At 38.8% G+C, this 144,179-nt stretch overlaps 2 protein-coding genes across 2 annotated transcripts in view; one reads left to right on the top strand and one right to left on the bottom strand.

The window, feature by feature from the left end:
- golga7bb (golgin A7 family, member Bb) overlaps positions 1-46,870 on the top strand; it is a gene marked incomplete at both ends in the record, with an annotated part of 50,388 nt that extends 3,518 nt beyond the window's left edge. Inside the window, 7 exon segments of the mRNA XM_079842242.1 lie at positions 4,423-4,528; positions 4,531-4,574; positions 4,577-4,615; positions 23,647-23,772; positions 30,436-30,588; positions 35,299-35,400; positions 46,787-46,870. Of these exon segments, the coding sequence (XP_079698368.1) occupies positions 4,423-4,528; positions 4,531-4,574; positions 4,577-4,615; positions 23,647-23,772; positions 30,436-30,588; positions 35,299-35,400; positions 46,787-46,870 (654 nt within the window).
- Positions 46,871-52,441: 5,571 nt separating this feature from the next.
- On the bottom strand, positions 52,442-113,152 carry crtac1b (cartilage acidic protein 1b). Its single transcript, XM_079842979.1, has 15 exons — positions 113,089-113,152; positions 105,335-105,534; positions 104,334-104,530; positions 104,106-104,242; positions 93,712-93,868; positions 90,996-91,130; positions 90,738-90,883; positions 86,420-86,556; positions 82,016-82,098; positions 79,303-79,403; positions 78,348-78,516; positions 72,348-72,493; positions 72,059-72,101; positions 70,533-70,676; positions 52,442-53,280 (listed from the first exon to the last, which is right to left on the bottom strand). Exons 1-15 carry the CDS (start codon positions 113,131-113,133, stop codon positions 53,228-53,230), a joined length of 1,893 nt encoding a protein of 630 aa, XP_079699105.1. The 5' UTR covers positions 113,134-113,152; the 3' UTR covers positions 52,442-53,227.
- Between the last annotated feature and the right edge of the window lie 31,027 nt (positions 113,153-144,179).

The raw sequence follows: 144,179 nt of genomic DNA, 5'->3' as shown, positions 1-144,179 counted from the left end.
CCTTCAGATGTTGATTCATGTTTATTCCTTGACTAGGAAGAGATGATCGCGTTCACTCGTGATAAAATGGACAGAATACTTGATATGTTCGTGTGGGAACTTAGATTTTTCCACGTGTAAAACAAGCCTACTGTTAACTGATAAAGATTGCATTCGGTACCGTTAACGTACGTGCACCATATAGGAAGTCCTGTACCAAAACGGTTCGGTACGAATACGTGTACCGTTACACCCCTAATAGATAGATATATAGATAGATAGCATTTTATCCGTTTTTTTTTTCCTCTGAGGTTATAGATTTAACGTGTTCCATGTCAACCTTTCTCGCTCATTGTGACCATAGACATCTATACGTTAAATCCAAATGCAACCGTTTCAGACATGTTGGCGTGCCCGTCATCTTGGAACCTAGCGTGTCGTCACTCACAGTAAGAATCAATAATGCCACAACATGGTTCTGGTTGTAAAACCAGATTTTAAATGTTTTACATGTACTCAGTACTACAGGTTTTTACTATGGTACTTTTGTATGTTTTTACTTTTATTATGGTAACATTTTAATGTTGTGTTAGCTGTCATCTTGTTGTATTGTGTTAGTTTAGCAAAATCATCTGCTTAAGTCTATTGCAGACAGAGTCTAACTACGGTTGCAGACACTTGATTAACTTGCTCTCGAATGTACACTTTGACTCTTCCAATATGGCGGACGGCTTATTTATAGTGGCATAATTGAGGCATCTATGTATGTATATCTATTGCTGTGACAACTAACCTCTGCCACTCCCACACCACATACGTCAAAGTAGCCAGATAAACTTTTCTCTATGATGAGACACAAATGGGGGAGTGACATATGCAATTTCACGAAAGCCATAATAGGCTTGCCATAGTGAGTCAGGGTAAGACAAAAACACATTCTTAAAGGGGTCATTCAACTTTCCCTTGAGCTTTTTATATATAAAAGGTCATGGTAATATAAGAATATCATGAAAGTTTCAGAGCTGAAAACTTCCTTGTTAGTCAAAGAAAAGCTTTTATAGACACCAGGCCCAGCAAACGATCGATTTCAGACCCTTGACGTCATTGTGTGGTGAAGAACTGCCTCAATAGAAGAAGAACAACGCCTAATTCTGTAGCCACGCCCACCGACCTGTGCCTGAGATGATATAGGCCTACATAGAGCTAAGCCACATCGAACTTTTAAGCAATAAACATATCACATAAGCTTCATTCAGATTCCAATATTATGAATGCATATGAACTTTATTTTTAATGAATATCCAGCTCACGTGGGGAAGACTTTGCGCATCTGTTCCTTCAGTTCACCACGGATTCGTTTGTAAACAAGAGACTGGATTTGCAGACAGGATGAGATTATATGAATGAATGAATGAAGCAACACACTAATTTGAGTAAAAAATATGTTTTATATTTGATAGTATTGCGTATTGATACAGATCGTATTGATTATGTTTACATGTCTAACTGAACATACCTTAGCATGCTGTCACATGCTGGAGAATCCTTTATTTGTGGTGTTGTTGGTTCATTGCGATTCGGGATCAGACTGTATGGGCCAGGGGACAAAGCCCAATGTCCAGGGGCTCTGTGATTTTCAGATGGGCTACCAAAACGTAAGCCTGGCATGCCGACGGGCTATCTTAAATAGTGAAATAACATTCCTTTCTTGATGTGCGTTGTTCACTCTCTTGACTTGAAGGGCGCGCGCGCGTGTGTGTACAGTTTGCGGTTATATTAACCGATCGGACAGGCCTAGTAATAAAAAAATAACATTCCAATCAATCACGGGTGGATGAGGGTTAAATCATTGTGTTTGTTTGATAAAGACATTTTGCGAGCCATGTGGGCGATTCATTCCGGTTGCCGTTTCTCCACACGCTTTCAAAACAATTCCCACATGTACTGACAGGGGAGCAGAAGCTCATTAAATATGCAAATCTTGGGCATTTATTTCCAAGTCTTCAGTGCGGCACGCCCATTAAAATCGAGCGTTTTTTGAAAGAGCCTCAAAACCAGGGCAGAAAATAGCCTATTACTTATTCATTATGATGTTTTTGAATCTAAAAACCACACAAACGTCATAAGTTGACCTCAGACAACAGTATCAAAAAAGCCAATTCATGACCCCTTTAAAGAAGGATTGATGATGTAATGACTGTTGTACATTTTGTGAAAAAAAGGTACTTAAACATTTTATCCAATGTATGATGGGGACTTGAAGATGTACTGGTTTGGCTGCTATAGAAATCACTTATGAAAGGTGCCTGCATGCATCTATTTAGGCAGGTCTATTTATAGCTCCCTTTCTGCAATGTTGGTAACAAGGCACCGTGAGATTACATGCTTTATTTTTATCACCTCTATAAAAAGACACAACAAAGACGTTTTAATGTTTTATTTATATCGTGGATCAAACCCTCTTTTATCTTCCCTGTTCCCTTCTGTGAGACAGACGTTTCTGTGCCAAGGGATGGTGGCATCTGCACAAGACATTTTTGGCCTAGATGAAAAAACAAGAGGAAGATTCCCTTTCTTAGGCATTCCTCTAGATTTTCATTCAAGAGCTGAATGTTCTTAGTTCGGAATGCTTTCCAATTCTATTTTCATTCAGGATGAAAAAAAAATGTTTTATACATAACAGTGGCGTCATTTAGAATATCCTTTTATAATGGAGAAAAAAATAATTTTGTAAATTAAATAAAGCTGCTTTGCTTCCCACGTTTTGCGTGTTTGTTCAAATTTGACCTTATTATCTTACATTCCCAAAGGCGTTTTGCTGTCTTATCAAATAAGCTGTGATTAGTGTATACACTTCCTCTGTCTTTTCCCGGATGTAGGCTATCATCCCTGAATCGGTGAACGTGTGTGCGAATGCGTGCACGCTTTGAGCAATAAGCTTTTTTGATTATGTCAGCCCACGTGCGCCTGCAATGCAAATTGTTTTGCTGTTTGGTTGCGAGGTGAAGTTCATTTGCTATAATTATGTTGCAGACAGTCTTCAGTCAGAGACAGGAGCAGATGGTATTGTCCTCTGTCCAACGTGATTCAGATTAGCTCTCTCTGAGTTGCAGCTATCAAACGTAACAAATGCGCAGACTGTATGGAGTGAGTGTGAGTGCGTTTTGTTCAAGATTATCTCATGTTCAAGTCAAGGTCGTTAGGTACAGTAAGGTGTAATTGTTAACTCGGCGCTAACTTTAACACACATTGGCTAAGCTTGCATGCACATATATGTTCATGGTTAATACATGACTCTCCAGTCCACATAGGCTACTGGGCGAAGCCCAGGAGCGTCCAAACATCGACAGCAGTGCGTTCAATACATTTTTAAGGGTCTTTGCCTTTCCTGTGAATTATGCAGTCTGTTTCATGCATGTATGACTCAGGCTGAGCCACCGCAATGATCGCCAGAGAACGATATTTTTTGCAACAAACAGAGCCAGAGAAATGCCAGCAGCACACCATAAATCTGTCATCATTTTATCTCAGATGGAATATTAAATGTTCATTAGATTAAAATGAAATATGCATTTTCCTTTGACTTTGATTTAGGTACATCACACACAACATCAGTCCATCCAATATAATATGCGCACACCACCACCCGCATCCCGATTTATGCTGTACAGCCCTCCGTAGATTTTGAATACTTTAGTTTGTCACTTTCGTCACCTATTGCATATCCCATTGGACACGTATTTATTATTTTTCTTAAGCTATCTTTGACATCTTAAGGACAAGAAAGAATGCTTGAATCTGTTTAATCTGCACTGTGGAAATTGGAATCTTCTCCCTGGAGGAAGCTGCTGAAATTCACAATGGAAAAATCAATATTTAATCTTCAGTGTCAAGTAATGTCAATGTATTAATGTAAACTTGTAAACATGAATGCATACTTTTTACATCTATAGGCTACTTTAGAAATGTATATGGGCAGTTGTTACCTTTAGAAGATTGTTGAACTACGTACCTTTTAAAAATTACTTTGATTGGTGTAGCATTTTGTGTGGTTCCGTTCCGTTAGGGCCCGATTTGCAAACCCTCTTCTGGCGTTAAAAAAGGGGATTTACTAAAGAGTGACCCGGCTGCGTCTGTGTGCTTTAATTTGTGAACTTTCCACTCGTCTGCGCTTTGATGGAATTGCGCTCTCACGCTAATTTACTAAAGAGAGTTAATCTGGCCCTTAAGGGTGTTAATATTTTCCACTTTCATTTCACCATTTAATGTAGATGTTACCACAGTAAGCACATCGTTAAGTTGCATTGTTTATTCATGATTTATCTGTTTGCTTGTTTAGTTGTTTGCGTGTTGCCTATATTGTTGCAATGTAGGTATGCACTCCTATTGATGAAACACTTTTTACCCCAGTGTTTATGATCTGGGGTTCCTCGGAGTTTCTAGGAAGGCTCTTGTCTCTACAGACATGAAGTGAAGCACATCTGTAGTCACTCCTCCTCCATCAGCAGGACGCTGCTCCACCCTCTCCAGTGCGTTCATCTCTCCGTCCGTTACTGTCCCACGAGTGGAGAGGATTTCAGCACCGGGACAGATCCACCACACGTCCACCACCGTCTCAGGCATCATGGCGACAGAGGTAAGAACCATTAAGACATTGATTTGAGCTTCATGCGAGAGGAACAGACAGCGGAGAGCGGATCTGTATCCTTCGTATCGTTTGTGTGAAGTTATTTTGACACCTGCTGTGGGGTTGAATCACGATGTCTCCTGTAAAACGCTGTAGATGAGACGCGTTCAAAGAAACCAATTTAGAAATGGAGACGTGTATTTAAAGGCTGATTTCGTCGACACGACACGGAGTTTTCCATTGAAATCAGCCACAAGTGAAGCATATGTATCATTATCAAAGCAGGATCTACCGAAGAAAGAGTGAATGACACAGACGGACTGATGTATTATTCAGCACCCTGGACAGAGGCATACAAATACGGACTGAATAAACCAACAGATGCGAAAGTAAAAGTATTTATTGTGCGGCTCTCTGGAATACTTGCTTCTGATTGGTTAATTTGCGCCATTCATTTATTCCCGATTAATAACGGTGGCAACACCGTGTAACTGAATAGTGATCGGGGAAACCCACGTTTTCTATCTGTGCTCCGGTCTCTTCAAGTAAGCTAATAAATTAATTGCAACTCAAATAAGTATGTCGTATCTATTTATTTGGCAAGTATACTTGCTATAGCCATGTAAAAATGGAAAGCAAAATAAATAGCCCATACTGATACATTTATCACAAGTTTATTTTGCAGTAATGACCTGTGAAGTGTACATTATGCCTTATAAACCATAATGCAACAACCAGCGTCTTTACTTTACTATTAAAGGCATATGTAAAATTTTTGGATTAGAATACCCCAAAACCCCCAAAACCATGTTATATATATTGTTGACTTGTGTAGGCTATTCTTACATTATCCCAAATGTTTCCAAGAATGTTTAAATCCAGAAAAATAAGAAATTTTATCCAGGACACGGTCGCCTACCAATAACATCATACCCGCGTTACCCTCGATTTCTGGTTTTATTTTAAAGAAACCAGGGAAACACCAAAGACACTTTAATATAATATGTGTTTTATTAGACAGGTGAGCAACTGTTTGGATACATTCATTAACAGAAAGCGAATCATTGTTATATAGCTCAACACAGTTAGTCTTATTGTTTAAATCTCGCTTTCTTTGATTTACCGCGAGTACCATGTTTTACCATGCCTAATATCGATCTAGCTCACTGCAGTGTGCAACAAGTGTCTCATAGTAGCCGCCGAGCGAACGCACAGAGTAGCATTATAACATACCTTTCAACACACTCAAATGTATCTAATATGATAAAACAACGCTGTGTTACCGCACATACGCATGACCGGAAAAAGCAGAATCGTTCGTCTGTGACAAAATAAAAGCTCCACTTGCTCTCGAGCCATGTGTCACGCTTGTCTCTCATTAGCAATCACTTCAAGTGGCCTCTTTCAGCTCCACCCTGCTTCATACTACAGTAATAATAATGATTATAATAATTTGTTACATTTATATAGCTTTTCTGGGTAATCAAAGCGCTTTACATACAGAAGGTGGTAATCTCCTCAACCACCACCAATGTACAGCATCCACCTGGATGATGCGACAGCAGCCATATTGCGCCAGAACGCCCACCACACACCAGCTGATTGGTGGAGAGGAGAATGATGAAGCCAATCAGTATATGGGGATGATTAGGAGGCCATGATGGACAGAGGCCAATGGGCAAATTTGGCCAGGATGCCGAGGTTACACCCCTACTCTTTTTCCAAAGGACATCCTGGGATTTTTAATGACCACAGAGAGTCAGGACCTCGGTTTAATGTCTCATCCGAAGGCTAAGCCTTTGTTTTGAATAATTGACATCTAGCGGTGAAAATTACATATTGTGCCTTTAAAAAGCTAAACGTCGCTACAGGGGAAAGCGCTGCAAATTGGCGATTGACTCTATATTCTGATTGGTTGAGCTGCTTTCGCTGTTTCGCAAATTGGGAAGAAGAAACGTTTTCTTTATTCAGTTTACCAACAGATGTTGACAACTCAGATGCATATGTATGTAAATGTAATATACTTATATATTGCTATTTTATACACGGTATAGTACGTGTACAAAAGAATGTAGAGGATACTGACAGCATCTGAGCAATCAGAATAGATATTCAAATAACACAACGTCTCAACTATCATAGGTGATCATTCAAGCCAATCAGCTTCCAGGATCATTTTAATGCATCATCAAACTTGTGGCCAACAGTGCAATAGAAACTCGATGAAATCCAAATGAATGTAGGATCTTCATTTATGCATTGGTGAGTAGATTTTGGATGGAGTGGAGCTCTCCATTTGTCTGTAAATTGTGTTTGATGGTGCACAATTTGTTTTGTGACTTAGCCTACTGTATTGATGTTGCTGATTGGAGGATTAACAAAAAATTAATTATTAACGCTATTTTAAATTATTATCCTCATAGAACATGCTGCAATATTTTATTGATTTTAATCAATACTGATTTACATATCAGCCTCCCTGAAAATTCCCTCACTGACCACCACTGTTAGCTGTAGCACAGCAACGGCCTGACAACCACCTCCAACACTAGCTGTTTAGCAGTATGCAAGGCTAAGCACCACTTATTCATAAATTCAAAATGTATTTTTTTTATATGCATAACGAGCATCCATATCTCTTTTCTCTTCTTTTATTGGCATATCTTCCAGATACCCACATTTCATTTTCTCTTTAAGAATAATGTGTGTATAGCTGCCCTTTATCCTTAATGCATCATCAACCCCTATCCAAACTGCATAATGAATGGTTTATATTTAGGCGTCTGTTTAGATTGCATGCACTTCCTGTTTACTCAGCCATCTTGTTTACAGATTTATTCAAAAGGTAGGCAAGACAAATCCCTCCAGTGAGAATACACAATGAGATTCCACAGTTTGTAATGTATTCAGGGAAACAATGCTTTCCCTCAGCATCCTAGATTTTACTTTTACTTGGATATTAAAACTGATTGTTGACTCTCAACTTGCCAACATTCACTAGGGGAAAAAGTTGTTGCTGTCACAAGAAGAGTTGTCATGTACTTGCTCTTGGCATCTTGTGGTCTTGTTGTCCTACATCAGGCTCATTTTCATTAAAAAATATTGTAATGAGTCATCGGAATGTTCCAAGAACGCTCTGAGTGCCTTTCCTTCGCCTCACTGGTCAGTTTAGCATTCAGAGCCGTAAACTCTGAGGCTTCTTTAGATGGATCTCTAGTTTCTTCTTTGACAAGCACCTCAAATTAGGTTCAGTTAATCTTTAAAATAACTACTTCTGAGAAAAAAATGATGCTGTTTTATGTTCTGGGGCTACTGTGACAACTGATGTGTGATGTGTTTCTGTTTTTATGCAGAGCTGCTGCATTAGACAGTCTTTAGAGGATTGCTTGCTAGTTATCTAGATGAGACTCCAAAAGGTTTTTACCCTTGTACCGGGGCCACAGCAAAAGACTCCCATGTTGATTTGTTGTGTTTGGGCCTGGGGCCTGCATGGTAGCAACACATACACACACACACACACACACACACACACACACACACACACACACACACACACACACACACACACACACACACACACACACACACAGTCACACGCATACTCACACTCTAAAAGATGCTGGGTTAAAAATAACCCAAGTTGGGTTGAAAATGGACTAACCCGGCAATTGAGTCGTTTTAACCCAGCGTTTGGGTTAAATGTTTGCTTAAAACAACCCAATTGCTGGGTTAGTCCATTTTCAACCCAACTTGGGTTATTTTTAACCCAGCATTATTTAGAGTGCAGTTTCACTGTCTTTTTGGGGACTCTCCATTGGCATTTGTGTTCTGTACAAACTTTATATTATATCCCCTAACCCTAAACCTACCCATTACAGAAATGGTTTTACATTTTCCAAAAAAAACATAATTTACTATGTTTTTTTAAGCCATTTCCCTCAGGGTGACAGCTGGCTGGTCCCCACAAGGCAGGTGATTTCAGGTTTTATTATCCTTGTGGGGACATTTGGTCTCTCTACACACACACACACACACAGAGAGAGAGAAAGATACACACACACACACACACACACATTTGCTTAGCTATCTAAATAGGGATACAATATGCTCTAATAGTGTATATATAGCTAACTATAAACAACAGGCTAACCCTAAAACGTGCTTCTAAGAATAACACTGATTAGCTCTTCATCACAGCACTTGTTAGTGTCTGGGATATATTAGGCAGCAAGTGAACATTTTGTCCAAGTTGATGTGCTAGAAGCCAGAAAAATGGGCAAGTGCAAGGATTTGAGCGAGTTTGACAAGGGCAAAATTGTGATGTCTAGATGACTGGGTCAGAGCATCTCCAAAACTGTAAGCTCTTGTGGGGTGTTTCTGGTGTGCAGTGGTCAGAATCTATAAAAAATGGTCCAATGGGAGCCAATGGGAGCAAAGGCTCGCCCATGTGGTCCGATCAAACAGACGAGCTGCTGTAGCTCAAATTGCTCAAGAAGTTAACGCTAGTTCTGATAGAAAGGTGTCAGAATACACAGTGCTTATTTACATTTTACTAATTCCAAACCACATTAATCTTAATAACTATTAATTTTGTATTTAATAATTTTAAGTGATATATAATTGTTCATGAAGGCTGGAAATGAAAAACACCTTATATTCAGGTGTGCAGAATTATTAGGCATGTTTTCTTTTAGAGATAAAATTAGCCAAAAAAGAGATTTAACTGAGACTGAAAAGTCAAAAATTATTAAATGCCCATGAGAAGGATACAATACTAATGCAATGCTAGAAATTGCTGTTAAGGCATGACCGTTGGACAGTAAAATGCAGGGTCAGACAAAACCAGGTGGTGAAGAAAAGACATGTTAACTGCAAAAAATTAAGAATTAAGGTGAAGAATTAAGTATGAAATCATCAACCCTTAAGTCACCAGCGCCACCATTTTCCGGAACTGCAACCTACCTGGAGTCTCCAGATGTGCAAGGTGTCAGGATCTCAGAGACTCAAGTTAGATAAAGAATCCTAAAAAATGACCCCCACCTAAAAAGAATCACAAGCTGAAGTGTTATAAAATACACAAAGACTGTTTTTATAGGCTAAATAGACAGATGAAAGTGACTCTTGAAGGACCAGCATCACATCCTCTTGTCACTGTTTGAAGAATTCATCTTCCATAATCTGGCGGCAAGTTTTGGGAGTTTTTTAGTCCATCTCCTATCCTGAAGTCTGTTTTGCAGATATGCTTCCTTCTCATGGGCATGTAATATATTTTTTTTACTTTTCAGTCTCTTTTTTGGCTCATTTTATCTGTAAAAGAAAATGTGCCTAATAATTCTGGACACCTGAATATAAATGTTTTGGTGTTTTTCCTTTCATGCCTTCATGAACAATTATATATCACTTATAAATGATTAAATACAAAATGAATAGTAGTTATTAAGATGAATGTGGTTTGGAATTTGTAAAATGTGCCTGGAAATCTGTGCCAAATACACTCCTTCAGGATTCAAACAAGAGTATGGCCCTGTATGACGGCATAAAGGGCAGAATTTCTTGTATGGGCGCTTCTCCCGGATGAGCGCATGCGTACATCAACCAGAGCGAGTGCAAAAGCATGTCCATCAATGAGCTTTGTTTGGGTTATGGAAGCCGTCTGCAGCGCTGTCATTTTGTTTCTAGACCGAAATCAACAATGTCACCAAAGAAGTGTGTTTTTGGTTGTGAGGGAAAGATAAACTTGTTCAGCTTCCCAAATAACCCAGAGTTAAGGGAACAGTAGATGCAGTTTGTCTTTCCGGAGCAGAAACGGAGTTCTGCAAGTGTGTTTGTTTGTTACCGGGTTCCTGCCCAGTCACGAGTTGAAACCGCAGGCGGTGAGTGAAACTACATCAAATGTCTGTGTTTTGTTGGCAATAGGCGTGTAAGTGCATATAATGTAAACAACACACATGTATAGTGAACAGTGATGCCAGTAACGCGTTACTTAGTAACGCGTTACTCTAATTTGACCACTTTTTCCAGTAACGAGTAATCTAACGCGTTACTATTTCCAAACCAGTAATCAGATTAAAGTAACTTATCCAAGTCCCTGTGAGTTACTTTTTTTTGTCATTTTCCTTAGTAAAAATATATATTTTTGCTTTCTTGTTTAGTCTCAGCAGGGGTTTTCCTGCATAGAGAATTACGAGGCGGCTGCCTCCGTCAAATTTCTTGCCGCCTCTGTCTTTCGACAAAACTCAAGACAGGCAGTCACTTGCTCAGATTAGGCATGTCGTGATAATTAAATAATCATCAGAAATATATATTGTCACATTATCCTTCAGCAATCATTATTAGAATATTATTATTTGCTAGTAGCCTACAAAGTCATCTAAAGCCATTCCATAGCTGAATGTCTTTCCTCCGCTGTAGCTGTCAATCATTCTCCGTTCAGCAAAACTGCGCGTCGCGTTCGGTTCCAGTCAGCAGCAGCACGGCAAATAATACTTGATATGTTGATAAAATAATTTATCTTCCTGGAGTTTATCTAGCGGTTTCTGAAAGATGTTGTGCTCGAGCTACCCAGGTGACAACACAAGGACTATTAATTAGCATCACACGCACAATAACCAGAATTAAAAACTGTGAAGAAACAAATAATCAGTGAATGTTTGGACCGATATAGGCTACATAGTAGACTAGGATTTGTGGGCTCAACGCTCATCTTCTCTTTATGCCGTGAACTCTTCAATGTGCACTCGCGCTGCACTGCGCCCTCTGACTCCATGTTGCTTTAAGCGCATCATTCTGCACCCGGGATGCGCATAAGCGCTTTGTTGCCGCTCTGTTTTGAAGCGTTTCATATATTTTCATAGTTTTGTGCACTTAAAGATTATTAAAAAATATATTGTTCTCACGGATCGATCATATATTTGTTGTCCCTTTACAGAGCTGCACATTACGTTTACAATAAAATATAAATCTTGTAATTTTATATTATTTGTGTAGGCCCATATCATTATTTACATTCATATATAAATTAAAAATGTTTTTCATAAATGTATTTAATAAGAACACAAAGTAATTTGTACCTTTTCATTAACATGTTTAGGGTTTTATGTTTAGTGTTTTATGTTTAGTGTTGGCAAAAACGGTTGTCATTGCTGCAGAGGTGTTGTTGGCAACTGATGAATGTAACTAATAAAGTAACTTGTAATCTAACTTAGTTACTTTTAAAATCAAGTAATCTGTAAAGTAACTTAGTTACTTTTAAAATCAAGTAATCTGTAAAGTAACTAAGTTACTTTTTCAAAGTAACTGTGGCAACACTGATAGTGAATCGGAAGTTATATTGTGTGTGTGCTTGTGACTCTTTATTACGGCCCACTGCACACTTCCATGAGTTTGGCTGTTTTCAGAAAGAATCGGTACAACGTATCTGTCTTTTATAAACATGATAAAACTTAAGACTCTTTGGAGATATGAAAGATGCAATACTACTCTATAAGTACTCAAGATTAACATGAGATTGGCAGAAACTGTGTGTGTTACACACAGAGAAAGGGTGTCAAAATTGTACCTTTAGGGGTACAACAGCTTGTCACTGGGGCAGTACCCTTAAAATGACATCTTTGTACCTTTTTTACTCCTAAAAGATGCATATTAGTACCTTAGAGTACAAATACGTATCGTAAGGTACTACCATGAACCTTTTTGTGGTAAAAAATATGTACAAAGATGTCCTTTTAAGGCTACTGCCCCAGCGACAAGCTGTTGTACAACTAAAGGTACAATTTTGACACCATTTTTCTCTGTGTGTATGTACCCTTTAACAATTATATCAAGTAAAAATGATTAAATACAAAATGAATAGTAGTTATCATTGATGTGGTTTGGAATTGTTAAAATGTGCTTGGGAAAAAATGAGATCAAAATATCAGCATTTTTTTGCTTATATACTACATCGGTTAGTCTTAAACCTAACCCTATTCTCTACAAGGCAGCTTTTCTGTGTTTATATAATTCAGAAAAAGTGAAACATAACACATTTATTAGTAGTATTTTATTTATTCGTTTTATTTACAACAATGAAGGGAAGTTTTTGTCAGATTTAGCAAATTAAACTATCTGGGGATAGATTTATCCCCCAAGTATAGCTAAGTAAATCCACACAGATAGAAACACAGCCGTCTCTGGTTACATACTTACACCCCCTGTGCCAAACCCAATTAATTATACACAACACAATGAACTGTTTTTGACTTGTGTTACTTGTTAACTGTGATCTCCAGAATATCTTGAGTTGATTAGAAGTTAACAGACATTACAGAACAAGATTGTAAAACAACGTTTCAGTAATGCAGTCATGTTGCTCGTATTGAACTGAATTGACCTAACCAGAAAATGTATGCTGATCTGAAACAGTTTCACAGTTATAAGACTAACTGAATGCTTAATGAAAAGATATCTAGAAAGAAAGGAGCGAGAGAGGGTGGACAAGCGAAGAAATGAGCTAGCACGACAGAACAGCCCTTTTAAAGTGTCACAGCTAAAGCAGCCTGTAATTTGTTTCATTTGACCCTGAGGCCATGTGCACTCAGCATCTCTGGTAGCGCTTGGAGAACAGCATACTGCCCGTTCAAGACCTGCTTTATTTTTTAAAGGCATGCCATGCACTGTTTAATTTCAATTAATCTTATGAATCGTTCTGATGTTCTCCTTCTGTTCAGTCTCTGGTAGGTGGCAGATGTTTAGCATAATGTGAGGAGGTCAGTTAAAAGTTGACAATCTGAATGTAACTTGCACAATTATTCAATGATAACATTTCATAATGGTGCTTAGAATCAAGAATACTTGACACAAATTGAGTCCATTCCAAATAATAGACGTTTAGCAGTCAGATACTTCATTTTGAACAGTATGTAGCTAGAGCTATTTATTTTTGCTTGTAATGTATGTACTTGTGCTGTCTTTCTCTAAAATGTATGCCACTTAGTTTGCTATTTTGTTTTCTAATGCAATGAGATTAAGTTATTTGTTTAAATGTGGTTAAGTATCCAAATACTTGTCTGTACTTAATGCTAAATACATTCAAAGCAATTCCTGTGAGTTTATTTTCTGTCTGAGCTGTTCAGCTGATTTTCTGTGAAAATCTGTTTAGTGTGACAATCATTCACTTATAAACAAGCTTCAAAAGGCAGCCGCATTCAATTTAAAAGCAAATGAGTCTCTTGGGGGACCAGAAAGTCTATAATCTCCTGGTATTTAATTAACATGCATAATAGAATGTGCTCAAGTTCAGGAGTGTTTGATTATAAAGGCATGTGCACAAGACAGGTATCAAATGTCTATTGATCTGTTAAGTGCATAAAGTACAAAAAAAAGTTGTTCAAAACATGTATAAATATCTATCTTCTTTTGAACACAAAATAAAATTTTGAAGAATATGGCTACCAAACAGTCGATGGGCCCCATTGACATTGACATTTTCCTTACTATAGAAGTCAATGGGGCCCATCAACTGTTTGGTTGCCCATAATCTTCAAAATATCTTCTTTTGTGTTCAGCAGACGAAAGAAAATTCAGGTTTGGAACCACTTGAGGGTGAATAAATGATGCCAATTTGCCAATGCAAAAAGGGCAAGATTTACTAAACAGGGTAAATTAGCGTGAGAGCGCAATTCCAAAAAAAGCACCGATGGGAGTTGAAAGTTCTGTGCGTGATCTACTGACGGTGTAAATTCAGCACACAGACGCAACCAGATAATTTCCATAATGATCAACGCAATCTACCAGTTAGCGCCTGTTTAAGAAGTACTTTTTTGGGTAAATTTGGGTAAAACAGTAAATTGAGGAGTGCAAACTTCAGTAAATCACCTTGCATGATTCATTTAAATACTCTCCTCCCATAAATGTTGCGTCTGAAAGGGACCTACAAATGCATATGCTATGGCCCTGTCACTTCATGTGCACTTTCGGTCTTGTGGACCGACAATGGCAGCTGTGTGCGCATGTCTGTTAATTCCTTGAGACCGGGTGTCCCATTTGTCATTTTAGGTCTCAGAAGGGCGCCCTCTTTGTGGTCAATATGCGCCCTCGATGCGCACTTCTGCCCAGCCGCACTGGTGCGGTTTACGCAGCGGACTTCTTCACTGCAGTCAAAGTGGCATTACGTCGTGAAAATGCGGACTCAGGAAGACCGTGAGGGTTTAGGGTGCCATTTGGGACAGGGCCAATAAGGTCATCTGCAAAAATAACTGTGCCCACGCCTTTGCAGTGCTAATTTTCCACTGCGTGACAGTAGTTTTTCTTTAATGCCAAAGAAGGTTTGCGTTGATGCAAGCTGTTACTAAATCTTGCCCTAAGTATTTAGAATTTACAACTTTTAAAAAACATTTACAATGTTATACATTATATATTGTTCAAAATTGTAGGGTCTGTTTTTAATTGTAATATATATGTTTTATGCTTAGGTCCCTTATGTTCATCAAGGCGTCATTTGTTTGATAAAAAAACAACAACAAAAAAACAGTAAAAAAAAAAAAGTCAAAAAAAAAGATCAGAACAGTAATACTGTGAATTTTCTATAAAAAAGCTACATTTTCAGCATCATTACTCCAGTCTTCAGTGTCACATGATCCTTCAGAAATCATTCTAATATGATGATTTGCTGCTCAAGAAACATTTATTATTATTAATTTAGAAGAATAGAAAGTTCAAAAGAACAGCATTTATTTGAAATAGTCTTTTTTCCTTGAAAAATGGAAATGGTCTTCACTTTTTAATGTGTTCTAACTGAATTGAAGTACTAGTTTCTTAAAAAAGAAAGTACCGACAACAAACTTTTGAACAGTAAATGTACTCATTGTAGAAAGATTTTTAGAACATTGTGTTTTTCCCCACCACATTTAATCAGCCACAATTGTCAGTACAGTACACACACCACGCTAGTACTCCTATAAAATATATGCTGATAAAAAATAAAAATAAATTATATAGCCTAATTAATATAATGATTTCCATTTTCACCACCAATAAGAATAGTTTTTTTAGTGTTTTTCAAAATACAAAAAAAAATTATTCTTCGTATGCTTCATTTACTTTCCAAAAATAAGCATACTTTCTTTTGTCTTTCATTTGTTTTGTAATATGAGATTCACCCCTTGAACACCTCAAAACATCTTTGTTTTCCTTTATTTCTATTTTATGTACACAGTTACATTTTGACTGGTGTCTTTTATATGTGGATCTACATAATGGACCTAAATAGCTACATACAGTATTACAGTACACTAGCGGTGAAGAGTTCAGGGATATTGGGCAGCTGGCCTGTGCATCAGTGAGTACTAACATGACATGATTGATATTATATTGCACTTGAATGGTTTCAGTGTCTTTTTTCGTGCTGCTTAAAACTGAGCCCATATAAGCTGAATTACTCTTTCTCTCTGTAACGAGCCCAAAATATTGCTTAACACCCAGCCCAGCGGGGCAGGAAAGAGTTTTTTCGTCTCTCAGTCGATTGGTGTCCTTCAATTATGGCATGTAGGCCCATAAACCACTATTAAACTGAAGCAAGTCTAACTTTTGCTTCCTCTACGGTGTCTCTCAAGGGTTTGTGAGCACATCAGCATTTCTCTTTTTCTGTGGGAAGAAACCCGAGCGCTGTAAATGTTCTGCCTCTGTCACATCTGTTTAAAATCATCTACCCCATTCACAAAGGAAGGAAGAGGAAATGCCCCGAGAGCCTATGAAGTCTTGAAGGTACACATCTTTCTTCCTAATATGCCTCTGCAGATCTGCTCAGCTACTTATGAAATTCGTCTCAATGTTGGCAGCATCTAGAATCAACCTTCGACCCCTCAGATGTGTCTGCTGGACAGGACATTTCATTAACATTCATCCTTTTCCTGAACTGATGAATTTTAATTGGCCGTGACCATCTGACTGCTGAGGGTTGTGATGCCTGGTGATGCTAATGGTCTCACTTCAGGAATGTCACTGTACCCTTGCTCACCTTTCAGACTTTTTCACCAATTACAGCAGTGCTTGACAGTTCAGGACTTACAGAAATTGTTCATCTTCCTCGTCTCCGCTTAAGCCCACTAACCACCTACAGTTCCTTTACAGACCGTCTGATGCCAATTGGACACAAAAATAGCAAGTTCTGGCATATATTGCCACTTCCAATCAGATTGGCTGATAAAATGATATTGTTGTATGCCCTATACAAAATAGAGCTGCACGATTAATTGTTAGAAGATAGCGGTCTTGATTCAAACACGCATGCAATCTTAAATGACAATGATTTGACTATTTCTATTAAAACTTTGACAAGTACGATCACAGCGAACATTCAAATTTGTTTTAGCGATGCTGCTGCTGACAGAGAGAGAGCAGTTGTCATGTATATGTATGACTTTTCAACCACGCAGAGTATCATTATTTCTGTTACAATAATCCAAATTATTGCAGAAGTACTGGAATAAAAGTCTATAGTTCAGATATAAACTCATTATGTCTACACTCAAAAAAAAAGGTTCTATATGGCACCAAAAATGGTTATTGGCTCATAATCATAGGCGAACCTTTTTTAGTGCTTTATAGCACCAATGTTGGTGCTTCAGTAGTTCTTCAGTGGTTCTTCAGAGGTTCTTCACCGGTTCTTTGATTAAGGTGCTATATAGCACCTCTGAAGAACCTATGAAGAACCACTGAAGCACCAAAATTGGTGCTGTATAGCACTAAAAAAGGTTCCCCTATGATTACGAGCCAAGAACCATTTTTGGTGCCATATAGAACCTTTTTTTCTACCAGTGTGTGGTAGAGATTCAAATAGAGTAAATCATCTAATAAAGATTAAACTACATCGATACACCAGTGCATGGCATCCCCGTTTTCACAGATTTACACGGAGATGATAATGATATTGTTTTCAAATACTTGAATATATAAAAAAGCGAAAATACTTGACATTATGCAATACTTGCATTCTCAGGCCACCAAAACGCTGTTGTCATAAGTGTTGCCATACAACTTTATTTTCATATATATACTATATATATATATATATATTATTTTATCATTATTTTTATTTTTTTTAATAATGGGGTCTAATGTTGTTTGGACAGTGAACACCAACATTCTTCTGACTTTCTTCTTCTCGGTTTGGAATTACATCAGGGTGAGTAAATGATGACAGAATTTACATTTTTTGATGATCTGTCCTTTTAAGATAAACTTAAATGGCACATAATAAGAAACCAAACTGTGATTTGGTCACTTTTCATGTTGGTCACACAGTACTTTCCTGTAGATCTTGATCAGAATAAGCTGCAAAGTGTACAAGGCTTTTATGTTGATAGTCAGAATGACTTCTCTCCTTATAACTTGTAGATAACAGTTTAGATGACCTCCCAAGTGTGAATAATTTATCATGTCTTCTGGGAGAAATCCAACTGTGGACAGTCATGTGGCCAGACAAGCCACTTGCTTGTGGTTATGCTAACAGCTGCTGTGGGATTTCAGACAGCAGAACTGCTATTACGAGCGTCCTCAACCTGAGTCTCCCTGAGCGATGCCTCCGTGGAGGAGTGCAGGGATAATTAGGCTCGTCTCATTTGGCGTGAACTAAAAGGCTTTGTGTGTCGTTGCAACAATGAAGACTAATTATAATTCACATCCATCCTTATGAAGCAGTGGTTGCTAATTCTGACTTTCTTTGTATATTTTCCAGTGCTAGGTGTTGTGAAGTCATTATGACAACATGTAGTTCAATGCATGAAATCTTGTACCTCATTTAAATACCAGCTTTGTCTCAGTTTTTTTTTCTAAAACATTGATATTTCTAAAACAGTAGGTGGTACTAGGAGCGGTCTGTGTTAGGGTCAGGGAATAACAGACCGCTAAATGGCACGATTTAAGAATGAGAATCTGAGTATTGCAGGGAGCACTGTAAACCCAAGCACTCAAAATAATTAACTGGTTTGAGTAGAGCTAGTCTCAGCCTCAGACTTCACGCCCACGGACCGTTGGCTGAACGTCTGATGCATATGGCACACTTGGGCGGCAGGGGCTCAGTGGTTCATGTAGATTGTCTACAAACCGGAAGGTTGGTGGTTCGATCCCCGGTTCCACCTGACCAAGTGTCGAGGTGTCCATGAGCAAGACACCTAACCCCAGCTGCTCCTGACGAGCTGGATGGCGCCTTGCATGGCAGACACCACCGTCGGTTTGTGAATGGGTGAATGTGAGGCAATGAGTAAAGCGCTTTGGATGGCCATTGGTCTGTTAAAAGCGCCATATAAATGCAGTCCATATAAATGCAGTCCACACTTGTATGGAAACTAGTGGTGGGCATAGATTTTTTTTTTTAATCTAGATTAATCTCACTGTAATATTGGAATTAATCTAGATTAATCTAGATTAAAATGGCTCATTTGAATTCTGCCGAAGGCATTCAGAATATGTGTGTTCGTAAGTGATTGTTTGTCTTTTTGTAATTTGAATAATAAATAACTTCTGTCCCTTTAAGACCTGACGCACGCATGGATCCCAAACACTGTTCCTGTGAGCTGGTTACGACTATGTTTACGTTAAAACTCACCAAGATGGGCATTGAGATTTTAGTGTATTTGACCATTAATAAGCTGGAAAAAGGAACTCATTTTTGCACTTGTATGTCAGAGGCGGCTTTATTACGGTATGTGTGTGTGCGCTTCAGATGCGAGCGCGAAATCTGCGGGAATTAGTAGAATTAACGTTATGTGCAACCCCGCGCGAAATTCAGACCGGTCACACCAATACCAACACGCTGTCATGAGGAAAAATCCAGTTCGCCATGTTCAGAGGGTTAAACCGGACGGAATGAGAGGAGGCGGGTGCGTGTCAACTCGAAAGTCATCATAGCTTGCATAGTATAGACCCAGCTCCCAACCTAACTTTGAGAATAGATTAACGGCGATATTTTTTTTATCGCCCGATAAGAGTCTCACGTTAACGCAGCACGTTAACGCCGATAACAGCCCACCACTAATGGAAACACTTCAGGAGTTTCAAAGTCGTCATCTGATTGAATTCTACAAGATGTCCGCAAGACGTGTGTGTTGTGTTCTTTTAACGGTCCGCCTAGAAACAACTGACGGACACCAAACTACCTCGTGGAAGAAGAAAGCCGTCGTGTGTACAACTGTGACAATGAGCGCTTACCATGATCAACTAAAAGCTGGATTTTCAAAAGTTTGTGAAGTTCGAGGCTCCATTGTTTCACTTGCACAACGTTCTTGAATGAATCATTTATAGATGCACGCTGGTCTGTTATTGCAGGGACATCGACTTTACATTTGCATGCCCCAAAACATGACGCAGAACAAAACAAACTGCGGTTGGTTGCGTTACATGTCAGTCAAACGTCCTCTTTGGCAGTCCTTGAGCAATATAAGCTGCGATAGTGTCCAGACCTTTTGCCGTCAGTCTGAAGGTGTGGCTACGCGAGACTAGAGTAGAGCTAACTTTAATTAAACAAAATTAGTTTAATCAAATCAACCTTTATGGGTATGTAGAACATTCTATTTCTTTTGAGTTCACAAAACTGACAGATTTTAAGTAATCTCAATTGTTTCACTGTTTTGAGTTTTATGAGCTTGTTTCTTTTAATTTAGACAAACTTAAATTTAACTGAAACTGGGCTGGGATTTCTATTTCCCAGCATTTAGTGTTTAATTTTAAGCTATGCTAATTTAGAAGAGTTTCTGTATTTTTGTAGGGTTAACATCATGGAGATGGATTGAGCATGAGATTGGTTTGAGAACAGATATGTGTAATTTGTTTTTCACATGCCGTACTCATTCAGCAATTGCTGTGCTGTGCTAATGCTATCAAAGCTTTGTTACTAATTAGCAATTTAGCATTTATTGTATCAGCTACTTAAATATAGCCAGGTTTCCATTACTAAAACATTTAAATTGAGATTACATAATTTTAAGATAAATGTATGAGTATTAAACTTAAAAAAATAATTTCCTCAAATTTGAGTTTTGCCAGCTTATTCGGGTCTACAGTGAGCCGTGTTAAAATATAAATGGATGCATGGTTCTGCATTAAAGCTGCTGTCCGTTACTTTTTTGTGTTCAAAATTGACATTTTATAATGAGAATGTACAACATGAATCCATTTTCCAAACCGTGTTTTTGTCTTACCTTGAATCATTATGGTACACTTATAATAAGTGTTTATATTGGGGCTATTTCAGACCGGTCTGGTAGGAACCACCGCGGAGGAGCACAGTCCCTGCGTGACTCGCCATAGACATAAACAGAGAGAAGTAGCACCGGCTGCAATGTTCTTCCGCAAGACGCATGCAGTTCTGTTTATTAACCGCTAGAGCGCAACAAGTTACGGAATGCAGCTTTAAGCATTGACAAGTTTGTGAAAAGACTGGCAGGTAAACGTAAAGCAGACGAGGACTTTTTATTTTATTTTATTTTTTTAAGTCAGTGGGGACCGTCAACTATTTAATTACCCATTCTTCAAAATATCTTCTTTTTTGTTCAACAGAAGAAAGAAATGCATACAGGTTTGGAACAACTTAAGGGTGTGTAAATGATGACTGAATTTCTTATTTTTGGGTGAACTATGCCTAAGTGGTGCTGTATCAAAATCATCACTAATTCTATAATTAAAATCAAAAGAATTAAATACCGTAATTCCAGCGCTGAATGTTCTTTAGGTTTCGCACTCTTGGGGCCCTATCAAAGTGTTTTTTTCTAGCTTCAACCCAGCGCAGTTATCATTTTCAAGTACAGCGCCACGTTGTATAAATAGCGCCCATCTGTTCGCCCATGGGCGTGCTGGTCTGAAAATGAGGTGTGTTGAGGCGCATTGTTGGCGCATTGCTATTTTGAGGCAACTGAAAATGCTGTATTTTTTGTGTTATTTAAAGAGCGTGTTAGTAATATGCGCCTATAGGCGGGTGCACAACGCACGTACACTCTGCTTATTACACACACAGGGAAGCGCAGCAGCACACAAACATTTAAATATTAAATATTAAAAATAAAAGGATTCCTCTTTGGACACGCATTCAGTCTTTCCACTTGCAAATTCTACCATGTAAATCGCGAATCCCCCATGTTGCTTGCATAACTGGCTTTTAAAGGGAATGGAAGGTGAGAATCTGATTTGTTTATTCCACGTACCCAAAACACACCCATGACTCATTAAGAAACTAGGTACAACCCTTTTAGACCATGCAGTGGTCTAATAATTTTTCCCGTCGTTAAACTTGCAAAAGTGGATTCGGACACACCCTAAGTGCACCTGTGTTGACCATGAAACCATGAGCTCAGATTGTCAAACTTTATGACAAACGTATTTACATGACTTTTCCAGTATTTACTGATAACAGGAAAAGTTTTTTTTTATTATTATTTTATTTTACACACAAATAGCTATTTCTACGTGACACTACTAACTCATCATTAAAAACTAGTCTAACTATTAAAGTTAAACATTATTAAAGGCATGTGAAGAGTCAGTAAAAAATAAGAACAAATACACTAATTTCAAGCATAGATACGTACATTATAACAAAGTTACAAATAAAGTAATTTCTATAACTGTAGTATTCAGGATAATGTGATAATTAGGCCTAAATATAAAAGAATACTGTAGTAGTCTGTATAAATTAAATATAGATTCAATCACTAATGATTTGCAGCAGCAGATATTTCATCATGTTGAGTGTATGTGTCAGTTTAAGCCCAGGGAGACATGAAAATGTCAGATTATTAAACGAAAGTCTCCATTTGTTTTTTTATTTAATCTTATTGCTTCAGGAGAAACAATGGAGGCATTAAAATATTTTAAAATGATTTTTCCATCATGTAATTTCTACACTATTTTCTGTGTATGCACACAAATACTGCATGTATTTTGCCCATGAAGTCATAATTTCCACCTGTAAAGGACCATTCAACCTTTATCATTCCTTGTGTATGTTTCAGCGCTGGCCTAACTTTACTATGTTAGCAATAGAGCATTAACAATAGACTTATTTTTGGCATCAAAGCTTTCAGCAATTACAATAATGAGACCGCAACTGTGAGGCCAATTAATTTTTTGCTGAAAATAAAGCTGTGAGCCTTGTCTTATATCTTGATATGTTAAAATACGGATTTGTTTACAAGGGTGAAACAAGGTCTTGAAAGAAAGAAAGAAAGAAAGAAAGAAGGAAAGAAAGAAACTGATGCACTGCTTGCAGTGTCTGACAGGAAGCTACAGGAATAACAGTACAGCCTGAAGAAAGTCTGTTCTTAATTCATGTGTAGTTGTTATTTGAAAATGAAATTTCTGAAACATATTTGCCTCCTGCCACTGTGGATAGACCGAGTTCTGGAATATGTCTGTACGGCTGTATTGTCAATTCGAGAATCAGGAGAAAGAGGACACGGCGAATGGTCATTAGAGCTGAATTTGCGTCTTGGATCCATCAGGTTTCATTTTCTCTCTTGGCTCTCTCTAAATTTATGATGTTTCCAGAGCTGGTGAAGATGGTTTTTACACATAAAGTCCTAAAACAACTCATTGAGTGTTTATTTTCCTTCTTTTGATTGATGCTCTGTCTTCTTTCTGGCCCAAATGTTATAAACATGCATACATATTCCTTCATATTTTAAAAAAGTATTGCTTCAGGGGCCCCCCTCCGTTTTTCATTTTGATAGACTGAGACTCTTGATGTTGGTCCAGGTTCTATCGTTTTATATTGTAGGTTTTCTGTATGTCTTGGAAGTGATAGAAACCATAACTCGTTAAATTAATTGATAAAATGTCATACTGTCTGGGCCCTCTTAATTTAAAGTGTCAAATCTCAAATTTGTATCCACATGTACAATGATTTAACCGTGCAAGTAAAAATCTACATAGAAAGTGTATAAAATGATATACACGCAAGGCTCTAGTTATATCAATGGCCTAGTGACTGCACCATTTGTCATGTTAAGTTTCAGAAGGTTGCTTAAGAGCACCCTCTTTGAGACCACCATCTATTTTGTGTCTCTTTGTAGTTCCACAACCTCCAGGAGCTGCGTCACAGTGCGTCTCTGGCCACCAAGGTCTTCATTCAGAGAGACTACAGTGACGGCACCATCTGCAAATTCCAGACCAAGTTTCCCGCGGAGCTGGATAGCAGGGTGAGTTTCAAATAAGGGTTTGGGGTCACATCTGATATATTACTGCCATTTATGTGGGCGCACATCCCATGAAACATTGCTTTTTTCTTAAAACTTTTGATTGCATTACATTTTAAAGGGATCACACAATGACAAATCAAACTTTCATTGATCTTTTGAAATAAAAAGGTCAATGTAAACATATTGTAATCTATCATAATCAAAATGCCTTACTTTGTTTATTGACACTAAGGCCCTGTTTACACTAGTGCGTTTTCGTTTTAAAATGGATATCTTTTGCTACGGTTAAGCCTGGCGTCCACACTCCGGAGTTTTCGACCCTTGAAAACGAAGACTTTTGGAAACCCTGCAGACCTCGGTTTAGTTTGATTTAACTCTGGGATTGTGTTTCAGTGTGGACGGTCCAAAACCGCCCACATTGGCTGCCCACATTCGCTCCCTGATTGGGTCTTCTGGATCATTGCGTATCCTTTCTTGATTCGCCAAGCCCCTATCATATGACCATTACGCTACTAGAACACGGCAATAACTGACCAGCCTTGACGACTGTGTAAACAATAACATGGAGACAAAACTGCAAGCTTTGCTGACTTTGTTGTCATTTTAAAACTCTTCACTTTATAAAACTGCTGCTGCCTATATGCACAAAAGACAACTATTATTAGAGCAATGGACAACTGTTTACACTTGCACACGCACGCCCAATGTGCATGAATGGTCATGTGACATAAGTTTTCGGTCGTGTAGGTTTTCACGCCAGTGTGGATGAGGATCATTTTCATTTTTAAGCACTGTATTAAAACGAAAACACACTAGTGTGGTCATAGCCTAAATTGTAAAAATGGCTCATTTTGAACTTTGGACATTTTCTGACATCATCGAGATAGATACACTATATTGCCAAAAGTTTTGGGACGCCTGCCTTTACATGCACAAGAAACTTTAATGACATCCCATTGTTAATCCGTAGCGTTTATTATGGAGTAGGCCCAGCCTTTGCAGCTATAACAGCTTCAACTCTTCTGGGAAGGCTTTCCACAAGGTTTAGGAGTTTGTTTATGGGAATTTTTGACCATTCTTCTAGAAGCACATTTGTGAGGTCAGGCACTAATGTTGGACGAGAAGGCCTGGCTCGCAGTCTCCACACTAATTCATCCCAAAGGTGTTCTTTTGGGTTGAGGTCAGAACTCTGTGCAGGCCAGTCAAGTTCCTCCACACCAAACTCGCTCATCCATTTCTTTATGGACCTTGCTTTGTGCACTGGTGTGCAGTCATGTTGGAACAGGAAGGGGCCATCCTCAAATTGTTCCCACAAAGTTGGGAGCATGAAATGTCTTGGTATTGTATGCTGAAGCATTAAGAGTTCCTTTCCCTGAAACTAAGGGGCCAAGCTCAACCCCTAAAAAACAACCCCACACCATAATCCCCCTCCACCAAACTGTACACTTGGCACAATGGAGTCAGGCAAGTACCGTTCTCCTGGTAACCGTCTATTGGATTGCCAGACAGAGCAGCGTGATTTGTCACTCAAGAAAACACATCTCCACTGCTCTAGAGTCCAGTGGCGGCGTGCTTTACACCACTGTATCCGATGCTTTGCATTGCACTTGATGATGTAAGGCTTGAATGCTCAGCCAGGGAAACCAGTACATGAAGCTCTGCACGTACTGTTCTTGACCTAATGTGAAGGCCACACAAAGTTTGAAGGTCTGTAGCTATTGACTCTGCAGAAATTGGGCAACTCAGCAGCGTGCGCTGACCCCGCTCTTTGATTTTATATGGCCTACCACTTCATGGCTGAGTTTCTGTTGTTCCCAATTGCTTCCACTTTTTTATAATACCACAAAGAGTTGACCGTGGACATTTCACGAATGGACTTATTGCACAGGTGGCAACCTATCACAGTACCACGTTTGAATTCACTGAGCTCCTGAGAGCGACCCATTCTTTCACACATGTTTGTAGAAGCAGTCTGCATGTCTGGTGCTTGATTTTCTGTACTGTTTCTTTGTCTTTTTTTGTTTATATTTGTATTACACATGTATACTATTTGGCATATAACAAAAGAAAATTTTACATTTTGTGTTAAAACTGAAAAAAAAGTTGATCACAAAAAAATATTTAACATTAATAGTAATGATGCTGAAAATTCAGCTTTTTCATCAGAAATAAATAGCATTTTACAATATATTATGATAGAAAACAGTTTCTTTCAATTGTAATACTGTTTTTTAGTAAACAATATTACTATTTTTACTAAACGCAGTCTTAGTGAACATAAGATGCTCCTTATGATGCCAAACTTAGGAACAGTAATGTATATATATTTTTTATTTTTACACAATTTTTGTTGTTGTTGTTGTTGTTTACATTTAATACATTGTTAACACTTTATAATAAGTTTTCATTTGTTAACATTAGTTAATGTATTAACTAACATGAAATAACCATGAGCAGTACATTTGTTACTGTATTTGTTCATCTTTGTTAACATTAGATACAAAAGCAGCTGTTCATTGTTTGTTCATGCTAGTTCCCTTTCAAGGGGAACTCCCGTTGCATCGAATGATGCTATGGGGAACGCTTGCGTGATGAAGTCATGAAGCACATGTGAAATAAGTCAAATAGTGTGAGGGAATGTCAGAGGCGGATGACGTCATGAACCAGGAAGTATAAAGCCTGCCAAAACAAAGCCGCGCTAGCTTCTGTTGTCTTCAGTAGCGCTTTGGTGATTCAGTGTTTTTCTAGTTCAGTAAAGTAACTTTAAACAAACACTATGGGGAATAAGCAGCAGTTTAGAGTGTGTGTTCACCCTTGCCCTCGTTCCATTACGGGTGGGGACACACATTCCTTGTGTTACTTGTTTGGGAGAGGAGCATGCACGGTCAGCGCTCGAGGGTGCTGGCTGTGAGCACTGCGAGGTGCTTCCTTTACGGACACTCCGATCCCGCCTGGCGTTCTCTCGCGAGGACGTTAAGGCTCGCGTTCCTCGGGGCTCTGGTCCCGCTGCTGCCGAGGCACAGCGGCGATCACAATCCTGGGGTTCGCAAATGGATGTATCAGCGAGGATAGAGACGGGCCCAGCCTTATCTCTTCCTTCACCTGATAGATCCAGTGCCTTCTCTCTGGGTTTGGAAGCACGTGCTGCGGTTTCTTCCGCCCCGATTGAGGCACCTCTGATGCAGCTTTCCAGTTCTGAGGATCTGGAAAGTGTTAGTGTCAGAGAAATAGAGGATTTGCCACCTCAGTCACAAGCATTAGAAGAGCTAGTTAAACATTAAACATTGACAGGCCCGCTGATAAGCAGGACGTTCGTTCTAAAAGCAAGTTAGACGAACGTTATTTGCCAACTCGATCACAACCTCAATGCCGGGGTCTGCCGTTTTTCCCTGATCTCCACACTGAGGTTTCATATAGGGTGTATAGTGCACAAACATCTAACTATTCCACCATATTGAACTATAAAGAGCACGGTTATGGGGAGATGCCCAAAATAGAAGATAATTTAGCTAACTATTTATCCCTTGATTCAGCATCTTCCCTAAAGGCCCCGGCGTTACCCACTAAGCCAGTTCGCACAATGTCTGCCCTAGTGGGTAAGGCTTATTCAGCTTCTGGTCAGGCTGCAGCATGCTTACACACTATGTCACTGTTGCAGGCCTACCAGGCTGCATTATTAAGTGATATTGATGAGGGTGGGGGAATTGGGCCCGAAGTAGTGTGCGAGCTACGTCGGGCCACAGATTTGTCTCTTAGGGCTACCAAGGAGATGGCTAAATCAATCGGCCGCTCTATGGCAGCCTTGGTGGCTACTGAGAGGCATCTCTGGTTGAACCTCAGTTCGATTAAGGAGAAAAAAAAAAAATTCTGATGGACGCACCCATGTCTCCTTCGGGCCTGTTCAGCAACACAGTTAATGCTGTTGTTGAGAGGTTCCAGGAGGCATCCAAACAGACGGTCGCGTTCCAGAAGCTCCTCCCCCGCCGCTCACATTTCACTGGGGCTGCCGATCACAGAGAGCAGCCCCAAACATCAAAAGCCAGCTCTTCATACCGTGCCACTCAGAAACAGAGTGTGGCTTCCCGTGCTCCCCCTCAGAAAGATTGGGGACACGGGAAGCGCAATCTGCCGCAGCCTTCGAGGGGTAAGATGGATCTGCGGACCATCATTACTTCCAAGAAGGCTGCTGGAAAAAAGGTCCTGACGGCCGAGGGGTCAGGATTATGGGGGCGTTCCTCCCCGGAAGGACGAAGTGTACACCTCACCACACAGTGCCTGTCTCCCTTCGGCGCCCTCAGGGGGTCGTTCTGCCAACCCTGCCACCTCTGGTGTTACAGGGCGCAGCGGTCTCCCACGAGTGTGTATCCCAGGGTCCACCCAGAAATGTAGTGGTCCTGGGCTGCATGCCCCCTCCAAGGAGGGTCCAAGAGCAGTCAGTTCAGGTATTCCCTGCCGGATCGCCGTTACAGGGCACCGTTCTGACAGTTCAACAAAAACCAGAAGCCATTCTCGAGAGGATGGGACCTCTAGAAAACTTTTTGGCAGCGTGGAAGCTACTGCCAAATGTTTCTCGGTGGGTCCTGCACACTATTGAAAAAGGGTATCAAATACAGTTCGGGTCTCGCCCGCCCAGGTTTATGGGGGTCCTACCCACGCTGGCCCTGTTAGAGAAAGGGGCCATAGAATATGTACCTCACTCAGACAGGGAAGCCGGGTTTTACAGCCGGTACTTCATAGTTCCAAAGAAGAATGGGGGTCTGCGTCCCATTTTAGATCTTCGGGTGCTGAACGAGGCGGTCATGCAACTCAAGTTCAAGATGTTAACCTTGAGACAAATCTTGCCACAGATCAGGTCCGAGGACTGGTTTGTCACGATAGATCTCAAGGACGCATATTTCCACATTTCCATCCTTCCATATCACAGGAAGTTTCTGAGGTTTGCTTTCGGGGGGAAAACATACCAATACAGAGTTCTTCCATTCTGTCTAGCACTTTCACCCCGCACTTTCACGAAATGCGTAGATGCAGCCCTGGCGCCTATGCATCTGTAGGGGATTCGCATTATGAATTACATCGACGATTGGTTGATTCTAGCTCATTCGCATCAGGTAGCGGTTCGGCATCGAGATGTCATTCTCACTCACATGAAGGAGTTGGGGTTACGGCTGAACGCCAAAAAGAGTGTGCTTTCTCCACTTCAGAGGACCACTTTTCTAGGCGTGGTATGGGCACGGGTATAGTCTATACTGTCAGCAGTAAAGAGAGTAAAACTAGGCCAGTCACTCACTGTAAAACAGTTTCAAAGAATACTGGGTCTGATGGCAGCAGCATCCAACGTGATACCTTTTGGACTGCTGTACATGAGACCACTACAGTGGTGGCTCAGAACCAAAGGGTTTTCCCCTATGGGGCAACCCCTTTCGCATGATCAGGGTCACGCGGCGTTGCTTACGTGCCCTGGTTATGTGGAAAAAACCTTGGTTCCTGTCCCAGGGTCCCGTGTTGGGAGCTTCTGGTCGTCGCAAGATGCTAACGACAGATGCCTCTCTCACGGGCTGGGGAGCAGTCCTGGAGGGTCGCTCAACTCAGGGTCTGTGGAGAGACAACCATCTCTCGTGGCACAACACTCGCCTGGAGATGTTGGCAGTGTTTTTGCCCTCAAGAATTTCCTCACAGACCTCAGGGGCCAGCATTTGCTAGTTCGCATGGACAACACATTGGTGGTCGCCTATATAAATCACCAGGGGGGTCTGCGTTCACGTCCGCTATGCAAGTTGGCACGCCAGACCCTCCTGTGGTCTCAGGGGAAGTTCTTCTCCCTCAGAGCGGCTTATATCCCTGGGGCCCAGAATATAGGAGCAGACATCCTGTCGAGGAAGGATTTCAGGAGTGGCTCTGCAGGACGTTTGTGATGCGGGGAGTTGGTCCTCACCGCATACATTCGTCAGGTTCTACTCTTTGGACTTGGACTCTACACCAGGGTCTGGGGTTTTGTCGTCCTAGTGCTGCTTTTTCACACTGGACAGGCACGTCTCACTATGGTGGCGTTGGTATTAACGTTCCCCATAGCGTCATTCGATGCAACGGGAGTTCCCTTGAAAGGGAACGGCTCTGTTACGACTGTAACCTCGGTTCCCTGAAGAGGGAACAAGCATTGCATCGTCCTGCCATTTCTCCTACATGCCTGTCAAAGCGACTACTTCAGACTTCGAAGCTAGCGCGGCTTTGTTTTGGCAGGCTTTATACTTCCTGGTTCATGACGTCATCCGCCTCTGACGTTCCCTCACACTATTGGACTGATTTCACATGTGCTTCATGACTTCATCACGCAAGCGTTCCCCATAGTGTCATTCGATGCAACGCTCGTTCCCTCTTCAGGGAACCAAGGTTACAGTCGTAACCGAGGCGTTTCACAGTGCATTAACTAATGTTAACAAATACAACTTTTGATAATGTATTAGTAAATGTTGAAAATAACAATAACAAAGATTAATAAATGCTGTAAAAGTGCAGTTCATTATTAGTTCATGTTAACTAATGAAACCTTATTGTAAAGTGTTACCAATACATTTTATCAGTTAATCCATTCCCTGGGAATCATTTTTGTCTTCATAAAAGTTTTTTTTGAAAACCTCATTGGTTTGAACTGACTGTTGTGTACAGATCGAGAGGAGCCTGTTTGAAGAAACGGTGAAGACGCTCAACTGCTATTATGCAGAGGCTGAAAAGATTGGCGGTCAGTCCTACCTGGAAGGCTGCCTGGCTTGTGCTACGGCCTACATCATCTTCCTGTGCATGGAGACACGCTATGAAAAGGTATCGAGATAAAGTCTTCTCTTGTTTCATTTACAATACACTCAACATTCAGCAAGATGCCAATTCTGAGATGTAAGATTGAGAACAACTCCAACCCATGGACGCCTTTGAAGATCAAAGAAGAGCATTCAGGCCCGGTCATCCAAGGATTCACAAAGAATCAAAACATTAGAAAGTTTGAACATTTTGATGTGCCAGCCCATTTGAATCTGACCACACACGTTCGCAGTGGCAGATGGAAATCACTTTCTTTGAATAGTAGTCAAACGAAGTCGAGATAAGGTTTGATGTGCGTGGATATGCCCTACTTAGACAATAGTTCCACTGTGGTGAGCACCTGTCCACCAATGGGCATGCCCGGCCGAATCATAACATGACATTCAGTGCTACATATACTTCCAAAGGGCAGCTAATTACTGCACACAGGTGTGCATCACCTGCACTGAGATAGAGCGGATGTAAAGTCCCTGCTATCTCTCTCTCCCTCATACCATATTCATCTTCATGCTTTAACATGTTTGAAAAGTGACGTCGTTCTAACCCACATTATGCAACTCCGAGGTCGCATCAGGCTTTTCCAGAGAGTTATTTGTAAACTCCAGCCTATCAAAATGCCCACCTTAATGGCAAACTCTGATAAACTGCACCCTCCCATGAGCACTTTTGTTTGTTGCTCCAGCTGACAGGAGGCCACACATGAGTGGACACGGATGAGTTCCCTCATGCCCCGGGCTAGCATGATAGCATCTTCCTCATCAAAGACGAGTGATTGCACACACAAGTCAGGGCAGCAGAGACAAAGATTTAGAGCGTGCTGCACTGTCACACGTCAAGGCTCAAGACCGTAAATTACAGAATGACCTTTCGTTCTGTACAGAAGCAGCAGTTTTCAACCTGTGGGACACAATTTGTAAATTTTAAAGAGTACATTTCACATTTTTACTGTAAAGTCAAAACAAATCAATAATAAAGTTTAATAATGTGTGTTTATATACACTACTGGTCAAACATTTTTATTTATTTTTTTATTTTTTTGAAAGCAGTGCTAAGACATTTATTTGATAAAAATACAATAAAAACCCTAATGTTGGAAAAATGTAAGTTAAAATTTTAAATAAATAATTTCTAATGTAATATATGTTAAAATGCAAGTTATTCATGGGATTGTAAGATAAAAAAAATTATACTTTTATTTAACAAGGATGCATTAAATGAATCAAAAGTGACAGTAAAGATACAACATATTTTTATTTCAAACTCTGTTCATTTGAACTTTCTATTCATCAAAGAATCATGAAAAAAACGTAAAAAAACAAATTTTCACAAAAATATTACAGCAAAAACTGTTTTCAATACACACAAACACATGCACACACAGGAACTTTATGTCTATGGGGACTTCCCATAGACATAATGATTTTAATACTATACAAACTGTATATTACACTTGCTCTAATCATCACAGAAAACTTTCTGCATTTTTAATTTTCAAAAAAATATCACAGTGTGATTTATAAGCTGTTTTCCTCATGGGGGCCAAAAAATGTCAAGAATTTCGGATATTGCTATCTTTGCAGGGACATTTTGTCTCCATAATGTAGGGTTTAATATTAATATATATAAGCATTTGAGACAATACTGAAAATTTCATTTAAATCTTTAAATAAAAGGTTTCAATATTTTTTAAATGTTTATTTTAATGATTTTTCAAGTTATAATAGTATAATAAAAATTTTGGATTTTGTAAAATGTCTAAGTCACTAATGAAATAAGCAAATGCAATGTAAGTTGCTTTGCATAAAAAAGTCTGCTAAATGAATAAATGTAAATGCAAGCTCATGCAGCGTGAGTGCTACTGCCATTTAAAGCTAAAGGTCAACAATCCCAGACACTGAGATATTCATGTTAATTTTTCAACTTAACTTTCCACTCAATTTATTATGCTGATATAAGTTGTAATGAAAAGAGATTTCCACTGGTGGTCTCAGGCTTTTTGACCTCCCTCCATATTTACGTGGAATTTTCATCATGATAAATGAATGTAATTTTTTGGATAAATGTGTACTTGTACACTTTGTTCTGGAAAAACATATTTCACCTTGTGCAGCGCCAAGTAGCATATTAGCAGCATGTGTTGGATTTACTCCTGTGAGTCATTGCTCATCCTGAAGTGTGTTCATGGCCACTGAATTCAGAACAGATCTGTTTTCTTTCCTTATTACAAACATCTCGTCCCTTTTCATGGCCGGTTCTGTAGAGTGGAAAGCAAAGCGAAGCAAAGAGATGCACAGTTGCACCCCACTGGGGTAGAGAAACACAGACAGCCTTTGCAATGCTCACTTGAAAAGTCAAACAAATAAACTTGAGTAATCTAAATAAGCTACTGTTAGATGCTTTTGATGCATAAATGGCCCTGACATTATACAATATAATAATAGTAGCGTTAATATTAAGCAGCACAACTGCTTTCAACATTGATAATAATAAGAAATGTTGGCAAAAAACTAATTATTGGTCGCCAAATCAGCATATTAGAATGTTTCTGAAGGATTGTGTGACACTAGCTATATGTTTCCATCCAAATATTCGTATGCACATTTTGGGATATTGCATAAAAAATACATGCGCATAAACTACGATGGAAATGCATTTACCGAATAAATCCCTCGATGCGCAACAAAAAATCTCATGTGCCTTTGCCTCATCAGAGGATGTGATTGAATAACTGGACTAACCAGCTGACCATATAGCTTTATAATGATTGAACACATCACAATATTCCTTATTTCAATAATTCCCACAGGCATGAAAAATCAAAAAAGAGGGTGAGGCCTGGTTGAATTGCGTTAGTTAGTAGTAGTATGTTGAAAATTGGTTGTGGCAGGTAAGGGGATTGATTTCTCTGAAACAAACTCTGAAAAGGGGTTGACAGATCACAACACACTAGTCCAGCTGTCCAATCGGAGCACACTGCGCTTTTCAGAAGACTTCATAGAGACAGGAACAAAGCAGAGCGTTACTGACAGACTGGGTGAATTGGATGAATCTAAATCCTTCCTTCCCGCGAGCTCTGATTGGCCAGTCTGTTGTGATTGGTTTACAGCTTACAGCGTGTTTCAGCTGTTTCCATAACTGAACCTTAGCTCCGGAGGCTTCCTAAAGCTTGGTGATTATACACACTGTAAAGACAGTAACGATGACGTTGATTTTACCATTTCAATCCGAGTGCGAGTCTGATGATTAAATATTGGAAGAACTAGTTATTCAACTCGATCTTCCATTGCTATTTCTAATTTATTGCGGTGCACATGCGGGAACTGTATCAATAGTGGTGCATACGTTAGCCGAGCACTAACATGAATGACTGATGTAACATTAAAGTTTGCAAAAGAAATCTTGCTCAATCCTTTATCTTTACTCAAAGTAGTAGGAACGACAGACAATCTGCATTAATAGACACAGTTTTTGGTAATAGTGGCCCACAGCTGATTAGCAGAAGTATTTCTGTAAGACAGTAATAAGTGAGTTAGCTGTTAACTTACACAACATAAAACACAAAACTACATATTTTGAACACCCGGTAGACAATATATACGTCAATAATGAATCATACTTGGTTGTGATTCTGAGGAGCAAGCTGGTCCAAATAAACCGAGTACTGACCCATCTCTCAAGAGCAAGCGTTTTGGGAATCCCGCATTGAACTCAGAGATTTGAGAAGCAGTCGTCAGTGAATTTACATGTTTGAGGGCTGGTCAAGTTGTTTATACAGTAGGTGGGCATTATGCAAATTAATTTTCTAGTGACGTAGAACTGTCACTCGTATAGGCTTTTGGGAGACAGTAACTTTATTTATTGTGCACTTTCGACTTTATAACTTTGCAAAGCATTTTTTGCAAATGTAAATTTTCTTAGCAATAGATGATATTTACACAAAGTGCAAATATCTGTAGATGCTATTTACTAAGTGAAATAGCATACTAAGTGAAAATAGTGATATATTCTATTTACACCATATAAAAGTAGTAGTTCTTTGCAATTTGTGTAAATAATAATGCAATTTATACTTTATTTTGACAGGTACATACTATTTGCACCTCAGTATTGTTGTACATTATCAGGATGCAATAATAACATAGAGTGTAACTGATTATATTTATTAAAATTATTAAATGGATGCCGCCTTAATGGGACAATAAAAGCCCTCCCCACACCTACCCCTAACCCTACCCAATAAATGCTATTATTATTATTATTGTTTCGTTAGGCACTTTATTTCCACATTTAGAACATTTTCTTTGAAAGTAAATGCCTTTCCGATGTGATTTGTGATGAGAGAAGAGATAAGAGCGAGCTCTGCAAAAGGCTGATTCAAACCCGGGTCGATCGCGTCAAAACCAAGATCCTTAAGCCTTACACTTTACTGATTGCACCACTGAAGACATTAAAATACAAGTGTTGTTTTTTTATCTTGTTTGGCCCAACCAGGCATTATTTGTCGGAGCTAGTACGAATGACACTTGCCAACAAGGCACGCTATTTGCACTTGGTGTGAATAGGCACTCCGTATAAAAATATGTCTTTATTGTTGTCATTATAGTTATCAGCCGTGGTGTGAACAGGCCTTAACAAATTAGTAAGGGAATTATGATAACCTTTCTTTTCCTCTGTTTGTCCTCCTCACTCCTGTCCTTTCTCTAACCCCTACAGATACTGAAAAAGATCAGCATGTATATTCTGGAGCAGAATGAGAAGATCTATGCACCCAGAGGTTTGCTCCTCACAGACCCCATCGAGAGAGGCATGAGAGTGGTATCCTTTGCAAACAGTCTGGGATGGTTTTCCGTCTTATGCTTTTTTGAAGTGTTGGCACTTCCACAAACAGCTGAGCATGATCTAGTTGTGATTTTTGATGACTTTGTTCTTTCAGCTGTCAAGCTAAGATACTTTCCCATGGCCATGTTTTCCTTTCACTTCTGATATTCCAAAAAAAGCAGCAATATGGTTTACATTCGGTTTGGCACAGCAGGATGCCAGTCAACACTGTTGTGATTGTGTGTCTGCTATTCTTTCCAAAGTGGGATGTCACACTTTCATAAGAGTCACGTACTATACAATGGATATCACGTCACCTTCAGCCGCTCAGTCGACGTGACACTTCAATATGTTGATATAAAGCAGAGAGGAAACTTATCTTCCTTATTTGTAGGCATTTCCTTCCATTTTCCAGCTCCATGGTTTTAGCTAGGAAACTGTGTGAGACCAAAAAGGTGCCAGAGACCAGACCTGAATGGAAACACTTTGTCTGTGCGATTAAAGAATAACCAGAAAAGGAACGTTTGTCAAGACAAACAACTTAAAGTGTTTGACAGCTGGAGTTTGAAGTCATTAATATTTCAAGCCAGACTGAACATCCGTCAGTGGGATTTATTGGGATAACATTTCAAATGTATACAACCAAAGGAGAAAAATATCAAAAAAGGAGCAATCTCCATAATTGTTTTGTAGCATCACAACAAACTGATGCTTCCACTGCACATTTAACCCAAATGTGGTAATTAATTATTTATTCCTAATTAAATATTACTTGAAATGTAATAATAACTCAAATATTTACATTATTTTAACTTAAAATATGTACAAAAGCTGTGAAAATCCCCATAAGCCCTTCTGCTAAAATAAATTAATAAAAAGATCAATAAAATGAATACATAGTTTTAAAAATTTAGGCAAAAGTAAGAATGTTTGGTTACACTTTATTTTAAGGTGTCTTTGTTATAGTGTAATTATATATTTAAGTACTTATTAACAGTAATTATCTACATGCACTTACTATAGGGTTAGGGTAGGATTAGGGCTTAGTTGAGGGTTAGTTGCATGTAATTATGCATAATTTACTGCTATTACTAAGGTGAAAAGAACACATTAAGTGTTACCATATTTTTTTTTTCTTTTTAGGAAATGCATCATTTTATTCAGAAAGGATGCATTTAATTTTAACAACTTTATCAAAGTATCCTGATGAAAAACAAATGTTTTCCACAAAAATGTTAAGCTACTTTCAACATTGATAAAATCAGAAAATGTTTCTTGAGCACCAAATGAGCATATTAGAATGATTTCTGAAGGATTGTGTGACACTAGCTTTGATTCCATTCACCTATTTGTATGTGCATTTTGGGATATCACAAAAAAAAAACGCTGTATGGAAATACCAAGATGCGCATAAATTCTAAAAATGCGCTCCATTGAGGCAGCTATTTTTTTTTATCCAATAAGATGATGTGCACAAACGACAATGGAAATACATTTACCGAATAAATCCCTCAACGCACAACAAAAAAACATGTGACACTGCCTCAACAGAGGATATGATTGGATAAGTGGACTAACCAGCGGACCAATCACATTCCACAGCATCTTAAATGTTGGATGGATCATTCAGAAATGCCTGAGCCATGAGTCTGTCATCAAAATGTCCCAAAATGATCCCAGAAGTCTTTCACACAACTGCATTCACAAACACCAGGCATCTATTGCGTTTCGTCTGTGCACTCTGAGGTGCAAGCCATGTATGATGTAGGAAAAAAAGAGCCACAGTCGCTTTTCAGTCCATTTTTATTACAGGCATGTTGTGCCAATTTCCCGCGAAGTGACGATTTTGTTCTCTTGAACACATGGGATGGAAGCACTGCTTTATTCGCAAGCGTTTTATGCGATATTCCAATTTTTTTATGTAAGTTAAATTCACAACTTTGGATGGAAACATAGCTAGTGAAGACTGCAGTACTGATGCTGAAATTTCATTACCAATGAAACCAAATTACATTATAAAACATATAAAAATAGAAAACCGCTACTTTAAATCTCACAGTATTACTGGTTCCCTTTCAGTCGGTCACGTTCGACGTACGTCGGAACTGACCGACGAATTGGGATCTGTCTTCAGAGACCAGTCTACTTCGAGTGTATTAGAAACGAGCCAATTGTATTGGCATGCGGTCCACGCACCGCCCCGCACCGCGGGTATAAACACGGAAGTGGAGTACCGCATATTGCTTTTAACTTCGGAGCCGAACGGTTTGCTGTATCAAGCTGTTTCTGCGAAGAGTTTAAACGAGTCTCGAGGATGATCGCTCTCTTACCTGGGTGCTGGTGTGACGGCGCGAGTCAGCGAGCGGCCGCTGCAACATACACTTGTTCCTGTGTTGGTTGGCTGGGCGTTTCCGTTCTTGAGTGCTCACACGCAGGCTTGCAATCGGACTGCTGTGAGCCGCGGTCATCTCCCTGAGCGCTTCAGCTCTTCTAAAAGAGCATTTCCTTCTAAAAAGAGCAACACGGTTTGACCCTGCGTCTTTTTCAAGATGTCATTCAAACCGTGTGTTTCTGGATGCGGTTGTTTCCTGTCCTCATTTGACGGCCACAATCTCTCTCGCATATAAACATGTGAGATTGCGTTCGTGGGTGATCCGCGTTCTCCCAGGAGAACGTGGTCACGTCGGCGCGTTGTTCGGGCTCGAGCGTTCAGCACGCCGTGTGCCGTCTGGCGCCGGCTGACAGCGAGGGTTGCCACGGCAACCCAGCGCGTCACTCGGTCCTCTGGTGCGCGGTCGAGACTGTGATACCTCAAACGGGGTTGAGTCCCATTGCTTATTCCCCGATCTAGTTCCTTTTCTGGTGCACCGGAAAAGGTCTACTTTGGCTAATAAGTCTTGGTGGCCTGAGGATTATAGTGGGGCTTCCCCGCCGGGTACATTCCCCGTGGGCCCCCACTCCTCTATCGCATCACAAGCATGCTGAGACTTTGTTCGTGGGTGGTTCATGTTCCCTTATGAGAACATGACCACGTCGGCGCGTTGTTCACCGGGCCTCTTTCTTGGAGGCTTGAGTGTTCAGCGGGCCGTGTGCCATCAAGTCGGATGGCCACGCTCATTGTCTCACATGCCTGCTGGTAGCTTACGGATGGGATTGCTGGTCCTTTTTTGAAAAAAGGGGGGACCTAGCGTTTCATTTGGGGCTCTGGCGGAGGACAGATGTCAATTGCTGCATCGGAGAGAGGGCTGTTATGCGCTGGAAATGATGATGCTGAGTTTCCCACTATAATAGTGTGCTCATGCTGAATCAGATTCAGAGTTGACAGCCATGCTTTCTGGGGTGGCTGCCCGGATGTGCATTGGAAAAACTTAGCAGTGTGGAACTATTTGGTGCCAAAATATGGAACGCCAAAAGGGCCATAATGTTTAAGTTTTTTCCCTCTCTCACTGCCCTCTGTCCTGCATGCACGAGGGTAGTCCCGACCCAGGGGTTATGCAGGAACTGCGTGTTGTGATGGACCTCGCCCTCCGGGTGACGGAAGTCACTGCACGCTCCCTGGGTCAGGCGATGTCCACACTAGTGGTCCAGAAAGCTGGGGCTAACCTGGCAGATATGCGTGAGCCAGACAAAGTTCGGTTCCTCAACGCCCCTGTCTGTCAGGCTGGCCTCTTCGGCGATGTCATCGAGAACTGTGCCCAGCTGTTCTTGGTGGCCCAGAAGCAGGTGGAGGTAAAAAATAATAAAAAAAAATAAAAAAAACTTCCTGCCACGACGACCAGCTGCTGCCTCCACCCAGTCGTCGTCCGCAGCACCTCCATCTGCTTGTCGCCGAGGGTGTCTCCCTGCGTCCGCCTCCGCCCCTGCTAAGCCAAGCAGCAGCCTCCACCCAGGCAGCAGGTGGCCGGGCGCAAGGGAGGCGCCCAACCTGTCCTCCGTCTCTCCGGAGTCCAGCGGTACCCACGTTCTCAGAGGAGTTTCCTTTGTCCCTGGGCCCAGAGAGGCTCAAGCCGGCTGTGTGCGACGCCCCCGGGCCCTGCCACTCCTGGCTTCCCCTCTCTTCTTCGCCAGGGGGCGGTGTGAGGCTAGAGGACGCCCCCGGGCCTTCTCTCCCACACACTGCCCCACCCTGGAACGATCAGACCCACTCCGGGTCGCCTCCGGGCCGTCCGGGTTGGGTCTGAGCGTTCCACCTCGCTGCCCCACCCCGGGTACGTCTGTGGTGCCATTGGTCCCGCTTGCACGGCTTCTGGGGGCCTGGCTAAGAGAGCCCCCAGACGTCTTGCTGGCTCATCCGTACTATCAGACTCGGCTACGCGACTCAGTTCGCGTACCGGCCTCCCAAGCACAAGGGCATCCTCTTCACCTCTGTGCGGAGCAGTGATGCCCATGTCTTGCGGTCAGAGATCGATGTCCTACTGGCGAAGGACGCAGTCGAGCCGGTTCCTCCAGCCGATATGAAGTCGGGGTTCTACGGCCAATCTTGGACCTGCGTGTTCTGAAACGGGCCCTGCACAAGCTTCCGTTCAGAATGTTAACGCAGAAATGCATTTTCGAATGCATCCGTCCCCAAGATTGGTTTGCAGCGATTGACCTGAAGAACGCGTACTTTCATGTCTCTATTCTCCCTCGACACAGACCGTTCTTATGCTTTGCGTTCGAGGGGAAGGCATATCAGTACAAAGTCTTGCCCTTCGGGCTGTCCCTGTCGCCCCGCATCTTTACGAAAGTCGTGGAGGCAGCCATTGTTCCACTCCGAGAACGCGGCGTTCGCATTCTCAACTATCTCGACGACTGGCTTATACTCGCCCAGTCTCGGGAGCAGTTGTGCGAACACAGGGACCTGGTGCTCCGTCACCTCAGCCTGTTGGGCCTTCGGGTCAACCGAGAGAAGAGCAAACTCTGTCCCACGCAGAGGATCTCTTATCTCGGCATGGAGCTGGATTCGGTCAATTGGACTGCGCGAGTCCAGTCAGTGTTGAACTGCTTGAATACATTCAAGAGCAGGACGGCGGTCCCACTGATTTTCTTTCAGAGGCTCCTGGGGCATATGGCATCTGCAGCCGCGGTAACGCAGCTCGGATTGCTTCATATGAGACCGCTTCAGTGCTGGCTACACGACCGAGTCCCGAGGTGGGCGTGGCAGAGCTGCAAGTATCGGGTCCCAGTTACCCCGTACTGTCGCCAAACCTTCAACCCTTGGTCCGACCCCTCGTTCTTACGGGCCGGAGTGCCCTTAAGACAGGTGTCCAGGCATGTTGTGGTATTCACAGATGCCTCAGCCACGGGTTGGGGGGCCACGTACAACGGGCATGCAGTCTCGGGTCTGTGGATGGGGCCTCAGCTGCATTGGCATATCAATTGCCTGGAGTTAATGGCAGTACGTCTTGCACTAAGTCGCTTCAAGAAGCTGCTTCAGCACAAACACGTACTGGTCCGCACGGACAGCACTCCGGCCGTTGCGTACATCAACCGTCAGGGTGGTCTGCGCTCCCGTCGCATGCTCCGACTCGCCCGCCACCTCCTCCTGTGGAGTCAGAAGCATCTGAGGTCGCTTCGTGCCATTCACATCCCAGGTGTGCTGAACCAGACAGCCGACAAGCTCTCTCGTCAGTGTCCACTTCCGGGAGAGTGGCGACTCCACCCCCGGAGCGTCCAGCTGATATGGGACCTTTTCGGAGCCGCACAGGTAGACCTGTTTGCCACTCCGGATTCGTCCCATTGCCAGTGGTACTATTCCCTGAACGGGGGTACCCTCGGCACAGATGCACTGGCGCACAGCTGGCCCCGGGACCTACGCAAATATGCGTTTCCCCCAGTGAGCCTTCTAGCACAGACTCTGTGCAAGGTCAGGGAGGACAAGGAGCAGGTCTTGCTAGTTGCGCCCTACTGGCCCAACCGGATCTGGTTCCCCGAACTTACACTCCTCGCGACAGCCCCACCCTGGCCGATTCCCCTGAGGAAGGACCTTCTTTCTCAGTGAGGGGGCACTCTATGGCACCTGCGTCCAGACCTCTGGAAACTCCATGTCTGGTCCCTGGACGGGACGCGGAGGTTCTAGGTGGCCTGCCACAGGCAGTGGTAGACACCATCACTTCAGTTAGAGCCCCCTCTACGAGGCGCCTCTATGCCCTGAAGTGGAACCTGTTCGTTGAGTGGTGTTCTTCTCACCAGAAGACCCCCAGAAGTGTTTGATTAATTTTGTGCTTTCTTTCCTACAAGATGGGTTGGAGCGAAGGCTGTCTCCCTCCACCCTGAAAGTGTACTTCGCAGCAATAGCGGTGTATCACGATGTAGTTGAAGGTAAATCCTTAGGGAAGCACGACTTAATCGTCAGGTTCCTCAGAGGTGCGAGGAGACTAAATCCTCCTCGTTCTATCTCGCTACCCTCTTGGGACTTAGCCCTGGTGCTCAGAGCACTTCAGGGCCCTCCTTTTGAGCCTTTGCAGTCCGTTGAGTTAAAAATCCTGTCTATGAAGACGGTACTCCTGACTGCATTGGCCTCAATCAAGAGGGTGGGGGACCTGCATGCGCTTCGGTCAACGAATCGTGCCTAGAATTCGGGCCCGGTAACTCTCACGTCATCCTGAGACCCCGGCCCGGATACGTGCCCAAGGTTCCTACCACTCCCTTTCGGGACCAGGTGGTGAACCTGCAAGCGCTGCCCTCGGAGGAGGCAGACCCAGCCCTGGCTTTGTTATGTCCCATCCGCGCTCTTCGCGCTTACGTTGACCGGACACAAAGCTTTAGGACCTCAGAGCAGCTCTTCGTCTGTTATGGAGGCAGCAGAAGGGAAAGGCTGTCTCCAAGCAGAGGTTAGCCCACTGGATAGTGGATGCTATCGTCTTTAGCGTACCAATCGCAAGACGTGCCTTGCCCGTTCGGGTTGCGAGCGCACTCCACAAGGAGTGTTGCCTCCTCCTGGGCGCTGGCTCAAGGCGCCTCGCTGACAGACATCTGTAGAGCTGCGGGCTGGGCGACACCTAACACGTTCGCTAGATTCTATAGCCTCTGTGTGGAGCTGGTTTCTTCCTGTGTACTCGCCTCCAACGGCCGGTAGACGTGAAGTGCCCGTTCCTGTGTCGGCTTGCTACGCCACTCCCGCCTATGGCCGGATTTGTGCGTTTATCTTCTCCAGTTGTGTTCCCCAGAAATGGTGAACCCTGTCGAGCTCCTCCGTCACCCCTTCGGTGTCAGACGTTGCGGCCGTCTGACGCCAGGCCTGCACCGTATGCTTGTGGAACGTGTGTGTAGGCTGGGTTCCATATGTGTTGGTCCCCTCACGGCGACCCCATATGTGTATTTCCACGGTACCTGCTACCCTACTCGGCTAGCCCCGTGTCTTTCCCTTGACAGAGCCCCGCTCTGTCGTCTCTGGGTGTGTTCTTTCCCCCCTGGGACCAGGTTGGATCCACCCCAGAGACTGCCATATGTTGCACTACCCTGATAGGTTAGTCCTTATGAGTATTCCACCTCTCCTCCCTTGGAGGACGTGGCTCCGCAGCGTTCCATCTCCCTGAGACTGGCACTCTTCCCAGCGTTATCCAGTAGTCACGCAGAGTGGGTCTTGCAGGAACAGCAGTGACTGACCTTCCCTGCCGGGAGTCCTGACTCCCACTCCAACATAGGAGTGGTCCAGTGAGCTCAGGCAGGGCGCTGGAAGGGCCAGCATCTCTGGCGTGTTGGTAGGGATCCCAATTCGTCGGTCAGTTCCGACGTACGTCGAACGTGACCGACTGAAAGGGAACGTCTCGGTTACGAATGTAACCCTCGTTCCCTGAAGAAAAGCAATATGCGGTACTCCACTTCCGTGTTTATACCCGCGGTGCGGGGCGGTGCGTGGACCGCATGCCAATACAATTGGCTCGTTTCTAATACACTCGAAGTAGACTGGTCTCTGAAGACAGATCCCAATTCGTCGGTCAGTTCCGACGTACGTCTCCGTTCCCTCCTTCAGGGAACGAGGGTTACATACCTAACCGAGACGTTTTACTTATAAATTCACCCTTGGGACTAGTGTACAAGTTTTGGGACTAGTTCTTCATCAAACACCAAATTACAACAGATCAGCATGTAAAACCTGTTTCTCAATTGTATAAATCCAACAGGCATCTTGGGAGTGTTTGAAATGTTGCTGTTTGTTGGGTAAGTGTGAACTAATTGTTTCTAAGCAACTAACCTAATGAGATGTTGCTGCATTGCTCCTGTCAAGCCTTTTGAAGCATGGCTGAATACTTGTCAGTTTGAAGATATCAGGCTCAACACACAGCATGTACCCCAATAGCCCACTAGTTTCCTTGGCAACCCATTCCCTTTCTGATTATTATTTTGGTTTAAACTTTGTTTTTCTTTTTTCAGAATATGTATAAAAAGAAATTAGCGCCCACACTTTAGGAAACCCTGCTGTAGAGAGATCTGGGTGTGTTTCCTCTCTCGCTAGGTCTAATATATGTCAGTATTGTTGAGGTATGACAATAAATGCACCCTCAAAAGATCATCCAGGAACATATTATTCTTTGGATCCTTTAATTTTGGGTGATTCCTTTTGGGAAATCTATCCAGTAGACCATCAAGCTAGCTTGGCAATCCTGTCCCTCCTCCGTCCCGCTGACTGCAGGCCCGTCTGGCTTTGGCAGCCCGTCATCAGCTCACAGCCCTGCGGATTCCAACCAGCTGTCACCTTAGGAGCAATGGGCAAACAATAGCTGCCATTCAGTTCCTACCACACTGACCACCAGTAAATCATCACAGAGCTTTGGTTTAGCTCACAGGAAAGACGTTTTCAAGTTAAATTAAATGAAACAGTTGATGGGTTAAATTCCATTATTGCTATGCTACCACGTTTGCAAAATATTGCATATTCTCAACATCTGATTAAGTCTAACTTTCTTGTGGAGAGGGAATGCATTTAACAGCTGTCCAACTCTCATCTAAATCCATTTTAGGATCCAGATTGGAGTCTTGTGGCATTTCGTGCATGTCTGTAAGCTTTGAGGATATGTGCACTTTACAAAATCAACATTTATTTGAACTACACTACCGTTAGAATTTTTGTAAAGAGTCAGTAAGATTGTTTAAATGCTTATGAAAGAAGTGTCTTATGCTCACCAAGGATACACTCTAAAAAATGCTGGGTTAAAAACAACCCAAGTTGGGTTGAAAATGGACAGACCCAGCAATTGGGTTGTTTTAACCCAGCGGTTGGGTTAAATGTTTGTCTAAAACAACCCAATTGCTGAGTTAAAACAACCCAACCGCTGGGTTTGTCCATTTTCAACCCAACTTGGGTTGTTTTTAACCCAGCATGTTTTAGAGTGTACGTTTATTTGTACAAATAACTGTAAAAACATATTATCGATCTTATTATAATCAATTTTGCTTTATTTTTACAGTCCTGTTTCACATACAGTACATACACTATATTGCCAAAAGTTTTGGGACGCTTGCCTTTACATGCACATGGACTTTAATGACATCCCATTCTTAATCCGTATGGGTTTAATATGGAGTTGGCCCATCCTTTGCAGCACAGCTTCAACTCTTCTGGGAAGGCTTTCCACAAGGTTTAGGAGTGTGTTTATGGGAATTTTTGACAATTCTTCTAGAAGCACATTTGTAAGGGTAGGCACTGATGTTGGACGAGAAGCCCTGGCTCGCAGTCTCCACTCTAATTCACAAGATGTTCTATTGGGTTGAGGTCAGGCCAGTCAAGTTCCTCCATACCAAACTCACTCATCCATGTCTTTATGGACCTTGCTTCAGAGAAGCGTGATTCGTCACTCCAGAGAACACGTCTCCAATGCTCTAGAGTCCCGTGGTGGCGTGCTTTACACCACTGCATCCGACGCTTTGCATTGCACTTGGTGATGTAAGGCTTGGATACAGATGCTCAGCCATGGAAACCCATTCCATGAAGCTATCTACACACTGTTCTTGAGCTAATCTGAAGGCCACACAAAGTTTGGAGGTCTGTAGCTATTGAAAGTTGGCGAATTCTGCGCATGCGCTTACCCCGCTCTGTGATTTTACTTGGCCTACCACTTTGTGGTTGAGTTGCTGTTGTTCCCAATTGTTTCCACTTTGTTATAATACCACTAACAGTTGACTGTAGAATATTTAGTAGTGAGTAAATTTGCACAGGAGGCAACCTATCACGGTACCAATCTTGAATTCACTGAGCTCCTGAGAGCGCACAAAAACATTTGTAGAAGCAGACTGCATGCCTAGGTACTTGATTTTATCCACCTGTGGCCATGGAAGTGGTTGGAACACCTGAATTCAATGATTTGGTGTCCCAATACTTTTTGCAATGTAGTTTACTATGTACTTATTATAAGAATTACAATAACTGGGTTATAGCTAGGTACTAACCCTGAACCTAACCTTAACCCATGTAGTTATTACTAGTACTTTCCTGGGTAACTACACTGTAAATACACACACTGTAAAATAAAGTGTAACCGTGCTGTCTAATATATTTATGAAAATCTTTTTTTAACTTTAAATTGTTAATTTCTTTAAAAATCGAATTGACCTCACAACTTTGAACAGTAGTCATTTTGATTACCTTCGTGGGAATTAGACCAACAATTTTGATGAATATTGATCTTGCACTCATGAGTGTATATGTTTTGTTTAATAAAATTATAAAAGTATTGTGTGCATGAATTAATTGTGTTGACAACTAATTATAAAATAGTTATATAATAAAAAAAAATTAACATATTGCTTGATATAATAATAAAACCATTAAAATAACATTTTATAAAAGATATGTTGTATAAAACTGTAAGGTTCAAGAAACACTATGTATGGATTCAATCACATGACCTATTAAAATGTATAGTTTGAATGCAATGTAAGTCGCTTTGGATTAAATCATCTCCCAAATCCATAAATATAAATACGACACCACCTGCTATTGGCTATTTTTTTAAAGGGTTGAACCCTTTGATATATTCACCAAAATGTCCTGTTTAAAGAGGAAATATGGAAATATACCACAAAAACAAGAATACTTATTGTAATAAAGTTCACAAGAAGGAGGCGGGAACCGGCAAAAGACGAGCATAACTTTAATGACAAAATAAACATAAATAACAAAAATAAAGTAAGCTGCTTTACCTCATGGACAACTGCTGCATATAAACATAGTAAAACAAAAAACATAAAGTCCCAGGCCTGGTCCTCTCTCGTCTTTCACTGTCTTTACTCCTCCTTTTATCCTTAACTTTCACTCCGCTCCCATGACTTTAGGCCCCACCCTGTTTCATGCCACAGTCATCAAGCAATTAAATAGGGTCTTTAATACAGTATTTAGACTTATTGTACCAGCACTGTTATGTTTCAATAATGCAAATTTGAACCCTTGACTGTGGCCGTCTAGATTGAAATCTCCATCTTTGAGGACAGTGGCTCCACCAGCTCCAGCTCTAGTGGAAGTTCTCCAGCCAATAGCACGGCTCAATGACTGGAGGAGCAGCACCAGGGGTATGGATACAGGGGGGCCTGTACGCTCCCCCAAATCCGCATGTTGAAACATGAGAGCACCAGATTTTAAAGAGAGAGAGAGGAAGTACAGGTACTGCTCACTCGCTCGCTTCTTCCAAACAAAAGCGCAAAGCCAGGAGCTTTAACTCACAAACACACCTCCCTTTCCCATCTCATTTCATTCAACCTCCTTTGCATTTCCATTAGTGTTTCACACAAGTTGATCAGACGCACTCAATAATGAAACAAAGAGGGCTAGCAGACGGGTACAATGGTCGGAGTGCTTCCTACAGGTTTCTCACTGACTACGTTTACATGGACAGCAGTAATCTAATTATTGACCTTACTCTGAATAAGGCAATAATCTGATTAAGGTGTTTACATGAGTTGCTTTTAGAATATTACGTTCATGTTCCCGTTTTACATGTTACAGAACATAGTTTGATTAATGGTACGTCATTACGTCCCCATGCCACGCTACGCTGTCCGGGGTCCAATCATAGCGCGACTTTCGTGGGTGTGTTCAAATCAATGGGCTCAGGCAACCCACTGTAACTTTACCTGCGGGTGTCGCTGTTGGACAGTGTGACTTTATAAAAACGAGTGATTTTTATACTTTTTTTATGATATTATGATATGATATGATATATATATATATATATAGTTTTATTTTTTGTAATATTAAATATTGTCTTTCAGGTTTTTTTAAGAGACACTGCCCATCTTGCCTCCTTCTTGACAGCCTACATTTCGAATAATAGTTTTGATAAATGATGAAAATGTGATGAAAAGGTTTCAAAATCGTGATTGTTTTTTTTCTGCCATCGAGCCACAAGCGTTCACTTAATGGCATATGGCTCGCAAGCCTAGAGGTTCCCGACCGCTGTTGTAAGTCAGACAAATATGAATCTGGGATTACAGATACAAAATGATCGTATTTTACTTTTAAAATTAACATTATTGCAACACAAAGAAAAAAAATATAGAGGAGGCCGTGTCCGAGTGAGCAGAGTTTTTACGGTCTATGAGCAAGACACGCAGTCACGCACCATAGCAACACGTCATGGCAACGACATTTCAGACTGAAAGATACGTAAAAGATAAACGGGAATTTAAGCGCATTGTTTTGTACGTGCGGTTATATTAATTATAATTAAAATTCTGTTTTATTTGTCACAATATTATTGATGATTGTTTAGAGGGGCACTTTATATTTGATAGGAGCCCCCAAAGCCCTCCCCTCTGCACTTGCCTGGTGTGTGTGTGTGTGTGTGTGTGTGTTACCTGTCACAAAACGCGGCGGAAACTCCTTCACGACGTTAATAGTTAGATTAAGGTGTGTACATGTCTACAATGCACTTAGATAATGCGACTAAAACAGGCATACTCCACATGTCTTAATTCGATTTTTGTTTAATTCGAGTATGGCTTTAACCGGATTAAGGTAATTAGAAATCGCTGTTTACATGGTAGTTTCTTAATCAGAGTATGGTCTTAATCAGATTAATATCGGAGTATTGTTGTCCATGTAAACGTACTGATTGTGCCTTAGCTCTGGAAAATCAGGTTAAGATGGTTTTGTAACAACATGATAGATGGTTTCTTGGTAGTCTAAGCTGGCAATTAGCTGGTTATCAAAAACACTTTAAACTAGCATGACAGCTGATACCTGTAGGCTACGTCTACACTAATCTGGGAACATTTAAAAATGTATCTTTTTCTCTATGTGTGGTCCTTCCGTCCACACTGAGACAGTGTTTCTGTCCTGCTAAAACAGAGCTTTCTAAAGATGCGTTGCCAAGTGGAAAAAAATTACAATGCAGTCTTCACTTAATAGGGTGAACTGTGAAAATGAAGGTATTTGAAAATTATGATGCATGTTTATTCATACTGTACCATAGATATCTATGTTTATACCGGTATGTGCCTGCTTTGTGCTATTTATATAGATAAATGCTACTTTGTACAATCTTCATATTACATTCCTGCAAAAATGACCAAAATGTACTGGCAATTGCTGTCCTTTGGACAAACATGAGGGCAGTTGCGTTTTAGTCAATACATGGAACGGCGATTGACTGCGACCTGAGAGATATTTTGCAAATAAAACATTCATGCAAGAAGAATTGCGTCATCTCAGTGAGCTTTTATTAAATTTTACGCAGGAGATTTGAGCTTTTTTCGTGTGTTTCAGTGTGGACGAGAAACTTTTGGAAAACGCTAGTGCGGACCATGGGCGTTTTGAAATGAAAATGTATCCGGATTAATGTAGACGTAGTCTAAGATGGTTCCAAAACATAGCAACCAGCTTAAGCTGGATTTTCCAGCAGGGCTTTGGTGCTTATTTAGTTTGGACAGTGACTGAGCTCTCTCTATTCATCCCCTGATGTACCGCAGGGGCCAAATTCAGCAGTGCCTCAGTTCACTGGCACTCTTGACCCTTTGCAGCGCTCCAGGCTCATGTTCCTTCTGTTAGTTCCACCACATACCTGCACCTCAGAGGTTCAGTGTTTGGTGTCATGGACAATATGCCCAAACCGGGCAATGCTATCCTCTGCTCATGGAGGATAATAACAAATGGCAGCCCTTCTGGCAGCATGTTTCTTTATAAAAAAATTTCTTACTTAATTATTTTTTGTACGATAAAATCTACCTCTGGTTTGTGCTTCTGCAGAGAGCCGAGGGAGCCAGTGTAGACAGGATGAGGTCCAACATGTAAATACACCTTAGATAAAGTTTATTTTGACTGATCTGGTTCAGAGGAGATTGACTCACCAGCTGTTCAGAATGAGCTGTGAGATTTTTCATTGCTCTTGTTGGTTTCACGTTAAGCATATTTGCTAGACTCGCAGACATAATTCATGCAAGAATGCATACAAATTGTTCTCAATAGAAATAACACAATCGGCTATGATTGGCTTCCCTTCAGTTTTGAGTTTGCTGAAGTAAAAAGGTGGCCAGGAAAATAGAGTTTTATCAATAAGGCACATTACCTGTATATAATAAGACCAATTTACATATGAAGGAGGTATCATATGTAAGTTATAGTTAGGGAACAAATGGAGGTTTTTGCACTGAAATACCACATGCCAAGTGGCACAACTGTTTAGTGTATTTGTACATAGACATATATTATTTGATCGTCCTTATCTTGTAGAATTAATTCACTAAAGTTAAAATAGGAATTTAAATAAATATATAGTATTGGATGGGACTACAGGTAAAAGAGAACAACCCATGTTTATTGAACTGAACTGAATATTAGGGGACATGTCCCCCTCAATGTCTATGATTACAACTCTGGAGTAAAGAGAGGAAAATATACAGCTTAAAGGAAGGCAGGGGATGCTTTTATTGAGAATGCAGATTATGTTTTCTTTGCCGTCTAATATATTTAGATTTTTATTATTTTGATTTATTTACATAGGGTCAAAATTATTGATTTTTCTTTTATGCCAAAAATCATTAGGATATTAAGTAAAGATCATGTTTCATGAAGATATTTTTTTAATTTCCTACCGTAAATATAAAAAATGTATGCGTAGTAGTAAAATGCGTTGCTAAGGACTTCATTTGGACAACTTAAAAGGAATTTTTCTCAATATTTAGATTTTTTTGCACCCTCATATTCCAGATCGTATCTCGCCCAAATATATTGTCCTATCCTAACAAACCATATGGAAAGGTTATTTATTCAGCTTTCAGCTGATGAATTTCCAAGAAATTGACTGGTTTTGTGGTCCAGGGTGACATATTTTATTCTCTATTCTCTAGTCATATTCTCTATTCTCTAGTCTCTATTCTCTATTCTCTTCTCTCTCTCTCTCTCTCTCTCTCTCTCTCTCTCTCTCTCTCTCTCTCATATATATTTATATATATATAGCCTATATATAGTTTAACTGTTCAGGACAAACAAGGGACTCATGAACAACCATCACAAAACAAAAAAACAGCTGTGGATCATCCAGGGAACGACACACAGCACTGAGAATCAATGGTTCATAAACTTTTTATCAGGGTTATTTTAATAAATTCAGCTATTTTTTTGTCTTGTGGACTATATGTAAACATTTTTTTATGTAAAATATATTATTTAGGACAGTACTAAATAAAAAATAACATGCATTTTGTATGATCCCACTTATTTAGTTAAAAGTATTGCCATTTTCACAGATTCTACAAGCGTTTCACATACTTGCCACTGTATATATATATATATATATTTATTCTGTCAGAATTTAACTTTATCTGACAGTAAAATTCTCATAAAATTAATTAAATGGGCAGTTTTTTTTTTTTTTTTTTTTTGCTGCTGCTGCTGTGACTTTAAGAAATACAAGCACCCCATGCAGTGGATTTGCTGTCTATTGTTATAGTTTTTAACGGTCCCATCCTCCCATAACAAAAACAATCAGTGCAAGATTGGACTTTGCAAATTATGGGGGACCTTGTTAAAAAACAGCTGAGTAACTGCCATTGAGATGAATAGCCTACTTTAGCTATCTCACTTCATCCTTCATTACCTCACTGGTACCGGACAAGCAAGTTTAACACCAACATTGGATTTCTAGTGTTGGTGGTGAAATGTTCATGTTTAAGAAGGGTTCATAATGAGCTGTTTTTGAACCTCAACTCCAGTAAATGCTCTTTTTGGACTGTCACAGGCCCGGACTGGCCATCGGGAGCACCGGGTGAATTCCCGGTGGCCTGGTAACTGATTTGGCCTGCTGCCCTCTTTCTTCTTCTTCTTTTTTTTATTTTTATTAATTATATATAATTTCCCTTTTAATTATATATAATTGCTGCATTGCACTAAAGTGATCATTCCCGAATTCGACACTCGCGTGAGCTCAGCGCATCCGCCAAACCATTTCAAGCAATAATGAGTTTGATGGACTCGAGGAAGCGGCCAGAGCATTGAGGCTCTCAAAGAAGAAGGAGCGAAATAAAGCAAAATTACTGACTTCTTCAGGGCTTCAAATGCAGGTCAGTTTCACCTAGACTACTGCGGTTTTGTCTTCTTTAATGTAGCTAAGTATTAAACTGCTAGCAAATGTTAGCAGTAGCACTCCATTACTATCGTCATTCAAAAAACTGTATGCTAAGTGAAGTTCCTATACGTAATTTAGGGAGGAGCGAGCCCATCTAATCTTCCAATCAACAGCCAACAGCCAGAGAATAAGCAGCTGCTTACCTCTCCTCAATCTGTTCCAGCATCCCACCACCTCCCCAAACTCCACCTTTAGCTTAGGTACCTTGCCCCTACATAATCATATCCTATATTTAGTCACTGTGGGGGTATATCAGAGCTTGAGTTGAAGCTGCTTCATCGAGCCCCTCATCAGTGGACAGCAAACCAAATAAGTTCAACCTAATATCTTAAGATTATACAGGCAAACTAACTCATTAAATTACATCATTATTATCTATTGTGAAGTTACAGTAATTTAGCAGACAGATATTCACATCGATTTATACGTTTGGAGGGAGCTAGGGCAGACAACACAAAAAAAAAATATTAGTAATATAATGCAATAACATGTTCAGTATTATGATTATAATGTATTTATTATTGTACACATTTTTACATTTAAGGAATTTAGAAAATGCGTTTTAATATATTTGCATTAAATATAGTTAAATATTGGCTATTTAAGACATTTTAAGATAAACAACACATTGTCCTAATGTGATACTTTGAATTTACCGTAAAATAAATTTAGATTCAGTGCAAACAAATTAAGGAATTTTTTTTTTTTCAACAACCTTGAGACATTTCTGTTTCTAACGGTAGACCTGCTGAAGAAGAAGTGACAGGTTAGTAGCAAAAAGGTAAACCCACACAAGGGAGAGAGTCGAGACAGGGACATATCAGGGAAAATGAAGATAATGAAAAGGGAAGTGAAGGTGCAGATCAATAGACAACCTTTAATTATTTTGCACAGCCTGAGCCTAAGGACCTAAACCCTTTTTATGTGATGATGACCATACAAAAAATATGGTTGTAAAATGTGTTGTAGGTGTATGGGATGGCCTGGATGGGTGTGACATTACCCGACTTGAAATATTTTCCCAGTCCGGCCCTGGACTGCCGTTATTTTATCTAAAAAATCAAGGTAAATTTGATTCCACATGATTTGACCCCTTTAACTGCCTGTTCATTATTTTATGCCATTTGTTTCCCCTTTTTAATGAACAGTTCCCCACCTGGCCACACTTACTGTAACCCCCCTTTGAGCTTCTCTAGGGTTTCTCTTCAATTCATTTCTGACAGCCACTCATCTGATCCGTAGTATCATAGCGTTCATAGATCTCCTGTGCCTGCTGCCTTCATGTTTCACTGCTGTGGAGATCCCAACCCTGGCGCTGATCCATCAGGACTGTGGACTTCTGTAAATTGTACATGACTTGCACTATTAATGCATGAGAGTCTTTGTCTACATGTGGACTTCAAGTCATTAGTGAGTGAATATCTGTATGTTATAGTTTGATGAAGCTGTTCTTGAGTTTGGAAGAGGATAATGAAGTCACCATGAACCTGTTCACAGCCCATTTGTTTTTCTGTCATATGCTATATTTTTGAGAACAGTTTACATTGTGACTTGATTTTATTTGAGAATTGATTGGATTGTGGAAAAATAGGCATTTCTACAATGGATTTGAAATCATAAGCAACAATAACATCATGGAACATGTGTAGAAAGTATATTTTCATTGTGATTTCATGTTGACTGTTTGTTGGGCTGGAAAGGCATGTTTTTGACAAGTTGCTCAGGAAAGATTTTACAAGTAAATCTGCCAAACCTCTCTCACCCGCAGCCTTTATGTTTGAACAAAACTGACTGAAAATCTGAAATATTTCTTGGCATGGTTTGACTGATTTTGACTCCAATGATGGAGTGTGAGGGGCCCTTCATTATTTACAATATTTAGTCTGAAAGGGCCCCGGGCTGATCCATACAAATCAGTAAAACATGACATAAAAATGTAAGTTACATTAAAAAGACATATATTACCATGTGTTTGTATGGACAAGCCTGCTATTTTTGACAGGTCGTATATAATTCATATAAAGTGTCAGGCTGTGTGTCTAGCGTCATGCCATGAGTTTTCCACAATACTCACTTTTCATTTATATCAACAAATATTAGGTATGTCAGCGTAGGTAAGATGGAAAATCGTCTACACATCTGTTACAGTAAAAAAAGAAACATCACATATGTATCAAAAAGTACTTTGATATGGCGAAAATGTAAATACTAGTTTTGTATTGTTTATTATATTGTTTTGAACCAATTGTATAGAGAAAACAATGGAGTATGATTTAAAAGAAGCAAAAATGTTAATGTCTTCCTAATTTTGAAGCATAACTTTCCATTACCTAAAATCTCTGGCTCATTGCTGCTACAGAGACAAATGTGTTTTATTATCTGTACTAATATACCTTGAAATGGAGACTATATATAATAATGTAGCAGGTATTTATTCTGCTGTTTGTTTATTACTGTTATGTTGCACTCAATGTATCAAAAGAGAGTTTTATACCATTTATATAAAATTATATTTATCCCCAAAATGTCTGGATGTGAGCAGGATTCTGAAAAGAGGTATTGTTTTCTGCTTTTATACAGAATGCCAGCAGAAATAAAATGTTTTGTTGTTTCTCTGGAAACGGAGATCAGATGATTTTTTTCCCCCTGCACATACACAGACAGAGCTAAAATAAAAACAGACTGTTTTCTGGGCATGTGAGCTAGGTTAACAAACATGGGTTCATCATTTTGTTAAATCTCAACAGGCTAATTCAAGGTCCAGCTCACACTCTCCAAAAGTCATTCTCTTCCATAAGACATTAAGCAGCATTACTGGCTAGAAGAAGTCATATATTCTTATTTGAGAGGAAATGGTATTGCCCTTGATGTGACAGACGAGTATTCTACGCCAGAGATGGAGGATTAGAGTTATGACTTTGGCAACCCAAGGCTGCGTTTGGTTCTGCAGTTTTATAGGGCATTTGCATTGGGTCTGTTCTTCCTCCAGGATATTAGTGCAGAAGAACAGATTCACCTGCTGATATGAAAGCCTTGTGATTTTCAAATGGCAACAATGAGGGGAAATCATTTGCGCCATGTGGATTGTTTGGAAAAATCCGACAATTGAAATCCCACAGTAAATGTTATGTTTCTCTGAGAAAATTTTAAGATTCATTCTAACAGCTTTTATGGTGAAACAGTGTAACACATCCAGTACAAAATGTAAAGGTTCAGTAAGCGATTTCTGAGAAACACTGTTGATATTTGAAAGTGTCCCAAACAAACACAGCCCTCCTTTCATTGCTCCACCCCCAAAATGCACAAACACGCATCCCAAGAGTCTCTTTATCAGCTAAAGCCAAGCAAAATAATGCATCACGAAAAAGGAAGAAAAAGAAAGGAACATACAGTACACAAGAGTACATACAAGCAAGAGTTCTTTGTTAGTCGCCAGCAGCATGCCAACTAAAAGTAAACAATGTCACTCAAAACATTAAAACAATAGCTTGGTTCTGTAAAAAATAGCAAACCCAATGTTACTCGCATATGGAGCAGAAACAATGCAGCCTCAGGCCTCCCCTTCTTCAGCGCTGGAAAGCTTTTCTAATATTAACACAGGTCCTAAAGCTCTTGCCTGATCGTAGTCCTTCTTTTTCCAGTTATATTCCTCACACCTTTTCTCTTTTGTAATGTCTCTCAGCCATAGACTTGGTCGGCATTACTGGGAACGCCCACAAATCGTCATATGCCGCCATATGCCGTGGGGGAAAACAATCCATTAGAATGAATGCACGTAGACCTTGTTAGACACTTTATCTTTACTCTTTGTAATGATTACGATTTATTTTAGCTTGGTGCAGTCCCGAAAAGTTGCCATGTGACGTTCTGCACCTCTAGTAAGTAAAAAAACCCTGATCTGAGGTTTTATACTGCCAAATAAACAGCCGTTCGTCAATTCCGAAAGCCTGTGCAATACGTCCATTACAATTAAACATTTGCACTACATGATGCTGGTATTATTGTAAAGATTAAAAAAAGAGATTGCATTAACTGCAATGGAAAAAGTTTGTTGAACAAAACGCCAATAAAGTCATACTTGTCACAGGCTCAATTTATGGCAGTTTCACATAGCCACATATTGCGTGAGGTTGTTAATGTACAAAACATTCAAAAGTCTTCTTTATTTCATGAAGGGATGGGCTGGGCTCATGCTTGTGCTTCAAGCTGATAGTCACATTATATGTACGACACTTGTACATTTTCTCGTCTAAATGCAGCTGCTCCCACAAATATTACACGACATAATAGCCTACTTCATAAATCACCCAGTCTTTCGATGAAGACGGTTGCTATAAAAAAGTAAATAAAAAAACTTTGCTATTGTCAGTAATTCTAATAATATTGTGACCCTCACATGTCAACTCCAAATATCAATTTCATAGCACAAGACACGTTTTATGATCATTTTAAAACGTTAAATTTATGTAATACATACTTGTAATCCATTAAATTCAGGAACACTGAATTAATGTCTTCATCGAAAGACTGGCTGATTTATGAAGTAGGCATGTCATACCTATATGGGGGTCGGCGGAGCAGCATGTATTTTGATGAGAAAATGACACCTCTGGCCATTGATTCCGTTGGGTCGTTTATCAGTCACAGATACTGTATGGACAATCTGACCCACTAGGGCTCCGTTTTTCTATATATCTTGCTCTGTCAAGCGGCAAAAGTGATTCTACACAGGTTAAACTGGGTTAACCCTATGAATTTACATTGTGGGGGAATGGACTGTTTTCCCCCACGTCACGCCACCAGCTATGACACGACGCCAACCAAGTCTATCGCTCTTTCAGTCTTTTTTCAAATCTCCCTCTTGCTCACTCTCTCTCCTCCCCCATCATGAGTGGACACGCCCCTACTGCTGATTGGCTAAAAGTGTGTTGTGCTGCTCGGTCTGATCCACAGTGAACAGCGTTTCTCAGAAATCACAATATGTAAGATATTTGGATTAAAATATCCAAACACCACTAGAAAAATGTCATATTTTTTATATTGCTCAACACAGTTAGTCTTATTGTTTAAATCTTGTTTTCTTAATTTACCGCATGTTTTACCATGCCTAATATCCATCTAGCTCACTGCAGTGTGCAACAAGTGTCTCATAGCAGCCGTAGAGCGAACGCACAGAGTAGCATTATAACATAACTTTCTAAACACTCAAATGTATCTAATATGATAAAACAGCGCAGCGTTACCGCACATATGCGGTATCCGGAAGAAGAGGAAGCGGTCATCGGCGGCATAATAAAAACTCCACTGCTCTCAAGCCGTGTGTCGCGTTTGTCTCTCATTAGCATTCGCTCCAGCGGCCTCGTTCTGCTCCACCCTGCTTCACTGAACTTTTTACGAGAGGGGCAACATACACTCTTAAAAATAAAGGCACCAGGAAGGACCAAAAAGGGTTTTCTCGCGGCGATGCCAACCATTTTTGGTTCCCTGATGAACCATTTTTGGTTCCCTGATGAACCATTTTGGGAAAGTATCTTTAAAAAAAAAAAATTTTCTAACCATTTTATAGTCTAAAGAACCTTTCCACGCTATAAAGAACCTTTTGTGCAATAGAAGGGTTCTTTGGATATTTACGGTCCTTCATGGAACCACACACCTCGCCAAAGAACCTTTATTTTTAAGAGTGTACAGTGAATTTTGTCATCAGAAGAGTATTTTTTGTAACGGAATAGAGATTTTTGTAACCACGTGGATTCTTTTCCACTGGCTGTAGAAGTAAAGACAACAACTCCCATGATTCCGTGAAATCAAGGCATCATCAAGCTACGCCTTTGTTTTGAATAAGCGACCTCTAGCGGCGAAAATTACATATTGTGCCCTTAAAAACACGGAGTGTCTATTTACACAAAGTGAAAATAGCTCTGCCTAACAATGCCTGGTTTGCCCAAACAAGATTTTTTTAAAAAGACACATGTTCCAATGTCTACAGTGGTGTAGTCAGTATAGAGCGTAAGGCTCAGGAATCTAGGTTTTGATGCGATCGACCCATGTTCGAATCCACCTTTTGTCGAGCTCAATCTTTTCCCTTTTCCCATCACATATCACATCGGAAAGGCATTTACTTTCAATAAAAATTAAGAAAATTTTCTAAAAGTGCAAATAAAGTGCCTAACGAAATGTTTAATAATAATAAAAGTATTTATTGGGTAGGGTTAGAGGTAGGTGTAGGGAGGTCTTTTATTGTCCCATTAAGGCTTCTAGCTTCTATTTATTCTTTTTAATTAATAAAAAAATTATAATTTAAAAAGAATGTATAAATAGCATCTAATTAGGCTACTATTTACACATATTGCAAAGAACTGCTTACATGGTGTCAATAGAATATATCACTATTTTCCCTTAGTATGCTATTTCACTTAGTAAATAGCATCTACAGCTATTTGCACTTAGTGTAAATATCATCTATCGCTAAGAAAATATGTTATTTTCACTTGGTGTAAATATATAGTTGCTTGGTGTAAAGCATCTATCGCTATGTGCATTTTTTTAAGCCGCTGCCTTAAAGAAATCACCATAAAGTAGTTACACTGTGCAAATTCTGCTGTGCACATTCATAAATGTTTGTTATAACTGCAACATCTCCAGGGAAAAACTGATAGCATGGTCATTTAAAGAAAGGTTACTCTAAACCCTACAGTCATATTGTTTTGGACAATGATAAAAGACAACAAACTAAGCAGCTACAGTATATGAAATCAAGGCCAGTGTGAGCAAGAGTTTTCCCATATATTTACTTATATTCCTCACAGCAGTAAACACGCAGGTCAGGGTCAGCAGATGAGAGAGTTATTGAAATGCAGTTGATTTTACATTTAAAGAGCAAACGTCATCCTCTTTGTCAACCAAGGGGAAAATTAAAATCACTCCAGCGTTAGAACACAGGCCAACTTTGCGTTCTGGACTTTTAAAAACAAAAAGAGTAATGAAATAGAAGGACTAAAGCAGGCAAAGGCTGAAAGAGATATTGTTGCCTGAGAAGCAGACGTCATCATATATGCTAAATAGATCAGATTTTGTTATACAGTCTTGTAAGATTGCTTTAAATAAAGTGACAATCATTTTGAAACTACCGGGAAATGATCTTTTAAAAGATATTTCAGCTTCTGACAGGAACACAGATAGATGAGCCAGTGAAGTGCACTTTTTTGTAGTCATTTTTTTCCTGTATAAGTTATCTCAAATCTAATGTATGCCTGACGAACAAAACCTCTATGTCTGAATTCATTAAGATCAAGCATTCGCTCATCCTTTGATATCAATGTCACATTAAAGGGAGAGATCCCCCAAAAACGATCCCTTTAAAAACAGTGTTATAATATTTATGAACAACTGACTTTCTGAACTATTTTATTATTAACAATAATGTATTATTGATAAATATCACTATACATTTTGAAAAAGTTTTTTATTTTTTATAGATTTCTAGAAATATTTGCGTACATATCCATTATGCATTTTTAAATATTAATATACATTAAATATTAAAAAAAGACTGATTATTTTCTGCTCAACACTACAAGCATTTGCATTACGCCATCTTCGTATACAGTGATCTCACCTCAATATGTCATTTTCCCATGGCTTTTCATGTGGCCGATTGCGATCCGATCACATCTACGTGTGCAGCCGATTCAGTGCAGTGTGAATGAGATCTTAATAGAAGGAAAACTCCAATTCTTCACGCTTCTGATTGTTACATGGCAGTTTAATTGTGAACATGATCCTTTCAATCTTCATGGCAAATTTAATTTATTATTTAAACACTCAGCCTGCAGAGCTTTCATAACACAGGATGAACACAATAGTCTTCATGACGTTTCTCTTTCATTTCTGGCTGGATTTAGTGTCTGCAAATATTATGGTTTGACTACATTTGGATCTCCTTTTAAAAGCCGGCCTTGTTGGCTTTGGCTAATGCTGTTCAGCCTCAAAGACTAGCACTGAATGTGTGGTGTCTGTTGTAGGATGTAATATAGTGTACGCTGAATCTAAATATGTGCTGTTGCAATAAGCTTTGTTGTCAGATATATTTAGTGATGGTCTACGAAGCTCCTAAAGGGACATGGTAACCTTTGCATTCGCTCGCAAAACTTTTAACTCTGTCCCCGCCATTGACAGAATTTTTTCCAGTGTCATGAGAAATCAATGTTCTCAAATATGTAATTGGGAACTATATTGGGGGCACAAATCATATATAATATAATATAAGCTAAGCTAAGCAGGCTTATCGGGTAGATGTATGCTATGCTAGATGTATGCTGCTAACTAAAAAACTAATAACGAGAAATTCTTGATTTCACAACCTAGCTTCAGTTATATACTAGTACATGAACCATGTAATTTAAAAGACATTAATGACCATGTAATTTAAAAGACATGCCAGCAGCCATATCACCCTGTAGCCCAAGACTGGTTTCCCACTGAAGCTAAGCAGGACTGAGCCTGGTCAGTACCTGGATGGGAAAACCAGGTTGCAGCTGGTAGAGGTGCTAGTGAGGCCAGTAGGGGGTGCTCACCCTGTGGTCTGTGTGGGTCCTAACGCCCCAGTATAGTGATGGGGACACTATACTGTAACAAGCACCGTCCTTCGGATGAGACGTTAAACCGAGGTCCTGACTGAAGGACTCCCCAGAATGTCCTTCGATAAAGAGTAGGGGTGTAACCCCGGCATTCTGGCCAAATTCGCCAATTGGCCTCTTTCCATCATGTCCTCCTAATCCCCATTTATATGATTGGCTTCATCACTCTGACTCCTCTCCACCAATCATCTGGTGTGTGGTGGGCGTTCTGGCGCAATATGGCTGCCGTCGCATCATCCAGGTGGATGCTGCACATTGGTGGTGGAGATTACCCCCTTCAATGTAAAGCGCTTTGAGTGCCTAGAAAAGCGCTATATAAATGTAACAAATTATTAATGGTCATTGTTTGTCTGGCTATCACCAGACCAAGCTCTATCTTTTATGATTGAACATTAGTCTGCTCTGTATTTCCTACTGCACAAGAGGCGTGATCAACGGGGATAGTTCAAATGACTCAATTAGATATTCCTTCAACCAATCCGACCAACAATCCATTGTTTTTCTATCAGTCACCGTGTTAAACCCACCAATAGCGCACCATGTGGATAAGCCGATTTGTGATTGGTCCCTGCAAATTTGTAACGGAAGCAGGACAGACAAATGAACAGGTTTCCAGCCTGAGCTGCAGGGCGAAATCAAATCGCCGGCAGATTGGGCTGGGTTTACCCAGTCTAGGTCATTGTAACACATTTTGCAGGAAATGTAATCAGGCGCTAAAAATACTAACCATTAAAAGTTTGTTGAACCAATGGGATCACTAGGGGTCCAAAAGGAGACCCGATACCTGGGGGGACTCGATTTCTCACCACACCGCCTTTCCGTATTTTCACTGTTATACGGTAGGTAGTGCTATTATGCATCTTCTGGAATAGTATAGAATACCTGGATCACAACACAGGAAAAAAAGGAGCAGAGACAAGCAATAAAAGCATTGCATATGCGTTTTCTCAGGTTTTATTTCAAAATGTCTTTTATGAAACTTACCCACATTCAAGTGTTGATTAAAAAAAACACGCATGAAGCTGAAATAATTATTTTGATGTGTTGCATGTTCAGATATTCATACAACAAAATATTCTGGAGGCCATGAATTTTTTCTAAAAAAATCAAAAACACTGGTGGTGCCTGGAAATTTGCTGCTGGCGGGAAAAGAGTTAAGTTCTTTGCATGCGAACGCAAAGTTTTCTGGGGAATTCAAAACCTTTGCGAAAGATTGCAAAAGTATTGAAATATATATTTTTATGTCCCTTTAGGAGCTTTTTTGGTGGCCTAAGGAAGATGTTGGTGTGTTCAATGACTCATTTCCATTCAAAAATAATCTTTCAGCCACACACTAAGACGTTCATGTTCATGTTAACTAGTGTAAAATTTTATAATATATCAGCCAAAAATGTAAAACAAAATAATAATAATTATTAATATCCAAAAACATCAAGCAAGAGAATTACTTGAAAGCTGACCAAAACTATCCGTGTTCAGAACTTATTTTATTACCTAAATGCCCAAACAAATCAACCAAGATCAGAAGAAAAAGTCCAGAAGTTTTAATTCTTTAATCCATCATAGCCAAGTGTCCTCAAGTGCTTCATTTATGAGAAGGGGCCATTTTGGTTTGGCCTATTTGCTATGTGAGGAATGCCAATGGCAGCAAACAATGGCAGTCAGTGATGTTCAGACCTCCCAAACTGAGCTGCAGCATTCCTACATCTAGAATACAAGCTATCAGCACCAATTTGAATCCCATTTTCTTCAACATGTAAGTGCTCTGCTCTTTTTCAAGCCCATCAATAGTTTATCAGAGCAGCACAGTATTGAAGCAGGAGAGAACAGCGAGAGAGAACCGAAGAACTGGCCAGGAGATTAATAATAGATTTCAATTTGAATATGACTCTATTCTTGCTTTCACCAAAGGCCTCAAATATATAGTATATGCTGCAATCATATTCATGTAGCAATCCTAAGATTGCTACATGAATATATAGAGTTAGTACTCTCTAACAGCTTGTTTTATACCCATTTAGTTGAAGATGACTCACGTTCACTAGTCTCACAGAACCCTACTTTTTCACAACTGGCTTAAAACCAGGTCCAACATAGATGCATTCATGGTAAAGGTCATTCTCACTTTTCAAGAAACCATGGCTAGTACCTTTAATAAATAGAAAATACATAAAAATCATTCAGATGAGAAGCTGACCTGAGTAAGATGTCTTTCAGTGTAGTGTCTGGTGCCACGTTTCTCATCTACCTTGCTGGCTGGTCGCCCAGTAATGGCCAGAGGAGAGCACCTGGGTAAACAGGTATGTCAGTGGTGTGAGCGCTGTGTTCCACTAGTACTGAACCATGAGACTAATGACCCAGTGCCGCCCACCATACCCTTCACCCTTTTAAACCCAGACCCAGCCTTTGGAATTTAATGTTGCATTCAAAGACAACAAACACACTGCCATCTCGACAGACTAGGACTGTTTGCTTTCCCCTCCCGAGATTTGATCTCGCTCCAGTTTTTTTAATTCTTTTTCTTTATCTACAGTATTTATCTCTTGGGCTAACTCTAAAATATGTCCTGAAAACATGAGTGAGACCCTACAAGAAAGAGAGCTGTAACAGCCTCGGGTAACCCAACATACCCAGCGCTGTCTGAGACATAGACCTTCAAAGTGACCCCTCCATACACCTGCTGAAGTTTGTGTTTGCTTTGGAGATGATGAGGCACTGAATAGACATTCAAACCACTCGGTTCATGAATTAATATATGGATATTTTTTTAAAGGGATAGTTCACCCAAACATTTTATTTTTGTCATCTTTTACTCACCCTCATGTTGTTCCAAACCTGTGAGTTAAAAGTGGCACCCATTGACTTCCATAGTATTTTTTTTCCTACTACGGAAGTCAATGGGTTCTGTCAACTGTCTGGTTACCAACATTCTTTGAAATATCTTCTTTTGTGCGCAACAGAAGAAAGAAATTCATGCAGGTTTGGAACAACTTGAGGCTGAGTAATGACAAAATTTAAAATTTTTGGTGAACTATCGCTTTAAATTGGATGGTTTTGTGAGAATTGATACAAATAAAGTTTCAACCAGGGCTGAACAAACACTGCACAAGGTTTTTTTAAATGGAAACAGTGGTGCGTTGAACACCCTGTTCTGATTACGCAAGAGTTGGAACTATTGCAGCTGAGAAGGCCATTTTTTTGTGTTCTTTTTGAAGAATTTTCGAAGCCTGATTAAAACGGTATAAATACATGTTTAATACTGCAAGATACGTTCAATGTCACAGTCACTGGCCTTGCCGTCCAGAATAAAAGTCGAACATCCCAATCGAGTGAAGGGATTTGTGGAAACTGTGGTTCCTAATTATTGTAACCCAACATTTGCCTCGCATTTCAGGGAGAAAAGACAAACAAGTCTTCTAATATCTTTAATTGTTGCGTATACTGAGCTGCAGCAAACACATTTGTAAATGACTTTACTTGGACCCATTGTTCGAGCTGTCTCTTTAAAACCGCGTGGGTTTGTAGGATTAATACCAAAGTTTAAAAGTTTGGGGATTATTTATTTTGTTTTTGAAAGAAGTATTTTATGCTCAGCAAGGCTGCATTTATTTGAGCAAAAATACAGTAAAAATATATATTGTTACATTTTATTCTTAATTAAAATAACTATTTTCTATTTAAATAAAATGTAAAATGTAACATTCCTGTGATATAAAGCTGAATTTTCAGAAGTGATTTCACAACTGCTTTCAACATTGAAATGTTTCTTGAGAACCAACTTATTAGAATGATTTCTGAAGTATCATCAGTGTCAAATGATACTTCAGAAATCATTCTAATAAGTTGGTTCTCAAGAAACATTTCAATGTTGAAAGCAGTTGTGTCGTGCTGCTTGATATTTTTTTATGGAAATGTGGTATAAAAAAATTAAAAATCTGGAAATTTGATTAGTTTGAAAGACATTTTTTTATCGATGTAAGTCTTTAACCATAACTATTGATCGAATGAATGCATTCTTATAGCACATAAGTAGCACACGCACACTCACACACATTATATAAACAAACTTTTATGTTAGGTGCAATTAATCAATTTGACTATATACAATTTTCATTTTCAACTAGTAAGTAATTTTAAACGTTCTAACTAATAAGCCCGTAATATTTGATGTAGTAATGTTATTTAGTATTCTTAATGAACATTAAGTCTTAATGAAGCTTGTGGATGTTGAATGTTGCTGCGACAAAAACCAAGACAAACACCAAGACAGAAAAAGATCTTGACTTTATTTTACACATGGATCCCAAATTATAGTGAATTCTGCAAAAGAAAGGAGCAACTATTCATTCAAATACCAAAAGACTGGATCAAACCTGTTTTTAAGTCAACATTGCCATCTTTTCTCTGAAAGTAACAGACTTCTGTGCCTTTCCAAATAAATCATTTTTACATAAAAGTAGAGATGACATCATCATCAGGTGCAGCTTATCATATAATCTGATCAGCCATTCAGTACTTTGCCATCCCTGTTGAAAACACCAGTGTATGCTGTGTGTTGCATGCTGGTCTGCCCACCAGGCTTCCCACCAATTTTTTTTTTTTTACAGGAAAACCATGCTGGTTAAGCAGCTCTAACCAGTCTGGACTAGCATAGAAATGAATGCTGGTATTTTCAACAGAAATTGCTATGGCAGAAAATATGAAGGCAGATCATAGTCTCTCATATCCCTTTAACATGACATGCATTTTTTGGGAGATTCTACACTGTGCCTTTCCTTGTAACCATGACACTGAGGTAAGCTTGATTTCATCTGCCCTGTAACAACATATCATTATCATTTTAATAATAATTATAGGTGGCATCTGTCAGCTCATGTGAGATCTGACATTCTCTCCATGTTCCGCCTGAGTCTCGACAAGGAACATTAAAACAGTGTAATAAAATAAAGAGAATCTATTCTCCCCCAGAGAATGAATGATCTTTAGCCAATGCACACATTATGAGTCAGTTCAGAAGTTATTTAACACCTCCATCACAGACCGCAGTGGACTCATATCAAATGTTAGTGGGGCAGCATTAAGTGCAATTACGACAGCACACAATGTTTAAAAAAATGCAACGAATGTGGATTCTCAACTCTGTAACAACAGGGATGCGCTGAAATCGACGATCCTGTCTAAGCAGTCTCATTTCAGTGAAGGACATTCTTTATAATAACAATATTTACATCCAGAGCTGACGGCTATGCAAACGGAGCTCGCTCTTCATTTTGAAATGCTTTTTCAATGAACCACACACGGTTCATTAACCTTTGGTGAATTTTCTGCATAGCAATCTGTTATATTTCCAATAACTAGGGTTGAAAAGGCAAAATTAAATCAATACATAGTGGTGCATTTACTACTGAGACTACTGGTTTATTAAAGAGGGAAATTCAAAACCATTACCAGAGAATAATGACCTAAAAATTAAATTCTGGCATATATTTACTTGAAACAAAACACCATAAAGTTGGTCCATATGTCTTTTGTACTATCTTTGTAGACTTCTTAAGCCGTTCACTAGCTCTGTGTGAGAAACATATTTTCATGACCTGAACTTTGGTCTGTTCTTCAGATAAAACTATGATGGCCTAGGAAGACTGTATGGACTATACACAAGCATACTGTTTTATTGTGCTTTTATGGGTTTTGGGATCCTTTTTTGAGCTTTCTGGACATAGTCACTATGTCAATGTATGAAAGACAAACGCTGTGTGAAGATTCTTTTCCATGTACAGAAAAAAGTTTAAAAAAAAATAACAGCATACAGGTTGAGTAATGACAATTTTCATGTTTGTGTGAAGTATTTCTTTAAATTTCCAACTATTTCCCACAGAAAACTAATAATAATAAAACGAAAAATTATTTTGGCAATGGTAATGGCAAAAAAAAAAGCAATAACCAAGACTCTTGGACATACTGTAGTGCACTCTTAAAAATAAAGTTTTTTTGTATTGGCATTGAAACTTCCATGAAGAACCTTTAAAAATCCATCTAATCTTTCCATTCCACAATAGGTTCGTTAAAGTAGAAAAAGGCTCTTTAGATTATTAAAATGTTCTTCACATGTAGAAAACAATTGTTCTTTTAAGAACTGTTCACTAAAACTGTTCACTGAAAATGGTTCATCCCTGGCATTGCTAAAAGAAAATAAAAAAACCTTTTGGAGACTTTATTTTTAAGAGTGTACTGGAACATGACAAAGCCTATGACAGTATGCTAAAATTAAAACATAATAAAAGCCTTTTACCTCATCACATGGTCTGGGTCTATGTTTTTGCTGCTAGATTGCTGTGAAATCCCATGTGTATAAATCTGAACAACATTTTGCTAAATGAAACCCATGCCAAAAACATGCACCAATCCCGAGGGCAGTCGTGAGCACTGGTGAGGGTCAAAAATGTAAGGTACAAATCTCATGTGAATGTATTATTTAGAGCACAAGGAATGTAACTTTGCGTGAAGCAGATGGCCGGGCATATGCTCCCCTGAAAAACCTGCAAACACGCTGCTGCCCATATGAGACTTTACGCGCTAGAACTCATCGTCGCCTGTTTATGTGCCTGTAACACGCTGGGACATGGCCTTTTATAAAGATCACTACAATTACAATCTTATCCCACATCACAGTTGACGAACATGAAGGTCATTGAGTTCCCCTCAATCTAGATGGAGTGAGAAGGTTTGTTCTGTCCTAAAAACAGGGATCTTTTGTGGTTCCCAACTGGAAAGCGAAGCATTATTTATACAGGTCTGTTAGTGACGACATTGCAGGAGCGACAGGTCCATGGAGAGTTCATTTTACAGCTGACGCCCAAACACCTCAGTGCGAAAACGAAAAGAAAGCAGAGAATCAGAGACCAAGCAGGGTGGAAGAGATGTCAGGAGAGGGGAGGCACTGCCTTTTATGCCCCAAAGCAAGCAGTAAAGATAGCGAGGAGAGTTAGTACGAGAGGCCAAAGACGGGACTTGAAGAGTTTGGAGGCTGAGGACCTGTTTCCTCCAAAATAAGCCACCTGAGCTGCAGAGAAAAGGGAAGAGAAGCAAACTACACTGTATAAAAGGATTTTTGAAGTACATTTTACAAGAAAATATTATCTCAGTGTTTCTACTTCAACATTATTTGTAAAATTTACAAGCACTTTCTGATGAATCCTCCACCTTTTTGTCAGGGCATTTATTACTTTCAACTTAAAACGAATTGGGTGAAATGAAAATATTAGACAATATGTAATGTAAAGTGAGAAAAAATAATTTGGTTGAAGATATTAGAAATGTTTTGAGTTCATATTGAAATAACCAGAGCAACAACCGAAACTAAAAATTAAGGCCTGATATATTTCTATTGAAGAGTGGGGCAAGATGAGCCAGTGGGTAAGTTGACCCACCCTCTTTATCTTGGCAACTGTACACTTTTATTGTCGTGTGACCATATATTTTGGAACCACCCATCATTTCTGCCAGACTGTGAAAATGAGAAGCACATGGGAGGAGTGGAAGGCACCCATTTCCTTTAAAAACGGTTTTTGGCTTGTCAAAGTGAAATTTTAGCATAACAGATGTAATGGCTGTTACATCAAAGCAAATTTTTGTCCAGGTCTAAACTATTTATGATCCATATTGGTGATTTAGTAATGTATAAAACCATGCAAATCATTTAGCTTAATATTAGCCTGAATTGGTAAGCTAGCTAGTTTAAGGCAGCTATGGGGCAAAGTGAGCCAAATGCTGTGGGGTAAATTAAGCCAGCGTTTTAACTTACCCTACCATAAGGCACTGTAGTTAAGTTAAATCTCTGAAGTATAAACTGGTATCATTTTGATGTAATGTTACACAACTGGTTTAGTTTATCATTTTCTTAAAAAAAAAGAAATTGTTGATTTGATAGGAACAATGTACAAGTACACCAAATCTTTCCCTGATAAGAAGCAGATGCTTATAATCATATCTTTCCACCTAGTCCCTAATGACCTAAAATGTTCAATATTGTAGAAAAACGACCTTGCCAAGAACCTTTTGAATAAAATGTTTATTAGTTTAACTCACATTAATTCATTCTAATTCAGTTTATATTTTATTTAATTTTACTCAATAAACTCTGTATAGGCTGTTTTTGGGAAGGTTACAACTTTGGTGTTCAACATATTGTCTCGGAAATGCAAAAAATTTAAGATATTGAAATTTCAACTTCTTTTGGTTGGTTTTATGTTGTTTTAGTTAGCTTTAAGAAAATAAATATGACTATTTGTAAAAGGAGATTTGATTATTGAAGGTGTTTAAAAAAGCGGTCAATTATCTTTACAATTTCACATAAGTTTGATTCCGATTCAATTAGATGGTCCGTTCATCCACTGACCCACTGACTTGGATCAACTTACCCCTAACCTGGGGTAAATTGAGCCACAGGAACACTTTTTTTAATAAGAAGCCATATTTTTATAACCCTTTGTCAGAGATGTATTCTGAACATTTAAAATGATACCAAACATCCTGAAATTACTTTAAATAATTTAATTTTACTTCTGCCTTATTTTGTCTGATTTTGAGGACTACATAAGTAAAAATTGCTCATCTTACCCCACTCCCCCCTACTGAAACTTGAGAAAGTCTATGGGCTCTATCACACACCCGCCGCAATGTTGCAACAGGCGTGACGCAAGTGTTTTTTTTGCATGTCCAGCACCACGTTTATATAGCAAATGCATTTGCGCCCATCTGTTCACACATGGGCATGCTGGTCCGAAAACGAGGTGTGTTCAGGCGTATTGTTGGCATGTTGCTATTTTGAGGCAGCTGAAATAGACTGCACCATTGACCAACTGAAACCTGGTCTAACGTCAAGGGTGCAATATTTTTTTGTTATTTAAAGAGCGTGTTAGTAATATGTCCACAACACGAGTACACTCAAATTATTATACACACACAGGGACACGCAGCAGCGCAAAACATTTTTAAATATGAAAAATTAAAGGATTCCTTTTTGGAGAAGCGTTCGCAAATTCCGCCATGTAAATAGCGAATCCGCCATGGCGCGAGCGCAACTGGCTTTTAAAGGGACTGGGATATGAGACTCTGATTGATTTATTGCATGTTACGGCCAAATCACACCCATGACCAAGAGGATAGGGACAACCCTTTTAGACCATGCGCCAGACACGGCGACCATTTTTCCCATCGTTAAACTAAAAGTGGATTCGGACACGACTTAAGTGCACTTGTGCCGTGCGCTTTAGACCATGCGCTTAGATCATTAAAATAGTGTAATTCATTGTAACGTGCTGTTTCTTTGTAAATATTTGTGAAATGTATTAGCAACTTCTGAGTGAAAACTGTTTAAAATAAACAACACCCACTTTTAAACTTAAAATTAATTGGGGGAACTAGAAAGATCTTCTAGTTGATGTAAAGTAAGAATGTAGAGATAGAGAATTAATTTGCATCAATTGGTCTTGGAAGTGAAAAATGTTTGAGTTTATATTGAAATCCCTGACTTGCAGACTTTGGTATCTTTGCAAATCTCAGAAAAGATCACAATATTGTCTCAAAATGCTGACACCCTAGAGCAGGGGTGTCCAAACTCAGTCTTGGAGGGCAGTGTTTAGCTCCAACTTGACTCAACTTACCTGTCTGGAAGATTCTAGTATGCCAAGTAAGACCTTGATTAGCTGGTTCAGGTGTGTTTAATTGGGGTTTGAGGTGAACTCTGCAGGACAGTGCCCCTCTAGAAGCAGGATTGGACACCCCTGCTCTAGAGAATACATTTTAAATGATTAGGTTGAGTATTTTTCTCAACTACACCCCAGCCCCAAAGCTGAAGTGAAACTCTGCCTATGTGAAATGTGAGAAAACAGCTTTTCTCTAGGGCCTGTTATTGCATCAATCCACCCTAATCATGGCTTTAGTCTCAACTCACCTACACATGCTGTCCCTTCATCATTAGGCTCGTATCCCTGGTTACACCTCTTGTTTGCACGGCACTTGAAGCTCCCGTAGGTGTTTGTGCAGACGGGTCGCTCAGAGGGACAGACAGATGGGAACTGTGTGCACTCATCTTGGTCTAGGAAATGAAGAGGAGGGGAATAAACATGAGGTCTGGTACATGATGCTATGGTCATCTACACACTGCAAAGTTTTCTGAGTGGCAGACACATTTATTTGTGGAAGTGGATGCTTTAAGTTATCATTATATGTGTCAGTATAGTTATCAGTATAGGAGTCACTCCTACTACCTTAAGCTCATGATGACTGACATAGCTTCTGTTCCAAAACCTGCTGAGCTGCCTTGCTGTCTTTTGCCTAGACAGGTAGCTTCCCATTAAGGCCACATCCTAACTGAAATGGAACTTCATAACTCAAGGGACTGATTTGGACTACTCTGCACCACATTATACAAATAGGGATTCAAATGTGAATCACATAGGAGAACTGACTCCCAATGTCAATAAAGTTTGCCATTAGCATGTTGCTAAGCTAAAGACACAATTTACTTAAGGGCTTTTTTGCCTTTATTTTTTTCAAGAGAAAAACATTTTAAAAAGCAAAATTATTCCAAACTTCAATCAAAAGTCAAACGTTTAAGATAATTCTATAATTTTTGTGTTTTTGAAACAAGTCTCTTATGTTCACCATGGATGCATTTATTTGATAAAAAATACAGAAATCGAGTAATATTGTGAAATATCATTACAGTTTAAGTCTTTCCCTGCCATTGTTCTCGTCTTTTATGAGACAATGCAAAGACGAGTTTTTAAGGCTTCCCATGTTTTCACTGTTATAAAGTAGTAACGCAATTACGCATCTTCTGAAAGAGTACTGAATCTCCTGATCAAAACACAGGTGAAGAAGATGCAGAAACAAGATATAACATATGTAATCATATAAATCAAAACTGCCTAATGAAGTGTTGACTTCGGAATGGACTTGATCTACTCCGTCTATGTTTTGATCATCGTTCTGAATCCAATCCAGATGTAGTACTTGACCAAACAAATATATTTTCCTCGATTTTTGCTCAAAATGTTGCTTTTTTTATGAAACTTACCCATATTAAAGTGTTGATCAAAATAATGCATGAAGCTAGAATAAAACACTTTTCATATCAAACATCTTTTGATATATTGCATGTTCAGATATTCATACAACAAAATATTCTGGGGGCCATGAACATTTTGTGAAAATTATCAAAAACCCTAGAGGGGAAAGAGTTAAATAATAACTTTTAGCTGTTTGAATGTATTTTAAAATGTAATTTATTCCTTTGATGGCAGCCATTACTCCAGCCTTCAGTGTCACATGATGCTCCATAAACCATCCTACCATGCTGATTTATATATTTAGTAATTGACATTACTCTTGCTTTGTCCATCATTCATTGTGTCACCTTGTTGCAATCCATTATGGCATTTAGACATTACAGGAGGTTAAAGGTTAAAAACTTACCAGTGCAACGGCCGTTTTCATTGACCTCAAATCCTGGCCCACACTGTGAAAATAAAGAGCATTTGTTGAATACAACAATTACACTTTTCAAAGAAAGAAAGAAAACACATCACTGTTTTCTCCTGAGCTCCATAATTGATATTGAACCAAACTGAATCAACACTGAGCTGATTTCAACTGAATAATTATTGTTTAGTATTGTCTTTTTAGAGCTGCTTTGAAACATGTTTTATTGTATAAAGCGCTATATAAACAAAGGGGTCTTGACTTGACTGTGACAGGTATGCACCTCAATCTCCAGCGCCGGGGTCACCTCCTCCTCATTCTCAGGGTAATAGATCTCCATCACTTTGTTCATATCACTGGGCTCCAGAGGCCTGGCCACAGAATGTCCATCTGGCCAGAAGACTTCCACACTGGTGGCCACATCTTTCCCTGTCAGGGCGGCAAAGCAGCAATCCTTTTAGTACTTTATGAACAGTCTGCCTTTATAACTTCCCCTCAGGCTTAGCAGACATAATGAATGATTTCTTTTCTTAATGTACAGCTCTCCATGGAAAAATACCATTCTGGAGAAAGGGCCCTCCCAAGAAGTTTCTCGGCAAAAGCCAGGTTGGAATAGGCTCTGGTTTGGCACATACCATGTAGACTCTTAAACAAATGCACAAGAATGTGTTCAGTCTCAGCTGTGGGCAGCATCGTGAGCAGCGAGGCCTGAACACGTCTCATTTGATGTCGGCAAAACCGGTTTCTCATGACTGCCGGTGTGTGGGGTTCACAGGCCAGAGAGTTTCTGGCATAGCAGCCACTGAGGCATTACAGCAATGAGGTTCTCATATGCCAGACCGATGAAATCTGTCTGTTGTTCAGTGGCTGAAATAAGGAGCCATATAAATGGCACGGTGGTTGGAAAGCACTTCATTTAAGAAGGTTTACAGCAGCATCCATTTACTGACTTCAATCTGATTGTCAAAGACACTTTCTCACAGACAGCGGGACAGCAATTAACATGGCCGTTAGAGGAGACTGTCATAGTGATCATGAATGGAGAGATCATCCATAAGAAATGAATGTGGTGGAGGAGGAAGGCAGAACATCAAAGGACCAGAAATGGAGGGACAGGGTGGGCTCCTAGACTTTCCTTCCATTACAGCCTTTAGTCAAGCAGGAGAGAAGCTGACCGCTTTCCCAGTTCTTAATTAAAGTGACATTTCTTAGGTAAACAGATCCACTGGCCTCCTGGCACTGGCCGACTGGCACAGGTGCCTCTTCAAGACAAAAAAGACAAAAAATTTTACTGAAAGAAAGAGTTTAGTTGGTGAAGACACACTGGGCATCTGCTGTGTTTTTTGTTTATAAAGGGGTAACTCTTTAACTAATGGTAACAAATGAGATTTTAATGTAATGCATAAACTAACACAAACTTACAATGAGCTATATATTCTTACAGCGTGTCTCACCTTTGTTAATGTTAGTTAATTAAAATGCTCATATTCATGCATTAACTAACTTTTGATCTTAAAAATGCATTAATAAATGCTGGGATTAACATTAACTAAGATTAATAAATGCTGGAGAAATATTGCTAATTATTAGTAGGGATGTACCGAATCCACACTGTAAAAAATGAATCATGTGTCTTGTAATTTTCACCAAAAAAAATTAAGGTGATAATTAAAAATAGTCTGTATATTTTCTTAAGAAAACTGTGGTTCAGTGTTGTATAGAAAATATTGAGAACATTTCCCTATTAAAACCAAGAGATACATTTTCCTAATTTTTTTAAGGAAATGTAAGCAATTTTGAGGCTTCAATCGAAGAACCAATTAAGCTGATAAAATTAAGGAAAATAAGGTTACCTATTTATTTTAAGAAAATTAGCTCAATTGTGCAGTTTTATTTAGAGACACCATTGTTAGTTCCCAACATGCTTTGCATATGGCTGGAAATAGAGAGTTAATATTGAAATTAAGTGTTATTTTATGACATTTATTTGACATTTGAAAGAGTTTCTGTTATGTTGAAGTTTTGACCGTTACCATTGTGCAGAAGAGTAGAGCTTATGGTAAGGTTGTGATGTAAATACCTGCAAGTATTATTATTATTATGAAGCATGTTTCTTTGTTCAATGAGAAATAACTTTTCTAATGCTAGTGCAATAACAAGTTTGTTTCTGCTTGCGCTAGCAGTAAACAGTCTATGTATAAACAGGTCATTTCCATTTAATATAATTTATAACCTATTTTTTAAAGTCAACTTAAATTAAAAAAGCACTTTCCACTAATAATATTAAATTCATCATGTGCCATAGACTAAATAATTTAGGAATTTTTACTTAATTTATTTGGGTAAATTTCACAAAAAAAAAACAACCTTAAAATTTACTCAAATATAATACGTGTAATATTGTTACCATATTTTTTTTAAGCAGATAGCATGTGATATTTTTTACAGTGCATATTTTTGGGGTTTGGCCGAATACCGAATCCACTGGTTAAGATTCGGCCGAATCCGAAATCAAATACCGAATCCTACTCCCGTCCTCAGTCCATTATCACAGTAAACACATTAATGAAGTAAACAACGTCCATAGCAGTGAAGGGATGCTATTGACCATTTAACCGTTAATTGAAAGTAAGAACTTTGACTGAATAATACTATCAGTTAAACGGTTTAAATGTTTTTAACGCTTTTTTGATTGTTTTTTTTGATGCATGGTTAAGAAATATGCGTTATTTGTTCGCTCACGGAGCGCGTCGACATGTGCAACCTCAAACCAGACATATCTTGCAAAATGAAGCAATGGAAAAGCTTACTGTGTGGGACCATTTCGACAAAAAAAAAAAAAAAAAACAATTCCGGTTCTTCAAAGCTTCAAACCTAGAGTTCGGTTCGGTGGAAAAAAAATTCTGAGGTTCGGCAGAAACCGAACCCCGTCAAAAAGCCCAATATTCGGCCGAATCCGAACCCGAATCCTGGATTCAGTGCATCCCTAATTATTAGTTCTATTGAAGTGTCGCGTCTATTGAAGGTCTGGACTCCATCCCAGCTTTCATTGGCCAAGGATCGCCCAAGAGGACGTTTGACTGACATGTAACGCAACCAATCCCAGTTTATTTTTAGGGGTGTGAAAATGTAAAGTCAATGTCCCTGCAATAACAGACCAGCGTGTATTCTTTCAAGAACGTTGTGCAAGTTTACTGCAACACTGGAGCCGCAAACGTCACATACTTTTAAAAATCCAACATTTAGTTGATCCTGGTAAGCGATCATTGTCACAGTTGTAAACACAAAGGCGTTCTTCTTCCACGAGGGAGTTTGGCATCACGGCATTTGTTTCCAGGCGGACCGTTAAAAAAATGCAACACACACGTCTCGCGGACATCCTGTAGAATTCAACTAATCAGATGACGAGTTCAAAACTCCTGAAGTGTTTCCTGAAAAATGTGTCCTATGCATCACGCGTTTAGCCAACAGTCCGTAGGCGTGACGAGGCTGAGACTAGTTCTATTGTGACCACTCTCTGAATATTTTTACAATGGCAATGGATATGGCAATGTTAACGTATTTAGTCTTGGCGGAGTAGATCTGCTACGCTGCTGCTGTTGATTATTTCTGTTGTTGTAGATTAGCAAGTATAGGGACTTGCTACTGCCAATACAAACACCGATATGCTACTGTGGCTGTTGCACAAATAGCACACGTGAAAAATTATTTGTTGGTATCAGACAAAAAATGGCTGAGCTACTCCTATTTGAAGTCAATAGAGTCAGCAAAGACTAATATAATGTTACACATCAGATGTTTTCCCCAATAGTTAACCAAACGTTCACTTAAGATATAAGAGATAATGTTTGCGTGAATACTCGCCAAGACAGATATTTTGAAACAGTGTAATTCTGTGTTTGTGTGTGTATATCGGGATTGTGCGCTGTCTGAGAGTCTTTGTGCGCATTCTTCGGATTTGTCAGTAAGCGCGAGTAAGATCGTTTGTTAACATCAGCAATAAGTTGAAAAATCACATTTCATTGGCTCATGCAATCGAGAACTCCCTATGAATATTCACAAAGTTGGAATGCTGCGCTTTACAACAATACCAAACTTGTGCTGAGGGAAAGCACCAGTCGCCGAGAAGTGAGCAGAGAAAAACGGCATTCCGACTAATTTTGCTATCATGGGGTCACATAGCCTATGAAATTACCCATAGCAGATCTATACAGATGGAGCTGGGGAAGGTGGATGATGTCAGAGGAAGCAAATTGCTATAGCAAACTCTAACCAACTATTTAAATGTTGAGCAGGATTGGCTGCAGATGCGTCAGGAACCAATCAGCTTGTGTCATGTAGTAAATTATGTAAATGTCATCAGGTTGCATTAAGGACACATCAGCCTGCGCCATAGAGTTTCATGACAAAATTTGGTATTTCATGTTAACTAATGTAGTTGACTAATGTTAAAAAATGTAAAGGTTTGCTATCAAAGAAGTACCACAGTATTTGATTAATGGATTTGTTTTATTGTTATTATTCTTGGACATGCATTATTTTTATTTTTTTAATGTTACTATTATTTATTTATTATTTATTATTTATTACGAGAAACGTAAAAATTCAAATTATCTAACAATCTACATTTAAAAAATGTATTCGTTAATTAAATCGGTAACACTTTACAATAAGGTTTCATTAGTTAACATTAGTTAATGTATTAACTAACATAAACTAACCGTGAGCAGTACATTTGTTACTGTATTTGTTAATCATTATTAACGTTAGTTAATAAAAATACAGTTGTTCATGGTTTGTTCATGTTAGTTCACAGCGCATTAACTACTTTTAACACGATTTTATTAGTATTAGTAAATGTTGAAATTAACATTAACAAAGATAAATAAATACCGGTACTTTATAAGTGCAGTGCATTATTAGTTCATTATTGTTAACTAATGTAGTTAACTAATGAACCTTACTGTAAAGTGTTACCATTAAATCTTAAAATTTTAAAATATCAAAATAAAAAAATGGATTTTGAAATATTGCACTATAAGAATATTTAAGATTCTGCACTATTTCTAGGTCTCTAAATACGCAAATTTGTGACCATACTGTACTGTATGATCATTTCAAAACATAACTAGGAGATTCATTAAGAGCTAAAATAACATAAAGTCACAATCGCAAGAAATTTCCATCTGTCCTTCGGATGAGACGTTAAACCAAGGTCATGACTCTATGTGGTCATTAAAAATCCCAGCATGTCCTTTGGAAAAAAAGCAGGGGTTTAACCCTGGCATCCTGGCCAAATTTTCCCATTGGACTCCTAATAATCCCCATATACTGATTGGCTTCATCATTCTCCTCTCCACCAATCATCTGGTGTGTGGTGGGCGTTCTGGCGCAATATGGCTGCTGTCGCATCATCCAGGTGGATGCTGTACATTGGTGGTGGTTGAGGAGATTACCACCTTCTATATGTAAAGCGCTTTGAGTGCCCAGAAAAGTGCTCTTTAAAATGTAACTAATTATTATTAGTATTATTTAATAAAGATGCAATTGTAAGATATAAAGTCATATTGTGAGACATAAAGTCACCATTGAGAGAAATAAAGTCACAATTGTGACAAAAAGTCACAGATTTCTATAATATGATACTATAAACTGTATTATGGATTTACTTTATAGTGTAGACATTTAACATCAATTTACAAACACTCTTACTGATAGAAACATTGCTGAGAGTATGCAAATATTTACGAGCCCTCAGTGTGATCCTGTGACCACTGATGGCTATCGTTTTGTTTTTCACAGCACATTCAGAACAATTCGAGCTTCCAGCTGGCAGCCTATTCCTGCCACAAATACATCCAAGAGCTCCCAGATGAAGCCATGTGCCTCCAAGCATCTGTAACACGGCCGAGCTGTGGGGGAAAGGTCCCGGTCCGCTGCCACAGGCTGCTGCACCTGCAGGCTTCTCTCCGGGCCTCCAGTCTATGAGGATATTCAAGGAGCCGGCCTCCACACGGAGGATTATGTTACTGAGATGTTACCCCCACTGAACATGACCTGGAGTTACATCATAATTGTTTCTCTGTAATGAGTCAGCAGAGCGAATGCTTATTTTCCTGCTGCTCTGCGACCCTGAACATTTCCGAGACAGTGGATGCACTTATGAAATAGATATTTCACAGGTCTGGTCAACTTCATAGCTATTTCTTTCTTAATGTGATTTTCACGCAAAGATTGTTTAGGCAGACTTTTTGGGGAATGAGGGTGTAAAAGAAATACATACCGAGTCCAAAGTGAGCCACTGGCTCCATCTCGCACAAGTACCCTGATCCTCCATCTATAATGCGTGTGTGAGGGCCGTTTCTCTTGGTGTAGACGATCACCTTTGCCCCACGAGCAAAAGCCCCAAACTGTGTGCGTGGAATCACACGGAGCCATTTATTAGATGAGCCCTGCGATGAGAAATCAACAATTTGTTGTTAAAATGAACCAAAACTGTAAAACACTTTCACTAAAGTAACAAGCTACTGTATCATGATGCATGTGTACATTTGGGCAAATTAGATCTCTTAAAGTCACCATGAAATCAAAATGTACAATTCTTCAAGTTTATGTTGCAGTATTTATTATGTGATTTATCTGCGCACATTAATTTTTAAAATTCATGTGCCCTCATAATATTTAATTAAAATAACTATATGACATGTTTACTGGCGTGAGGGTGGGGGAACCTGTCACTCACATGAGATCGACCAATAGCAAACCACAACCATCCAATCAATTCTCAATGGGTAAAAAAATCAAGTCCTACCCTAAATGTTTCCTTATTCAAGAAGCCATTTCACTTGGATATACTGTATGTCATTAAAGGGACGAATAACGCAACTTCAGTTTCATGCCAACTTTAAATCTCAAGATCAAAAGGAGAGACAATTGAGATTTTCTCCAGTGAGAAATAATTCCAAGATGATCTGCCAAAAGTCAAAGATTTCAAATTTGAACTCAAATCACATTTTTCCTAAACCATATTACCTGATCTATGCTAACCACATTCATGTTATACTGTATGTATGTACTCTTTTATACAGTCGTCTCATTTGCAAATTCTGTACTTTAACTTCTCCAAAGTAATTTTAGGAGAAACATCTGAGACCAAGTTTATGATAAAACCAAGTGTAAATGATTTAACGGATTTCCTATTTAAAAGTGGCTGACCGGTCGAAAACACATTCTCTCACCTGAGTGACTCGATACAAAGAAATGGGTTGAGCCGCACTTTCCCCGTGTGTCACCAGAAGATCCAGCTGTCCATCTCCATCAAAATCAGTCACAGCTGCTCCTGAAATACAGATCATTCTTCTCAGACAGCTGGAACAAATGTTTCCAATTCTCAGTTTAGAACAAAAAAAAAAACTTAGACCAATGTAGACCAATTCTACATTAATACTGTAGTTTTAATGATGATTCAGCTGTAAGTGGTGACTGCAAATGTCAGTAAATGATCAGGGTGAAGCTCATGACTGCAGTTACACACAAGCCTGGATTTATAATGCCATCTAGTGGTACAGAGAGAGGATAACCAGGATTAAGGTATGGAGATACACTGAACCGTTCCATAACTGCAAAGTTTGGGTGTTTTGTTCACCTAGCAAACCTAAAACTCATCATCTCTCCATTACCTGAACTGAGTGTGCCTATTTAATATACATTACCATTCAAAAGCTTAGGGTCGGCATTTATTTGATTAAAATACAGTGAAACACTAATATTGTGAAATATTATTATATATTAAATATTATTAAATAAGCTGAATTTTGAGCATCATTACTCCTGCCTTCAGTCTCACATGATCCTACAGAAATCATCTTAAGGCCCGTTCACATCAAGGACGATAACTAAAAAGATAGCGATAAAGATATAGTTCTTAAAAAAAATTCAGTATTAAGGAATAACAGAGTTCACATCAAAGCTAAAATGATATTGGCACAGAGAAACGATATCATAGGAATCATTTCAGAACTACACTATATTGTCAAAAGTTTTGGGACGCCTGCCTTTACCTGCAAATGAACTTTAATGACATCCCATTCTTAATCCGTAGGGTTTAATATGGAGTTGGCCCACTCTTTGCAGCTATAACAGCTTCAACTTCAGGGAAGGCTTTCCACAAGGTTTAGGAGTGTGTTTATGGGAAGAATGGGACCATTCTTCTGAAGCACATTTGTGAGGTCAGGCACTGATGTTGGACGAGAAGGCCTGGTTTACAGTCTCCACTCTAATTCATCCCAAAGGTGTTCTATTGGGTTGAGGTCAGGCCTCTGTGCAGGCCAGTTTAGTTCCTCCACACCAAACTCGCTCATCCATGTCTTTATGGACCTTGCTTTGTGCACTGGTCCGCAGTCATGTTGGAACAGGAAGGGGCCATCCCCAAACTGTTCCCACAAAGTTGGGAGCATGAAATTGTCCAAAATGTCTTGGTACTGTATGCTAAAGCATTAAGAGTTAATTTCATTGGAACTAAGGGGCCAAGCCCAAACCCTGAAAAACAACTCCCACACCATAAACCCCCGTCCACCAAACTTTACACTTGGCACAATGCAGTCAGGCAAGTACCGTTCTCCTGGCAACCGCCAAACCCAGACTCGTCCATAGGATTGCCAGACAGAGTCTGCTCTAGAGTCCAATGGCTGCGTGCTTTACACCACTGTAGCCGACGCTTTGCATTGCACTTGGTGATGTAAGGCTTGGATACAGCTGCTTGGCCATGGAAACCCATTCCATGAATGAGTCTCCCTATCAGACACACCCAATTTAGTTCTTGCAGTCTCTACTAACAAGCTGATGAGTTGAATCAGGTGTGATAAATGAGGGGGGGATGACTGTGACTGTGACTGAGAGTTGACTGTGTAATATTTAGTAGTGAGGAAATTTCATGAATGGATTTACGGAACATGTGCCAACCTATCACGGTACCACGCTTGAATTCACTGAGCTCCTGAAAGCGACCCAATCTTTCACAAATGTTTTTAGAAGCAGTCTGCATGCCTAGGTGCTTGATTTTATACACCCGTGGCCATGGAAGTGATTGGAACACCTGAATTCAATAATTTGGAGGGGCGTCCCAATACTTTAGCCAATATAGTGTATTTTATCCAGCTGAACGATAAAAAAACATTGACAACCAATCAGAAATCATCCTGCTGTAAATGAGTTTTAAAAGTGAAAGACTAGCAGTCGCTTGGAATAAACAGAATGATTTCACAGTCACTTTTAATCAATTTAATGCATCCTTGAATAAATTGCCAAATTTCTGAATGGTAGTGTAACTTTTTCACCTTCCACAATTGATCACTCGGAACAAATGGGTAAAAAAAAAACTTACTCCTGCATTTTTTTTTTCTTTTTGTCAATTGACTAACCAATTACGGTTAAACTACCTCAACTGAATAATAATAAACCTCAACGTGATAAACTGTTTCTTTAGCTTGACATGGTGACTAAACTCACGATGTCCAAATGGATTGTAAGGGCAAAGTTTTATGGTCCATGATGAAGAAGCTACACACTGGTGACTTTCAGAGTATTAAACTAAAGGCTGAATAGATTCATTTCAACTCATTTTAAATGTATCAGGGGGGAAAAGAACAGTGAATGATTGACAAGCGAATAGGTCTTCCTTTGATATTGTCCAAAATGCATCAGGACAGATTAGAGTTTGATGTGAAGATATGATGTGGTGACATGCTGTGAAACAACACAAAGGTGAATATATTAAAATTGTCTTTTTAATAACACCCTCCTCGATTTTTTATTTTAAAACAAGCTTTGGGTCAATTACATGTTATTTTAAGGGGAAAATCTTAAATTTACCATTTGTAAAACTCATTAAATGGATTTACAAAATAAACAGTCCTAAATTTTGATGGACTGAAAGAGTCAAAACCTTCATACCGGTTCCCCGTCCCTCTGGTTCCGCAGCCTCCCCGACGTTCAGCTCCTCGATCTGTGGATCTCCGTGTTCTCTCCGAGAAACTCTGCCATGGTAAAGATTAATTACTTACTCACTTTCCCTTTTGGCTTGAGAGAGCTCCACACAAAGGAACAGTCAAAGACAAATGTACCTTGTCAGCTGCATGTTATACAACATGTCTCAAAGGAGATATTCATTTACAGGCTCATGAAACCCCGGCAATATTGATTCAGTTAAAACATTTCTGGGGCTGGTAGTTTCTACTTTGTATTTTGATGACTAATAATGCTAACTAAGAGGGTTCTTTATACAAAAAGCTTAAGTCTTTACTTTCTGAGAACTGAGGTCCAGGTTGTTTGAGTTTGGGATTAGAAACAAATTTGAAACAATGTTCTGTTTAATGCTACATCCAGTCTTCTCATTAGAAACCGCTCGCATAACAAGGTCGGATGTAGGGGGAATTTCCCATCAGGTAACGTTGTGGTTGGACTGGGTTGTGTTTGTGAACTGGTGGTTGGACTTTCTGGCTTGCAGTGCCGTCTGGGCTTACCACCAAATCCCAAAAATAGAGAAAGAGTTTCCATAATTATTTCCAACCTTACAATGTAAATGTTAAAGAAATAACTCGGTTACATAATGATAATACTGAAACACAAAAGATAGCTGGGAGGTTATACTTATTGTTTAATAGTTTATTTTTTTTAAATAATAGATTTAGAGTGAAATAAAATAAGCTCTTACTGATATCTTCTATTTCCCATACAATGGAAGTGAAAAAAGCACAAAACAAAATCTAAAAAATTAAACTTAAATTAAAATTAAAAAAGAAGATACTAAAATAGTTTATAATTAACACTAAAATAAAACTTGTGCACTATATTATATTCCTTATTAAATTTCAGAACTATAAAGGAGAGATGTTTTTAGTGAATAAAGACAAAACTATTGAATGACTTCTTAAGACTTTAAATATAGAGTCATATGTCATATAAGAGTTATACCCTTACGCAACAAAAATATATGGAAAAATACTGCAATATATATATATATATATAGATACAGTTTACACACACACACACACACAAAATCAAAGAATGATATGTAGTTCCCAGCATGCTTTGCTTTTGGCTGTTAAAAGCATAATCTTAAAATGAAGTGCTATTTCAAGTTTTGCTCAATATTAATATAGTGGGAGATCTGTTAGTGTTTTAAGTTGTATTATTTTGGAATTTAAAAGGTTTTCTGGTGTGTTTGAGTTTTTGGGGTTACCATTGTACTGAAGAGTTAGAGCCTGTGGTTGACCAAACACTATGAAGACTGTTATTATATTTAAAAAGTAACGGCAGTGCTCTCTTCACCAATTACTTTAATATGTGCAGGTGTGCTTGTGCTTTTGTTAACTAGCTTGAAAATAGGAAACATTTAGTAAATATAAGAAATATATTACATTAAATATTTATCTATATATGTGTGTTTATACTGCATGAGTAATATATCTGCAATATATTAGAGAAATATATTTGAGAGAAAAAGCACATGATGCATGGTACACATTAGTTCTAGAAAACAAGAAGTTAAATATATTTTCACTGTGCAAGTCCCTGATTGTACAAGATAGCTACATTGCCTCTATATATAACAGACAGCTGGTATGATCATTATTCCTGTTCAGATGCTCAGGTCATAATATGGCTATGGAAACAGGTAGATGGAGTAACACACCAGTAGATGAGAGAATTTGTAATTACTGTAAGTTAACCTTGAATTATCTTGTGATAGAGGATGAGAAACATTTTTTGTATGATTGTTCTTTGTATGAGGATCTGCGTAAGAAATACTTGAGTGATCTCGTTCTTTGTGGTGATGTCTGTATTGATGTGTCATATGTTTGTGATTCAGAGTATGCATGGAGATTGGCATTGTATATACCATGGAATGAAGAAAAGAGGATATTTCATGCTATTGTGATTAAGTGGAACTATGGGCCAAGAGGCCATTTATTCCTGAAATAAACTTGACTAAAAAAATATATATTACACATGCAGTACCATATCTGATCACACATACATCTATATTTGATGTATTACAGTTTTTCTCAGTCGCTTTGGTACATTTCTCAGATCAGAATTGAAATTCTCAAAACTACCTGTTCAATCTTCAGATCATTGTGTCACAAAAGCAGTTTCTCATTTCTTTGAACAAGTTGCAAATGCTTTGGTACATCCATGCAAATGATTGTGTACAATTCTCTGCTGTTTCCTACATTATCAATTGCTTATGTCATGTTGATCAAAATGTATTATAATGGGTCTCTGTTGAATAGTCTCACCCCCCACAACATTTAGGCATTAGTTCATAGCATAAGTCTTTACAAAATGGTTGAACAAGTTGTCATAATATGTCAAGCATATTTCTATACATTTCCATTAGACTTTTTTTCTAAAGATATTCGTTGTGATGTGTATGAAAATGTGTGGCCCAACAGACAGGAACGTCAGGAGGTGTAGGAAGACTGCACTGTAATTCCTACAGCACTGCATGTACCGTTTTCCCTAAGGAGACTGTCCTATGTTTACATTTGTACTTGTGCTGTCTTATCCTTTCTGTATCGCAATGACATGGTCTGTCAACAAATTACAGTACAAACAGTAAAAGCGTAAATGTGAATCTTGTCCAGTCTCTTGCAATCACACTCCCGCATACACTAAGGTGTAACCTACAATTTACAATAACTGTCATCAAAACTTTCGCCATAGTTTACATCAGAACATCCCTCTAGAGTACTGTTATATTGACAACATGACTAAGCAATTTGTCTTATCCGTACACAATGACACAAGAACTTGTCATTCTGATGGCACTGACATGTTCATTGACACAGATATTTACTTTTGAGAGATGAACTAAGGATTTTGAGCAAGAGACTGGCTTTTGCAGGTAATCCATGGTGTTTTGCTATTTGTGCGAATTGTTTTGAGAAATGCACTTACTGTTTTGCAAATGTCGAGGATGATTCGAGAAATGTACCAACGCGACTGAGAAAAACTGTAATGTATTTTTAATGTATTACTGAATATATAAAATTACATACATTATGATATATTAGTAAATATATAGTCACATATTTTCCATATATGAAAAGCAGCAACACCTTGGGCCCTATTTTAACGATCTGAAACGCAAGTGTCAAAACGCAAAGCGCAAGTAACTTTGTGGGCGGGTCTCGGCGCTGTTGCTATTTTCCCGGCGGGATAAATGGCTCTTGCGCCCGGCGCAAATCTAAAATGGGTTGGTCTGAAGTAGCTTCATTATTCATAGGTGTGGTTTGGGCGTAACGTGAATAAACCAATCCGAGCGTCATCTAACATTCCCTTTAAAAGCAGGTGCGCAAGTTCCATTATGGATTGCTATTATTATGGCGTATTTACCAGGCGCACGCCAGGAGCGGTTCACAGCCGAGGAGACTGATGTGCTTGTAAGAGCAGTGAAAGACAGAGAAGTGAAGTTGTAATGTTGTACATTATAGTAAAGGTGATTTCACAGTCTTTTTTTTTTTTTTTAGTCTTTCAGTTTTTTCAGTTTTTCAGTCGATTTTTGTTCCTGGTTCTTGACGGACAAACCAATTTGTCAGATGTCCTTATATACATATATGTCTTGCCACTATTGGACAAACAGGTCTTATCCTTAATTATTACAATTAGCCTGAATCATTTGTAAGCTAGATTTATGCCTATTTTTTCACATCTTCGTGGCACACCACAATGATTTCCGTCATCTCATGTGTTAATATTTTTTTAGTGTAACAATTTATGATTTGCAAAAATAACTGTTGCATCTGTGTAGATTACATGAGCAAAGTGTATGCGCGTTGTGCACGCTATACATTATGGTCAAGCATGCGCCCTTAAAATAGCATAATGAACAACGCGCAACGCGCCACTGACTTTAGACTAGGTTTTTTCTGGTCAGTGGCGCAATTGTTTAATGGAACAGCAAAATAGCACCAGGGATTGTTTGCGCCGGAACACGCCTCCTTTTTTGCGCTGACCCGCCCAGGGAGCGCAAGTGCATTCACTAGTTTAGCGACGTGCTTCTGTGGAGGGAAAAGCGCGCTTTGCGCGGGTGCAAAATAGGAATGACACATGCGTCGGTGTACAAAGTCAATTGCGCTGGGTGCAAGATAGGGCCCCTTATGTATTATTCAATATATAGTAATATATTAAAACACTTACTTTCTGAAAGGATATAAACTAGTGTCATGTATTTTTAAGGCACTCTTTTGCCATTTTTGGAGCTTGACAGTGATTCCTAAACATTTCCTTATGTGTTCTGCGCCCCTCTAAAATCTAGCCCCCTGCATTTCAGTATAGTATTTTTGTACATACCTAAAAAGTCTGTTGGCTGATGGTCCTCTGTAGGCAATGTTGTTGAAAAAAACCTCCAGTTCATTGTCATTATCGAAGTCAGCTACGATGACAGTGCGAACAGGAGATGGCATGGAAAACTTCTGTGTGGCAATGTCCTGTTACAGAGGTCAAAATTTGAAAGCATGACACTGTCTATATTCTTTACACTTGGGATCAATCGACCAAAGAATGGCTCACTTTACTTATAATGTATTTGTCTCTACAGATTAAACTGGGACAAAACTTTGGGGTTTTTTCCCCCTTCTCTGATAGGATAATGTCAGCTTTAGTATTTGGAGAGTCAGATGTATGATATCTTATGACATAAGCTGCAGGTAAATCAATCACAGTCTAAAAACTTCAGGGAGTGGGAGCTGAAAAATGTAACTGCTAACGTCACGCTTCAATAGTGCAGCAACGAGTCATGGAAGAGTTATTGAGCATGCCGGCACTCTCTCAGGTATTAACCCCAATTTTAATTATAGGGCTCATAAAACCTGCAGGTGAAAGCCCATGAAGTGACCTTCTGCTGTCTGGTTGAAGGAGAGGTGATGGCCATCTCTGGACAGGACCCAGGAGAGGAGGTACAGTTGAGCATGCGACAATACTGATCATCCCATGGATGGAAAGATGGACGGGAGGATGGACGGACGGACGGATACATTTTTTCATAGATAGATAGATTGGCAGACAGACAGAACGACAAAACGATAGATAGATAGATAGATAGATAGATAGATAGATAGATAGATAGATAGATAGATAGATAGATAGATAGATAGATAGATAGATAGATAGATAGATAGATAGATAGATAGATAGATAGATAGATAGATAGATAGATAGATAGATAGATAGATAGATAGATAGATAGATAGATAGATAGATAGATAGATAGATAGATAGATAGATAGATAGTCTAAGATCCAAGATAAATGTGTTCACCCTTATTATAACTAGCACATGCACTTAAACTAGCTGGTGACCCTGTTCAGCCAAAGTTTAATGAACACATAGAATAACAGAGCGTCTTAATCACAATGCAATTATACATGGCAAAGGTCACAATACCCTACGCTGATGCACAAATCCTTCTGTAAGCTCTCCCGTGAGACATTAACCCAACAATTGACCCCCATAAAACCGCTTCCTGCTGACATTTATCTCTGTGCTAAAGAAGCCAATCACTGCCGCTAACACTGGGATCAAACTAAAGCCAAGGAAGACTTACAGACACAGCACTGATCCATCCATAACAACAATCCAGTCAAACTGAATTGTCTGACACACTCTGGTAATACAGCTTCATGACTTACTATTGCTGGAAAATAGATACATTTTTTATGTCCCTTCCTTTTGTGTGTGTGTGTCTGTGTGTTATTTATTTAAGGAAAGGCTTGCTTACATAGCCTAATTAAACCATTAGTTCAAGATTAGCAGACTTCCAAATTCTGATTGGCCCCGTAGGACAAATGTTTCTCTTAGAAAAAATAAGATTAAGGAGAGCAGATTGAGATTCTTCTTTTTTTTGACTACAGTAAAAACATTATTGTGAAATATTATTACACCTTAAAATATGGACGCGATAAAACTACTACAGACGCAGAAGCGGGGCAGAGCAAAATCTGCCCAGGGAAAGATGGATTTACCAATAGGGAAACTGTACCATGGAAGAATACACATATGGGATTACCAAGGGGAATCACAACACATGGGGCATCTAGCTCAGTACAGGGGTTGAACAAGCGGGCATGCACTCGAGTGCTGGGCCTGTCGTTGGACGCTTCCACCATGTCTGACTACTGAAGGATGCTCGGAGGAACTCAATTCAGGGTTCGCCAACTGGGAAATTCTCCACCCCACCCATAGAGGGAAATGGTGCTGCAAGCGAGACACAGAGCCAGCCTTCCCGCACATTACCCGTTTGTTTACCCAACACACGGGAAGAAACCGCCTCGGAGCCGGTGGTATTAGGTGTTGCCCAGCCCACAGCTCTGTAGATGTCTGCTAAAGAGGCACCGCACCAATGCCCAGGAGGAGGCACCCTTCTGCTGACCTCCAAAACAGACAAAGAGCTGCTTAGAGCTCCTGGAGATCAGTGTGTGTTCCATGTAAACACGCAGGGCGTGAACAGGAAACAGCAACGCCAGGGCTGGGTCTGACTCCTTCAGGGGCAGCGCTCGCAAGTTCTAAGACCCACCTTGGGAATCTGCACATAACCCTTCAGAGTGTTAACCAGGGGTGCGTTTCCCAAAAGCATCGTTAGCCAACTATGGTCGCAAGTTCCGTCGTTATCAATATAGTTCAACCAGTCAGTGTTTCCCGAAACCGTCGTTCGAATGAACGTTTGCAAACAGCATCGCAAACTTGTGTGGTTGCAACGACAGCTCTCGACCTGTGGTTAAAAGCATAGTTTCTTGTTTGCATGACATGTGGATTTCATAAATCCTTATCTTGAGCAAAATAAGCAAGCTTACATTCAGTACAACCTATATATTTTATTTAGAATACATACAAATGTCATTAATGTCTTTTAGTTTGTCAAGAGATTTAAAGCACCGTTTTTGAAGAGTGCGCATGTGCGGACGTGCTCTAGTACGTAAAAAAGAGCCTATTTGATTCTGGAAATAAAGCAAAATAACTGAGAAAAATTTGAATTATTCCTCAGGTGCCATGTCCATAATGTATAGCAAAAAATCTAGCATGAATTCGATCTCAAAATAATTCATTAAAAGCATTTATTACTCCACCACCTGTGTGACATCATTAACCAACGTGGTTGAACGACAGGGTTTCGGGAAACAGTCGTGACTTGCTAGTTGATTTCTTCAACGATGCATCGTACTATGGTAGTTAAGCAGTGAGTTACGTCGTTGTACGGGAAACTCACCCCAGAGTGACACAGAGTGTTAACCAGAGTGACACAGCAACGCCAGGGCTGGGTCTTACTCCTTCTGGGACAGTGCTCGTAAGTTCTAAGACCCACCTTGGGAATCTGCACATAACCCTTGGCGGCCCTACCAGTGAGAGTGAAGGAGGCTGCAAAGCAGCTTTTGGCAGCGTCTTCTGAACCTCCTCATGCACTTTCGGAAAGAAAGGCACCAGGGCGGTACGCGGCTGTGAACCGTGTGCAAAACACAGGAACCAATTATCCAACCTCGAGTGCTCAGGACAAGGTGGAGGGTTCCACGCGAGTCCGATGCCCGCAGCGGCCCCGGCAAGCATACCGTCAACTCTGCAACTCTGAGCAACCACGCCTGAAGGGGAAAGGTCGGCATCATCTACCACTGCAGAGGACAATAGCCCGCTCTCCGAAGCAGCTATCGAAATTTTATCCTGACTCGGAGCACCAAATGACAAGCTGGGTTCCCCGTGAGAAGGACCCGTGCCATCACTCGGCAGCTCGACGGCACACAACACTGCAGAGGAGCGGGATATCCCCCTGTAAACCGCATTTCTCCCAGAGTGTTAACCATGCCCGTGAAGCAAAAATCTGAATGAGTGGATGCGTGCCACCATCTTATATACCCTTATGTACAGGGAATTATTATTGGCAATTTTTCTAAAACTCAGAAGTGATTGGGGCTCCCAAGGGAGACCCCATTTGTCAGTCGACATGATGTTCTAGTGACTGATGAGGAACAGCATTTATTTTTATACAGAGTTTTTTTGTAACATTATAAATGTCTTTACTGTCACTTTTGATCAATTTAACGCATCCTTTCGGAGTAAAAGTATTAATTTCCTTGAAAAAATCTTACTGACTCTGAACTTTTAAACAGATTAATAAAATGAACAAATATTTATCACAACATGCAGACTTGATTCAGTCAAGCTCTCAGCAGATTATAAAAGTTCCTGTGTGAGTCTCAGGGAAAAAAAAGAGGTTCTTCGATCTTACTGTGACTAATTACAATCACTGTGCTTTACCAGCTGAAACGAAGGCCAGGTCGCTGCGCAAACAATAGAACAATGATTAGAGAATAATTGAATCCTCTAATCAGACAGCAGATGTTATTATTTTATCCTCTGTCTTCTGTCACAAGGATTTAATTATGCAGCTTAAAATGTAGGGATCATGTTTTGTTCTGCATTACAGAGATGAAGCCTACCATTCAGTATGTATTCACATCTAATAAAAAACAAAACTAGATTTGCATTTCCTGAAGGAAATACCAGTGCTTGCCGAGTAGCTAAAGAACAACATTAACATCTCAGGCCTCGCAAGCACTGTAATAAACTTTTATTGTCCTCCATTACAGCAAAAAGAATAAGAAAATTGAGATAAAATCTGCACCTTAAACCTTTGCTTGCGATTGTTGCTGAGCTGTAGAAACAGACGATGAGGCCCATTCCAGTTTCCATAGACGATGTCTGTCTTCCCATCACGATTAAAATCGGCTAACGCCACTCCGCGGCCATGCTGCATCGGGTCATCGACCCCTGCGACAACAAAAAAGCAAATATTTAATTTCACATTTGCTGTAAAATGGTAACAAATTCACCATTCATAACAAAATCATCAAGGAAAAGAAACGCGACAGCTCTTGCTTACCCGCTTGTGCCGCCACATCTGTAAATGTACCATCGCCGTTGTTGCGAAACAGGAAGTTAGGGCTGTACTCATTGTCACAGAATATATCAGGTAGGGTCTGACTGAGGATCGGACCGACCACGACCCCCCGTCCCCCTATAACACACAGCAGAGACGGCCATCATCACCAAAAGCACAGCAGAAATCGTTAGTGGCTTTCCAGCTCATTTCCCCAGCCCCAGCTCACTGCTGCTTTTGCTGACACAGACTCTGGCTGCCCATAATCACATTACAGGGAGTGTGAACATGTGCATTTAAAGAGCTTTCCTTCAACACATCTTACCCGGCGATCACTATTCTACAGCTTGACCTCTAGTTGAATTACGGCAAGTCAATTTTATTCGTATAGCATTTTTCACAATGCACAGTGTTTCAAAGCAGCTTTAAAGAAAATCATGCCTTCATGGCTCTTACATCGGAGCAGAAATTTGGGAGTTCTTTTATGATTTTTTTGTAAGATTTCAGATTACATTTTTTTAAATAGTTACATAAAAAATTATAAACTAAATTAAAATAACAAATATTGCAGTTGAAACCATGCCATGTTTTATGTCATTTAAATGTGACAATATGTGAATAACTGCATTTTTTATAATTGTATTTTATTTACATATTTAACATATTTCATATTTTACATACTTTATTGCATTTATAATATAAATTAAATACAACACATTTTGATTTAAGCTATTTCATGTTTTGTCATTCAAACATGTGAACATATGTGAATAAAACGTGAAATATGAAATATGTGAATAAAATCAAATAAAATATATATTTTTTATATATATATATAAATGAAAAAAAATTGGGGGGTTAAAGCCATTCCATGTTTTGTGAATAATGTGAATAAAATATGTTAAATATTAAATATGTTACATTTTAAAATAATATGTGAATACAATTAAATAAATTATATATATATTTTTTTTATAAAAATGAAACAAAACATATTTTGGTTTAAGCCATTCCATGTTTTGTGTCGTTCAAACCTGTGAAAATATGTTTAAAAAATATGAATAAAACATGTGAAATATGAAATATGTGAATAAAACAAAATAAAATAAATATATATTTTTTTATATATAAATGAAACAAAACAAATGTTTTGGTTAAAGCCATTCCATGTTTTGTGTCGTTCAAACTTGTGAAAATATGTGAATAATGTGAATAAAATATGTTAAATATTAAATGTTACATTTTAAAATAATATGTGAATAAAATAAAATATATATATTTTTTATATATATATAAATGAAACAAAACATATTTTGGTTTAAGCCATTCCATGTTTTGTGTCGTTCAAACCTGTGAAAATATGTAAAAAATATGAATAAAACATGTGAAATATGAAATATGTGAATAAAACAAAATAAAGAATTGTTTAATATAAATTAAAACAAATGTTTCGGTTAAAGCCATTCCATGTTTTGTGTCGTTCAAACTTGTGAAAATATGTGAAAAATATGAATAAAACATGTTAAATATTAAATATGTTACATATTAAATATGTGAATAAATTAAAAAATAAAAAAATTTCAATATAAATGAAAGTCATTTATAAATCATATATAAATCAAAGTCATTCCTTGTTTTGTGTCATTCAACCTCACTCGTACAAATTCGTACAATGTTTGCTAAATCATGCTAAATACGTTTTTTATGAGTAGCCCAATTTGTATGAATTCGTACAAATGACCTACCCCTGACCCAGCCCCTAAACCTAACCATAACTGGGGTTTAAACAAATCAACTTATTCGTATGAGTGAGGTCGTATGAGTGAGGTCGTACAAATTCGTTCGAATTAGCCATCTCATAAAATATGTACGAATTGGTCATGTCATTCAAACATGTGATAATACAACCGATCTCATGGAAATTCGTATGTTTTACAAGGTGGCTAATTCATACAAATTCGTACGACCTCATTTTTGCTAAATCGTACGTATTTTATGCCTTGCCCAATTCGTATGAATTCATACAAATGACCTACCCCTAACCCAGCCCCTGAACCTATCCGTAACTAGGGTTTAGACAAAACATACAAATTCGTATTAGTGAAGTCGTACGAATTTGTGCAAATTAGCCACCTTGTAAAATACGTACAAATTGATCGTGAGATAGCGTTGGATAGTATGTGAAGTTTGTCAAAGTTTTGACAGAATCCTGTGCTGAGGTGAGAATATCACAAGAGCTCCGTTTTGTTGCTTTTGGGGAGGCACTCTTGTAGCTTCATTTTGAGCTACAAGAGTGCCTCCCCAAAACAGCTCCGAACAGTGGTCCGAAGCCCTGCTCTCCCCATAGAGATTAATGGAATGGTTGCTTCATTGAGTAAGTCAGTGCTGAAATATGGCTCACTTGTCCTTGTGCCTTCACATGACTTTCAGTGCAGTAAACAGCTGAGTGGGCCAAAACCGCCATCTCTTTATTCAGCGCTGCCTTCCAGGGCCCTGTTCTCTCTATTACTGGCTGCTTTAGCTGATAAACACTGTCTATAACTCAGTGATTCAAAGCTGATATGAGCACTGAGCTCTACTGTAAATCAGCCACAAGGCAAAAAACCTGGATCCTACAGCTCATGGCCGTTAGAGAGTCCTGGGTAATATATTCACTGTCTGACATCATCGTACGCTTACACACTCCCGCTCGCGTATTCATAAATAAGCAGACATGCACCTGTGAACTTGTTGACTCCGGCCTGCTCGGCCACGTTTGACAGCGCAATGATTCCCTTGGACGGGTCACTTGAACTTTCATCCATTTCAATCAGAGCATGAGGACCTACAGTCCCACTGGCATAATTGGCAATGTAGATGGAATAACGACCTGTTCCCTTTAAAATAAGAGAGAGAGACAGAAGCATTAAGTGTACAGAGATATAGCTAATAACAGATTTCATGGACAAAACAACAGAGACTTTTTTAAAATTTCTCACAAGTTGTGCTGAAAGTGACTTTTAATTAAATATGTATTTAATACTGTATATAATTTATTACAGCAAATATTGAAATGATTTATGTTCATGTATTAATTTATATTTTCATGAAATACATAATGTCTGGGTCGACAAGGTCGAAAACAATCAAATCTATACATAAATGGCATTTAAAAAGTAGCAAAATAGTTTCCAAGACATTTTCTATGTGATCTTCACATAACATATAAGAAACAAGTTGAAACACTCATTCATATAGCATATGCACGCACATATACTCACACACCACACACATATTTCAACTGCCTCCCCTTGGATATTAATTTCACACCCCATTATCAGAAAGATTCCCTGTGGACATGAAGTCAGTGAAGTAGCCAAGCAAATGAACTTACGCACACAGTTTCAATAAAGACACCTACGATCCAACAGCATGGAAATGGTGAAATAAAGAAATATATACATAAGTATATAAATATCAGCAGCTCGTGACCAGAATCCTAATGACGCACAACAATGAAAATGTCAAACGCTCTCTGGTTTCTACATAACCGCCACTTCAGGTCACAAAATACAGATTAAAGCATAATTGAGTTAAAATACATGCTGTCCCGGTATTTATTAGCAGCTTTAGGTTTTAATGTCATGATTTCCATGTTTTTCATGCTCTGTTTATCAATAAAAAAGGACATTTACAGAAATTATCCCAGTAACAAGGGCCAGCAGAGGATCGGAAATTAATATTTTATTTCAAAGCATATTCAACTAATTGTTGTACTATTGACTTTCCACTCCATGAAATGAAAATAACAATTTAGGAAATTTTACCACACCACATTATTACCAATATTTAGTTGAAATCAATATTTAGTCATTTGTGCATATACTTACATAAATGCAGTTGGGGCACCTCTGTTTTAACATATCTTTTCTTGCAGTCTAAACTGTCAAATTTAGCCTTTTTAATGTACCAATGGGAGAGAAAACCTCAATAAGCACATAATGCTGGTAATCACTAACCCATGCAGACAGACGAATGTGAGGATCAATCCATCTCCCAACAGAAACAGGCCCATGTGTCTTCCAGTCCACTTTGAAGTGACAAATGACTGCTTCAGTTTCAAAGAGAGAAAAACTACACATTGCATTTGAATATTAATCTCTCTGAAGCTGAAGGGAATACACAGGGGTCATTCTACAACTGCGGTGGCAGATGATGTCATCTGCTTTTAGATAGAAAAAGTCTAACTTCAATGTACAAACATTTAGCATATGCTTTTAGACACTGCTTATAATTTAGAATAGTAGGCTAGATAGGCTATGATCATATATACATATACATATACATATATACATATACATATACATATACATATACATATATATATATATATATACATATATATATATATATATATATATATATATATATATATATATATATATATATATATATATATATATATATATATATACATACATATACATATACATATACATATACATATATATATATATATATATATATATATATATATATATATATATATATATATATATATATATATATATATATATATATATAAATTATATATATATATATATATATATATTAGGGCTGTCAATAGATTACAATTTTTAATTGTGATTAATCGCACCTTTGTTGTGCGATTAATCATGATTAATCGCATGCTTATCGAGAAATTAGGCATTCGCCATTTATCTTATTAAACACATTCATTTTGTCATAATTTGCTATATCCAAAGTAAACAATCAGATTGAAGGGTGATTCTCACAAAACTGTCTTTTCTACAAGCTTTAAGGATCATTGGAGACTCCAAAATTACACCAAATAACCAAATATAAGGAGTCCATATACTTCAGTTATATAAAACATCTATACACACCTGCACCCGTCAAACACTTTACAGAATTCACAGTGTATAGTGTGTGTGTACAGAGCAACAACAACGAGATTGTTTTCATTTTAGACATTTTATATAAAATGTCAATTTAAATGTAGACGAGTCAAGCTGCAGTACCGAACAGAACCACAAGGAAACGCCAAAAAAACCTCCTAAATCAACCGCTTTGATGGCATAAACCTGCTACGATTACTAAACACAACAACGTTGCTCACTAGTCACTACATACAGTATATCAGCTGCTCTGCTGCTTGTGCTCATCATCATCAGTTCTCCCTTAACAGTATGTCTTAACTGTTGGAGTAACTGAATAACTCTGGGATCTTGGTTTATCTTGGAGTCAGACACGTCAAAAAGTGAATAACTTTAGAAATGTGTGGATTAGTGCTTACTAGAGATGCAAACTTTTTGGAACGGTTCAGTCCAATTTGGTGAACTGGTTCAAGCAGTTCACTAAAAATAACGGGTTCAAAAGAACGATTTGTTCGCAAACCGGACATCACTAACGTACACATGACAAATTAAACATTATCCTTCCTGAGTGTTTGTGGAATCAACGCAAATGTACTGAAATGTGTCTGTACATGAATGCAGCGTGCGATCAGTGATCGAGAGCGCGCACATACACGGTTTGTTTGTGCATCCATATAACAGACTCTCACACGATATATGTATATATCTCTCTGATATATGTGGTGTAAACAGCCTGCCCTTCTTAGAGCTGTTTTGGAATGTTTGAATGAATTCGATTACTGGATCATTGAAAACTTTCCCAGAGTTTAACGGCTTTAAATGGCCTGATTACAAACAGAGAAGCAGAATCGGGTTAAAGAGTTATGGATATTTCCTCCTACCAGGGTTACAGGTGCTGTAGATGCTCAGTGTGATTGTGATAAACTCTTCTAACATTATCTACTGTGTGACGGAAAATTACGTTAATGATGCAGCTTCAGGTACTTCTGTAATTTATTTGTGTTAATTGCGTTAAATTATTTTAACGCGTTAAAGGTCCACTGAAATCAAAATTGAAGTTTTTTAGCTTTTAGTATAATTATGTTAGCCTTAAGGTTAGGGATAAGCTGGTGTGTTCCAAAATTTGAGTTTAGGAGATAAGCATTCAAAAATTACAGTCACTCACTTCCGTTAAAATAAATCATATATTTTGATGACATCATCGTAGACTTCATATTCTCATCACATCTTCTGTCCAATCAAATGCTCTCTAGAATCTGAAGCGTCCCGCCCCCTGCATTATAAATAGACCCCGAAGCTGAGTCTGAAATCGGTCAGTTGTTCACACATCTACTATTTTCTACATGGTGAATGGCACATAGCGCACTATACATGCGATAGGAAACGATTCAGACAGTGTAAATATGCTTTCAGTTGAGGCGATTGAAGACTGGTTTCACGTTACTTTCACGCACACAGCCGCAGCGCACACACATAGTCTAGACTAGAGCCTTTGACTAGAGACACTAGAGCGCAGCACGGATCATATGCGCGAGTCTGCGCAGACAACAAAACATATCGGGCCCATTTAAATTCTGCACAGAATGCTGTATTTCAAAGCGATATGGAGGAGAATATGATGATAAACGGTTAGAGACTAGGAGGAAACTCTGGCTTTAACAAACAGAAAGGCTCTAGTCAAACTGTGGTTTTAACAAAACGCTATTGGCTGTTTCAAAAAAAAGGGGAGGAGCTGCACAGTAATTCAATATGTCAACACATTGAATAATGCAGCGCGTTTCAAGGCACTTCAGTGGGCCTTTAAGAATTTTAAATGAATCGCATGTGTTAACGTTGACAGCCCTAATATATATATTTTTTTTTTTTACAATTATTGGTAACACTTTACAATACAGGTGCACTAATATGCATTAATTTAGCAGCTAAAACTGTTTTCAACATTGATGATAATAATAAAATAGAAGGATTATGTGACACTGAACTGAAGACTGGAGTAATGATGCTGAAAATTCAGCTTTGCCATTACAGGAATAAGTTACATTTTTTAATTTATTAAAATAGAAAACAATTCTTTTAAATTGTAATAATATTTTGCAATAGTACAGTTTTTTTACTGATTTTGATTAAATAAACGCAGCCTAGATGCAGGAGACTTCTTTCAAGAACATAAAGAATTAGGTCCCACTTTATATTCGGTGGCCTTAACTACTATGTACTTACATAAAAAAGTACAATGTACTTATTGTGTTCATATTGTATTGCAAAACACTTTTGCTGATATTGAGGGGGGATACGGGTAAAGTTAGGGACAGGTGTGGTGGTATGGGTAAGTTTAAGGGTAGGGTTAGGTGTAAGGGAAATGTCAACCGTGTAATTATAAGATGTAATAATTTTATTAAAATGTAAGTACATACAATGTAAAAACATATTTGTACACAGTAAGTTCATTATATCAAATTATTAATTAAAATGTTAGTACATAGTAATTAAGGCCACCTAATATAAAGTGGGTCTGAAAATTGTAAAACTTGCAAACTTTTTACAGGTACTAAATAGCATATCTGGATTAAAATGCTTGTAACACTCTAAAAAAGAATGTGTTGGCAAAAAACAAATAAATAAATAACTCAACAGTTCATTTCAACATCATTTCTTTGAGTTATGACAACTTTGAGTGAAACTACATTCAACCAACAAGCAATGAGTTAGAACTTAATATTTTGTAGCATAAACACACATTTTTAAGTTGATTACTCAAAAAATTAAGTTGCTACAACTACCCTGGAACAAATTAAAGGCTTAGTTCACCCAAAAATGAAAATAATGTCATTTATTTCTCACCCTCATGCTGTTCCACACCCATACTATTAATATTATAAAGCGACGAGAATATTTTTGGTGCGGCAAAAAAAAAACGGAATTACGTCTTATATAGTGATGGCCGATCAAAACACTGCTTCATGAAGCTTCGGAGCGTTATGAATCAGCGTATCGAATCAGCGGTTCAGAGCGCCAAAGTCATGTGATTTCAGCAGTTTGGCGGTTTGACACCCGATCCGAATCATGATTCAACACACTGATTCATATCGCTCCGAAGCTTCATGAAGCAGTGTTTTGAAATATTAATATTGAACCACTGTACTCACATGAGCTGATTAAAATATGCTTTTTTGTACATTAATGGATCTTGAGAGAGGAAATGTCATTGCTGGCTATGCAGGCCTCACTGAGCCATCGGATTTCAACAGAAATATCTTAATTTGTGTTCCGAAGATGAACGGAGGTCTTAAGGGTGTGGAACGGCATGAGGGTGAGTAATAAATTATATTATTTTTATTTTTGGGTGAACTAACCCTGTAATCTCATCTATTCCAGTTCAAATCAACAGCTATCATAACACAAGCTAACATGACATATTTAACATATATTTGATGAACAAGTAAGATATTGCTTGTCAATGGCATTGGAGCAGTCATTGCTTATTGAGTTAAATAGTGTTTACATGCTCTACGCTTCAGCATGATATCCACAAAAACTTCAACATTACAGAAACTGTTTCAATGTCAAACATAACAGCATTAAACACTAACAGGTCTTACCCTTCACTAAAAACAAATAAATGAACACTTACTTTCAACTTATATTCTCCTTATCCAGTCCTATGCAAAGCATGCTGGGAACTAGAAATCCAATGCCTTATTTTGCCAAGAGAATTTCATTAAGTTACTACAACTTATTTTTTTTAAAAGCCAATTAATGCAGAAATTTTAGTGTAATTACAGACGATATTGAGTTGATGTATTGATCAACATTATGTCAACAGAACTAAAACAAATAATGTTTGCAACTGAAAATGTTTAATTAAAACAATAAATTATAATGTTTCCCTTGCAACCATTCATTTATTTAAGTTGTGGTAACAGGTCCCCTAAATTACTTTTTAGAGTGCAATCACATAATCCAATGACAGGGCGATTTTTTTATTTTTTTTCCCCAATTCAGTTCCATGAAGAGCAAACACATTTTGTTTTTGTGTTTTTTTCTCTACAACCCTATTATAAGCCTGATCTTAAATCATTTAAATCATAAAATCATTGGTGAAATACTTTTAAGCAGCATCGTCTCCCTATCATCAGCCCAGTCAAATGACTGCGGGTGAAAAAAATCCATTTCAATCCCTCGCAGCTCTTCCCCAGGATTACAGAGCATCCTTCACTGCTGACTGCTCCACACAACAGCATTGCGTCCAGAAGTAATTGCGAAAATATGCTGTTCAGCTTATTGTGTTTTGGACTAAATACAAATCATTGACATGTTTTGCCATTCATCATGCCATCTGGGATTAGGTACCAGTGAAGCGCGGTCAGACGGTGGGATAACTCTGATAACCTACGTGCAGAGAGACAAATTAAGGCTGCACTTCCCACCTAATACGTCTCCTTACAAAAAGAAACAAATGAGGCCTTGAGTTTTCTAATTATCACAGCACATGATTTAATGTCAGAGACAAATATCGCAGATCGCTGGAAATGAACAATCATATTGGTTGGCTGAGGGGGGCAGGACTCGACGCTGATGGTGGACAGTAAATGATGGCCATAGAAGATTTCGAGTCTGTGAGGGTGAAACAATCAGTAACGAGATGTAAACAGTCACTCGACACATACCTCTGGCTGCAACTTACTATTCACATTTTCTTCCCATACATTTTGACCTAGGAATTTCCATGATTTTCAGTCATTCGTGATTACTGAATGAGCATTTCAAAAAAGCATTTTTTACATACTGCACTCAAGAAGAGCAATTTCTGGTCTATGAGATATTTTAGAGCTGAGCATAACCAGAAAAGTTTATATTCACCGCAGCAGTGGTTCTCGAAAAAAAATTTGCCACATGTCCGGCCATGTATTAATGCAGAAGTAGAAAAGAAAAATAAATCAGCTTATCAACTTTTAACCCTTAAACGCATACCTCGGATCTTTAGTGACCCGGGACTTCATTCACTACCCTCCCTCTCATTCATTATTTAAAGTTTGAGGAATAGTATTCCTCAATCAATTCATTATAAACAATATGACAAGAACAAAATAACAAGACGATAAAAGGATGCTTGTTTTCCCTTTTTGTAAAAATTGTTCAGGGTTGCTAATGACCGGAGGTGTGTAACAGTGTAAGTATATATTTTTCTGCACAGCTATAATTTAGGGCCCTATTTTAATGATCTAAGCGCATGGTCTGAAGCACATGAATCTACAAAAAGGTCTGCGCCAGGCACATAGTCCAAAAGGGTTGTGCCTAGTCTCTTCAGGAGTCATGGGTGTGTTTAGGGTGTAACGTGCAATAAACCAATCAGAGTCTCATCCCCCATTCCCTTTAAAACCCAGTTGCGCTTGCACCATGGCGGATTTGCTATTTAATATGGTGGAATTTGTGAGCGGAAAGACTGAACGCTTCTCCAGGAATCCTATTATTTTTAATTGGGGGGGGGGGGGGGGTATAATGCTATTTCATGCATAGTTTTTTACACTGTTAAAGACTTGGATTCCCATGCTAAACATGGCCAAAGTTGGACGTTTGATGGAGTATTTCTGTGCCAAAAATACTCCTTCCGGTTTCAGTTCAACAAGCACGGAGAGAGCAAGCACGCCCATCAACGCGCTTTGCTCGGCTTTAGGGAAGTCGTCGGCTACGCTACACAGGTCACAGGACTTCACGAAATCAACAAAGTCACCAAAGAAGTGTGTTTTCAGGGCAAATGGTTGTCAGGGCAAGACACCCCTGTTCATCTTCCCTCAGAACCCAGTGTTAAGGGGACAGTGGATGGAGTTTGTTTTTCCCGGAGCAGCAACGGAGTTGTGCAAGTGTTTTTGTTTGTTCCCTGCATTTCGGCGATGATTGTTTTATAAACAAGGCCCAGTTCAACTCTGGATTTGCAGATCATCTAATGCTGAAAGATTGAGCAGTCCCAACGATAAAGTTTCAAAGTCATGCGTTGGAAGCAGACGGCGAGTAAAACTGCTTCAAATGTCTGTGTGTTGTTGGCTATCGACGCAAGTGCTCATCAAGTAAACAACATGAACGTATAGTTAATTTATCAATGGAGCATTGTTTAGCTGACCACTATAGGTGTCTGTTTGTTTATTGTAAAACCACTCCTAACAAAAATACACAAAGAGTGGGAAATTATGCTGAACTAAATTAATTATTTTACATTAAACCTTGGGGCCGTTCACACAAAGCGCGCTTCATCGTTTTTCTATGTAAACATGCACTAGACTGACGTGCAAAACCGTTCCTTGCTACTGCTAAGCAGTGGCGGCTGGTCAATAGAGGGCGCTGGGGCGCCGCCCCCATCAACCATCCAGAAATATACTTGTATACAAAAATGATATCAAAATTAAATAAAAATAAAATAGTTTACTCATACAATGTGCCAGCTGTTAGTAAGAGCCTCAGCATTTAATAAAAACTGGCTTTGACCGGTTAACTATTTTATATGTTCTTCAATATGTTTCATGCGGTTTCATGGCCGAGGGACGCCGGACAAATGGATGTCTATCTGAGTCCAAAAATCTACGGGCAACATGTGACCTGAAGCTGGTCTCTAATTGGTTTCTTAAAGATCCTCCTCCGGACGCAGGTCACTGGCGAATCAGATTGGAGACATGTTATTTTATCCAATCTGATTGGTTCTCGTCACCTGTCATTCAACTTTACGCTCTTGGCCACTAAAGCAAAAGTGGGCGACATCGTCACTCCGACTCTGCCAAAACCTTGTGGATGATCACTTTCGTAGAGATTGTAGCAGTTAAACCAAATTCTTTCACAAGGCGTCCGCTGGAAGAAAAAAAAGGATAAAGGATCCCGAACTGGACCAACGCAATTTACAAATCCAGGCCAGTGACAGAGGATGAAGCTACACTCGGAGCTTCACGCGCTTGTTATGAGAAACGTAGGTGGCTTGCTGGATGTTTTGTTAGCAATGCCCTTTATTGCTTTCCCTGTCTTTAATTTCAAAGTGTCGGTACTGAAGTTTTGTGGACAACAACGGGAGTAAGAGACCTCAAATATCTGACTGAACAATGCAAACGTCATGACACTACTGAGAAGACTGACTTTAATCAGAGAGTCATTGAGAAATTTTCTGGCCAGAAAGAAAGGAGGGCAAAATGTATGTTCAAGTAGTCAACATGCTTTTTTATTCTTTTGTTTTTCCTTTCCTCATTCAATTATATGTGGGAAATGAATGTGTAAAAAGATAAAAGTGAAGACACTGTTTTCTCTTTAATGCTTGAATTTAGTCAACATGCATCTTGATACTGCCCCCCCCCCCCCACCCCCGCCGAAGAAAAAAAACGCCCCCCCAAAAATAGTTATCACCAGCCGCCACTGCTGCTAAGTCACATACAGTAGTCATAAACCAAATCATGTCCACATAAACCATGAGTAAACACACACAAATGTTGTAAAACTTGCGCATGACATGGTGTTCTAAAAACAGGATGTCACAGCTTTCAGACGCTCTCAATGCAATAGCTGTACACGCTCGTGACTTAGCTCCGCCCACACGATACCCCTCCAGCTGCTAGGTTTTATTCGGAAAGACTCGGTACAGCGTATCTGTCTTTTATAAATATGATAAAACTAAAGACTTTTTTGGAGATATGAAGGATGCAACACTATTCTATAGGTACTCAAGATAGACATGACATTGACAGAAACTGTGTGACCCCCCCCCCCCCCCCCCCCCCCCCTTAAAAATATTTTTGTGCTGCTGCGTCCCTGTGTGTGTAACAAACAGAGTGTAAATAACTCTTTAAATAGGACAAAAAATACTGCGTTTTTGTTTGTCAATGGCGCAGTCTTTTTCAGTTGCCTGTAATAGCAACATGCCAACACTGCACCTGAACACACCTCGTTTTCAGACCAGCACGCCCATTGCGTTTTTGACTGTAGATTCTGGTTCATTTCTAACACAGATACACATGGTTTGTGCAAACCAAAATGTGTTTTGTGTCACCAATTGATGTCCAAATTCCCCATGAATCTTCCATTAGAAATCTATTTAAAAATCCCTGAAAATGATGGGAATCTGGATCTTAGATGTGAGAGTTTGTAGGAAAACATACAAATTATTCCTTTTTCCACCTGGTTGGTTTTACTTGAGGAAAAACGTTTTGCTCGGGATGAAGTGGCCAAAGCTTTCATTTAACACAAACCTTAGTAGAGGTGTTACCTTTCTGTCCACACATGCGACTGATCGGCCTGCCACACGATTGGAAACGTCCCTGTGTTCATTTATGTCATCGTTTAGGAGATCCTCAAACCGCCCGTTACGAAACTTAAAGAGCTTGTCAGTGTACGTTGCTCTACCTGCATGAAATGACAAGAACAATTACATGAAACTAACATCCATTTACTTTACCATTACCTTCAGAGCGTCGTTCATGAAACCGTTTCATACCTGAGAAGGCATTATTAGTGTTAAGGACATAAATTTCCTCCCTGCCATCACCATCTATGTCACATGCTGTCACTCCGATGGCATTGCCGTGTCGATCTCTGAGTGCGTAATATGGAGAACTGCGGTTGTCAACTGCAATGTTAATAAGCCTCTTCTTAAACTTGTCATACTTTAACACCAGATTTGGCCCATTGTAGCTAAAGAGAAAAAAGTAGAGCATACATAGAAGTTAAATATTTAAAACAGACTAACAAAGAACATATTTAAAACTCTAAAAACATTGTATTATATACATATTTAGAAATTAAAAGTGAATATATATACCCCCATTGGCATTTTTTTTATGATTGTTGTTAGATTTATGTTTAAAACAAGAAAAAATGCCATTGGCATAGGAAAAATAAACTTCATTCAAGATATTCTCTGAAAACTTAACTCAAATAAAAACATGCCTTGAAGGATTACTAATATAACCTTATTCCATTTATTTAGTCTCCTGTTTCCAACAAGGCACATCCTTGTTGGTGTATTTCAATGACCAGCAATCCCACAATTCAACCTCGGCTGTCATTTAATAGAAGGAAAAACTAATTCTAGTATCCCTAGAGATAAAATTCTGTCAGTTGCACTTCGTTTCAGTCTTGAGCAAAATTCAAACTAAACATTGAACTCTCCAATTACATCTATTTTCATCAACACAAATCCACTGAGATCCAAATCATTTCACAAATGGTTTACAAATAAGCCCAATTAATTGCTTTGACATTTCTGTTTCTCCTAGAAAATATCACTTTCAAGCCACAAACTGAGGTAATGTTCTTGGCCAGTATTTCTGTTCTGTGTCAATATTCCAAAAATGTAAGTTCACCCAAACAGCACAAAAGAACCATATAACTTCTAGACAATGATCGAGTTATTTCTCTAAAGAAACGTAATGTCATAAACACTGGAAACAATGCATGTGATTGGAAATCCAGCCATAAGAGGACCAGAACACTCACCCTGAGACAAACATCTCCAGATCTCCGTCTCCATCCACGTCAGTGACAGCCACGCCATAGTTGAGCTGCGTAGGATTATTCTCATAGTCCGGAGGGAAAACACTCTGAGTTACTGAGGCAAACATGGGTTCAGTCCGCTGACCCCAGGACAGTCCAGACACACCCACAGTGAGTAGTAATATCCACACCAACATTGTCATCTGTGAAATTTATCAAGTTTTATAAAGAATAAATCAATCTTTAGAATAAAATTATGACAAGATCGCTGTCATAAAAACGATCTGTGAAAAACAGTGTTGTGACACACTCAAGAGAGAAGGAACTGTAAAACATCCTGAGCTGAGCCACACCGTCGAGATATTCCACTTTCATTGAGTTTTAGGAGACTGAATTGCTTTCTACAGTGTTAAGAGGCAATTACCTTCCCAGCATTACACTCACTGGACAGAGACATAAATACAGAGACTGCAGACATGTGACAGGTCAGAATGGACCAAATTAAGATCTGAGAGTCGAAGCCATTTCACTGCACATGAGACAGACATTTAGGATGGCAAAATCCATACGTTACAAAGAGTATAAGGATGTGATCTTTCTGTCTCCGAGGAAGCAAGGGAGGCAGAGCTTGCTCAAAAAAAGAAATACAAAAATAAAACAACTCAAACATTACAAAACGTGACACTTAAAAAGTGTATAAATTAGGGCTGTAACGATTTGACCAAAAATAAAAACCTCGATTAATTGAACATTTTACCTCGATTACAATTAATGAACGATTATTTTGCTTTTTTTTTTTTTTTTTGCTTTTCATTTTTTGCCCTGATAAGATAGGTTTTTACTGTAAATATTTTCTACTATTAAAGGTGGAATTTTTTTTTCTAATGAAAAAGTGCATTTCTTTGTGATTTTAAAATACTTGAAGGAAACGGTTCACTTTCAGCAGTTATTGTGTATGGGTTAGATTTCTGCTTGTCGTACATCAGATAAATTAACACAGTAGGCCTACATTACATTTATTAGAATGCATTAATGAGAGAGTGACTGTGTGTGCGAATTACTCATACCGTCTCTATTCATTATGAAGCTGTGGTTTGTACTTACTTCAAAGGTATTAAAATATATGTATATAACGGTTGAGTTTCTAAGCTACTTTAGTGACTTTACTTTAGTCACAGGACAGTGTTGACACTGCCTTTCTGTGCTGCTCTCTGTGCGCTATTTTCACGTGATGTGCAAGCTGTCTGAGTGTTTGTTTGTCACAATATATCAGGCATTAGTTCAACATAATACACATCTGATGGTCTAAAATCGCTTTAATGTTCAAACTGGCAGGCCTTAAAACACATACAAATGACAAAGCTCTGTGAGGATGCAGGTGAAAGAGGTCTGCCTTCAGGGCGCGCGCGCGTTGTCAGAGACGCGACACGGCTCGGCTCGCTGTGTCACAGAAAGATGCTGAGCACTGAACGGATACATTTTCCGTGTAGTTGTTTTTTAATAGTGCACAATCACGCTAAATGTTCAAGCTTTTAAACGCATTTACTTGATAAATTTATTGAGGACGAAAGTGAAAGCGATCTGGCTTTGGGGCTTGCACACGCTGTCTGTGTGTGTGTGGCAGCGCGTAGGCTATAAGAATGGTAATTAACTTACCTGTATAAACTGTGTAAAACATGCAGTTACTATAGTGATTCTGGGCATCTATAAACAAATATAACAGCTCTTGCATCTCTCTGTGTGCCTGCAAACTGCACTTGATGTGACTGACGGGGCGGAGTCACGTGACTAAAACTGAAATAACGAAAAATAAAATTAAAAAAATACGTCAGTTAGAGGTTCTGAATTTATTTTTCGATTAATGGTACAGCCCTAGTATAAATCACTAATTTTTCTAAAGTAACACTGTCCAACAGTGTCACCAGCAGGTAAAGTTACAGCGGGAGTTTGCGTCTTGCCTCCCCTGAGCCCATTGAGTTTTAACCATAGACTGTAAAAAAATATGGTCGTAGTGTCCGTGACGTCACCCATAGGATTCTGATGAGCCGTTCTAAAGCGCAAAGTATGGTCATCACGCGTCACTCCCTTATAACAGAAAATGGGCAAAAAGGCGGGAAGTGGGCGGAGCTGAAGTGACGCGATGACTAACAGACAGCAGATAAATGGCTATCCACCTGTCACTCGAAGTGGCCACGCCCTTAATTATGCAGAACTTTAATGCTTTATATAATGTAAACGAATGAGTTATAAAAAAAATTCACCCCCTCACAGTTGTCATGAAGGGCAAAATTAGCCGTATAGACCAAAACCACAATTTGTACCAGGCTGTAAACCTGTTTTAATCTGCTGTAAAGTTGGGCATTTTAACATGGGGCTCAATTCTGCTCACTTCTGGAGCCTGTCCCTAGCGGCCAGTCGATGAATTGCAGTATATGTCACTTCCGTATTGGCTTCAAGATAAACTGCGGGAGGTTGCTGCTTGGTTTTAACAGAGCCCCGAAAGTGTTGGGTTTGAGGTAATTGAAAATGAATGTGGAAAGTCACGTGAGAGGAGGCAATGCCTCCATCGCGCTATGATTGGATATGATTGATTCGTGCTATAATTTCCGTCTCTTGTTTCGTGCACGTTCATGAATCGGTCTGAATTAACAAAATTATGGTGTTGGGAAAACGGATTAACAACTAAGTAAACGACTCAACACAATATCATTGCTTTATGTCACATCAAAATCAAACTTAAAATGGCCTGAAAACATGACTTGGATTTTTTTAGAGAGCAATCAGCTTGATTAAATTAAAGGTACATCTTCAAGTCTGTGGCCAGTGTTTACCGAGCTTTGATGACTGATGATGTAAATAAGTTGACTATTAAAAAGAACAGCTGAATATCAGGTCACAAATAAAATATATTGTTTAAATTGTTACTGCCTTTAGTTATTATTTTGGAATAAATGTAAAGAAACGCCATAAAAAACTAACTTGATGAGATAATGATTGAGGTTTTAAAGTGCCCTTATTATGCCATTTTAAAGGCTCCTAATTTTGTTTTGGGGGTCTCCTACAACAGGTTTACATGCATCAAAGGTCATTTTCATTTTCAAAGGTTTCATTTTCTCATAATATACATTGCACATCACCACATTTTTCAATGATTCTCAAACAACTCGATGGATGAATTGGTCTCTCTAAATCCTTCCTTTCCGTGAACCTACTCTGCTCTGATTGACCAGATGGCCCAGTTTGTTGTGATTGGTCTACCGCTTACAGCGCGTGTCGGATTCTAAACGGCCATTACCATAAACTTCAGCTCCGGAGGCTTCCTAAAGCTCAGTGATTGGACACACTGTGAAGACGAAGTTGTCGGCTTTACCATATCAATCCGAGTGCGAGTCGGATGATGAAACACTGGAAGAACTACTTATTCAGCCAGAACCTCCATCACAAGGACAACTTGAGCAGGACGTTTCTCAGTGATTTTGAGGTGCAGCATGAGATGTTGCAACTGTAATTCCTCACCATCAGCATTAACAAGTGTGCGTCCGTCAACAAACTGAAGTGTATATTTCTAATTTATTGCAGTGCACACGTGGGAACTGTATTAATTGTAACAATAAGGGTGCATACATACAGATTTTGTGAATCCTGCATTGAACTCTGAGATTTGAGAAGCAGTCGTCAGTAAAATGACGTGTTTGTGGGCTGGTCAAGTTGTTCGCGGGCGGACAACGTACAGCATTATGCAAATGTATTTTCTAGGGACGTAGGACCGTCACGCAGTGGGATTCGAATTACAAACGACTCGTTTAGGCGGTGCAGAGTCGATTCTTTCTTTTGGGAGACAATAACTTTATTTATCGTGCACTTTCAACTATGCAGAACATTTACATTCACAGACAGCTATAATTACACACTGCATGAAAGGGAATATTCGAAAAACCATAATAGGGCACTTTAAGGGTGTACTCACACTAGGCACGGTTGCCTTGTACCATGCCTGAGATCGATTGCCCCCCTCGAACCTCCCCACCCCCCCGCTGACCTGCACTCACATTGCACTTAACGTACCGGGCTGGAGCAAGCTTACGTCATTCACGATGCAACTTTTTGTTTTGAAATAGACAGGAAGAAAAGCACTTATGCAAATAGACTGCCTAATAGATTTATCACTTATGCCGCGCACGCAGTGATTTTCACTTGATTGCACTGCACGTACAGTATCAGAAGATTATTATGGAGGCAGCTGACTTTGATAGAGGAATTTGCAGCTACAAACTACAAATAGTTGTCAATAAGAGGAAAACCAGACGCGTTATAAACCTAAATATACTCTAATTAATTGAAAAGGGTATCCAAGTAGTAATAGTTTGGTGTTTGCTGACGTAATGATGACAGTAGCGCACAGCTGTTCCATGCTCTGGCGCGGTTAGCGATCACTCTACAAGCATACCGCTCCCAAGCCCAACCGATCTGTTCTCTGGCCCACCTCTTCCAAGCAGGCCAAGGCCAGCTAAACGAACCGCGCACGGGAACGGTTCAGATCGCCTAGTGTGAGTACACCCTAATAAATAGAACATTAATTACATTGTTAATGTAAAAATACAAAATAGAATGTATTATATATGAAGAGTTCAGAAGCCACTTCGGTCAAAAATGAGATAACGATACTGAGTGAATGCTCTCCACATTTAGTATGTTCATAAAATACTTTCACTTCAAACCCACTAAATCCCAGCCTCAGCCCATTCAGAAGTACCGGTACTTAGGTAGAAACCTATACATAGGAGCCTGACAAAAATGCTGAAGTCTTCATATGTATCTCTTTGAATCTAAGACAATGTAGAACTACAACGAAAACTGCTAATTTGCTCACAATTGAATACATAGCAAATCCCATTTGTGAACTTAAATAAATCCGCCCAACAGTGAAAACTTACAAACCCTCATGTCTTTTGAAACTTTTCCCCAGTGGAACACAGAAGTAGTTATTTGCAAAACATTCAAGCTGATTTTATCCGTACAATGAAAGTAGTGAACAAGCAACATTTTCAAGGTGAGATTTTCAGTGAATAGCAATTTAAAGGGTAAGTTCACCCAAAAATGAAAATAATCTCATTTATTACTCATATTACCTCATGTCGTTCCAAACCCGTAAGACCTCCGTTGATCTTCAGAACACAAATGAAGATATTTTTGTTGAAATCCGAAGGCTCAGTGAGGCCTCCATAGAGACCAAAGCCATTTACACTCTCAAGATCCACTAAAAACGTATTTAAATCAGTCCATGTGGGTACAGTGGTTCAATATTAATATTAAAAAGCGACATATTTTTGGTGCGCCAAAAAAAACTTAATAAAGATTATATAGTGATAACCCATTTCAAAACAATGCTTCATGAAGCTTCCGAGCGTATCGAATCAGTGAGTCGATTCAGTGGTTCGGATCGCGTGTCAAACCACCAAACTGCTGAAATCACACGACTTTGCCGCTCCGAACCACTGAATCCGAAGCTTCATGCAGCAGTTTTTTGAAATCGGTTATCACTATATAATCATTATTTAGTTTTTATATTAATATTGAACCACTGTACTCACATGGACTGATTTAAATATGTTTTTAGTACATTAATGGATCTTGAGAGTGTAAATTGCTTTGCTCTCTATGGAGGCCTCACTGAGCCTTCGGATTTCAACAAAAATATCTTAATTTGTGTTCCGAAGATGAACAGAGGTCTTACGGGTGTGGAACGGCATGAGGGTGAGTAATAAATTACATTATTTTCATTTTTGGGTGAACCAACCCTTTAAATATTAGTCTGTTTTCACAATAAGCTATCATACACAAGTACTAAGACACTTCCGGTTTACCAAGATTTGGCATATAGAAAACAAGCTGTATGGGCTTTTATGGGGCTTTTAGTCTTTTTTTTTTTTTTGAGCTTGACAGTCCATGTCTTCATCCGATTTCATTGTAAGAGAACAGCTCTAACATCCTACTAAATATCTCCTTTAGTACTGTATTAAAGTCAGTCATACAGGTTGAAATGACATGGGGGTGAGTAAAAAATGACAATAATGTTAATGACTTTTCCTTTAACCCTAAAACACAACACAAATAATATTTCGAAATACAGGTAAAACACCTGTGAAAGATCAGTATGGAAAGATTGACACTATTCGGCCCCCATTCTTAGCGTATAAGGGAAGACAAAATCTGGATTCAGACAACGGCATATGAGCAGTATATGGCAGAAAGGACATGCTCAAGCTGGTGAGAAACACAAAGAGGAGAGAGATGAGTGTATGTGTTTGCAGTAACGATTTCCAAAAAAAAATATGCATGCCCCAACTCCATTAATCAACCCATTGAACTCTAACATCAAAGCCATGTAATTAATTCAGATTAAGGTAGTCTTAATACGCTCCTCTGTTTGACATGAAAGTGTAATCAAAGCACCCAAATAAGTATTGTATTAGTCATATTACTGGACCAAAGGTTTGAGCATAGTGATAATTTGAGTGTTGATGACAGAATGTCAGACTGATTAAAGGCCTCAGAAGAGGTTGTCACTTTGTTCTTTCCTGTCCTGTATTACTAGCATTATTTACCCTTTCATATTAATAACTCGGTGTAAAACAGCCAGGGCAGAAACAGTGAAAGCAGAGTAAACATGTCATTTTATAGTAATTTGTTTAGTGTTTATAGCTTTAACACTGCGAATGGCTGGATAAGGGCAGTGGAACACCAGTGCTCTGAGTGAACCGTATGTACTGTCATCTGTCATCGTAATATGATGATGTAAAAGCTTCTCGGATGAGGTGAGAGCTGGATGTGTTCCAAGCTAAAAAAGTCTTCACATCTACGGGGTCATAAATCCAAACATAGACAGGCAGAGGAACCACAAGAAGAGGTGAATCTGTCCTTGCACCAGCTCTGCATCTCGAGGAGGCAATTTGACTAGAAATGATGCGATCAGCCCCATCTCACTGCAGTTATCACACAACACTGTTACTGCGGTTACAACAGAGATGTTAGATGATATGCATTATGATCCCCCTGTTTTTGTAACGTGTCTGTATGTTATTAAAATGATCCAATAGAAATTCACAAAGTGGAACCATAAACTCTCTTTGCTTCTTTTAGCCTGTGACCTTCACCTCGTAAATAATATTTACTCTCATCTTGAGTGTGTATTCATGCATTTCTGGACTCTGATCGGACTGCGACAAACACCAGCACAGTCGGTCCCTCAAGCATCTTTCATTTTACGACAAGACACCGCTTTAAAGTAAACTTAGAGAAAATACAGCTTCTCATCCCTTAAAAGTAAGAAGAAATTCTGGGTCTAAATGAAGGTGATGGTGGTGCCCTTAACTTGAATTAAATAAAGTTTCATAATACGCTTTTGTAAAAGACTGAATTAATCAAATACATCTGAAAATAAATAAATAACAATTGTTATTATTATCAAAGCGCACATCAAAGCACAAAATAATGTTTACATAAACACATTGATATTTGTTTAAAAAGTCTTTAAAATCTCAAGAGCAGAACAAGTGAAAATAGAAGTAAATAATGCACAATATGAAAAAGCAAATCGACCTGAAGCTTACGATCTCCCGCACCTTTATCCATACAGTTATCATATCTCATCTGATCGACTGAGAACATTTAATTAGATGCGCATTGAAAGATCTGATCAAAGGAGCCGCTTTTAACTTCAAAGACGCTGCGGCAGACATGAAAGCTCCGGTACTCACATGAATGAAAGTCCAGCGCCGCTCATAAATGACTTCCCTCCTCATAGATTAAGAGATTCCCTGTGGACCTTGAGTATGTGTCTTAGTGATTTTACACAACTTCCCAAGAATTTGCTTTATGAAATCAGCTGTGAAGAATCTATCCAATTGCAAGCCCCTGCGGTGAATATTTAAAAGAGGCAGCCAATGACTGCGTTGGAGGGCGGAGCTATGCGTGCGGAATGACGCTTACCTGAGGCTTCCTACTTAATAATTCAAAAGCACGGGTCTGACACACGTAGAAGAGGACTTTGACACGATTTTGAATACGTTTAATATTCAAAATGATTTCTATTTGAATAACTATTGCACTTAAATAATCTGTTACTTTGAGAATCAAGCCATCTTGCATTATGTGCATTCTAGCATATTCTTGATGGGGAAAAGCCATTTTCTTAATTAAAGTACTGATTGCCAGTCTTATGATCATATAACCATTTTATGAGAACATTTCATGGATCCATGCCATTTATAGTAAAGTGACGGCTCATCTGCTGCCTTGGGAAGTTGGCAGAAGTCTCTTTTTTTAACAAATGTTAATCAGCATAACCTTTTACAACAGGACAAAAAAAGACAAATATAGCGAAAATACATTTTTAAGTGGGGTTTCATTGATCTTTTGAAATCAAATAATTTCACAATGAAAACATACTGCATCCTATCAAAACTTGCTCATTCTTGACACAGAGCTGAACAACTTGTGAATTTGTGATTTTAGAAATCTGAAATATTAAGATATGACTGCCCACGTTTACATGATCATAAGGAGACAGCATTATGTACTGGAAAAAGTACAGTCTGTCATTACAGTACAGCCATTATCGCTAAATAAACTTCAATGCAAAGCAGAGTAGCCTACTTGTTTCACCCTGAAGGGCCAATATTCTGTTATAAGCACTAGCTGACTGTATTATCCATCACACAGCTACTTAACAAAAAATAATAATAATACATGGACATGAAATATTGATCTGAGCTGGGGATATTTTACTAGCTTACTTGTAGAGACCATGGAGAGGACACAATGACATTAGGAAACACTGGTTTCCCAGATGAGTTATATAGTGTTGCCCTAGACAAGTCATTTTTTAGAAATATTTGACCACTGAATACAGAGATTGACCAATCAGAATCAAGTATTCCAGAGAGCCGTGTAATAATTAAATCCTCAGCACCAGAAAAACCCCCGTAAGTGTAAACAGTGGAGATGTTCAGCAAGCCAGGTGCTGTTCCTGGAGCATCCACGCATAGCCATCTGAAAGATCTCAACCTTGGGAAAAAGATGCTGAAGTTTGCTTTTAACAAGGCCCACAATCATTTCATATTATATCAGTTTTTGTGGCACATTTTATGCTAGCAATCGCTCAATGTTAGCATGCTAGATAAATGCAGCTGTTCTACTAGAATGTGCAAGAAAGAAAAAAATTTATTCCAGGCATTTGTAAAGTACGGAGCTATGGAAGCTTGTTTCCGCCACAGAATGAAAAATTAAAAAGATAATTGTGACTTGCGATGAGATATAAAGTCAGAATTGTGAGATATAAACTCAGAATTGCGTGAAATTTTTTTTTTCTCAGAATTGCAAGTTTATATCACAATTCTGAGTTTTTTTCTCGCAATTGCGAGTTTATATCTGACTTGTAAGAAATAAAGTCAGAATTATGTGATATAGTCACATTTGTGAGTTATAAAGTCAGAATTGCGAGATATAAACTTGCAAACTTTTTTCTAAGAAAAAAATTTACACGTATTTCAGACTTTTTTTCTCGCTGTTGCGAGTTTACATCTCACAATTCTGACTTTTGTTTTCAGAATTCTGACTTTATATCACGCAATTCTGACTTTATATCTCAGAATTCTGACTTTATTTCTTGCAATTCCCAGTTTATATCTTGCAATTCTGACTTTATATCTTGCAATTCTGACTTTATTTCTCACAACTTTATTTCTCACAATTCTGACTTTATTTCTCACAACTTTATTTCCCACAATTCTGACTTTGTTTCTTGCCATTCCAAATTCATATCTTGCAATTCTGACTAAATATTGCAATTCTGACTTTATTTCTTGCAATTCCGACTTTATATCTCACAATTCTGACTTTATTTCTCACAATTCTGACTTTATTTCTTGGAATTCCGAGTTTATATCTAGCAATTCTGACTATATATGGCAATTCTGACTATATATGTCGCAATTCTGATTTTATATATTGCAATTCTGACTTTATTTCTTGCAATTCCGAGTTTATATCTTGCAATTCTGACTTTATTTCTCACAATTCTGACTTTATATCTCACAATTCTGACTTTATTTCTCACAATTCTGACTTTATTTCTTGCAATTCTGACTATTTATGTCGCAATTCTGACTTTATTTCTTGCAATTCCGAGTTTATATCTTGCAATTCTGACTATATATCGCAATTCTGACTATATATCGCAATTCTGACTTTACATCTCGCAATTCTGATTTTATATCTTGCAATTCCGAGTTTATATCTTGCAATTCCGAGTTTATATCTTGCAATTCTGACTATATATGTCGCAATTCTGACTTTATTTCTTGCAATTCCGAGTTTATGTCTCACAATTCTTACTTTATTTCTCGCAATTGCGAATTAAAATTTTGCAATTATCTTTCAAAATATTTTATTTTATGGTGGAAAAAAGCTTCCATATGGAGCCCCTAAAGGGACATGTTGGTGAAAAAAAATATGAGACGGGAGAAAAATAATGCTTTTACCTTCTCTCGCAAACCTTTTGCGTTCCACTGAGAAACTTTGCGTTCGCTCGCAAAATGTTGTGAGCTCTTTGCGAGCGGAAAGCTTCTTGGTGGAACGCAAAAGGTTTTGTGAGCGAACGTAAGGTTTCTCGGGGGAACCCAAAAGTTTTGTGAGCGAACGCAAAGTTTCTTTGGGGGAACGCAAAACATTGGCGAGAGAACACAAAAGCATTGATACATATTTTTTCCTCCATCTCATATTTTTTCCTTCCCCATGTCCACTTAGGGTTTCCATGGTAAAGTAATATATTTTTGCTAGTTTTATACCTTGGTATTAATTGTTAGATTAGATGAGCGTACTACGTAAGCGTAATTACGTTTAATAACTTTGTTTAATAACTTTGTTTTCAAAATATGTGCTAACATTATTTGTGGATGATATTATTTTATTTTTCAGAGCATCACTTACAACAGCGAAGACTGTTAACGGTAAAACATTCTCAGGTTTAATATTTTGTTCTCTGAACAAAGCAAGGCTTTTCAATTCATTAAACTTCAATTAAGGCTCCAGATGTCCTTTCTTTCTTTGCATTTTATTGTTCATTTGTTGGCTCTGCACTTCAGTGTACACTTTGAGCAGCACAGCATCATCTGTCACTACAGGCACTGCATACATGTTGAGACCCATTCTGCCTCATAGAAGAACTTCTCAACCCCTACAAGAAATGATCCACAATGGCTCAGCCATCCTTGAACGAAGTCAATTACCTTTCTGAAGACACCTGATGTGATCCCATCGCCAATGAAATTCAAAGTTAGATCACAGCGATTGGATGTAGCATGTATTGCTCCCCCCATGTGTCCCATTTGACCTTGCTTCTGATAAGCAAGCTCAGGGTTAGTTTGTGGTGTAAAGTGTCCTTTACTGCTGTTCTGATTCTCTGCTTTATCATTTGCTCCATTATGATTTGTTCTCTGTAGATTAGCATGCATTTGGGATTCGAAAAGAGAAAAGAACCTGCTTGGATTGCTAGTATTGGGTTTAACCTTTGGCAAATCCATGCATCACCTTCCTCTGACAGCACAATACAATGTCCTTGGCAGATTCTGCATGGGCTTTCAGTGTACCAAACAGCTGATGGATGTCATCATGTGTCTCCTGCTCTCCCCAAACGCACAATCATCATTGGCTCTCGTAATGCATGACACTGCAGGCCTAATCTATACAGATCCTATTAAGAATCACTGGCAAAATGAGTCCCGCTGGGTCAAAACCAGGAAATGTGACAAAGCACTTTAAGTTAATTAGTGCACTGTAAGCTGCAACTAAACTATGCGCTAAAAAGCAATTAATGCAATTGTTTTGTTTGAATGAGATGTGATTGATTTCCATAAGGTGATTTTAGTGATTTAAGTGCATTGTGTTGTTCACAAGCAGTGGTGGACAGTATACAAAGTAGCCTATTTTTTATTTTGGGAAACTTTTACATCCCTACATTTCAAAGCACAAAATCTTACTTTTTACACCACTACATTTCATGTCTTGCCTCATTATTTTGAAGAATCTGGAATACGAGATAGGTTTCCAATTCATGAACACTTTCATTTTAATACTTAAGTGCATTACAAATCAAGTACTTTTGTACTTTTACTTTTACTAAAATTAAAAAGGATTCCTTAATACTTTTATTTAAAGGGATAGTTCTCCAAAAAATGAAAATTAGCCCTTGATTTACTCACCCTCAAGTCATCCTAGGTGCATATGACATTCTTCTTTCAAACGAATAAAATTGAATTTATATTACAAAAGTCCTGGCTAATCCAAGCTTTATAATAGCAGTAATTGTTGCTCTGTTTTTGGAGTCCATAAAAAATAACGTGCTCCACGCGGCTCCAGGAGGTTTAATAAAGGCCTTCTGAAGCGAATCGATGCATTTGTGTAAGAAAAATATCCATTTAGAACTTTATGAAGTAAAGTTTCGGCCGATTGCCTTCCATATTCAATTTACGGAAAAAGTGTTGAAAGTGCCTCTGCGATTTAAAAGGCTTCTGTTACCAGGTATGCTTGTCAGACGTTGTGTATGCATCTTGGCTTGCGAGAAGGCACTTTCAACACTTTTCCACGGAAGACGATAAAGCTTGAAAGAGCCAGTACTTTTTTAATATAACTCAGATTTTATTCGTCTGAAAGAAGAATGTCATATACACGTAGGATGACTTAAGGGTGAGTAAATCATGGGCTAATTTTCCTTTTTGGGTGAACTATCCCCTTAAGTCATATTTTAATAGAAGTACTTTATCTGTGTACTTCGTCCCCCACAAGCTATCTCATATAAATTGAACAAACTACTCATTTAAAGGAATAGTTTCACCTACACTGAAAAAAACAAGTAAAATGTACTTAATTTTTCTTTGTAAAGTTTTTGCACGCATATTTTGAAAGTAAAAGTCACATATGGAATTAAGTAAACTCTGCTAACTAAGTGAAGTAAAATGAAAAAAAATAAGTCATTTTAACTTGGCCAGTAAAAGGTTGAGTAATTTCTACTTAGTTGAAGTTTCCTTTGTAATAATTTTTACTCAAACAATACAACACTGAATTAAACCACGGTTTTAAGTAAATAACACAATAGATATTGTGTAGACACCATATTTAGCAATAGTAGCAATGTGGAACTTGAACACAGAGATACTTTTTGAGTATTGATGCATCATTTTGAATAGAAAATGAACTCCAAATGTCACAAAATGGCAAGTTACTAAACCTCAGGGGCACTGTAATGTTGGGCACTATGAAAGAATATGAGGTTGGGCCCCCTACCATACCCATTCCGCACCAAACATACAAGCCAAGCTATCCAAAATCTTTGTCTGCAATTTAATAATACCGACCTATTACTTTTGCTTTTGCTTTTGACCACTAGATATCTGTATTTAGTCAGAGACCATTGCTGTAGCTAGCAGATGATTTATTATGCAAATGTAAATGTAATAGAAAAATACAGTAGAGTAATCAAATATTCATAGAAAGTGCAACATTCTTAAACAATGATTAAACAATCATTATATTAATTTTGCCGAAAATGCAGAAATAAGATGTAATTTAGTTTTCTTTGTAACTCTTTGGTAGATTATATATTTATAATTTATATTACATTACTACTACTGTTACTACTAATAAAACCAGGGGGGCCAAAAGTGCATGAGCCTGAACTAACTTTTTCATATAAAAATTACATTTGTTTTTTCTGTAGTATTTACTTCACCACAGAATACTTTTTATCAGTGTCGATTTTTTTTTTTTCAATATGTTGTTGCAAACCCATATGACTCTTTGTTCTGTGTATCACAAAATAATTTTTTGGGTAAATCATTGCATTGTGTTTTTGAGAATTCATGGTTTGTATAGATGAATCATTCTTTTGAGAAAAATCTTTTTAATGAATCAGTAGTTCCAGTTCGTAAAACAGTTCATTTGACGATTCTCAAGTTCTCATGTTCAAGGTTGCAATGGTTAACAATTCAATGGAGAGGGTGATCTTTATTTAATAACAGCTTCATGTTTCAGACTGTTCCTCACGCAATTTCAAGGCATGAAATATAAGTCATATAGATAGAGCACTTTTATGGTTCTTTTTGTCATTAAAGTGTGGCCAGGATATTCTTTAAAAAAATCACCTTACACAATGCTGCAAGGAAGACAGAAAGTCATACAGGTTTACAACGACATGAGGGTGTGTAAATGATGACAGAATTATCGTTTTATGGTGAACTATCCCTTTTCATATTTGGCTCACCTTGCTTGCCCTTTAGTCTACTTATTGTAAAAGCACTGATTAGATTCTTATTTTAGGATTTCAGCAAGTGAAGCACTCTGAAGTGGACCCTCCTATGATATGAGGAATGCCCTTTAATTGCCAAAGAATACAAAACTCCAAAAATGGGATTAGAGTTGTTTTTAATACTTATTCCTGTCTCTTGCACTAATATTTAATCTGCCCATTTCCCACTCTCTCTATCTAAACACCATCATTCACTGTTTTAATTTAAAGTATGAATATGTGATTTATTGTCCGATGGCATAGAGTATAAATCTACTTTGCAGTGTGATAACAGAGGTGATGTCCCCTATATTGATCGGGAGCTTAATAGTGTTTGTTCTTTATAGCTGATCTCAGGAAATAAGGGGAATATACAGGTTTGAATGAGTTCTCTCATGGTATCCAGCAGAGGGATGGAGCTACAATGGAACAACATGCATTTCCCCCCTGCACATTATTTTAATATATGACAGCACTGCATAAACCTCAGAGAGGTGACTTTGGTTCAAGCAAACACTGAGGAGTATTTTTCATAAATAAACAAAAAAAATTAAATGAAAAGAAGGCAGAGATTGCAGAGAGTTCCAGAATCTCAATCAATTTCTCAACTGATTTTTAGTTTCTGTTCTTAGATTTGCAGTCTGCAATCAAAAGTAAGATATTTTAATTTGCGTATGTAAAATTCCTCAACAAATTCTTCCACAACCAAATTGTCTTTGATTCTCTACTCGTAGGCCTGGTTTTCAAAGACAAGGCTTCGATTAAGCCAGGATTAGACCTTAGTTTAATTTGGACATTTAGCTTTTGTTTATAAAAAAAAAAAAAGCTTTTCTTTTTAAAATAATGGTCCAGATCACTAGTAGTTCCTGCAGAGGGACCGTAGTACGGTGGCCCAGTAGTGCACAACACGACGCAATAAAAAAAGCAAACATAAGTTCATAACACAACGAAAACAAGCCACAACACAAATAAATCAAGGCACAACACAACGGAAACAAGCCACAACACAACAGAAACGAGCCACTACACAATGAAAACAAGCCACAACACAACGAAAAAACCCCAACACAACGGAAATGCTCCCGACCACTCGGGGGCACTCGGCTCGGAGCGCTGTAAAGTTGCCACTGTCCTATAGAATCGCCAATCTTACAAAGATATCAATACCACAATTCGTTTTAACAGTATGTAGGCTAACCATTGTTTTTCAACATGAAATATTAATTCAAAATCACCTACATGCATTATAGCTGCATATTCATGCTCGAGAATGCTTTGAACCGATACCACAGCACATGATGCCTAAGAGAACATCTGCCAATTCCACCAAGTGGTTGAAATGTATAATTTGTATTAATTAAAATTACTTTTAACATTTAAAAACAGACATGTTAAAATTCCACAGCTTGATTGTATAGGTAAAACTGACTTAGTAATGCACAACACAATATTGGAATGTGAACAAAAAAGTACATTTAATTCATACAAATAATACGTTTCAACAACTTGGTGGAATTGGCAGACGTTCCCTTGGCGCCATGGCAGCGGGTCAAAGCGTTCTTGAGTATAAATATGCTGCTATAATGCACGTGATTATGAATTGATATTTCATGTTGATATACAATTGCACACTTAAAACTGATCGTAGTGTTTAAATATTTGTAAGACTGGCGAATCTATAGAACAATGCAACGAAAAACTAACTTTACCACACTCCGAGAGTCCCCTAGTGGTCGGGAGCATTTCCGTTGTGGCTTTTTCGTTGTGTTGTGGATTTTTCGTTGTGTTGTGGCTTGATGCCATTATGTTGTGCCTTTATTTCTTTGTGTTGTGGCTTTTTCGTTGTGTTGTGGCTTGATTTCGTTGTGTTGTGGATTTATTTTGTTGTGTTGTGAACTTATGTATGCTTTTTACATTTTGTTGTGTTGTGCACTACTGGGCCACCGTACTATGTGCTTAAGCACAGTCAGTGAAACATGGGGTTAAAAGTGCACTGTGTAAAATGTTTTCCGTAAAATATCAAAAAACCACTAGGCTTTTTGTTCAGTTCAGTTGAGTACATCCCAAATGTTTCCAACTATTTGTAAATCGTGAGAAAATTGCTATTTTAACCTAGGAACTGGGACGTGTGAGGAAGTCGCCTGTCAATTGCGTTACCCCTCGGTTTCCGGTTTTATTTTGCAGAAACGCTTTACTCTCACTGCAGTGTGCAACAAGTGTCATAGCAGCCACCAAGAGAACGCACAGAGTAACATCATAACATAATTTTCAACACACTCATATGTATCTAGTACGATGAACAGAGCTGTGTTACCTCAAACTCATGACCGAAAAAGCGGAAGTGGCGCCGGCAACTGTGGCATATTAAAAGTCCCGCTGGCAACTATGCCATAATAACTGTCCCGCTGCTTGTGAGGCGTGTGTTCTGCTCATCTTATTAACAATCGCTCCAGCGATTGCTCAGCTCCCACAACACTCGGTCCTGCTCTGCTTCATACTACAGTAACGTTAATAATCGCAACTATGAACATGATTTCTGCCCGAGTCCTATCCCGATTCTTTTCCACCAACTGTGAGGTGAAGACCACATGTCCCAAGATTCTGCGTTCAAACGTGGCGTCATCAAACTACGCCTTTGTTTTGAATAGGCGACCTCTAGCGGACGGAGAAGTTACATTGTGCAGCTTTAACGTGTCCAAACAAATGTCTCAGTTTTATTTGAAATTAAGTCTATTTTTATCTTGATACATGCTAATCCTTCTCTCGCTAGTAAATTCCAAAATTAATTACAAAGAAACTGCAAGAAACACATTGAATTTGACGTGAAAGCTTAAAAATATTTTTATATAATATATTACAATAAAAAACGTTGGTAACACTTTAGAGTAATGGTCTGTCATTAACAGGTAAATCTGCAAGAAGTAATGCAGGACAAATGAGTAGTACATTAACCCTTCAGTTATATTATAACAAGCTTAACTAATCAGTAAGTAATATAAAATTTAGGACTGAGGTAGTTCCTTATTAGGTCATCAATAATTACTGAATGAGATTGGCATCCTTAAGAACTAATAACTAACTATGACAAAATATAAAGAATTATTCATGAATTACTGGTTGAACTTTATTATTGTTATAATTCCAGTCTGTGTTTCTCTGTCTTGTGAGGACTCTTTTATTTCCTGTCTTGTCGTGTTTTGTAGTCCTTTGTAGTCTTCCCAGGTGTTTCCCATTTACCACACCCCTTGTTATCTTGTTAAGCTTGTCTTCCTGTGTGTATATATATAGGCCTATGCTTGTGGTTCACTTGTCTTTTGTCGGTCTTTGTTTGCTGTTAACCTGTTCGTGAGTTTCTGGATGTTCCGGTTTTATTTATGGAAGGGTTTCATTAAAGTTGTGTGTGCAAGTGGATTCCATCTCTCTGCTTCGTCTCTCAGCATCCGTAACAATTATACAATACTTGCACTTTGTATACAGTGTACTTACCTAAGAAAGTACTGGGTAGGTAACTACCAGGGTAAAGGTTAGGTTTAGGGGTATGTTCAGGGTTAGTACCTAGTTATTGCAATTACTATAATAAATAAACAGTATGTACATGGTGAACAAGACTGTAAAATAAAGTGCTACCATTATAACTAATCACAACATTGACATTTTTGAGCAATCTTTTTTCTACTCAGAACATGGTCATAAAATGTACTCAATTACTCAAGTGTTACTTAGTCAGTCTTCAATAACTACTTGTAATCTTGATCATTATTTTAAAGTGAAAAAGATGCTTCTCTTTAAAATAATGGTCCAGATCACTAGTAGTTCCTGCAGAGGGACTAGGTAACACTTGAGTAATTAGTGATGCATTTTATGATCATATTCAGAGTAAAAAAATGATGATTGATTACATCTCAGACACATGATAATTGTTGTGGAACAGAGACTCAGGACCAGGAACAATGTAAATATAAAATAGTTTATTGAATTCAGACAAGTATGGGGATGAATAGGTAAGTATTTCAGAGATGAGGGATGGTAGACGAATGGAGAATGGGAATACTGACAGTCTCTGTTGTTGTAGGATGACGTGGAGGTGGTGGATGGCGAAGGTGACGGGGAACAGTGCACACACCTTGATGACAGGAAGGGAGTCCGGGAGTGGAGGAGGAGACAAGGAACAAACACGGAGGACCAAGAAGACGAAAGAAACACGATGACACAGGAGGTATCCGGGAGGTAGGTAAACTTTGCGTGAAGCAGGTAAGTATAGCGAGTGGGTGAGTCCTTACTCAAAAACGAGACCAGAGAATGTGATTGTGTGGGGTGTGTGCTTAAGTAGCAGGTTGATGAGGGTGCAGATGAGGTGCAGGTGTGTGTGATTGTGAATTGCATGCAGGTGAGGGCCATGGAGGATGATGGGAAATGTAGTGAAGAGGTGTTGACTGTGACCTAACAAGGGTAAACATGGGAACTAAGGATTGGCGGGAAAAATTAACAAATAAATGAAATCAAAACACAAACTAGAGTCCAAAACCCAAACAGAACCTTGACAATAATGTTGTGATTGGTAATTAATTAGTAATTCTTTATAATTTGTCATAGTTAGATAGTTATAAATTAGGCTAATCTCATTCAGTAATTATTGATTACCTAATAGGCTAAGGAACTATCTAAGTCCTAAATTTAATATTACCGTAACTTTTTTGGGGTAAAAATGATCCAAAATTAATTTGAGCAAGTACATAACCAGCCAGTGTTCAAATATATCTCTTTACCTTAGCCCGATTCAAAATGGTAAGCTTGTAAAAATTAATTATAATTTGAGTGGTACTGGTAGCTTTCCACCGGAAATTGGAGCATGCCGCCATTCGACTTTGCGTCATTATGTCACGTCTGTATGCATAAAAAATAAGTCCCGGGTAGGATATATCACATGTGAGGATGCTGCAGGTATAGCGGATCATTTATAGCCTTTTCTCACAGCATTGTAATCCAGAAAGGACCAAACGACAATCATCATTGAAAACTGGAGATTCGCCTGTAGTCAAAATCAAAAGTTTAGACTGGACAGAAATGTAAACCTTCTACAGGTAACGCTAATACACACTAAATACTTGAGATCAAAGTATAACAATGATAATGATTTGCAATGATAAAGATTTGATAATGGTTTGATGTGATTTGAGCTAAGCGATCGTTAGATTTAATCACCATTGGTAGCGCGATTTATTGTAATGCTTTTTTTTTTCTCAGTTGGCCTGAACAAAAGTGGCTGCATGTTACTTGCACAGCTTTTTCGGTGAAAATTCTTATTTTGGTAATACTTCCAAGACATAGAATCTGTCATAATTCTGCAAATAACTGCAATTGCAGGTTTCAAACAAAGATGGCGACAAAGAGGCAAAATCACCTATTCACATTTCTAAATTTGGTCAGTCCAGTCATGTTTTTCTACAGATCCGCTTAAATCGCAATAAATACATAACAAATACAGTACAATGAAAATGCTTTGTGATTTTCACTGTCAAGTTCAGTTGCAATTTTTCTTGATTTATTTGAAGAAAAAAGTTCAGGATTTGAACCTTGGTGTTCTTTCAAAAAAACTAAAACAAAAAACAGGTGCATGACAGGCCATGTCTCCTGGAGCTATAAAATAGCAACCTCTTCTGTGTGTTCCGTTAGTTATATCTAAATCTGAAAAATAGTCTTTGACAAATACTTTATTTCAGGGGCGATATCTGCTCCATTGAACACTGTATCTATCAGTGTAGTGTTATACCATCATGAGCTTGATAAATGGATGAAGAAAGTTCTGCCATTGGCCTTCCAAACTTTCTTAATTATTTTTCTCAGTGTTTGTTGCATTCGCTTTATTGCCTGAAATCCTGCTTGTTGAGCAAATAAAACACACAAGGCCATCATTCTGCCTCTGCTCTCCATGCCGGTGCTTCATGGCCTGAGGATCTGTCAAATCAATAAGAGAAATCAAAGAGTGATTCCCACAGTCAGGGCACTGGCAAGCTGGTGACGAATAGAAATGTTCCAGATGTCTCAGCACATCAGCATCACAGATAAACCCAGTGTGAAATGCCCTAAAGGTGATGTGTCATTTTTGTCCTATATTAATACGATCACAGCTTAATATGCAGAGGCCATAAGTAAGCTATTAGTAGGTTGATTGCCCCGAAATCTGATCCACGGTGCAGTTGTCTGTTTTGGCAGAATACTGCCATCTAGTGGTAGCAGGCTTTCTTAGACAGCTGTGTGTGTGGATCGTGCAAGGCCAAACCGGCGAAATGAAAGTCTCAAAATCCAAATGAATCAAATAGGATCGACTCACAAATGAGTCAATGAATGCATGCGCGTCACCACATCCACAAATGCACATCTTACTCGTTGCACGCACATATTCTGACTTACATTAATACAAAATCTATTTTTCTATTCACAACTATGTCTCTATTTGTAAAAATCACTGCACATTCATGTAATTCTGTATTTGGCACACACAAGTTAAAAGGCATTTGTTTGTGGATAGTAAAACATGTCTGCAACATTTATCAAGTTCATGGATAAGTGTGTGTGCATTTATTAATCATTTTGAGTCTAAAATAGAAGTCACCATGAAATCAAAATTCATTGTCACAATTCTTGTTTTTTTATGGAATATTGCAGTATTTATTATAAATGATTTAGCCGTGTACATCATTGTTATTTTTTTAAGTGTACCCTTGTAATCTTTAATCAAAACAACTTGCCCACACTTTTGCTGTGACATCTCTTCTCTTCTCTTATGGCGTGTTTACTGGCACGAGGGTGGGACAACCGGTCACTTATATGCAATAGCAAACCACAAGCATCAAATCAATTCCCGATAGACAAAATCAAGTCCTGCCATAAATTATTTCTTGTTCGAGAAGCCGTTTCACTCAGATATACAGTAGTCAAACAAAATCCCCATTACCATCGCCGCAAAGCTACAGCGTTAAATACAACCAAGTCACATGTGAAACTCGTTTGCGAAATCACCACTAGATGGCGCAAAGGGACACTTTACAACATTGCTCAGTAAAGGCCAAAATATACCCTGTTTTTTTAGTTGTATGCTAGCGTATGCATACAGACAAATGCATAGCTTTTCAAAGTATACTCCAATTGATAACGCGAAGGCAAGCGGTCAACACTTGCGCTGTAGAAAGTTTCATCTTTGCCCCTTGTCTGCCCTGGAAGTCATGACTGATAAAAATGTCTTTGTATTCTTTCAAACTAAAGTTGCAGCTATCTTATAAACCCTCACGGATGCGCTTGTCAATGGAACAACTGATTAGTGCAAATCAAATTTAATGTGCATGTGCAAACTGTGCATGCAGTTATAAAATAAAAAAAATCAGGAGGTGCGCGTACATTTCTGGTGATGAAATTTGCATGATGCGCACTGTACCCTCGCATGTAGAAAACCGGAATCTTTGGGCTTAAAGGGATAGTTCACACAAATTTAAATTATGTCGTTAATTACTCACCCTCATGTCGTTCTAAACCCGTAAAACTTTTGTTCATCTTCAGAACACAAATGATCTTTAATGAAATCTGAGACTTTTAAAAATGCCGGTTGAAATATAATGCTGAGTGAGCTCAACCAATCAGCATGTTCAGCGTCCAAGTCCCACCCCCGAAGGTTCCTGAACTTTGAAAAAGAACTACCTCGGGAGCAGGGCCGTTTGGAGGGGGAAATATTTACCCGGAACTTCATTCAGACCCTGGTTCCTGCGGTCGAAACACACCGAGTACCAGCCCAAAGTTCCTATTTCCTGGGGAAAGTTCCTGCGGTGGAAACGTGGCTCATGCAACTACCACTTTCAAGCCCCAGAAAGGTAGTGAAGACATCATAAAAGCAATCCATGTGACTCCTGTGGTTTAACCTCAGTTTTATGAAGCGAAGCAAGTGCTTTGTTTGTGCAAAAAAACAATTGACCAAATATTCATGCTGTGGTATCAACATGACACTCATGCGTCGTGGTGCTCTTGTGTATGTGCGTTGGATACGTTGGATATAAGGGTGAATTATTAATGACAGAATTTTCATTTTGAGTGAATCCTTTAAGGCTGGAGTTGTGACATTTTTACTTGTAATAATAATAGCAATAATAATAATAATATAGCATTATAACATTTTATTATCTAACGTAATTATCTTTCATATAAATGCTTAATGTTCTAGCTATTTGACTACTGTTACAGTGAAATATTACAGCGATGGCAGTCAGTGGTGAAGTTACTTTACTGTACGTGTTAGTAAAAGCACAATATGCACGATTTTTGTAATAAAACATCCAAAACACTTGCACAGTGTGATATATTTCATGCAGTTGTGTACTTACATTATCCCAAAAGTTCTGAAGGATTTGTAAACTCGCCCCCATAGCCCAGGGCCAGGGGTGTCCAAATGCAGTCCTGGAGGGCCACTGTCCTGCAGAGTTTAGCTCTTACTTGCCTCAACACTTGTCTGGAAGTTTCTAATATAAGACCTTGATTAGCTGGTTCAGGTGTGTTTAATTGGGGTTGGAGCTAAACTCTGCAGGACAGTGCCCCTCCAGGAGCAGGATTGGACACCCCTGCCATAGCCGGTCCTCCCTATACACAAAGTACTGTCCTTCATAGCGTCATTAAGCTTTGCCTTTGTTATTGTTTTGAAAATGTGACCTCTGGCGGCGAAAACGTACATATTGTGCATTTAAATACGATTGTTATTTTTATTTCTTATGCATGATATTTTTTATTTCTTATGCTTGTGTGGTGATTATTTTATAATTATTTGAATTCCTTTTCTATGTAAGGCACTTTGAATTACCATTGTCTATGAAATGTGCTATATAAATAAACTTGCCTTGCCTTGACTTACGTCACACTATGGAAGAAAAGACTATTGCAACTTCAGTTTCATGCTGACTACATTTTTATTGTCGCATTTTGGTGGTGCAGAAATTAAACATGAGTTAGCACAATCTGTGACGAATTCAAAATGAAAGAATTAGCCTTTAATATTTTTGCAAAGCGCATGTTGGAAGACTCGCTCACGTGCAGGATGCGAACAGGTGGGCAGGTCAGGACTGATAAATCAGTGCAATAACTGACGGGCACTCGTGCCGATGGACCCGCCCTCGGCTAAACCAAACATAACTTGTTGTGTTTAGACAAAGCGGGCTGTCAGCGTGAGGTAAAGAACTTTCTAGCATGTCATCTCTCTACTGATGCCTGCAAATTAATTTTCCATTGATTTGCAGAGGTCTCGGGGAGGAAACGGGGGGATGATGTCCATCTCCGGGGAAAGGGGAGTGCGGTGCAGTAGCAGGCTAGATATCTGTACGGATACCACGGGATGTGAAGATTGGAGGAGGGAATCCATGACAATGATGAATCATTGTAATCTCTGTCTTTCACAGAAGATGGGTAGAAAAGCAAGAGTGTCTACAAAGACCTTTGCTGACCTTTGCATATCAGCACAAGTTTCTTGTGAGAGGACATGCAATAAATACATTACAAGTGTCATCTCTATTATACATATTATTCTAATTGACGAGAAATCAAACATCGCACTGATTGTACTTTCGTAAATATGTCCTTAAAACTTCTTTAGTTCTTCTTTTTATGGGCAATTATAAACAGAGTATTGACAATTTACAATTTGGAATAGAATGAGTTGGTTTGAGTAGAGCCAACTCAAATTAAACAAATTACTCTTGTGCTGGTCTGCAATGTGCCAGGCATTATATAATCATATTGGAAATGTCACGCTAGAAGTAGCGGAAGTACTGCCCCATAGTCTTCGCACCATAGATACGTATACATATCTATGCTTTGCACGTTCAATTTGTAAACAATGGGGCGGTACTTCTGCCTACGTCCAGCATGACCTTTCCAACGTGATTTTGTAATGCCTGGCGCGTCGCAGACCAGCACAAGACGAACAATTGTGGTTAAAAAGTATATATAGGCCTATATATGTTTTTTTTTTTTTTTTAAGAAAATGGCCAATCGTTTTGCTAGATAAGACCCTATTCCTCAGCTGGGATGGTGCAGGGCCCTTTGAAGCACTTCAAAGCCCCTTGAAACTGCATTGATTTAGACCTTCAACATTCAGGTTGCCATTGAAATACATTATATGGAGAAAAATCCTGAAATGTTTTAGTTAGTGTGTAATGTTGCTCTTAGAGCATAAATAATACCTGTAAAATTATAAAGCTCAAAATTCAATGCCAAGCGAGATATTTTATTTAACTTTTAATGTTTTATTTTATTTTATTTAATAAGTTCCCTTTCAAAGCCTACAGCAAACGGCCGGTTTGGACTACATCCCTGTACTCCCTGCTTTAATGACGTCAGTAGAACAGTTTGTTGACTAACCTCCGCCCACAAGAATACGCAAAAAAGGGGGCGTGGTCTTGTTTGTCTCCCACGTGGAGAAGAGGAAGTGTTGCGTTTGTAGAGTGTGTTTGTCGCCATGTCCCAGACGCTGTTATTTTCATCCCGGAGTCAAATCACCTTTGTTTGGCCTTCAGGGACGCTGTACTTTGAGCGTATGCATCTCCCCGTTATGGTAAGAGGCATGACCTTTCCGGGCAACGTGTGCTTAGCTGCTGTCGAATCACAACACGGGAACCGCTGGCACAATCAGAACTCGTTACGTATCTCTGAAGGAGGGACTTCATAGAATAAGGAAATCATAAAGCTGTTTTTAGGACAGTGAAAACAGCGGTATACAGATAAGTAAATTGTGTGAAAAATACTGTGTTTTTTTACATGCGAAACATGAACACATGTTATATTGCACACTGTAAACACAATCAAAGCTTCAAAAACACAGGAAAAACGGGACCTTTAAAGGGTTACTTCAGTGCTGGGAAGATGAATGTGTATTTGAACTGGGTAATTTATGTAGTACAAATGCGAAATTTTTTTTTTTAATTTGGTGCCTTCTAAACTGAGAAATTACAGAAAATGTATTTTTATCTCATGTGGATGAAAGACAACAATTCCCAGAACGCACTTGCTTCGCTGCCCTACGAGGCCACTCCCTACACCGCCCCACCATCGTTTTGATCGTCATAATAATACAATAATTTCGTTCAGTTAGAAAATAAACACTACAATTAAAAACTGAACGTGTCTTTTCAATAAAGTGTGAGTGAGCCAAACGAAAGACACGTCTCAAACACAGCAGGAGTTGGATTTAATTCATCACAAGAGCGAAGAGCTGAGCAGAGCTGAGTTGATCGCGGCAGTCATTCTCAGTGCGGGTCCAGTCTGGTGCGTTTTCAGATCGCATATGGAAGCTTAACTTTCGTAGGAATTCATTGAAAAGTTGAAACACTCACTTTGCCCCGCACCGCTCCGTTATTAATGCCTGATCCGAGTGGCTGTGCGCATTTACATTCTGTGAGTGAGATCCCTCCCCTGTGGGTAGGTTGATAACATGCGGAACAGCTCCCTCTACTGGCTGTAGTTTTTAGCCTCTGGCCAAAAAATCCTCCGATGATGCAAAATGACAGATTTTTTTCTTTCACTGAAGAAAGAAAGACATGAACATCTTGGATGGCATTGGGGTTAGTAAATTATCAGGAAATTTGCATTATAAAATGAACTAATCCTTTAAAGTTGGTCAAGTTTCCACAACTAAAAATCTTTAAGTTTCACTACAAAAAAATAATAATAATTATTATTATTATTAATGAATTAGCTCACTCCAATATTTGAAGTTAAGAGCAATTAAAATGTGAGTATAAAATAAAAATTACTTAAACTTACTTAAACTAAAAATTTCTTAACTTAAAAAATGTTGATGTAGCTGATAGCCTCAATTTTTTTATTTTTTTTTGCCAACTTATTCAGATTTACAGTGTGCAAAACATCAGCAACATAGAAAAAACCAAGCATCACCACTACTGTAAAAAGTAAATAGTGTCCAACAGAACATTGTTATGGCTCTGATAATTATGTTCAACTAAAATGTTTACAAGTATGCATGCTTTCATTAAAGATGCCTCCAGGTTCCAGCCACCTGCATGTCTGCCGGGAATTATCAGCTTTCGATGTGTGTTTTTGCTTCACTTTGCTCTACGTGAATATTCATACACCGTAACAGCAGCAGTGTGGCCTGCTGGGGAAATTCACTTTCATTTTTAATTTCAGGATTATTGATCTCGACTCGCTTTATTGCTGTATGACATCCATAATCAGAACAACAGACCGACAGTGGAGATTAATAAGACAGCAGGAGGAAGGAAGGGGAGCGAGGGAGGGGAACTCGAGTCCATCTCTCATAACCTCGCTTTAATTACACATTTCCCTGATCTTGATGGATTCCACTCCATCAGCCATAAATTTGCCATTTTTTCCTGCATGATATCTGTTTGTTTAAGAACACATTAGAGTGTGGGGATTTGCCGCAGTTTAAATTAATCAGTTGGCTGGTTGTTAATTATGGTTGAAATCATTAATACAATTATTCCTGAAGTTAAAATGGGTGAATCAGTGCATTGTGCCATATAGGCATACTCAAATCATCTACAATTCAAAACGACAGATATATTTCATCCTTACAGGTAATGTGAACTTTTTTTTTTTTTTTTCAATGATGAAATAATTATAGTAATTTCGGTTTATATAGAAATATAATAGTGCTAAACAAAATTGGAGTGGCTGACCTGTAGCCTTTCTTTTCGCAAATCGAAATTCTTCTATTCCAAATTAAAATGCAGACAACTAATTCATTGCAGAAATGTGTCAGAGATCATCTTCAGCTTGCTTGTATAACGCAAGCTCCTAAACTGAAGGGCAGTCTTCCAAAGAGTAACTTGCTGGATCTGTTTTCCACTCTCTGCTCACAGTAGCCTGCAGAGAGTTTCTGCTTACTGTTTAGTTGGTATGCAGAAAATACAGGCTGCAGGAAGCCATGTGTCACTTTGCTCAATGTTTGCATACAGTTAAGCTTATCAGTGCTTAAGATAAATTGAGACACAGGGCTACGGTACTTCATCTTGGTCAGGAGGGCACGCTTATCCTTGCAGGATAGAAGACATCCCCATCTTGAAACATTTAGGTTTCAAGAACAGGTTCCTTCTACACAGTGCCCATAAAACAAAGATGATAACTGCCTGGGCAACAGCTATTTTTAGTACCCTAAAGTCATTTTATTACAATTCATAGTAAAATACTTTTAAAAAACAACAACAACATATATACCCTTTTGTAAATTAACCCTTTCACACACACAATCACACCGGTGTGATCAGTCTTGGTTGGTCCCTGGAGCATACGATCACACTGGTGTGATTAGTTGCTAAACTGCTCAATTCAAATGTGTTTTTGCGCGTTAGCTGGCATTGAGCAAGAGACAGACTCGCTAAGTGCTTGTCATATACAACACCTATTCAGCGTTTTCAACCGCATAATGTTTCAGACATTTAGGACCTATTTACACCAGCTATCCGATCATGAAAAGACCAGGTGTAAATGCCTTTCGAAACACTAAATGCTCAATCTGGTTGTCGAAATCACAAATGTAAAGTGTGAGAGCACGTTATAGGCATAACATATGACATGTTATGTAAGGGATAATGTATATCCAGACGGTTGTTATCGCAGAATAAACCCCGACAGAGTGATCAGTGTTGCATCACTCTGAAGGGGTTTATTCTGCGATAACAACCGGCTGGATGTACATTATCCCGCTTATTACACGGCTACTTGTCTCAAGTAAATTAGACACAAAATACTGTCTTGAGCTTAAATATCTTATTAGCTCTTACGCAAAGCTTCCGCGAAGCAAAACAATAACAAACTGTTTTAAGCCTTTATCTATTGCTGAAAGGATTTTTTTTTGTTCCATATATGTTTAAATTAATGCTGAAAGGGATAGTTCATCCTAAAATGAAAATTAGCCCGTGATTTACTCCCCCTCAAGTCATAGGTGTATATGACATTCTTCTTTCAGACTAATAAAATCAGAGTTATATGAAAAAAGTCCTGACCAAGCCAAGCTTTATAATAGCAGTAGTTGTTGATCTGTTTTTGAAGTCTATAAAAAGGCAGCTGTCCGTCAAATAACTTGCTCCACACGGCGCTGGAGGGTTAATAAAGGCCTTCTGAAGCGAATCGATGCGTTTGTGTAAGAAAAATATCCAAATTTAAAACTTTATAAAGTAAAGTTCCGGCTGTGAAATCCTTGAAGTCTTCCTTTATAACCTGTGGTGGTTAAAGGGTTAGTTCACCCAAAAATGAAAATTCTGTCATTAATTACTTACTCATGTCGTTCGACACCCGTCAGACCTCCGTTCGTCTTCGGAACACAAATGAAGATATTTTTGTTGAAATCTGATGGCTCTGAAAGGCCTCCATTGCCACAATGCACGGTTCACTCTCAAGACCCTTAAAAGGTACTAAAGACGTCGTTACAAAGTCCATCTCACTACAGTGGTTCTACAATAACTTTATGAATCGGCGAGAATAGTTTTTGTGCGCAAAAAACCCCTAAATAACGACTTATATAGTGATTACGATTTCAAAACACGGCCTCATGAAGCTTCGAAACGTTATGAATCAGTGAGTCGAATCATGATTCGGATCGCGTGTCAAACCGCCAAACTGCTGAAATTTGGCGATCCAAACTGCTCATTCGACTCACTGATTCATAACGCTTCGAAACGTATTCTTTTCCTCACCTTCTTCCTTTCTGCAACGTGTGTGAATGTGCGAGTTTGTGTGTTTATGTTAGATATTAGTTTGTTGTCTTAGAGTAATCAGTAAAGTTCCGTTTGTATTCAAAGATAACTGTTCTTGTGTTATGTGCTTATGAATTTAATGTCTTGAACTGCCGATCTAAGTTACCAGGCTGTTAAATAGTGTTTCACTATTGTTCGGATATTAATATCCGCTGCAGAGTTGATATTTACGGCCCGTTCAAATGAACGCTGGACGAGTCATTTGCTTAATTAATTTGAGCTAAATAGACCTGTTTCCCTTTAACAGAGTTCCCTTTTAAGTTCTTACTTATCGGTGGACGAATAAGTTAAGGTGTAAAGATTAATTCTGAATTATTTATAAATTATAATGTAATTCGAGTCTCTTTCATTTTAATTCAATTCCCCGTTGAGTTATTATTTTATCTGACTCATAGTTGCTACAAATTATATTGGTAACACTTTACAATAAGGTTCATTAGTTAACATGAACTAATAGTGAACTGCACTTATAAACCATTTATTTATCTTTGTTAATGTTAATTTCAACATTTACTAATAATGCATTGTGAACTAACATGAACAAACCATGAACAGCTGTATTTTTATGAACTAACGTTAACAAAGATGAACAAATACATGAACAAATGTATTGCTCATGGTTAGTTCACGTTAGTTAATACATTAGCTAATGTTAACTAATACAACCTTATTGTAAAATGTTACCATTATGTTATATTATATTATATTATTCTTGGTTACTTCTCATGCACAAAATCAAAAAAATATTTAATGCCACTGGAAAACTTTGGTAAATGCAGTGATTAGTTCCTCTTGCTATGTTTGTGATATGCATGCCTAATAGGCATCATACAATCAGAGAATAGACTGTGGGTGGTCCGTGGATGGGCCATTTGTGGCTGAAACTATAATAATGAAGGCCTAAACCTTATCAGGCCTGAATGACCTTTGGTATTGTGAGTTACAATAATGTTTGTGCCCAGTGTAGTTATATTAATTGTAATATGTTTGGGCTGGTGGTCACATTGCAAAGTTAATTGAAAGCAAGAGGAAACAGCAGGAGTAAACCGAGACCGGTGGGGGCAGTGACAGGATCCCGCCAATAAAATATTGATATAAGTCATTTGGTAAGGATGGAAGGTTTTAAAGCTATGCGGTGCTGATTTTTATTTTGGTGTGGGAGAGGTCAGTACGGCAGCAGGGCAGAACACAACTGGATCTCACAATCACTCCTAAGAGCAGGGGAGGGACTGGGAAGACCCTGCCCTCTCATGGTTTAAGACAAGTGACAGCCCCATAATTCTAAATCATAAACGCACAGCTGGAAATTACAAGGCAATAACAGTAAATCATATACTTGTGATGTCTGATGAATGTGTAAACCGTAGAAACTTCCTGGATTAATTTCCTGGCTTCCGTTGGCATCCTTGTTTGTTGTTTACTTTAAAATTATTACCTTTGATTTTTGTGGCATTGATTTAGCAAGGCGCTGGAAAACATTCCTCAGCGATTTTGGTCCATATTGACGTGATAGCATCACGCAGTTGCTGCACATCCATGATACCAATCTCCAGTTCCATCATCCCAAAGATGCTCTATTGGATTGAGATCTGGTCACTGTGGAGAGTATAGTGAACTCATTGTCAAGTTCAGGAAACCAGTTTGAGATGATCTGATCTTTCTAGACATGGCACGTTATCCTGCTGGAAGTAGCCATCAGAAGATGGGTACACTGTGTTCATTAAGGGATGGACATGGTCGGCAACAATAGACGTCTATAACAAGAGATCTTTACACCACCAGCCTGAACCGTTGATATAAGGCAGAATGGATCCATGCTTTCATGTGGTTTACACCAAATTCTGAATGCAGCAGCAGAAATCGAGACTCATGAGACCAGGCAACTATTTTCCAATCTTCTATTGTCCAATTTTTGTGAGCCTATGCAAATTGTGGCCTCAGTTTCCTGATAGGAGTGGCACCGGTGTGGTCTTCTGCTGCTGTAGCTCATCTGCTTCATGGTTGGACGTGTTGTGTGGTCAGAGATGCTGCAGACCTAGGTTGTAACGAAGGGTTATTTGAGTTACTGATGCCTTTGTATCAGCTTGAACCAGTCTGGCCATTCTCCTCTGCATGATAAATAGAGTTATTGTCTCCCAAAAGAAAGAATCGACTCTGAACCACCTATGAGTCGTTTATATTTCGAATCCCACTGCGTGACGGTTCTACGTAACGTCACTAGAAAATACATTTGCAAAATGTCTTTTGTATGTTGTCCAACTTGACCTTCTCAAATCTCTGAATTCAATGTGGTAATTGCAAAACGCTTGCTCTTGAAAGATGGGTCAGTACTCATTTTATTTGGACCAGCTTGCTCCTCAGAATCACAACCTGTAAGAATGAATAGTTATTGATGTAAATATTGTCTACCAGGTGTTCAAATTATGTAGTTTTGTGTTTTATATTGTGTAAGTTTCCGGCAAACTCACTTCTTACTCTTACTGAAATACTTCTGCTAATCAGATGTGGGCCACTATTACCAAAAACTGTCTATCGTTATTAATTGTTATCGTATTTAATTTGTTTTACAAACATTAATGTTACATCAGTCATTCACATTAGTGCTGGGCTGGTATGCACTGTTCCCGCATAAGCACCACAATACATTTTAAATACACATCTGTTTGTTGATGGACATACACTTGTTAATGCTGATGGTGAGGAATTACAGTTGCAACATCTCATAATGTACCTCAAAATAAGTGGCGTTGCCGCATTTCACTGAGAAACATTCTGCTCAAGTCGTCCTTGCGATGGAGGTTCTGGTTGAATAATTCATTCTTCCAGTGTTTCATCATCAGACTCGCACTCGGTTTGATATGGTCAAATTGACACATTAATTACTGTCTTTAATGTGTGTACAATCGTTGAGCTTTATAAAAAGCCTTCGGAGCTGAATTTTATGATAATGGGTGTTTAGCTTCTGACGTGGTCGATATGTGCCCTCAATGCGCACTTCTGCCAAGCCCGCACTGGTGCGGGTTACGCAGCGGACATCTTCTCGGCAGTCAAAGCGGCATTACGTCGTGAAAGTGCGGACTCAGCGGAAGACCGTGAGGGTTTAGGGTGCCATTTGGGACTGGTGCTGCTTTCCAGTTCATTTTTATCATGCCCTTCACTCGTTAATACCCTCCATCTCGTTCACTCGGATGTGCGTCATTGCTTACGTTGCATGAGTGCCCACTACTGGCGGAACCTTTGCAATGGACTGAACTGGAACATCCCAAGCCCTTGATCACTTCGAATCCACTATGGAGTTGATTTATTATTTTTTTTTTTCCTTTACAAACTTGTTTAATGCAGCATTCTCTACTGTATGTATATAGGTGTATTTGGGTTGTTTTAATTTTTTTTTAAATAATAAAAATATCATAGAGTTGTTTGTGGTGAGGTAAATTAAATGCGATATGCGGTGACGTCACAATCGTGTTGCATTGTGGTATATGAAGCTGCCTGGAGTGTACATTTGAAGTAGACTCGCTCCCTCTGTCAAAATCGAGGGAGCAAGGGTCTGTCCATATAAATTTCCCTTGTCCACTTCACAAAGTGGAACGCACTTCAAAATGGCGGTGGGATTCCCCCGAGGGGAAGTGGTTAGGGAAGTTCACAAGTGCGTGTCTAAAACTGGAGTGGAACGCAGCACAGGCCTATGTCTACATGCCTAAATGAATTGAGGTGGTGCCATGTGATTGGCTGATTAGATATTTGCATTAATAAGCAGTTTAACAGGTGTACCAATACAGTTTTTTCTCAATTGCTAAAACACAATTTCTGAAACCTTGCTCCATTTTCTGAAAACATTAAACACAAAACCTCATCTTCAAGCACTATTTACAAAACCTCAGGCTCCTATTGCAAAATGAAACTTTCGCCTCAAAACAGTTTTACCGGTGTTCAAAATCAAACACTGCTCTCAAATCATAAACAAAGTGATCAAAATTATATACACTATCAAGCAGTCAGTAAACAATACACCAAAAAATAGAAAACACATTGTTCAAAACGTAGGCTATAGTTCTCAGGGAGAAGTACATTTTTAATCTCAAAACAAATTTCATATTTTCCGTCATTGTGTTAGTCACGAAAAATACGTTCTATCATAGTAGATCAAAATTGATCAGAAATTACAACTCTGCTTTGCTCTTTGCATTTTTTTGTTCTTCCTCCTCCTCTTCCTCTATCTGGCCCTCCTCCTCCTCCTCTTCCTCTTTCTATTCGCAAATATTTTACAACACACTTGTGTATGTACTGTCTGTTGTAAGCGTAACACTGAACCAAAAAAGACCTAAGTCATTATGATGAATGGAGAAGTGTTTTCCCTTCGTCATAGTGTTTTACATTGAGCACATCAGTGTTCAACTGGTTCTTATAAATGTCTATTCATATGATGGTTTGTGTGTGTCATTTGAAAACAAAATACCATTTTGAAAATAAATAACATTGTTTTGCATGTAAAGTTGCATTTTGCAGGAGAATTGAGGGGTTTTGCCCATCGTATGTGTGTTTTTGGATTTGTGTGTAGTGTTCTGAGAATATGAGGCATGCGTTCAGAAAATGTGTGTAAACAATCGAGAAAAACTGTAACAACCGGTTTGCTCTCTGAACTGGCTTATATTTGTGTCACATCATTTGAAACAGGTTAAATCAATTTTGAGTGGTTGTGTTCAATCAATGACATTTGTCCTTTATTTGTATCTGATTGTTGCTTGGATGACATGTGCATTAGAGTGGAGGATGTGTTTTGAGAATGTGTTTAGAGTTTTGCTGAAAAGTCTAAGTGAGATCTGCAAATTGTGTTTTACCATGTTAAATGGTTAAAGGTATTGACAACAGACTGCACAATTAGCTAAATGAGTTAATGCAAAAGAGAACTTTGTTCAGCCAATGGGTTTTAGTGTTTTAGCAATTGAGTATAAGGAAATGCAAATTAATTACTTAAAAACCATACAATGTGATTTTCTGGATTTTTTTTACAGACTTCTACATGCTTTGTAAGTAAGTGGGCAAATCTGCAAAATCGGCAGTGTATCAAAAAAAAAGTGTATCAAAACGCTCTCCGCTCAAACGTATACACATTATTTCACTGGGCTGGTGAATTGCTTCTTTAAAGTTGTCTTTTACATTGAACTGGGATAGAAAGAAGATCTATCGAAAAAAATAGAAAAAAATGCACACTTCACCTTTAACATCAAGTGTTAAGTTGAAAAGCCCTTTTCTAAGAAATCTGCCCTTGAAATAATTTGCCATCGATATGCCATCTTGGCTATATCTTCATGCATAGGCACTTTCAATTATGCAGGCCAGTGGAGGGAGACAGAGTGTGACGTTTCCAAAGTTTAAGCCCAGCCTATACAAAATGTGTTCCTACAGGACCCTAGAGGGAACAGTTTCACACTTGAGAGATGGTTAAAGGGGAAATCTCTCCACTGCTGCCGCTTCCATTAACTTTCACTGAGTGAGGTTCAGAGATGAAGTAGGGTTATGAGATAGGACTTTTGGAAGCCTGCAAGAGAGAATATGTCATTTCATATTGTTGTAGTGAAGCATTGGAGGTGACAGACTGTGACTAAAGGAAACACCACCTACTATTCTCTTTACACTTGTGTATTTGGGTATGTCTGGGTGAGATTTTTTTCTCTCTTCCAATAATATCTCAAAATGTGTGATTGTGGTGAAATCTTTTTAAAGGGGTGGTAAACCACGATTTAACTTTTCTAACTTTAGCTAGTGTGTAATGTTGCTGTTTGAGCATAAACAACATCTGCAAAGTTACAACGTTCAAAGTTTAAAGCATAAGGAGATATTTGCTTTTGAAGAAATCAATTTCTAAGGACTACAGCAAACGGCCGGTGTGCGACTACAGACATTCCTCCAGGGCTTGCTGACATCACCAGCCCCAATATTTACATAAACCCCTCCTCCGAGAATATTAAATAAGGGGGGGCGAGGCCATTTTGTATCGCTGCGGGGTAGCATTGTTGTGGTATAGTTGGTAGGCTGGAGTGTTGTTGCCGCAATGCCGATGAAACGCTGTTATTTTCATCCGGATTGCAGGTCCTCTTTGTTCAGCCTTCCTAGGGACGGGGGTGTGTTGCAGTGCGTTTAACATACAACATGTTATATGCATGTGTGTATGAGACTGAGGGGAATAGGTCGCATTTGCAGCAGATATATGCTGCCCATCATAAATCAAAGCACGAGACAGACAGGGGTCGGAGGAGAAGACAATATTCATCTGTATTTGCAATACACAAGCCGCGGTTCAGCTGCGCGAGACAAACGCTGCCAGTGTGTGAATGAACAACGGGCGCGCGGCTCCCGCTGCACATTTCACGGAGGAAAGCTTCCACAATCTTCGCAAGTTCAATGAAGGATTCGCACAACGGCTTGTCCTGAAAGATGGATCTAAAAACAGAAGCTGTTTACGGGCCACAACCTGTAAGTATGATTTAATTCTCAGCGATGTGTTTTCCTGTAATAGTTTGTACTGTTAATTGTACGTTGTCGCAAGGAAGTACACAGATGACAATGCTGTTTGGCTCTGCAAACCAGTTTGCTAAATGCTCATTCATACTCAACGTTATCCGACAAACACCTAATGTTACAAACTTTTTTTTAAATCTCAACAGCGAACTTGGCATTTGTGTAAATTATTCGTTGATTAGAGCTTTTATGTATTGTTTATCTACGGGCATGCTAAACATGGTTCTGTTTGTGATTTGGCTACTATAGTAAAGCCAATGTTTAGTGTTCGTTTTGGGTTAATAGTTCTTGCGACAGATATTTGGCTATAATCGTTCTAAAAATACAAAAGTAACGGTGCCATTCAGTAGCGATCACTATAGATCTGCAGTCTTTACTCTTGAGGACTGAACAGGTTCTGCTCGATCATCTTCACTAAAATTGTCTGGGTCTGATTCGGGCTCAAATTGGGATGGTTTTATTGACGCCATTGTTTCTAATACTACCCAAAGCACAGTCGACCGGTAAAGGTAAGGGGCGTGACGTTTCCGACAAACGTGCTCTAGGCGGTTAGCGAATCATAACACACTGGGCCAGCTAACCAATCTGAGCCCATTTCGTATTTTTGAGGGACTGGCTTCAACCCGGAAACCATCAGACCGTTTTACAAGGAGGGACAGAGCAGTGGAGAATAAAGGTAAAATATATGAAAAATAATACAATTTTTAAAAAACGAAGCATGAACACATGTTACAGTGCACCCCACAAATACAATCAAGCCTTCGAAAGAATGTGTTTTACCACCCCTTTAAGGAACATTTAGTCACAAAACATCCTAACTGCATAGCAATGCTCTGTCAACCACTAAATTACCCTACCATTGTGGTGGCACATTTCTTCATAAAATAATAAAACTATTATATGTGTTTATGTGCATGGCATGTGCATCCAAGGCAACGCATCTCTTGATTGCCCTCAGGTGTTGAATTTTGAATCATTGACCACTAGGTGGAGACATATTTATAATAATCAAAATTTTAATTTATCCCTCACTGTCAGCTTACCAGCAATCACATCTGAAGAAGTATTGACTCTCAGTATGCAAACCAAGTACTGTAGCAGTGAATTATACCATGGTAAAAGCAAACTGAAATAAAAAGAACCAGACGTGTCTTGCTCAGAAGGATAATGATCTATCTACACTAAATCAGTGGATCTCAATCCACACCACACAATTTATACCCAATAAAATAGTTTGTTTGGAATAACTAGAAAGATGTGTATAAAGATGTATCTACATAACCAAATACTAAGCAATGTCTTGATTTTCTAGTTGTTTTAGCGCAATTTAATGCTTGTTTTGACTTATTTAAATACATTTTAAGTAATCCTGAGACCCCCTTGAAAGTCTGTTGAGGCCCCTTGTGGGCCCCAGCCTCTTGGTTCAGAACCACTGGTCTAAATAGAACCATATCAATGGGCTAGTGCACTTCATCTCTTATTTTTTTCCAAATATTTTTTTTTTAAAGAATAGTACTTTATGGAAGATAAATACTCATGATATAAATGCAGTAAATGTATGCATAAGGGTGTTGTGTACCCACCTCATGCTGGCCGCCATATTGAGATCATAATACTATGTTTAAAAGCATCAGTGCATTCTAAAAAAATAAACATTTTGCAAGCTACATACAAATAGCATCATTTTCATGAAACATGAAATGGACTCGGGACAATGCATGTTTTTTGGTGCCATCCAATGACACTGAAGTTCCGAACTTGTGTCAAAAACAAAAAACACATTTGAAATGAAATGAAATATACTTTATTGTCCCTTGAAGGGAAATTTGTGATGGACTCAGTAGCATTTGGACAGAACCTGATACATTATAAAATTGTACACAATAATCATTCACACCATACAAACCATACACATAAGAATAGGTAGAACGTCACTAATCCATATTCAACAATCTGATTGATACAGGCACAAAATAATTTTTAAACCTGTTCTGTAACGGAAAACTGGGATAGTCTTTCAGTCCAATCATTTTCATCCCAGTTCAAACAATATTCATTATCTTTGATTTAGATTTAACAGAGAGATTACCAAACCAGGAAGAAAAGCCATATCTGATAACACTTTCTAGTACAGACTGATAAAATATTTTCACATTAAAGCATTGTATCGGAGCTTGATTCGCTTTGCCAAAAGCATGTGTGATCTATGACGTCCGAAGCTTCGTTCGCCCCCACTTTCTCCTGAAAACCACTTGACTGCTTCAGTATCTGGTTCAAAAGAAGCAAATCGCAATTTGTATATAAAGCCCAAATAAACTTTGCCTGTGAAATAACAGTTTAAGGACTGAGTCAGAGTTAAAATAGATAAATTACAGATTTCATTTTATAATTTATGTTTCATTTACTTATTTTAGTTCCAGTACACCGACACAAATGAATCACTTAGACAATGACCATTATTTATATTCAATAAAATAAAGAATCTGTTGTGTAACGGAACACAGCACTTTGGTAGTTGCTATTAATTTTTATGGCCACAACACACTGTGTTGAAAAGCTTCGTGCAATGAACCATTTTGTGGTTCATTTGAGAGAGGAGAGCTTCATTTAGCCTTCACTTCCAGCCAGCATTGTCAGGCCACCATTTTCTTCCAGTGATTAGTCACATGGCATTTACGGCTCATGTGATTGGCTCAAAAACACCTGTATCCAGATATCATTGGCTACATCCAAATATGAACACATCCCCTACAACATTTAAAAATGAAGGTTCTTTAGTGGCACTGTTGGATCCATGAAGAACATTTACCACCCACGGAACCTTTCCATTCCACAAAAGGTTCTGCAGAAAAGATTTCTGTGGATTATTAAACATTCTTTACAAAAATAGTTAAGAACTAGTTCACTGAATAAAAAAATCGTTCTTCTATGGCATCGCTGCAAAAACCCTTTTTTATTTTTAAGAGTGGCTTGGATTAGGGAAAAAATAATGGCTGAAATTACAATCTTCCTTACTATATAGTAGGTGAAAAACATGTAAAAAGAGTAGTATGTCCAAAATTCACAGTAATCAGAAAAATGTAGGCACCTACTAAGTGCGTATCTGATGGACACTTTACTGTTCCATGAGGCCATGGAGACTTTGTAAATATCCGATGCAACAGATACTGGTAGGTCACATAACAATGACAACTTGATTACGTCTGGATTAAATTCA

The sequence above is a fragment of the Gobio gobio genome (genome assembly GCF_949357685.1).
Source record: "Gobio gobio genome assembly, chromosome: 18".
NCBI classification, from domain to species: Eukaryota; Metazoa; Chordata; class Actinopteri; order Cypriniformes; family Gobionidae; genus Gobio; species Gobio gobio.
The sequence above is the reverse complement of the archived record's forward strand: the minus strand, read 5'-3'. Positions and strand labels throughout refer to the sequence as shown.

Bases quoted from the DNA above. Each gene is read 5' to 3' on its own strand.
- crtac1b (XM_079842979.1), bottom strand. From the start codon at position 113,133: ATGAGGAGGGAAGTCATTTATGAGCGGCGCTGGACTTTCATTCAT. The intron at 91,131-93,711 runs GTGCATGTCTGC...TGTGTGTTATAG, and splicing joins CGGAGTCAACAAGTTCACAG to GGGGACGGGGGGTCGTGGTC. The intron at 90,884-90,995 runs GTAAGCAAGAGC...TTGTTGTCGCAG, and splicing joins AGATGTGGCGGCACAAGCGG to GGGTCGATGACCCGATGCAG.